Genomic DNA, 120,414 nt, shown 5'->3' with positions numbered 1-120,414 from the left:
GTGATATAATAATTCTGATCTTCATTTTACGATTCAAGTTAACACTCTGGTATGACATTTTGCTGGCATTGCGGGAGTCCGTCCAGTAGTTACAGTGTCAAGTTGCTGAAGGACAGTCTAGATCAGTGATTCTACAAACCTTTCCTGCGGCTCTTGTTAATGCCTTGAAAATGAATTCTTTTTCAAAGAAAAATTTTAATTGAAAACTAATCATTGACTTGAAATTAAAATGTGGAAGTGTTAAGTGTATTAGTTAGTCGAATGGATTCCGCCGTGCTTATTTGCGTAGCGTTGACTAATCTATACAAGATGCAATAGTGACGCAACTGTAAGCATTTTCGCGGCCACTCCGACACTTTTCACTTGGAAAGATTTTAACCATGACTGTAATCATTATTGGCTTGCTTTCGGGGGTTTTCAGTTTTTGTCGCATTTCTGAATATTATGTATAAATCAAATAACTCAATGATTTTATTAATTTCTAGAGCATTTTAATTTTGTTCCAGTAATCAAAAATAGTCCCGAAATATTTGGCGATAATCTCAAGCAGCTACTGCACATTGCATCCTCCACGATTACGACCCGCTTTGACAAACTTATTAGAAATCAAAGCCAAAATAAATGGCTATTAGTCTAGGGTGGGCAAAATCGTCTCTTTTTACGGATCGAATAATTTGAATATTTTTACCAAATACCGAACAGTCGAATGATAAATATATATATATATATATTTTTTTTATATATAGCAGGGATCCAGAACGTCGGGGGGTGATACTCAATTTGGAAATTAATATAAAGTCGGCAATAAAGCGTTTTGTTTTTCTTGTTGAGGGTTAATTTCATCATAATCGCTGATTGTCTTTGTCACCGCGATCGTTTCGGCGGCGATATCCTAAAGTTGGTATTCTATATTCCTGCTCTTTCTCGTTTTTTGCAAGAATAAGGGGGCCGCCGGATATCGAAGTTTTCATTTTCTAGTATACCCTTGCTTTCACATCAGCGACAGCTGTTGAAGACATTAAGGGCTGATGTCAAAACCAAATTAATTTTATTCTGAGTTTTATCCTCTGCCTTGGATTTGATCTTTCTTATCATCGGTTGTAAATTAACCGTGCCTGTTTAAAGTGAACGGTAACCGAAATGCAGATATTTATTAAAATGATAATTGAGTTTCTCATGCTTTTCTATGGTGTTCGTGTTATTTTAGCATTAGATAGATAAACCTAGCGAACTTACGATTGTGTGAATCCTGAATGTTGTTTTAAAATAGCGATTAAATAAATTGGCAATAAAGGCATTCCTAGGCTTTTGTGCCTAATAGAGGGTCAGACGCTAACTATACCTAATTCCTTCAAGTTTTAACATTTTTTTTCAACAAAACAACACCCCGATGGTTATTATATCTAAAATACTTACTGAGTAACGCTCAATATTCTTTACGGAATTTGCAAATTCAGCACTTCACCTAATGATTTTGATTATGTCATGCCTTGATGCTTAATTATTACTGCCCAAATGCTTCAAAATTTAACAATTGTAATCATTTTCAACGATAATAGACGCAACAAGTCATGAACGAATCAGTGTGCATTGTTACAACGAAATTCTCGATTGATATTACGTTCTAACTCTTGGCTTAACGGCCATGCATGGTCGAGTAAAATGTTTATATATTCGAAACATTACTTGGCTAAGGACGGAAGGGATCACTAAAGAGCTAATACAAAATGCTTTAAAGGGAGTAGGATGTAGTACAACGTAATGAATGTATTTCATACAAGTAACTCATACCGATATTTGGAAAAACTTTTGGTCATTTTTAAATCCATGCTATTTATATAACTAGAGTTTTCTAACGACCTAAAATCATTTTAACATTTGATTTTAATCAACTTTATGTTCGATAATGCAAGAAATGGCTAATGACATGTCACCAAGCATGAGGTGTTTAAAATCTGGGAAATTTATTTTAAATACCTAATTTGGTTTGACGTTTCTAAATTTATATAACGGTCGTTACGTTTTTTGCAAAATATGGAATTGAAACGTTACGTTAGGTGCAAAGATAAACATATAACACCATAACGCAATAAAACGACTTTTTAAATTTGTCTTTTTTCTGATAGCGAGCGCTGTTGACAAAGCTCGCACAATTCACGATTGAGTTGGAGACGCGCGAATTCGGTGTCCAAGCAGAGCGGCGCCGGTCACGTGGTACCGGATATTCGAAAACATAGTAAAATGTCATTCAAATATTTGATAATACAAATATTTTGCCCAGCCTTAGTTGTTACGTGTGTTGTTGTTACGATGACTTGGTATTTTAAATATGCGCTTAAGGTTTGTTGCAATTTTACCCTGCGTTGTTTGTGTGCGGCTATTCATAACTTTGAGGTTTGAAATGCGGCTCTGGGACTAAAAAAGTTTGAGAACCACTGGGGTAGATAGAAGAAATTGTCATATTAATAGGTTATAAGTTTAAATAGTAATAATTTAAAATAAATAATAGTAAGTTATAAGCTGTTTCTTAGGATCTTTTAACTAGGCTTTATACAGATTGCACTATATGATTCAGATTTTATTTTCGCCGTGCAAAACCAATATACAATATCGTATGAAATAAATAAAATGTATGTAACAAATTACAAAAAATGTATCTCGGCTTGTTGCATTTGGCGAGGATTCGCGAAAGCATAAACCCGGAGACTCGCGAAAGATTCGGAGAGTCCTTTCATAGTAGTCAACGACACCTTGCAGTTGATATGAAGCAGCAAATATAGCAATATAACGGAACACCTCAATATTAAACATTCACGTAGTTAAACACAATTATATAATAAGGGAAGAACAACAGAAATTTAAAATAAACTTAGTTTTCATTGGAATTTTGAAATTCGCCTCCACTTTCAGACTTTTGTTAATTGTAATAATGAAATAGTTAACTTTCATTAACAAAATATTCAAAAACGACTGTTCAGCCTCGACGTAAATGTAGGATTAGGATCTCTTTCGGTTACCATTCCATGTCGGGTATGGGATTAGATATTTGTTTTCGGAAGCATGGATTTGATGGTAGAGGAAGCAGTAACCGATCAGCGGTTACGTGAACCACCCTACGACGGCGGGAAGTTCAGCAATCCTCTTGCACATAACCATCCTTGCATGGAAATCGAACCTACGAACCTACGCAGAGTAATCAGAGGTCCTCACGCTTAGCACGATTAGCCAATCTGCACTGGAGACTGCGTGGGCCAAAACGTTTGCAAGATATCATGATCATGTGTTATGCTGACAAGCTTGATAGAATACTCAAATACAAGACACCTGATAAATCAAGAGTTTCAGTTGGTCAAAGAAGAAGCGCGGCGGCGTGGCTCATCGTGCTAAGCGTTAGGAATACGCTCGCCACCGCACCTCTGATTACTCTGCGTGGGTTCGCATGTTCAAATCCCATCGTGCTGAGCGTTAGAAATACGCTCGCCACCGCACCTCTGATTACTCTGCGTGGGTTCGCAGGTTTGAATTCCATGCGTCGATAGTTATGTGCGAGTGGGATGGTTCACGTAACCGCTGGTCAGTTACGGCTTCCTCCACCATCAAGTCCAAGCTTCCGAAAACAAATAACTAACTAATCCCTCAACCGACATGAAATGGTACCAGTACCGGTACTGGACGAGACAAGTGCAGTTTCGAGTACTTTGTGGAGTCTACAGCTGCCGCAAAACCATGGCGGGATTTCCAAACCATAAGACAACAAAAAACTAAAGCGCGAAAACGAGATAATGTTAAATGCGAAAAGGGAGCAATGTTACGTAATATTTTGCATTTTGCTGATTGGCCAATGTCACGAATTAAAGAAGGAAGTCGATGCTCGGGGAAAGGTAACACTGCTATTATACAGTAGCAGTGTTTCTCAAACTGTGTGCCGCAAGAGATTATCAGGTGTGCCGCGAAGCTTTTTGGAATTTTAGAAAATATACACATGCATGCAACGGGAGACTTAGAGCATTGATACCTTAACAAAATTTAAGAAATCAGTAACGGCACTTCATCACCCACCACCAACGAAATGCTGGAGTCTGGACGTTTTTTTTTTGCCGTCCAAAGTGGCGGCGTAAACAAAGTCACGTGATCCGTGCAAGTATTGGGTACCGTTGGAACATTTTTCCTCTGAATACAGTTTTGATGGATTTGAGGTTAGGATTCAGGTTTAAATAGATATACGGTAATTCCGCATGATAAACTAAAATCTGGTACATGACTCTGTGAATATACCGTTAATACTGATTAATTAATAGCGCCATAAAACAATGGCAAAAGACGCCGCAGTTTTCACATGCATGGACTTGATTGTCAGATTGTGGAGGAAACTGTAACTACATGCTGCCATGCGACACACTGCCACGTAATTAGTAATACTGCAAACAGAAAAATCCATTTTGCATTAATCTGTTACCGTAATGTCTGAATGTGGGATTTTGTAGATATCACATGCTAGAGAAGTGTATGGCGGTGTGGCGCATCAGTGCTAAGCGTTAGGAATACGCTCGCCACTGCATCTCTGATTACCCTTCGTGGGATCGGAGGTTAGAATCCCATTCGGGGATGATCATGTGTGAGAGGATTGCTGGACTCCTCGCCGCCGTAGGGCTGTAGGGTGTTTCACGTAACCGCTGGTTGTTTACGGCTTCCTCCACCAGTCCACCATCAAGTCCTGTCGATGCAACAAACAAAGCACCGCATTACAGCAATCAAACAAACAAAAACACGGTGGTCGCAAATTGGTCGACAATGCTATTATCGACGTATTGGAAATGCGTCCCCCTACTCCCCCTCCTTTAAATGTAGAAATGCGAAACTTTAAAGATGGTTAAAAGAAACAGAACTCTACCCACCTGCCAAGTTTCATCTTTTCATCTCTTATATAAGCTTTTTCAAAGGGACAATGGGTATTTGGCGACATGGAAAAATGGTCCGTTTATTTTCTTCGGTCGGGTTTTCGGTCGTAACTTTTTTGTTTGTGGCCGCATTTTAGTGTAATTTCGCAGAGCTACGAGGGATAAGTGGACGATAACGCGCGAGAAATATCATCTCTGTTCGTTAATTTTTTCGGCATTAAATTAATCGTTGAAGTTGATGGTCGCAAATAGGTCTTGGCCGCAAAGTGGGTAAGCCACCCTATGTTTTACTGGTCATGTCAATGACCGTTACATCTTGCAGTCTTGAATTCAGTACGTTTCATTAAAACTCGTATTAAAATGGCACTAGTTCATAATGTAGGCTATGTCGATTTCTGCAAAAATCTGTGAAAAACAACGCTCCGGATGCAGTTGGAGGTTTTGGACGCGAACCTTGCAGAAAATTAGCTACCGTTCTTTGAAGTTCTGATTGCGATCCTGGTTTCAACCGTTGAATGGGCTTCGACAGGAGCTTGCACAACAGCGGAGAGGTTCGGCAGACCCGCAAAAGAGATAAGAAGCACTGCCCTAGGATAAATGCATACCTGTTTTGCATAGTCGTTCATCGCGAAAAATTGTGTTATTCTGCAATTATTTTTACGTCATTTCATTTGTATTTAGCAATTCGGTGAAGTTTCGATTTTGGCAGAAAGTTACGTCAGTGGACTCAGTAAAAACCTTTTTTACCCAAGAACGTTTTTACACCCAAGAACTAAAGCAGAAGTATCCATGCTTCAGAAAAGATCAAACTAATAGCGAAGCGGAGTGCATTACTTGCTGATACAATACTTTCGTTTCTGAGACGAATAAAGGCAAGATTACAGTAGCTTATAGTTGCATGTTGACAAGACAAAAACACATTATTGGATTGTCGTCACATCGTCTATTGTCACTTCTATATTCAAATCTAGAGATTTAGTAGATATATTAATATAAAGTATATATATCAGGCCCGGGTGAAATAAGGTTCTACTGCCAAATATTGTAAAATACAGCAGACATTAGAGCTCGACCGATATATCGGCCCGTTATTCCGTGTTTGCCGATATATCATATCAGTAATAAACCGCCGATATATATCGGCAATACTTGGGCAAGTCTGGGTTACCATATCGTGCTTATTTCTAAGATTTGTGCTTACGAGGGATAATACTTATTATTATGGGAAACGCGTATTCACGGCACGCTTCGTTGTGTTATTATGGCTGTATGGCGACGTATCAATTATCCATCACCAAAGATTGCTGAAGCGAATTGTTGGTGGCGAAATAAATGATATAATAAATGATTTGACCTATGTTTTGACTCAGTAAAGTTAAGATTTAAAATTATGTGTTTGTTATTAAAAAATAACTCTTTGACACCCATGCTTATTTTATTACAAATTCAAGTTTGAATTTCTGGGATAACAGTTTTATCTATAATTGATGGTTGTTTATCATTTTGCTGAGAATTACACAAAAAACCTTATTCCATTGTAATTTACTAAATAAGGTATTGAGAGTAACTGGAAACGTAGTTATTAAATATTTCACATGTAACTGCACATACGTTATCACAATAATATCGAAGGATTTTATCATTATCATGATTCACTTTGATATATATCAATTTATAATTTTCCAATACCCTTATTAACATATGCCCACAGTTATATTTAAAAACGTCAGATTAACCATTCTTTTTCTGGAAAAGGCTGGACTGATATTGAAGTCGTAGGACAATTTACAGAATAACATTTGTATTAACTGGAGTTAGTTAAATAAAAGTCTCTCTGCAATGATGATAAATATCAAAATGAATGTACAGACTCATGGTATGAGTTACATCATAAAATCCCATTTTGTGGCTCGCAATATGATTTATATTAAAATCGGTTATCGGCCACTAGTTGACCGATATATCAATATTGGTAATGGTATCGGCTTCAAAAAGTGATATCGGTCGAGCTCTAGCAAACGTATTATGATTGGAGAAGAAAATTTCAATTTAACTTTATTTTTCATCTATTTGACAATCTATCTGATAAAATTTTGCACTGTGATAATGTAATAGGAAGTATTTATTGTTTTTCTCCATACAGTAACTGTACTAAACTAAAAAACTAAATAGCCATGTCGTTCAACTATGTCGTCACAGCTCACAAGCCGAGTGCAGTTCACTTTTGTATAACTGGTAACTTCACAAGTCCTGATGACATGAATTTACTTATTGCTAAAAGCACACGTTTGGAAATATATACAGTCACCAGTGAAGGACTTCGTCCAATTACAGAAATGAATATTTATGGAAGAATTGCTGTGTTGAAGTTGTTTAGACCTCCAGGTGAACCAAAAGATCTATTGTTTGTACTAACTGAACGATATAATGCGTCGATTTTGGAATATTGCGCCGGTGAACAAGGCTGTCAAGTCAAAACAAAAGCAAGTGGATTGGTAACTGATCCTGTAGGTCGGCCACCTGAAACTGGTATACTTGGATTTATAGATCCGACATGCAAAATAATTGGTCTTCGATTGTATGAAGGTGTCTTTAAAATTTTGCCTTATGATCCAACCAGCAAAGAACTGCGCCCTTTCAATGTTAGAATGGATGAATTGAGTGTGATTGATGCCCAATTTCTTCATGGATACAATGTTCCAACCGTGGCTATCATATACCACAATACACATGGGCGGCATATTAAAACCTATGAAATCAATATACGAGACAAGGAAGTGAAACTTGGGTCATGGCAACAAGAAAATGTAGACACAGAAGCTTCTATTATTATCCCTGTTCCTGCCCCGTTAAATGGAGCTCTGGTTGTGGGGCAGGAATCTATAATGTATCATAGCGGCGATGGAATGGCTAAATTAATTGCACCTCCAATGATCAAGCAAAATATTGTATCTTGCTTTGCTCGTGTGGACAACTGTCGTTATCTTCTTGGTGATATGGCTGGAAGACTTTTTATGCTCCATGTTGAGACTGAAGAGAAAATAGACGAAAATGTTTCCGTCAAAGATTTGCATATCGAATTGATGGGTGAAGTGAACATACCCGAATGCCTTTCTTATCTTGACAATGGTGTGGTTTATATTGGATCAAGGCTTGGAGATTCTCAGCTAATTCGTCTTGAAACGACTCCAACAAGTGGAGAAGGAGATTCATCATCCTCTTATATTTCAATACTCGATACTTATACAAATTTGGGCCCTATTGTCGACATGTGTGTTGTAGATCTGGAGAGACAAGGTCAGGGGCAACTAGTTACTTGTTCTGGGGCATTTAAAGAAGGATCACTGAGAATCATTCGTAATGGTATTGGAATCCAGGAGCATGCAAGCATTGACTTGCCTGGTATAAAAGGACTATGGCCGCTTCGACTGTTCTCTGATTCATCTAAGTTTGACACACTGATTTTGTCTTTTGTCGGCCATTCTAGAATTTTGCGTCTCAGTGGTGAAGAAATAGAGGAATCTGAATTTGGTGGTTTTGACGATGAACAACAGACATTTTTATGCTCGAATGTCTTGAATGATCAAGTTGTACAAATAACTGAAGAAGGAATTAGATTGATTTCAAGGAAGATGAAAAAGTTGGTTGCAGAGTGGTCCCCACCAAGGGGAAATATTAGCAATGCAACATGTAATTATTCACAGATTGTCGTTGCAGTTGGGAGTCAACTTTATCATTTAGAAGTGGGATCAAGCGAATTGATTCTGCGCTCCGAGAGGGTGATGCCAGAAGAAGTCGCTTGCTTAAATGTCAATCCTCTGGTGTTGAATCCAACAGATGAAACAGCAAAAGCTCAATTATGTGCAGTTGGTTTGTGGAATGATAACAGTGTTCATCTTCTTGCTATGCCTGGATTAGAAGAAAAACATTCACAAATGTTAGGTGGTGAAATTATCCCTAGATCTGTTTTGATGGTTAAATTTGAAGGAATTGACTATCTTCTTGTCACTCTCGGAGATGGCATGTTGTTTTACTTCACGATTAATGAGGATTTGTGTGGTTTGGGCGAACGAAAGAAAGTCCCTCTTGGTACCCAGCCTACAGAGCTTCACACTTTTCTTTCTGGCGGGTCACTCAATGTATTTTCATGTTCCGACAGGCCAACGGTAATCTACAGTTCCAATCACAAGCTTGTGTTTTCTAATGTTAATTTACGTGAAGTTAATTACATGTGTGCTCTAGATTCTGAAGGATATCCTGACAGTTTAGCACTGGCTAATGATAATGTCTTACTAATTGGAAAAATTGATGAAATCCAGAAACTGCATATTCGCACTGTGCCATTGTATGAATCTCCAAGGAGAATAGCATACCAGGAAAAGAGCCAGTGTTTCGGTGTGACCACTCTTCGCTATGATACTATAGGATTGGAAGCTTCAAAACCAACAACACGATTATGTGCAAGCTTGCAGGCCAACAGTATCACAAAAGATACAAGCACAAAATATCGTCAGCCAAGCATGGACGCCAACATGTACGGAGATGATACAGAGATTGGTAACCTGTTGATTATTGATCAACATACATTCGAGGTTCACCATGCGCATCAGTTTGCTCCATTTGAGTGGCCTTGCAGCATAATATCTTGCAATATTGGAGCAGAATCTTATTTTGTTGTTGGTACTGCTTTCGTATATCCAGAAGAGCCAGAACCTAAGCAGGGCCGAATTCTTGTATTTCAAGTATTTGATGGAAAATTATCTCAAATTTCTGAGAAAGAGGTACGAGGAGCCGTTTATACATTATCAAATTTCAATGAAAAAATTATTGCAAGTATTAATGGTTCAGTCATTGTGTATCAATGGACCGAGGAAAAAGATCTGACTGTTGATTGCAGTCATCAAGGTAACATCATTGCTCTATTTTTAAAAACAAAAGGAGACTTTGTACTTGTAGGCGACCTTATGCGATCACTGAGCGTTCTTTCATACAAAGCCATCGAAGGTAATTTAGATGAAATAGCAAAAGATTATAAGCCAAACTGGATGACTGCAGTTGAAATCATTGATGATGATAACTTCATAGGTGCTGACAACAGCTTCAATCTTTTTGTTTGTCAAAAAGATAGTTCAACTGCTAACGATGATGATACATCAAAACTAATTGGAACCGGCTCATTTCATCTTGGGGATATGGTAAATGTATTTCAACATGGAACACTGGTAATGCAACATCTCGGCGAGACTTCAACTCCCACGCAAGGCAGTATATTGTTTGGAACTGTACATGGAAGTATAGGCGTCATTACTACCTTTAACACAGAAATATTCCATTTACTGGGTGAAGTCCAAAAAAAATTGGAAAAATTAATCAAAGGAGTGGGGAAGATTGATCACAGTTTTTGGCGATCATTTACCAATGACAGAGTTACAAGTGATCACAAAGGCTTTATAGATGGGGACCTTATAGAAAATTTCTTGGATCTGCCTAGGGAAAAGATGGACTCTGTCGCCCAAGGCATACAAGTATGATTTATACTTTTTTATATGACAGGTTCCATTAAAGGGATTTTTTTTTCCACAGCTGTTTGTATTTACTGTGAAATTTTTCAAATGGCTTCGAGTCTAATGTACCTTTTCTCTAACTACACAATTGAATTTTATATAGTCATGACTTACCAAATTGATATGGGGGTTGCCAAGCATTCTGCTTGGTTTTAGAATGTTGGACATGTATGGTGGCCCATCGTTGTCACGCGTAAAATTGAAAATAAAAATAAAAAATAAAATAAAAACCGATAATAAAAAATTTTTTGTAAAAAAACATAAAAATAATTAAAAAAAAAATGAAAAAAAAAAATAAAAATTAAAAAAAAATAAATAAATAAAAAAAAAAAAAAAAAAAAAAAATGAAAAAAAAAAAAATTGAATAAAAAGAAAATAAAAAGGTTGACAACGATGGTCCGCCTCGTGGCCCATCGTTGTCACGCGTTTTTATTTTTAGAAACTTTGCTTTTGCTTGGAAAACCCAGGAAACCCAGGAAACACATTTGTGCGTGTAGGATTAAGTGTGTAGGATTAAGTCTGACAACGTTGGTCCCAAGCAGCATCAAATTTTCTAAAAATAAAAACGCGTGACAACGATGGGCCACGAGGCGGACCATCGTTGTCAACCTTTTTATTTTCTTTTTATCCAATTTTTTTTTCAAATTTTTTTTTTTTTTAATTTTTTTTTTTAATTTTAATTTTTTTTTTAATTTTTTTGTTTGTTTTATTTGTCAATTTTTTTTTTTAATTTATTTTTTTTTTTTTTTTTTTTTTTTCAATTATTTTCATGTTTTTTCACAACTATTTTTTTATTTTCGCTTTTTCATTTTATTTTTTCATTTTTTTTTTAAATTTTACACGTGACAACGATGGGCCACCATAGACATGTAATTGAATCAAATATTGGAAGTTTGCAGTTCCCATTTTTTGGAACTTCTGTTGTTTGCTGGCCGACTTACGTGAATTTTTGTTTGCCGTATTTTTTCTTTTCAATGTACGTAGGACAGTGGTTCTTAATCTTTGTGAGCCTGCCGAACCCCTGCGCTATTCTGCAAGCTCCCGCCGAACCCCATATTGTACTGAACGGTTGAAATTAGAAGCCAAACCGTAACGTCATAAAGCGGAAGCTAATTCTTGCAAGGTTATAGAATATGAACATTGTGATGAAACCTTAGATATCAATAACCATGTGGGGATAACCATTGTTTTGTCACAATGGCGTTGGCGGCAGAATGAGCAGATGGTTTTTGTTGTATAAGTTATGCGGGTGAACAGGCGAAAACTGATAAAAAATAACTTTGAAAATCCGAAAGATGATAATATACCCCATAAACGTTGGTAGTTCAAGCAATTTGTTCTCAAACTTTAAACTGCGCTGAAATGCGAATAAAATCGTTTGCCAATTGTTTTATTTTACAGAAATAGACATAGGATTAATTCGGCGCCATATCGAGGTTGTCCTGAATGGATCATAATAATTTCGGGTAAAGCTCTGCGATAAACTATTCCTTGTCGCAAATTTATCACCTAGTGAAATTCAAACACGATATGATTTTGCATTCATTCATGTACAATTACTGCCTATCTTCGATTTATCCGTAAAATTGAGTTGAATTTTATTAGTACGGTAGAATATGAATAAGGGTAACACCCAGTGTTAACTCTAAGCGAATTATGAGTGCGAAAGTGCTTCGCAGTCGGAAAAAAAAAGTGCGAAAGTGCTTTTGCCGATTTTAACAAGTTAGGTGCTCTAGCCTTTCATATAACCCATTTAAAACGGCATAGATAATCGAAAAAGCGCTCCTCCGGTTAATATTATGAATTAAAGAGAAGCCTTTCCGTTAACCGAGTTCCCTTTAAGCGAATTCATGTTTAATTAAAACAAGCGAATTCATCGGCAACAAAAGGACATCTGCTAACACCTGCCGCGAACAAAATTTTCATGCAATGTATCACGGTGTCAGTTGCTTACTCGTGTGAACAGCAAAGGCTTTCACATTTGTTACTCCTTCCATCTAACAGACAACGACGTAGGCTGGAAACCATATTAGTTACAGGGTGGATCATTTGTACAAATCCCGTGCAAAATAATCCCCCCCCCCCAAATATAATAAATATAAATAGCAATCAACTAATTAGGGTTAGGTGCGCTGGAAATTCAACTTTTCGATTTATCCCTAAACCTAATCTGATAATTATTAATTTGTGATTTTGAACCACTTTGAAAGTCGCCACCCGCTGTTTTAAAAGATAGGTTAACCTACCTTCCCTCCGAAATATTACGCAAGATACTCCCCTGTTTTAGGAGATAGGTTGACCTACTTTCCTTTCAAACTTTTTTCTCCGAAATATTACACAAGATCACTTTGAAAATCCTCCCGTTTCGTGAGCTAGCGTGACCTAATTTCTCATTTACATTTATATTATACTATTTCAGAGCTTACCCAAAGACAAGTAATTTTTAAATGTCGACATGCCTTGGTTTGCGTGGAGTTAGTTTAAATCAGGCAGAAAACATCATATATTGACAAAATGTTTAGTAATGCCATGTACTTTCAGCATTCATAAATAGCACTCTTTGTAATGCTGCTGACCTAGTATCAAATATTCGCATCACAACGCCACTTGCGAGGTTTCCATATATTTCAATTACACTAATAGGAACGATGACACCAAAGAGTTTTCTTTTGCGAAGGTACACGAAATATAACGAGGGTGATTCTTGAAAAAAACCTGAATATAAAAAATAAACGAATGATATGATAGTGGATCCCAAATAATTTTGAGAGTGTCTCGAAATCCATTTGATAAATAATTTTTATTCGACCACATGAACGCTGATATACGCATTCTCAGATATCGGACAGCCAGTCGCGATATTCAATCGTTCATATGCACAAATCTCACATTAATAGTAATTGCTACCCACGTTTGTAAAGTTTAGAAACCAACAAACAGAAAATAACTTATCCTAAAACACAATTAAAATTCAGTCGGCAATAAATTCGTCGCCAAGACGATGCCATACAAAACAAAAAAGATTTGGTCGCGAGATTTACATTAGATGACTGCAAAACGACGTTGTTTTTTAAGCAGAATGTAAAACAATCAAATTAAAAACGGCAGTTACGACGCCATTAACACATCGTGTGTATTAAACTTCCCTGGTAAGTACTTTGGTAAGTACTATTATTATTGTACTTATACACCTGTTGGAGTATTTCGGACAATTTCGAATTTAAAATTAACGAAAACCCGGACATATAATAAAGACCCAAAAGTAAAATGAACATTTATTGAAAAAGTTATTACTTAAGAAAGACAACATGATCGTACAATTCCGCCCAAACTTCGATGTTCGCAAGTGAGATGATAAATAAATACTTCCCTGTATTCGATCAATTAACTTTAGCGTATCGTTGTTCTGCCAACAAACAGCCGGGTGCAAAATATTTCCGTCCTGTGATATGCTCACAAATATTCTCGATATTAATATCATACCCTCGCGTATGTACTTTCTATTAGCTCTTTAGTGATCACTTCCATCCTTTGGCCAAGTCATGTTTCGAATATGTGAACATTTTATTCGACCATACATGGCCGGCGGGATGTTAAAATTGTAAACAAGAGAGAGGTAAAATCAATCGCGAATTTCGTTATAACGGCTCGTTTACGAATTGTTGCGCCTGTTATCGTCGAAAATGATTACATTTGTTGTATTTTGAGGCATTGAAGCAGTAATAATTAGGGCATGACACCATCAAAATCGTCAAGTGAGATCTTGAAATTGCAAATTCCGTAAATAAAATCGTGAATTACTCGGTAACGAATTCAGCTTCAATGACCGCCGGGGTATTGTTTTGTTGAAAATTATAATTAATGTGAGAGCGCCAAAAACATACAGTCCATACCGATGCGACTGCAATTTATATGGCCGCACTTGGTGTGGCGCGTTTATTAATATAGTGTAAAATAAATTAAACGAATATCAATTATAACCAAGCCTGTCAGCGGGTTTATTTTCTGTGGGCAAGAATCGTAAAATACCATCTTAAGACAAATTCACTTCCATTATAAAATCTAATTTTTCAGTTATTATCGTTATACAAATAACGTGTGGCAACTTTTTAATTTATCGTCGACCAAAAAACCGCCCCACACTCGTCCAAACGTATGTCAAGCTTGACCGACAGGAACAGATTCATCGACGACTTTAATTAGGGAAAATATGTATTTTATCGGGAATGCAAAATAAATGTAACAAAACGCATTTTGTGATATAACTTTGTATTTTCGGAAACGGATTGCCGTGAAAGGTAAAATTTGATCTAAATTAATCGCAAAAATGTTTTGTTTTAAATGTAACAAAACACATTTTGCGATATAACCTTGTATTTTCGAAAACGGGTGTCCTGAAAAGTAAAATATGATCTAAATTAATCGCAAAAATGTTTTATTTTAAATGTAACAAAACACATTTTTCGCAATACAACTGTATTTTCGGATACCGGGTGTCATGAAGAGTAAAATATGATCTGAAAAAACCGTAAATAATGTTCATTCCAAATGTATCGAAACGCATTTTTTGCGATATAATTTTGTATTTTCGAAAACGGGGCGTCATGAAATATATTTATCTAATGTTTTATCTATCGTCTAACTAACGTCTGGTACACATCATTTTCGGGTAGAACTCTAGCCCGCGAAACGTCATTTAATTTAAAATAGAGAATGTTCCACGCATTCCGAAACGGAAAATCACCAGTAAGTCGACAGGGATTGAACCCTCCGGATTCAGTATTCTATATCCCCCCGTGTCAGAAATTTCTGAAGATTGGAACAAAGAACCCGTCAAACCGCCGCGGAAGAAGGGGAGTATTTTTTGCACTAATAATTAGGGCGTGACATTATCAATATCGTCAAGAAACTGGTGAATTTTCAAATTCCATAAATAAAATTGTGAATTGCTCGGTAACATTTTAGCTATAATTATCGCCGGGATATTGTTTTGCTGAAAACATGTTGAAACTTGAGGAAATTAGTTACAATTAGCGTACCTCCATTAGGCACTCGAGCACTCGAAAAAAAGCACTCGAGTCCAATCTTTTTAGCATTAAGTCGCTTACGTAAAATATCCTGTAAAAGAAGTGCTGTTCATTAACGTCATCTCGTCTTATGACCACGCAGAAATGCCTTTATTGCCGAATTATTCAATCTCTATTTTAAATCAACATTCAGGATTGGCACAATTTCAGATTTGTGAAGTTTATCACCATAGAAAAACATGAGAAAGTTAATTATCGTCTTAATAAATATCAGCATTATGGTATCGACAATAATATTACCATTCGCATAAAATTGGGACCCTAAATTTACAAATCTTGATAGGTAATATTAAAGCCAACGCAAATGTTAATTTGAGTCCTCAATGTCTTCAACAGCTGTTGCCGATGTGAACAAACGGGTAAACCCGAAATATAAAACTTCGATGTCCGCCGACCCGCAAGAATTCATATTTGTAAAAAAGAGAGGGCGGGAATATAGATTAACAAAACCTGGATATCGCCGCCAAAACGATCGGTGACAAGAACAATTAGCGATTACAACGGAATTAATCAGTAAAAAGGCTTTGTTGCCGATTTTTTAATGTTTCCACGGACGTTCCAAAAATATTTGTTATTCGGTACTCGTTGAAAATATTCAATTCAATAAAATATTGAATTTTGCCCACCCATACTCGCATATCAACGAGAAAGAGTTGTGTAAATATCGCAAAATGCCACATGCTTTCAACATTGTGATTACAATAAAATGGCACTCAATGGTATTTTGTGAATTTGGTGATTTTGCAAATCTGTGACATGCTGCTAAAGGTTTTGAAAATCGTGCACCTTGGTCACAATACATCCAAAGTGACTATAACACTTTACTAACACTTTTATAGTCATTTTGAATTCAACGATCTCATTGATAGTCACATGACCACTCTCGTTCAAAGAAACGCACTGTGTAGTATTCCAACATCTGGTTTCAAAGACGCGGAGCGTTTTTGCGGGAGAAGCGGATTCGGTGTGCTTGTATAATAATCATATTATAAACAAGAATTTTGCAGTTAATGCAAAAGCTTTATCTCCTATGTCTGCATCTCATAGGTTAGAATTCCGGTAAATATCGTTATGATATGCAAAATTTAGTTACAAAAGTACTAGTATGTTACTTATTTGTCACTTTAATACTCGAAAATATTTGTTAACTTTGAATTTTTATTCCATTCAAAATCGGAAAAAAGTGCTATTTCTCCTCAAAATCGGAAAAAAGTGCTATTTCGCAGTCCCTAAAAAAAGTTGCGAAAGTGCTTCGCAATTTTCGCAAAAAAGTGCGCTAATAGTGAACACTGGTAACACCAATTAATTGTTCCATTCAATTGTTCAAGTCATTAGTAATTAGTCATCATGAACTATAGTTATTTTTGCATAATTAGTATGCAGGGTGATAAAAAAGTCTCATAATATGCAACTGTTTCAGAGCACCTTCGTCGAACCCCTGGAACAGCTCCACCGAACCCCAGGGGTTCGATCGAACCCAGTTTAAGAACCACTGACGTAGGAGATAATTTATTGGGAATTTTTATTTGACGTTTGAATGTATAATATCTAAATGTGGATTGAAATATGCAATGGTGTAATAAGCTGTATTTCACCCCGGAACTTAGTCAGTTGAAAATTTTTCTTTACTGGCTATCGACCCAATTTTTGTAGAGCCCAGGTCTGTTTATGACCCAAATAATCACTGTTATTAAAAACGATGCCAAAGTTCACAATGAATCCGGAGCATAAAACCCAAAAGATCCAAATTTATAATATGTTGACGAAATGTTCAAAATTTATGCTATTCCGTTACTTATTTTTTGTTATGGGTTAGATATTATTTAAATTGTCTATTTTATCATAATTTGAAATCTGTTCGATTTTTCAGATAAAAGAAGGTGGAATAATGAAAGATGCAACGGCAGATGATATTATCAAAGTTATTGAAGAACTAACAAGGCTACATTAAATACCGCCCAACAGAATGTTTTTTTTTATCAGCTGTGGATGAAGTATTCAAGGTCATGTGGAAGGAAGCAGTGTTTAATGAAAACAATGGCTTTGCCTAATTTTAAAACAATACATTTTCCACTCACTATTCATAAAGTCTTTGTTTATTGCTCAATCGTTAACGGATCAATAGCTAGTTAGTTATAAGTTATTGCAATAACACCGAAGTACAAAATAAAATTTCTTCCCTGTTGGGAAACGCTGACTTAAAAGTATTTCATAAGTTGGTTTTGTGCACAGAGATGTTTTTTTATTACACCAATTCCCTTCTCTCGTACATGCAAATGGACTTGATCATCAATCATGATGCTCTGGAAAAGAATCAAACTTCAACTAAAATCTAATGATCTTTGCTTATTGTAGTTAAAGCTTTTGAGTACAGACATTGGGTCAGTGTATATAAAAGAACTCACTAGGTATCATTGGTTTGTCATAGTTCTTAGCAACACAGTTTCTCTGGTTATCTTACGATTGGTACAAATCATGGGCTGCTTTGGGGGTATGATACATATCTAAAATCCCAAATCATTATTTCCATCCAATGTGGGAGATGCCTCAAATATGAGAAATTGATGATTACGCGCTGGTGTAACTTGGAAACTGACCTGCTTGTTTTTCTGTGTTAGGCATTACATTTATTCATGGCTATTATTATGTTGAGGCACCGCTTGCAACGAATGCAAACTCTCCCATATGCCTGGTCTTAACTGTTTGAAAATTATTTTTGGTACATGCTCTGATATTATTTACGGCGGATGGCCAATCGAATACATTTGAACATATTCTAAAATGAAGTAATAGAAGCTTTTCTAAGTAATTTGCATACAATAAACAATGGAATAACTGTTGCCTCCAACCTGGCTATTGAGAAGTTCAACAGGCTTTTTTTAATTTGTTTATTTCTGATTGGATACAGTGTTTCGATTGCAAGCAAGAACTAATTAAAATCGCAATAAAAGCACTGAAGTGTATCTGACACGCTCCATTTGAAAATACACAATACAGCATAAATACAAATTTCCTTTTCGTTAGAGAAGTACAGGACTGATAGTGTGGCAGGGAGAGCGGTTTTCTAAAGTGAGTGCGTTTGGTTCTCAATTTTCCGATGAATTCGTAAATTAAGTGTAAGCCTTGTAAAGCTCTAATTATACCTGCCAGGAAAGGGAAACGGCAGTCCGTTCCTAATGAAGGATTTTGAGAACAGTAGTGAGTGGTGGAAAACGACTCGATCTCACCAATGAAACAATACTCTGTTATAAAATTTATTTATTGCACAGTATCTTTAGTTGATAGAAATATAATTTATTCTGCTAATGATATGTTTGTGATGTTGTTGGCACAGATCTTCCGGACATCATCTAAGAAAACAAATAAGAGCTGCTTTAGCACACCAATATATGCATGAATAAGAATTCCTCCATCTATATTATGTTTCAATTCAGATTTCTCATTTTCACAGAGTTGAAAAATTTAAAAGAAATCTCTCTCAGGGCATCATTATATTATTATTGCTGGGCAGAATTATGGGACTTTTGGGTGTATTGTATCGTATAAACCCAAATCCGATGTATGAATGAATATAATCTACATACCATTCACATCAATCAAGTTAGCATCCTTACGGTTAACAACGATATAACACTCATGTTGTTCTGTCTTTTTTCCAACAATCCAGTAATCCATGCTTGCTTTAGTGATTACTTCAACTTCTGAAGTCTTACTAAAATTGAGAAAATAAACAACAATAACCCTGTCATCAGAAAGCAGTTACATGCTGTTACTAAGTGACAAAAGGAGAGAAGTGTCACATATACCTTGGGCTATGACAGAAAGACCCCTGGAATTCATTGTTTTATCATATGGTCAATAGCTAATACAGCAGTCACAGCAAGAAGACTAGTTTAGTTGCATATATGTTTATGTATAGATATCATTCATTTTTGTTGAAATCATGTATTGTACATTATTTTCTCAATTGTTTTTGATTCAATCAAGACTCACTATATCAGGGGTGGGCACAATTTTTTAGTATAAGAGCCGCATGCTGCAAGTCAGAACTTTAAAAGAGCTGCAAAATTTGTGAATTTATTAATATTATCAAAATACCATGAACAGAAAAGAAATTCACACAAGAGTCTAATAACAATAAATAGATAAACAAGGCAGCTATACTCAAATATATGCACAATTTGAGCTCATTTAATTTGTGTTTCCTTATAGCTGATTTATGAGAGTAGTTTCGAAAGAAGTTTTCATGATTCGTTTCATGGTGCCGTTTAAATTGCTGACTTTATTCTGACTTAGTAGCTTATGGCAGACTAGACACAAAGGTTTATTCTCCTGACTGGTAAATTCGTACGTTCTTCCCATTCTGACTTGACAACTCTGTTTTCATCTTCGTACTTTCGTTTTTTAATTGAGGACATATCGCACAGTAACTTAGACTGACTAACCGCAATCAAGCTGCAATATCGCCGACGCATCAATAAACATTGACCATTGTGACGAAAGATTTTCTGACTTGACTGACTTAAATTCAACGCTACAGCGATTTTCATACTAAAACATAATTTATCCTAATCATTGACGAAAACATCTTTACGACTTTCAATAAATTAAAAGAGTTTAGTAAAGTTTTTCTCTTAGTTAAAATTTGGATAATAATTTATGTTAGCGAGAAGAGCCGCACAAAAATTCTGGCGAGCCGTGGTGTGCCCACCCCTGCACTATATCATTTTATTCTCGTTCATATCAGCTTATTTACCGGTATAGCTGGAAGTGGGCCATGAGGAAAGCAAATATTTTGTACTGCCCTGCAACAATCGTAAGAGGAATATTGGATTTAATTGAACAATTTTTAAACTTGTCAAATGCCTTGTGGCGTTAGCTGCATCTTTGGTACACTTTCAATTATAGCGTAGCCCCCATTTTACACTAACACAAGCTATGATATCATAAATAACAATATGCCATCAAATCAACTAAATATAATTGTGGTATTGCGTCATTTCAAATTCTCACCTGAGAAATTCCTGACACATGGTCAAAACAACCCGCATAACATCCTTAGACATTGAACATTTAATAAACCCATTGTTATCTCGATAATGACATGAAGATTTAACTAATAAGCTTTCTTGATTGAAGTAGATGTATTTATATGCCGTGTCATTGCTGGAAAAAAGGAAACATTCATGTAAATGACTTTTGCCCCAATTGGTGTTCTTCATATGATCGAAGCGGGATTCGAAATTTCATACTTTTATTGGTGATAATTCAAGTCAATATTTCCAATCAGAAGTTCAGGAAGGATCATTTTCAACAGACAAAAAAGTCTTTATTAAATTTCTCTCGACCCTGAGTTGATGATTTTAGATCAGTGGTACTCAAACTTTTTAAGCCGCGTCCCCTTTTTAGAATTTGTCAAGTCTCGCGCCCCACCTCAAAAATAAATACAGTAGCTTACAATAACCTACAAATAACAGATAGTAAGGTGAAAGTATGTTTTATTCAAAAAACAGGTTAAAAATATGTGTATATAATAAAAAATATATAAATATCCAAAATAAGGCAGGCAAGATCAAATCTAACAAATATTTTTAATTAGCTTCACGGCCCATCAAAAAGTATCCACGCCCCTACCTTTGTGGGGCGCCCTCCGTTTGAGAACCACTGTTCTCAAGTTCAAACCCCATGCTACCCACCTATTTAATCCAGGGTGAAATAGAAGCTTTAAGATTTTAAAATAGTATGAACCTAAGTGTTTTGTTTGAAGACTAAGAAGAGGAATATTATCACAATTTCAAAGTTTCTGCGTACCTGTCATAAGAATTTTTCATAGGGACTACTTCCATTTCAGTAGAAAGATCAATCAATGCTTTTCCCATGAAAGAATCTAGTTTTCTGAATGTATCAACAGATGGTGGAGTTTCACCTGGAAGTATAAAAATGGTGGGATAATTTTTCCAAACAAAAACCACTGTAAGAACATAATCATTGAATAATAATTATAAATAGGTATACATACCTTCAAATAACAGTGTCATGCTGATATTAAGAACCTAAAAACAAAAATGTCTCAAAATTTGATGACCAGAAAAAAGATGACCTCAGCAAAATCCATTAAACACTGTGAAGTAATAAATCCAAATGGCGTAAGTCGTAAATAATAAACAAAGACAATGTTAGCCTAGCTTTATTTATATAAATATTTCTTGGCAGTGAATATTAAAGATTTTTGATAATAAATAAATTCAATACTACCTGATAAGTAACCATGAATAATTTTTCCCCTTTCATGGAAGTAGAAGTGATATAAACAGTAGTGGTATGTCTATCTGTTGAATGTTCATAATAACGAACACCAGCAAGAAACCTGAACAAAATTGATATTAGTTTGGAAAGAAACGTATTTCTTTTATTGTTCACATACCGGTATCTGAAATACAATTTTGACAGATTCAAAAAATTCACCAATGCAACGAAGCATATGGTTCAATCACTTGGTTCTAGGGTGTGTCAGTATAAACAAATCGTGAAACTTCACAGCTTAGAATTAAATAACATAAAATATGACAATTTTCAACTAAGATAATTTTACGAAAAAATGCAAATTTAATCATCTACAGAGTGACCTACAAAACACAGATCATTTGAAACATGTCTAGTGCTGACATGGGCAAACTGAATCCTGTGGGCCAAATCTGGCCCGTTGGGCCCCCCTGATGCTCCCACAACCAAACTAAAACCAATTTTTGATGTTTGCGATCAAATTTAGTTTTGGCACAAGGCACATATTGTTTTCCGCATTTGTTTTTGTAATACTGTAAATATTGTTTATAAAATGTAACTTTTTACGTCACACTCGCATGGCCCGCCAATCCAGGTGGGCAAAATATTTGGCCCCTGGTCCAAAACCTTGCCCACCCCTGTTTGAGAGAGAACATTTTGTGCAAAGCATCTCGAATTACTGAAACTTTCAGGTACAAATATACACAAACAGATGTAAATTTTCTTCATTATTGTAGGAGTATAAAAAAAATTCTGGGTTCTTCATGATTTATTAACTTCATTTCTCACCTTCCATAACTTCCATCTCTTGTTAAATAATTACTTATAACACTATTTTCAAATTCTGATGACGTGGGTAGGAGTTTGTTAACAAGATATGAATATAAATATCTGGAATCAGTCTTCTGTAAATCACTCCTTAAAATGAAAAAGAATATTTTTTACAAAATTATACTTGAAAAAAGAAACATCTCATGGTGCTTTAAATAAAGATTGAAAAGATATTAAGAGCGTTGTTGTATTGAAATTTGGGCGCTCCAGACGTATGTCTGCCAATATAGAGTTAACTAATTTTGATCGCCTATTTTACATCAAGTTTTTTAAAGGGACTGAAACCTATTGGTATATTCACTAGCAATCCAAGCATTAATTTGATAAGGATTTGCTTCTGGTTGTTTCATTAAACAGGGGCCTTTTTGTGATACAAACTTCTAGAAACAGTAAGACTCTCATTTCGAGTGCACAACTGTTTTAATAACTCATGTTTGCCTTTTTACAATCCTACTGTACTATTCATCATATAAATACAACTTTTTCTGTACTCACCAAATCAGTTTATCTGCATAGAGTGCCATCACATGTTGAATGGAAGGAAAATTAGATTTTATTGAATTGATAAAAGATTGAATCTTCAAATATGTTGATTTTTGCAATGGAAAATAATCAATTCCTGAAAATTAAGATAACTAGTTTATGTACCATTCAACTTTACTCACACACTAATTATTAAGGTCTATTATTAAGGGTGCAAATGTTGTTTTATGCGAAGAAATAGATTGTAAATGTTAACAAAACTTGCATCTTCACAGTCCAAAATTTTTTTTACGAGATAACATCAACTCAATTCATGAGAAGTGTAAGTGACATTTATGAACCTAAAATGTCAATGTCCTCTTTAAATCGCAGTATAACAGGTTCCTAATTCCAAAGTTCAAGTTTTGTGTATACAAGACAATATAAGCCTCACACATAAGAATAAATCTAAGTCATGAACAGTAGGTAAGAAAGATTTATATAAGTACTCACCATTATGAACATTGAGTATATCACAGTGATGAATATTGATGTCTGGAAGATACTGAAACACAAATAATTTACATTAATATTGTCTTGAATATGAATACTATGGAAAAGTAGCAAATGTGATGACATCATGTTCATGTAGAAACATGATGTTTACACATGCTCGAGACAACCATACTCACTTATTTACTTACCTTTAAATAAAAATCTTGAAGTTTTTTTTTCAAATGTTCAATGTCCTCATTGGCGACAATATTTTCTATGGTTCCCATAAAAAGCTGAAAAACACCAGTAAAGTATAACAGTAAATACTTCTTCAAATGGCAAATAAAATAACAAAAGACATAGAACAGACAAAACTTTATATTCAGCCTAAAAAGATGATAATCAAGGATAACTAGTTACAATGAGAGAATGTACTCTCCTGTGGCCCTAATAGACACTGCCTAATATTTTGCATCATATTATATCCTGCTGATTAAAAATGTTACCATTGGAATCAATTATTTGTGTCTTCATGTAAATTATATAGAGTAAGTGATATAGTGAAGCATGAATCATGCTTGATTAAATATTTTACATAATTTTTGTTTTTCATTTGTTTGATATGCTTATACTGTGCTATACCATATATACTGCTGTATCAAAGAAATGTACCTTGAACATAAAATAAGCTTGCTCCAGTACAGATTTCAAAACAACACTCCTAATATTTTCCTCAAAATATTCTCTAACTGGTTTTCCATCTCGCATTGTTTCTTTCCATGGGTTTGATACTGTCTACAAAATAAGTGTTAATTGTAAAACGGGCAGTGATAAATGGACGCTCCAGAAGTGTGTGTACCAATATGGAGATAAGTAATTTTGTTCGCCTACTTTACATCAACTTGTATTATGGATCTGAAATCTATGGACTAGGGGGTATATTCACTTGGCTAACACAGACAGTCCCCGAACTTGTAATAGAACTAAAATGAGCAAAATCAGTTTAAAATTATGACCTAACCCTAACCTGGTACACACACTACGGGAGTACCGAAAAATAAATATGAATTTTACCATAGAAAAGCACAAATTCAGTAACAAAGCCTTCCACTTACTTTACCAGTTCACATTTTGGGTCTTGTAAAATGGCCACCTTCTCCCTAAGATTCAATGGCAACTTGAAAAATCTCATTTAAATGGCCCTGCTTGAATATATAATGACATGAACAAACAAATTTCCAATCCTTCTTAACATTTTCAAAAAAGCAATAATGTGCTTGGAAGTTAAGCTTATTACATGGGGTGCCTCCATGTTATTTAGTTTTGGGAAATACTATTATGAATCATAAAATAATGTTTTTCATTTCAGACAACTAAACCAAATATTTTACTCTGTTTATCCAGTTAAAAATGTTTGTAGTAAGTGATTCACATTGGCTTTAAATAGACAGTTAAGTTCTTAGTAGGCCTACATGAAAAAGATAATATATAGATTTGTGGAATATATGTTGGTACTTCTGTAGTAGGCTAGGTGTACCAGCTGTACCAGCCCGACTAAGGTTAGGCCATAATTTTATTCTAATTTCCCTTATTTTAGTTCTATTACAAGTTCAGGGACTGTCTGTGTGAGCCAAGTGAATATACCACCTGCCCATAGGTTTCAGTCCCTTTACACAACTTGATATAAAATAGGCGAACAAAATTAGTTACCTTCATATTGGTACACACACTTCTGGAGCGCCTACATGTAAAGTATAAACAAAAGAACAATTCTAAAATATATGAACATGAAGGTCATGCATTGGTGTCGATAACTAAGAACCAAGTTTGCTGAAATGAAATGTAATAATTGATTGTAGTTCAATTCATTTCAGAGGAGTGAGACAGAAACATTCCCATGGCATTAAAAAATGTGTTCCAAATAATTAAAATAAAACAGCAAAATTTTAAGTGGCATATTGCCGCCTTGGATCCCATCTCCCATAGAAGCATTTCGTGTCAAATAAAACAACTTATAAATATATATATTTATAGTTGAAACAATGTAAATAAGATTATTACCATGACAAACCAAAAATTCTCCTCCGCTTCATAAAATACTTGCTTGTGTTTTTGAGTATGAAGAGTTTCGCATGGTTTGCTTGATGAATAAGTTTTAGCAAATTGAATCAGCGCTTCACATAATCCAACTTTATTTATTTTTACATCGGGATGTTCTGATTCGGGATAGTAGAACAAAACTTTCAAATGTTCCTAAAATGAGAACAACGTTTAGTGTTTGAAGCAATTATTAGTCTACTTAGTTTAATTCACTTATGATAAATTTGTAACCTAGATATACTGTAGGCTATATATATATTTGTATCTCGCACATTTGTCCATGAGGTGTTTGCACTTACAGGTACATTGGAAAATATTTTCACAGTGATATTTACCATTGAGCAAAATCTAATGTTCAATCGGTTTTAAAGGGCACTGCCACAAGCATTATACAATATGATAATAAACAAACAGACTGAGGATGGATTCTGGTTTTGTTTGCCTGGTTGTGCAAATAAAATCACATGACTAGGATATCACTCAGTTGGATGGTAAATATGAACATTTGCCAAGATATAATATGCTCATTGCCTAGGCTTGTCTTATTCAACAGTGCTACTATCTCCCGCCAGGTACAGAATTATTCACTAAACCTGTACATACACATATAGCCTGATGAGATTTACTATTACTGAATGATCAAATGCCTAAACTTTCAAATCCCGGAAAAGCAGATTTGGATTAAGGTGTGCATGAGTGGCAATCATCTACAACAGGGGTGGGCGACCTTTAATACAGGAGGGCCGGCCAGATGCAAATGACTGGGTGAAACCGCACACTGCACCTTTATTTAACATAGGCTATCTAATAGTTGAAGGCACAAAAAACAGATTAAACTAAATGAAAAACTCGTTTCACAGGCCACACAATTTTTCTTTGCGGGCCGCATTTGACCTGCGGGCCACAGGTTGCACACACCCAATCTAGACTACAATATTTAAAAATATTAATTACTGTAAATACCATAATAAACATGTCATGTAATACTAACCTGGCCTTCTTTCGGTCCATAAGTAGGGTTATATATTAGAAAAGAGGACAACTTTGCTGTTGCCATATTACAGCGGTTCAATGATAACAAATCATTAATCGTAGTATTATATATACAATATTTAAATATTGAAGAACTGAAATGAATGTTGAGTACCAATATGAATTCAAGAAATAAAAATTGCACTTTAATAATATGAGGAAAAATAAAAATACTATCAGTCAAAATAGGAATCATAACATCAGTTTCACAATAGAGTTGAACGAATGAAGAAAACAAACAAATTATTCGACTCTGGGAAAGGGTTATTATATACCGTGAATAGTAAATATAGTAGTCTCTATTTTATACATAACATTAATCAAAGCGTGATACAAAGTCTTGCTATATAGAAATGACCAATTTATTAATTTGGCAATTAAATCCATAATATTCAACTCATAATCCCCAACATGAAAAGGCATACATTATACACAGTAACAACACAATACAGAAAAAAAACATCCAAAATATGGCAAGATCCTTATACATGCGGTAGAGCGCAGAGGCTATAGGTTATCAAATCACATTTTTATTGACACATTATTAGTATTATAAGTCACAAATATCACTACATAAACATACAGTATATATTATACACAAAACCAAGATCTTTTTAATACATAACATACAAAAGCAATACAAGCTACACTAGTTTTCATCAATTCTTCGATAGCTTGAACGAAATGAGAGTAACCTTTCAAATAAACGATTGGCACAAGCAGAATGCTTCACAAAATCATTATAAAAAATTGGAAAAAGGCATATCAAGCTTGTTACATTGGAAATAATAAACAAATTGAAAACCCAATTCCAACCATAATTTGATTGTATAACTGCTACAAGGTATTGACCAATTGCTGCACCAAGGCTTCCAGTTCCATCTATAATCCCTGTTACAGTTGCTAGAGAGTGTTCACCAACAGCTTCCCGTTTTGCGATATCTACAGCAATTGCAGAAGATAAAATATTTGATACACCATTGATTAAGAATCCAACGATGGACATCAATATACTGTTAATGACAACATCGTTTGGCGATGATTTATATCCCCACAATGCAAAAGGCGAACCAAGAAGCATGAAAAATAAAACTAAGCTTCGAGTTTTGAAAACATCTGACAGTACACCTGCAATAATTCCACCAGCTATTCCTCCAACATCATACCATGTGGAGACACTAGATGCAAGTGAATCATCCCACTGGAAATGATTGGTTAAATAATACGGTAGCCAGAAAAGAAATGCATAGTTGACTAATTTCAAGCACGCGAAGCTGAGAGAATAAGGTATAACTCCAGGTAAGAATAGAGCATTTAGAAAAGACAATGGTTGAGATTCCTTTTGATGACTATTAGACAACATTGCAATTTCAGTGTTTTCATTTTCCAATGTGGTATTTGTAAGTGCATTGTCTTTATCTACAGTCTCCAAAATTGCATTAGTAGGTACATTCATGTCGTCTTCAGAATTGAAATCATCTTCAAGAGGTTGGGAATCTTCATCATCTAGAGTTCTTCTATCCAAAGATTCTGTCTCAACCGGTGGAGGAAGACCTACTTCAAGTGGTGTATTCACAAGGCCGAACACCACGACCAGTCCTCCACCCAACATCATAACAGATATGGTAAGAAATGCATATTCATAACCATAATTAATAACTGAAGATGTGATGACATTTCCAATAACATTACCAACCGATGCACATGATGCCCAAATTCCAAACACAAGGCCTCTCCCAGATTTACCAAACCAATTGCCAACAACTGCGACACAAGTTGGCCAACCAACTGATTGTATAATTCCCTGTAAAATCCACATGGATATGTAAAATCCTTTATTGTAAAAGTGTAACATTTGAGTTAAAACTCCAAAACAAAATAAAAGTATGCCAGATAAAAACATTGCTATGGCCAATGCTTTTCGCAGTTCCACTCTGTCAGCAAGAAAGCTTGTAAAATACATTCCAATAGCATAGGAGACTAAAAATAAAGAATCCAAGAGCCCAAGAAAGGGTTCTGCTGATGCATAGCTTGAGAACAATTGTCTGTCCTCCCATATTTCTTCAGGCCTTGGGCAAGGCCATGATAAATTACATGATAGTGGAGTCCATTCTTTTGAAAATGAATCTTTAGAATCACTGTAAGCCTTTCTTGATGCATGAAATATTGTATACACACAATATGTTAGAACAAATGCCACAATTTGATGATGTGACCACATTTTGATACATTTATTAAATCAGTCAATGTCAGCAGAATTTTTGTTTCATGGTAATTCTATAATATATATACATTATTAACATTTATAATCTGTAATTAGTCAAATGCTGTAAACTAAACAATTTTATGATCCAGTTATGACTGTGAGAATAATAGGGATAAAAAAGTACTGAAAAAAAAAAGAATAAACCAAGAAGAATGATATGAATGTTCTGTAGGACACATGAAAAAAGTAAACTGAAGACTTCTAACGCTTCAGATTTATGCTCACTTTCTCAAATTTTTGTGATAGATTAGTTTATAAGTTGTAAGTGGAAACAGCCACCTTTCCATCTCCCATTACAGGAAGAGCCTTCGTGCAGTTGCAGGCATACCCGTTAACCGCCGTCGCATGGCGAGTGGTCCATGGCGAGTTAGCCTCCACCCCCCAAGAACCCCCATATAGCCTACTGCCATGGGCCATTGTCATATCGTGGTATCCGAACTAACCCTAGATGCGAGCTTTCTTCCGAGAGAGCTAGCTCGCCATGTCTATTTTCTTTTTATTTGTTGATCGACATCGCGAGTTCGAGAGAGAGAGAGAGGGCTAACTCGCCATGACTATTTGTTTATATTTGTTGAACGACATCACGAGTTCGAGAGGGCTAACTTGCCATGTCTATTTTTTTTATATTTGTTGATCGACATCGCGAGTTCGAGAGAGGGCTAACTCGCCATGTCTATTTTCTTTCATATAGACAATGTTTCATCCTTTATACCTATTCCTTTTGTCAATTCTTCCGATGAGACCGATCCTGTTTACGTCCTTTTTATTTACCTACAATTACAAATGAGCAAAAAGCTAACAATGACGTGTAATTGGAATATAAGCCGCCGCTCAGAGACACTTTTCCGCTCAGACAGATATTCAAGCATGATTGTAAACATTGCCTCGTTTTAGTAGGTTTGCGTCTTATTCGTCAGTTTTTAGTTGTGTTTCCAAAACATAGTTTTAAATCAAATACCTTAACTGCAATTATGTATTCTGAGGACCTTTAGTTTAGTTACAACAATAATCCAAAATTGATATCGCAAACGATGCGATAGACCAGGGCTACTCAACTGGCGGACCGCGGTCCGAATCCGGACCTTTCGAGTATTGTATTTGGACCGCACCTAATTATTTATTTTGAATCATTAGCCCCACTTTTTGAATTTTCTATTATAAAATGACTTTCATAGTTTTGAATATATACGAAAAGAACTATAACACCGTAATAAACAATTTTAATTTGCTACTAATCATTAGTCGGTCGAGGAAGTGCTCGTTTAAGGATGCCGAAATATCAGTTCTGGAAAGACCGGACCCAAATAATTTTGAAGTTTTGTTTGCGGACCTTCGATAAAAATAGTTGAGTAGCCCTGCGATAGACTACCTTAATATTAGCTATCAGCGCCACGTGGTTTATTGTTTTGAATAAAAATGAGTTTTAAACATGTGAGCCAATTTGTAAGCGCCAACTCTCCAAAACTATCCCATAAGCAACGTTAAAATTTTTGCAATGAAAATATGATCCATAACGGCGCTATGTTGTGTTTTTGGCTGACTAGGGCTGGGAATGGTTTACCGATTTCAGATGGTTAACGGTTATCAGTGGCAGCGCGTCAATAGGGCCAACCGGGGGCCGGGGCAATGCCCCGGTTATTTTCGGTATAATAAAAAATATTCGAAAAATACCTCAATATCGGTTGCACAGACTGTCTACACTAGCCATATTCCCCCGACATGGTTCATTTTTCGCTCGCAAAGCCTTCGCCGAACGTCGACGGGGCGACGCCGATTTTGCCCCGGTTGCTCATTGTATATCGTATTCTCTCTTTTATCTTCCACTCGCCGCGTTTATCTCGTTTATTTTCTGTTTCTTTTACTAAATCATCCGGGTCGATCGGGCTGTCGGGGCTAGCCCCGAAATTATGACGACACAATGCCGACGTTTCTTACAACAACGTGTTGACATATTCACGCATTCCTTCTCGTTCGTTGGTTGCTTGAAGAGTTGATAGTTTCCTCGCCTTCGTTTTTGTCGCTCGTTTCACTATTTGAATCAGTTAGACCCCTTTAGTCCATTTGCTTTCGATTTTCCACATTCCTTTTGAGCTCCTCACTTCTTTCCGGCTTCGCATTTCTTAGCCTTAGACCTCATAATGAATAAGGTTGATGCACTACTTCGCACTCCGTTTTCGCAGTTGCCGCTGGAACAAAAATTAGAGGTACAACGTCTTGGGCCTTATCAACCAAAAAATTGTTCACTGGAACAATCCCATGACGGAGAAAAGCGTCGGCGTACATTCTGCGCAGAAACTTGGTATAAAAAACACGAATGGTTGTGTTACAGCGAGGACAAAATGCACTTTTTTGTTTTTATTGCCTACTTTTTGCTACCGCCCGTGACTCACGTTGGTGTAAATTTGGTTTTAGAGATCTTAAACATCTTTCCGAGCGTGCCAAGGATCATCAATCTTCTATGGAGCATCTGGACAATGCAGTAAAATACCGAACATTCGGAAATGTTAATATTGCAGCGCGGTTTCTATTCGTCGGCACAACCAAAACGTCGAGAAAAACCGCCATGTTCTCGGTCGATTGATAGATGTTTTGAAGTTCATTGGTTGTCACGAGCTGTCCCTCCGTGGGCACGATGAACGGGCTGGCTCTTCTAATAGAGGGGTATTTTTGGATATGGTGGAATACACCGCATCCCTAGATACAGTATTGGGAGATCATCTTGATGCCGCAACTGTTTCGAAAGGGACATCTAAGGATATCCAAAATGATTTGCTCGACTCAATGTATAAAATTTATTTACAACATTTGGCTCTGGAAATTGAGAATTGCCAGTTCCTTTCGATTCAGTCTGACGAGACAACTGACATCACGTGCGTTTCCCAACTGGCTGTGATTTTTCGGTTTGTGAAAGATGGTAAACCTACCGAGAGATTTCACAGCTATGTACCAATCGTTGATCGCACGGCTTGCGGGATATCGGCTGTACTGAAAGAAGTGTTACAGCCTTACAACGCGAAGTCAAAATTGATAGCTCAAACTTATGACGGCGCGGCAGTCATGAGTGGGTCGAAACATGGTGTTCAAGTTTATATAAAAGAAGATTTTCCTCATGCGCATTTTTTACATTGTTATGCACACCAATTTAACCTCGTTATTAAAAAATATGTGTCTTGATACCCCTCTCATCCGTATATTTTTTGCAAATGTTTCGGGGTTTTCTTCATTTTTTTCCGTTTCGCCGAAGCGCTCTGACTTCCTTCGCCAGATATGTAGCCGCCGTCTCCCAACTTGTGCACCAACACGTTGGAACTTCCAATCAGGCGTGGTGCAGGGCGTGTCCAAAATTAAGTCTGAGCTCATTGAGTGTTTCAATGGCATTCAGAGCTCTCCGGTTTGGGACGAACGCTCTGTGAGGGAGGCGGCAGGTCTAAAGCGTCTGCTAGAAGATGGTGAGTTTTCATTTTTTCTCCACAATATTCTATCACGTGGATGTATTATACGGCGCATTGCAGTCAAGGCTAATGGGTGGCGCGTCTGTGCAGTCGTGTATTTCAGACTTCTGCGATGCTGTATCTCGTATCCGGGAAACAATAAAATACGACGACACATGGAGTGCTTCTTTACGCCGCGGGCAAACAACGCAGCGTTTGATTTTGTCTGCAAAGGAATGCTGTGACATTCTGGTGAATCAAATAGGCGATCGTCTGCGCACTGAACACCTTGCCGCGTTCTCTTTGATGAACCCCAAAAATTTTTCAAAATTTGCACGTCAATTTCCCATCCATTTGTTGGCTACTGTCTCCAAATTTTACCCCATGATAAACGTGGGTAAATTGGAAAATGAATTGCGATGTATATACACCAATCAAACTTTTTTGAACATCACATCAACTTGCGCGCTCTATGGGTTCCTCATAGATAACACTCTAGTAACTACCTTTGCGGCGTCTGCAAAATTTCTGGACATCATTTTGACGACGCCTATTTCTTCCGCCGACGCAGAGCGAACATTCAGCACGCTGAAGCGTATTAAAACGTATCTCAGAAACACAATGAAGCAAGATAGATTAAATTCCTTGGCTGTTTTATCCATTCACAGAGACGTTATTTCTGGGAGGCATGACTTTAATCAGCGCGTTATTGAGCATTTTGCTTCCAAGAAACCGCGGCGTGTTGCATATATGTTCAAGCAGTAGAAGTCTAGCAGCATATATATCTATGAGTGAGCGACGCATGTCCTTATCTTTGCATTAACTTTCCTTTCTTCATAGTAACGTTTAAACCTTATTTTAGGTTTTGTCTGCTTTCCCGAAGTTTCTGTTAATATGTCATTGTATTCATCTGGGTAAATATTGCCTTTCCCTTTGAAAGAGGTTTCAAAATAAACTATGTCTATATTTATTAATCCCTTGACTTGGACCGGTTTTAAAGACACTTTCTTATCGTTAAAAATTGTCGCTTTTGCCGATTGGTTGTTACCGATGGAATGGTTTTTATACTCATAAAATGATGGGAGAACTTACAGCGCTCATCCTGTCCCCGTAGATGGGAGTGACTTGGTCCCGCAGTAGCTTGCCCCGGTTGTCAAAATGACCACGCGCCGCCACTGACGGTTATGATTTATTTTAACCGTTAACTTACATCGCAGGTACAAATCATCTTCATACCGTACAATATCGTCAAATATGATTACGTCATCGCAAATTTATCTCTTGCGGCGTTTAATTCAAAAAAATATTACTAACTGTGTGGGTAAGGAATCAATGAATGTGAAAAATAATGGAAGTACCAAGGTTGCTGATAATAAAAATTTACAATGATAAATTCAGAATCAGTTTTCGGTCGATTTCGAAATATATTGTTCACGATTTCAGTTCAAAATCGGATATTCAATGTCATACAACAAGTGTGCAGTTGATGCCGTTTTTCTTTATGATATTTTTCTCGAAGTAGAATTTGCACATCGAACACTAAAAATTTGTCACATAAATGACGTTTAACAACGGAATTAGGTTTTCTAAAATATTTCCACATGCCCGAACTCCGCTGCCTATCTTTTGCAGCAGAGGAATCATGAAACTATCTCGATTCGTGAACAATTTTGAGCGATACCGGGATAAGAACACGCGAAATTGCTTCTAACCTTTGTGACGTAACAAGCTGAAATTATAATTATTACGTCAAACCATGGTTAACTGAATAACCATGGTCGAACGTTACGCGGCGGTAAACCGGTTAATTTTACCCGGTTAACGGTTGAAGTGTTTTCCTTGAAATTCCCAGCCCTAATGATGACTGTTGGTTACGTTGGGCAATAAACAGAAAAATAGATTATCGGGAAACATCCATTAATACATAAGAGATGTATTGATACGCTTGATCGCAGACGAAATTTGACTTACGGTACATGTGTTGAGCAGTCAGGGTGATTGTATGCTGACTGTTGGTTGCGCTTCCTTGTTCTATGTTGCACGCTACCTTTGCTGTAATCAATACTGTAGTTAACTTGCACAGTGCAAAATGGTGTTCTATTTTACCAGTAATATTTCTGGTACACCTTATACAATTTATATGGGATTGGATAAACATGAAAACGAAGATCTTATTAAATATGGATGGCCGGAAGACGTCTGGTTTCACGTTGACAAATTGTCATCTGCTCACGTTTATCTGCGTTTGAAGCCGAGCGAAGACCTAGATTCGGTGCCATATGAGGTCATTCAGGATTGTGCTCAACTTGTTAAAGCTAATAGTATTCAAGGGAATAAATTGAACAATATTCAGGTGGGTCAGATGCTTTTTTATATTTAACACTGTTAAACCTTTTTCAAATCTGTAAGAAGAGTAGAGTGATTGACTTAATCTGCAGTCAACTTCCAGATTCGTTCTAGGCAATATGAAATCCGAACTAGCAAATCAAAACTCTTTGGAACGCCCAATGGTTAACATTATACGGAGGTAGTCTAAAACAGAAGCTAACTGCCTCTGTGCTCAAATAACTGAATACCGTAATGCCAAATAAAAAGTGGATGCCTTATGGTACCGCGGTAAATGCCTAAATAACAACAACAAAAATGAACTGCAATATTAAAATATTAATATATTGAGCTATATATTGAGTCATTTCTTGCATGCCATTTGATTTTAGACTGGCAGTAACAGTCATGATTATAGATTCAAATTTAGTCATACCTAAATGTGTTGCATTTTTGTCCGAAAGAATTATGGCTATAGCATTTCAAAAAATTAAAACGTAATTGTTTCTTTTTTCAGATGGTATATACATTTTGGTCAAATTTGAAAAAAACTGGTGACATGGCGGTTGGACAAGTTGGATTCCACAATTCGAAAGAAGTTCGGTTAATTAAAGTTGAAAAACGGATAAATGATGTTGTAAATAGACTAAACAAAACTAAAGTGGAAAATTTTCCGGATTTGAGAGAAGCAAAAGAAGATAGGGACAGGCAAGAAAGAAATGAAGCAAAAAAAATAATGAAAGAACAGCAAGAAAAAGAAAAACAGGAAATATTGAAAATGAAACAAGAAAAAGCTCTTCGTTCTTATGATTCTTTATTTGATGATGTAGAAATGAAAACTAATGCAAATAATGATGACGATTCTGATGATTTTATGTAACCATGGCCTCAATCAAGTCTTCGACATATTGATTTGTTCCACAAAAGTTTTTAAAAACTATGTACAAACAAGTCTTATGTGATTTGAGAATTGAGATTAGTGATGGATGGGTACATTATTGCTTCAAAGTACTTACATGTATTTCCCGTCCCTTATCACACTAATACTTTGACAAATGTGTTTGTTCATGGATGGTTTTGGGAAAAAGTTATTGCTGGTCAAAAATTGATTTTTGGCTGTTTTGGAAGTTTTCAACCATTTTTTTCCCTATTAGATTTAGGTGAGCTTGTTCTCAATGGATACCGCACATATTTGCGGTTGATGGACTGCCATTGACAATAAGAGAATTTCATGTCTATATATTTACCAATTGTTTTCTTATATTTTTGTTATTTATTTTACGGAAAAATATTCTTTAGTATGTTTACTTAAATTGCTGTTATGCACATACTATTGAAGAGGGTGAAATTTTTCTCAATTCTTTAATTCGGGGGTGTACAACCTTTAATACAGGAGAGCCAGATACAAATAACCTGGGTGAAACCTCGTGCCGCTCTTTTATTTTACATAGGATTTCTAGCAGTTGCAGGCACAAAAATTTTTGGAAATGATCTTATGACGTGCGTTGTTCACTTCGCACAAGCTAGCTGTTAGGACATCCGTAGATAATAAATTTGACTCTGTTATGAGCTTAACAACGCAAATAGATTGGAATTATGCACATACCAGATTAAACTAAATTAAAAACTCATTTCGTGGGCCGCACACCATTCAGAATTGGCACATTTCCGCGGTCGCACAACTTTTTCTTGTGGGCGCAGGTTTCACACCACTGCTCTAATCCACTCTGCTCATTTCTAGTTTTATTGAAATAGCCCACTCTCTCATTTTATCTCATATTCCATCCAAACCTAGAAAATGTTCAATAGGCCATTTATGTGTATTTTTAATATGTTGCAGTATTTTTCCAGATAAATGGCTAAATATTTTGATAAACTGTTTCATTTAACACCGTCTATAAGAAGGCAGGGTAGCAGATGCATTTCTTCATTTGGAAGCACAAACTATTCATACACAAGAAGTTCGAGATATAAAATAAAAAATCGAAATGTTTCTAACTACGCAATCAATAAAAATAACTCAGTTTTGGTAACCTTTGAGTCATGTAATTGGACTTGTACAAAATCATATGCAACAGATCATAAGCTGAAGAACTCAAATGAGTTGAACAATAATAATTGGATTAATGGTGTTATGTACAAACAAGACACATGGACAAATATTACTCCTAAAATATTATCTCTGATCAATAGAAATTTACATCTTCAGAAGGATCATCCAATTTGTTTAATAAAAGAGGTAAGTTTTTGTCATGTTTTGTTTTTATGTTCGGCAAATATCAGTGATAGTACTACAACAGCATTAGAATTTTTTTTCATTGTTTTTCAGGTCATCATCAAGCATTTTTATGAAAAATATGTGAGATCACGACAGAGACCAATATTTTCAGTGTATGACAATTTATCACCTGTGGTATCGCCTTATCAAAACTTCGACAGTATGCTTATACCAAAAGGTATGCAGTGGTTGATTTATTATGTAAGTGATGCAAAAGAATCTAAACAACCGTACTACTGAATTACTACAGATTTTGGTACATACCAAATTGTTGTTTGTTGGGACTGAAAAGGGTTTTCCCCCTTAACAATTACTTCCAAATATTCACTGTTTAGAGATTAGTTATTCAAACAACTATTACTTTTATATTTCTATAAACTTTCACTGATTATCGTTGTTTTATCCCACAATTTGCTATGAGTTACCCAGCAGCAACCCACCTGGACATGCAGTGCTAAAAACAGCTTATCACCAGTAATGATACAGGTGTTCTTTGTTTTTTTTTATTTGCAGATCATATCAGTCGAAGGAAGTCTGACAACTATTATATAAATTCATCGACCATGTTGCGTGCTCACACATCAGCTCATGAAGCTGAATTAATTCGATCTGGACTTGATGCCTTTCTTGTTGTTGGTGATTGTTACAGAAGAGATGAAATTGATACTTCTCATTATCCTGCATTTCATCAATTAGAAGGAGTTAGATTATTTTCATATCATGATGTAGGTATATAATTTTCAACATTATAAATTTTGATATTTGTTCTGGAGTGTTTATAATTTTATAATTTGGCTAGATTGAAGAATTGAGAGTTCATATTATGACCGGGAGGTTGCCAATCTCCAACATGGCCTATATACCTTTGGCATTGGTCACGGACAATGCTTGAGTGGTAAACTATTTTAGAATTAAACCACAAGTTTTAATGTACTGGTAGTTTGTTTCCCAATACTAGTCAAAAGGATTCAATTATGTAAAAACATATATATTCTATAATATATAATAGTTCGTTAATTTGAACTTCAGTCTCATCTCAATTTTGGCGTAGGAATGAAATGTCATTGAATAAACATCCATGTTAATAACTTATTAGGTGTAATTTTGTACGATTTCATATCGTTCCAAAATTTAATATTTGATCATTAATAAAAAAATAATAATAATAAAATATTTAACAGGTATTTGAGAATGCAGAAGGTGATACCAGTGGTTTATCTTTGTTTGAAGATGGAGTGGAAGCAGCTGATAAACAAGATTGTCACACACTTGAGGCGTCAAAGATTGTTGAATTAGCACTAAAACAAACATTGGAAGATTGCATGCAGAATTTGTTTGGGAAAGGTTTGCTTTCATCATATTCATTTTAAGTTCATTTATTGCCACATATGTTTGAATTTTCAGCCTGTGGATGTGGTACAAAGAATCATTACTTTGTCAAAGATTAAAAATTTTCTTTGAATTCCTAATCGCATATTTTTAAACCTTGGTGGTTGATTCATTGGTGTTAAAATTATGCTTGCCATTGTACCGCTTAGGACCGACCCTGTTTCAAAAGTTCAGTACCTGTGGATGACAACTATGTACGAGAGAATTGATAGACTCGTTGTCGTCGCAGGTTTGGTATGCATGATGGTAACCTCTTTTCGATAACAGCTTCCCCCACCTTAAAAGTCTGTGCATATGGAAAAGTTAAGTATCCCCAAATTATTCTGGCATTGGTAACCAAACAAGAGGCCTTTGTCTGCAATATGATTAAACCATCTTAAACGTTTTCCTCTTCTCTGGGATAAATATGAGAACTCTATAGGATAGGGATAGGATTTACATATATCTCGGCGGAGAGGAAAGACGACTTAATCATATGGCGAACCACAGCCTTTTCATCAAATTATCAGTTCATGTCGAGTGTGGGATTAGTTAGCCAGTTATTTGTTTTTAAATGCGTAGACTTGATGGTGGAGGAAGCCCTAACTAACCAGAGCTTACATGAACCATCCTAAGGCGACGAGGAGTCCAGCAATTCTCCCGCACATAATTTCCCCTCCACAGCATTCGAACCTGCGGATGAATTGTGTATTAAAACAATTAATTATATGGAATGTACTCTATGTATGAATGTGTTCTACAACTAAATTGAATGATATATTTATTGATTTTCCACAGAAGATTCCTTCACGCTTTGTTGGCATTACGAAATTCGTAATTCACCTGGTCACTGGTTTGAATAATTTTTTCTCAGTCTTGAACTTGATAAATAGGCTATATAGGTATTAGGTAAAAAGTTTACCAGTTGAAGCATTATACAGTATAATGAAGCTCCACACTCTCTTTTATCACTGTGGGGTTATACCTTATCATGTTTTTTTTCTTTATCTTAGATATTGAGAGGAGATGGGTTGATGCATATTTCCCGTTCACTCATCCTTCCTTTGAATTAGAAGTCAAATATGAAGGAGAATGGATGGAAGTTTTAGGATGCGGTGTTTTGAGACAGGATATATTGAATAAAGGTTAGAAACATGTTCCTATATAATACATGCGGATATGTTATGGTGGATTAGTAAATATGGATTTTGAGCACAAGTTTTTCTGAATATTTTGGACTATTATTAAGCCATGCCATATTTATTTAACATGATGTATATATAATGAAAAGGGGCAAGTCGTTGGTTTCATAAATTAAAATTCTTCTATATAGAGTATAATATTATTTTAATCATAAAATGGTAAAATTGTTTGAATTGAAAGCCTCACTTTGTGTAATGCACTGATGATATTTTAGACATTTGTCAAGTGATTTTTTCTTCATTATCTAATCTTCATTAATTAATCACCATCAGAGTTATTTCTAATTATTTATTCACAGCAGGGGCAAATGAAAAAATGGGATGGGCATTTGGTCTAGGATTAGAACGGCTTGCGATGAAATTATTTGATATTTCTGATATTCGTTATTTTTGGAGCAATAATGAAGTGTTTTTGAGTCAGTTTCGGAACAAAGAAAGTATAAAAGACTTGAAATTTAAGGTAAATTTGTTGATATTAAGAATATTAATTGCTTGGACCGAACCGCTTAAAATGGATGTTCAATTGATTATTGATGCATATTAAATTGGATGAAAATGTTATATAAGAATTAAAGGGAGAAATAGTAATTGTCTTATTTGTGAATTTTTTAATAAGCACCAATACAATCATAAATTTTTTTACTAGATTATTCATGAAAGGACATACATATTTATCAAATTTTTTTTTCAGCCATATCTAAGCAAGCATCCTGCTTTGTTCAATGATATTTCATTCTGGATTCCTGAACAATTCCATCCATCGGATTTCTATGATATCGTTCGAACCATTGGTGGTGATCTTGTAGAGAATGTGGTTTTACATGATGACTTTGTTCATCCGAAGTGGGTATTTTTAGATTCATTCATTCAATATTGATATTATATTATATATAATTATGAAATATGATCCAAATCAATTATTATTTGAATTCTGTTAACATGATGAAATTCTGAAACTTTTTTTCGATGTTATCATTCGTTCACAGATCTGGAAGACGAAGCCACTGTTACAGACTTTTTTATCGACATGTGTCTAGAACTTTATCACATGATGAAGTATCGGAAGTGCAGAAAGAAATACGAGAAAAACTTATTGAACATTGGAATGTTGAAGGACGTTGGTGACATCTTAAAATACCTAAAATTTGGCCTTTGATGAAATTTTAAAATTTCTGTTGAAAATTGGTTGCATTCCATGAAGATTAAACCACCATTTTGCATGGGAGGCATTGAACCAGTCTTGAAACATTTTCGAAGTGCCATTATCATGGTACATAATCCTTTTTTTGTCATGTCAATAAACTGTTCGCTGTCGCAGCAGGTTCAAATTTATTTTTCATATTTCTAAATCTACATATTTCATTGATATTCGGAGTTGTCAGGTTCTTGCGAATGTTAAAAAGAAATGTTTACTGAAAGAAATCATTCATATATCATTTGAAATCACTGGCTTGAAAATAGGTAGGTAAAAGGTGGATAGGATAGGATATACACATTTATCCCGGGGAGATGGAAGCCTATAAGTAGGCTTAACCATATGGCAAACCACGGCCTCTCGTCCGGTTACCATTCAATGTCGGGTATGGGATTAGTTATTTGTTTTCGGAAGCATGGATGGTGGAGGAAGCCGTAACCGACAGGCGTTGCGTGAACCACCCTACGGCGGAGAGGAGTCCAAAAATCCTCTCGCACGTAATCCTCCCCGCATGGGATTCGAACTTGCCAACACACGCAGAGTAATTAGAGGTACGGTGGCGAGCGTATTCCTAAGGCTTAGCATGATGAGCCGCGTCGTTATCGCCGTATCGATCATCTGAGCTCGGTTCTCAGAGACAAGTGTTAGGAAAACGCTCAAGCGCTAATTGTATAAGCAAGATACATTACTTACATAAAACAGAGCCACACATCATATTATGATGTTATAATGGAATCGGTTACCCGCCATAGGTAAGCACCTATCAATGTACAGTAAGGGCAACTGGGTCTGTAATTTGATACCATTTTCGCTGATAAATATTTTACACTAAACCAAAAGTGAATTCAAAATTTTTTTACCAGTTAGGTTTTCCGTTCTCCGGAATAAATGTGAAAATTCTTCTGAAGTCGATTAAGACTCCGATAATCACGTAAAATCCCAAAATATTATTGTATTGGAATTCACCCAAACAGTCGATATTTTCATGAGTTCACAGGTTGTAACACTTATAGGGCGGTTATATTTTATATGGGTTTGTTATATTTCGTATGGGTCGTACTTTCAGAGGAACCAATGGCTTTGCTCAACTTAGAAAACGTAAATGTTAAAAAGTTCCAAGCATATTTTATCATATATACCAGGGGCGGGCAACCCTTTTCGGCTCGCGTGCCAAAATCGGCTAATTTTACCGACAAAATTCTTCCGCGTGCCGACCAAAATTAAAAAGAAAGGTTTGCTACTTTCAAAGCAGAAAAAAATAATAATAAACCTTTCAAACATGTACATACAGATTCGCTATTCCGGAAAATATAAGGCCGACAGAGACTTGGTTACTTTTATTTTTCTATATCAGTGAGACTTCTGCTGCTGCATTACCGCTGATAGAGATTTTTAATACCCCTGATATATACGCTTTGTAGAGGTACCAATATAATATTATTTTAATGACAGCACCGTTGCGTTATTTCTTATCAAAAACATAGGTTTCTACAAATGTTTCTGTTATAATCATTGCTTCTTTCAAAACCATGGCAAAAACGGTGCTAAAGCACATCTAACTGGCATTAATAATTTGAGTGTATAACTGTATATCAATTTGTGAAGATATAAGTGTTATAGCAATAAAACGAATATTAAACGAAATAATATTGGTAGTATTACAGGAAAAACAAAGTATAATTCCACCTTGGAGGGAATCACTATCCGACTGGGAAACGTTGATGTGATTATTGAATAAAGTAACGATAATATAATATTGTAATAGCATCAGATTCGGAAATATTCGAATCAAAGCACTCTGATTCCTAATTCAATTCGAAAAAAATAATATATCAATAGGCACGGGCCAAAGGTTGTCATATTAAATTATTGCTGTTTATTTCGTATGTAAATTTGAATGCACATTTTTGTCAAGTTAACAAGTAGGATAAGAAGTAACAACATTTCCGTTCACTGTTACAACGTCAGATGTTAGGGCAAGATCAAAGTCTCCAGAGCACACGCATTTGTCACCTGCCATATCTAAGATTTCTGTGGTGCTTAATATCCGCTCCCATAACATAAGGTTCTCTACTTGGCCTTCAAATGCTTGATTGGTTGAAAATCCACTTCCGACACTGTCCTGTTCTTGTCCTATTATTAACGATCCTGTTAGATCTGGAAGAGGGTCGGTGTCGGTGTATGTACGTGTAGCAAACAAAGACCCATCCTTGTACATTTTTAAATATTGGTCTGGCTTAGAAATGAGGAAGCATATATGAGTTGCTTGGGTCACTTCGATATTAATGCTTCTCTGCGTGCTTGAAGGATGATTGAAGTAAATTGTATGTCTAGTTGTTGTATCAAAATGTATTGTGAAAGAATTGGCGTTAACTGGTGTTGCATAACTAAAAATAGCTCCTTTTAGTCCTTCGCCTGCTGTGGTCGATGGCGATATCACCATACACAAGGATACTTGTGATAATTGTGGTGGATCGTAATCGACAACGACGTAATCCGCTGTAGATCTCAGTGGAAATGTGTAGGAAGTTTGAGGGCAACCTGAATGTATAATTTATTTCACAATATATACATATATACATATGTAAACGGCACTTATACAAACAAACAGAGGTTAAAAAGATATCACAATCAGTTTCTAGATTTTATATATTATATACATTAACTTAGTGGCAAAGATTGTGCGGACGCTCATATTCCAAAAGCGCATATAGACAAGAATCATTACGGGCGTTCTTGAGAGTGTTTTGTACTTACTCGTACAAGCATTTGAGCCTGGAGAACTGAACCCAAATCCTTCTTCGCACACACATCCTTGCATCATAGTTGCGGGATCTGTCAGTGCGCATAATGCATTATCTCCACATGTAACTGTGCCACCATTTCTGCATTCGTCCACTGAAGATGAGATTCAGAATAGTTAATATTTAAGCTTTGAAAGTTGTTGTTTTTACTATTCCAGACCGCTTATATCAGTCTCCCTCTTCCCGCATTTGCACACTCAACAAAATTTTTTTTAGGTATTGTTTGTGATAGTATATATCATATTAATGTTTGACATAAAATACCTGGAAATCTTTTTAACCGTCGAATGAATACAAATAACTTATCGACAAAGCCGATCTCATTTGAACTTGAAAATTTTAATCGGGACGCGAACATTAACGCGATGCCACGATATAATGTTTGTATCTAATAATTCTAACGCTGATGTAAATGTATAGTGCCACCATTTATTGTCGGTTAGAATAGAATTGGGGACTGTGATCTTGTTTATATCGTTCAAATACCACAATAAATATCCATAGAAGTGTCTTAAAGTCCAGTTAGCTGTTGAGATAATCAAAGAACAGAGTGTTTCGGAATCAAATTGGAACGAAACTTTTGTCAGAGAAAACGGGGTATTTTACATAATTCAGAGAAACCAATTACTGTAGCTAACAAATATTGTTTATAGTAGGTGTAAACATGTGTTTACAGAAACACATCTCTCGGTGGAACCACTGAAAGTTGTTTTTCTGGGTCCCAGGTATACCTCCAAACTGAACGAGATGTGTCTGAACGAAACGCCGTATTTGTAATATATATTACAGATCTACTTTAGTGACATACGCAATAATTGTTGGGTTGTTAAAACGATCATTGCTCATAAACTGTCTATCGCATCGTTTTGATTTTCAATTTTTTTGGGTCCGCCAGGCATTTGGTTGAACGTATTTAAATTGGGACGCTCACTCGCGCCTTCAAAACCGAACAAGGTCAGTCGCGGGGAGAAACTAACATCTAACGATAAGTAAGGAGATAAATTATAACGATAAATTCACGATGGTAATGCGGAACACTCAAATCTGAAACGTCGTCTGATTTCACCGCCGAATGCAACCATGACTTGACCCGACTTGAAAAAGATCGTTCATCGATTGTTGCTGGTAATGCCATGATTAATTTGATCGCTTTGCACACAATTGGGTAATCCTGAGCACCCAACAGTATAAGCTCATGCAAACATTTGTGGCTGATTTTGCAACTTAAGAAAGCTCTCCACAAACTTACTTCGCTTCGCTGGAGTTATATATACAAAAGGGGGATTTCATTTTTCAACTGGTTCGTTTGAAGGGAGGATTGATAAAAACATAAAAAAGGGCTGTTTACCAGTGAATCGTTCACGAATAGAGCTAATGTAAAAATAACTTTCATAATAGGGAAATTGATGACCTCAAACCTAAGCATTTCCAGCCAATACCTAAAAAAAAGAAATGTTCAGAATCATGTCAAAGCTGAATTGTAGCGAGTAATTTGCCTAAAACAAGGTTGATTTCATTTCCGTTTATGGGATTTTCATGCAGCGTTTTATGCAAAAGAGTTGATGACGTATTTTCCCTCGCTAAAGTGTTACTTGTCTTTTGTCATATCGTTCTTAATAGTTAGAAATTTGGTTTCATTACATACCATTCGATTGTGCAACTTTACATTGGCATCAGAATCTATTGTGTGGTTATTGACCTATCATGAGTCAGGTTTGGGTTATACTCCGCTAACATACGCTCAATAGTACAGGCAGGACACGCAGATAGAGGACCATAGGGTAAACATTTGCTGTCATTCCTTTGTATTTTCACGTTCGACATATTTGAAATGTGTGATATTAAGTTCCCAATCACAAAATACAGTATTGTAAGGGACATACGTATACATCCATCGTCAACTCTAAGATCCCGTATGTAGTTTTCATTGCAAACGCATCTTCCAGTTGGAGCTCCACTTTCATAGGTAATCACACAACTAGCTGCTGTGCCACAAGTAATTCCATTACACGGACCTGTGATTGTTGAAATTTAAATTTAGTTTGAAAACGGACTGCTGATATGCGTTTGTGACTTATCGATCTCGATCGGTAAGTATGTTGACAGGTATTTGTTTGTTTGTTTGTTTCACTTTCGTATGTTACGCGATGTCTCACGAAAGCGAGGTTGAATCTGCTCCAATTAATTGGTGATGGGACACGCGGTGTTGCTATTGAGTCAGGTCGAAGGAATCGAAACCGCAAGATCGACAAGTCGGCGGTCTCCAATCGCTATCTAGTTTATGTGTTGATATACATACAGTATGAGCTTTTTGATGCTGATCGGGAAATATGCCACCATTTACGCCTTTAACTATTATAAAATTATTATGAACTTATATAGTCAATTTCCACATTTATTAGACTTCCCACCATTTTCTTGTCCCACCTTATTTTGCTACGAAAACGGTAATGTTTATAGAGCCGTTATTTATTATACGGAGTGCAGCATTCAAACAATTCCAGAGCATGTTTAACTAAATTTCTGGAATACAAGATATTTACCAGTACATCCCTCTGCATCTGTTCCTACGGGCACATATCCTCTTTGGCACTTGCATTCTACAGACCCAGTGCTATCAACAAAGCACACAGCGTTATCACCACAATCACGTCCAGCGCACACGTCTTCTGCGAAGTGTAAATTGAATATACGATTCGGCATATGAACACGTAAATGACGATCATTAGGGATATTTCATTGTAATATTTTCTAACTGTTTTTATTGAATTGTTCGAATAAAGTTTTAAATATTTCAGCATCAGTGGATGTACAACTTTATCTTATTTATTGAATCAAAATTTTTCTATAGTGCGATGCATCAGAAATATAAATTAAATCAGGAGATCAGTAATTTGTGTCCAGTATTTAATTCTAGCAATAACTGTCTCACTCACTAGCGCAGATTGCTTCACTTCCCGGAACCAAAGCATACCCATCCGCACAAATGCATTTTTCAAAACAGCTTCCTTCATTTACGACACAGATGTTATGATCGGGGCACACCTTCCCACTTCGACATGATTTTTCTGTGCGAAAAAATGGTGGTTTAGGTTTTTGAATAAACACGATAGACCACCAGAGAAGTTACTTTATTTGGTACTGGAAGCAGGACTGAAAAGTCACTAGAATGAACTTCCAAATGACATAGTCGTTGGTTATTCAACAGCATAATTAATAGGACCAATATTAGTATCAGATAATACAATGACAAATAAGTTCATCATAAATACGTACGATTTATTGAGGTTTCACCAGCGCCATCACAAAATTCACACAAACCAGGTAACAATTCAGAACCATCGCTATCATCCATCCATGCGTAATCAAACCAATCTGGAGTTATCAATGCAATCAGAAATTCTTGAGTGTTTTCACTCGGACTCCCAGGTTTCCATTCAGCAGCAGAATTCGGAACTGATAAAATCGTCTTAAAATTCAATTTCATAAGTTTGTGGCTCACCAATACAGTCACGTTTGGCTTGGAGTAATATGGATATATAATGATTGGAGCAAATAGAACCAAAAAAGGAGAATGGAAAGAAAAGATTACGAAACGCAGAACTAAGTTGTTAAATTCAACTGTGAGTGTTGTAAAAAAATTACACAACTGATATCGGGTAACATCAAAATACCCAACATATTATTGGTTAATTTAGCTTTTGTCTATTTCTCCCCTGTAACGGTTGAGAAAACAAAGAATATCTTTCTACCAATTCAATAATCGAGATGGAAACATCTATGTCTGAACTACCAAACTAATCTTGATTGTTTTTATTAGTGTATTAACGAGACTCTATTTCCGGTAGTTGAAAATAAAAATGGAAGTAGCCTACTGTCGAGAAATTTTTTAAAAGTTCATACTCACGCCGTCAGATCGAAATTTCGATGTTGATATATCTTTGCTGAAACCGACGTGAACACCCAATTCTAGTCCATAACCAAGATTATGAAAGTAAGTCATAACTTTTCTAAATACAAACATTGATCAAATAACAACTTCAGTGTAAGAATGTACTGGTGAACAAATATATATGAACTGATAATTTGCGTGCTGAAGTAAGTGAACCAAAGATATTCTCGAATATGATAGTAAAAAATCGATTATTTTTCCCAAATATATAAACTGTCAAATCTATTTCTTTTTGGCAACTATTGTTTTTATTTCAAACTGTGTTCCGCGAAACGCTGCTGTTTCGCGAGCTTCTCTAGAGTGTTCCGCGGGACAGAGAACGAAATTGCGACTAAATTGATCGCCATGGCGATCTCGTCCATACTTCGGCGCCTCTGGGCCGTAAGTTTGTCTCCCAACTGGCGATGGACATACAGGCTGACAGGCCTCGTGCCAGTCGGTAAATCATGACGTTTCGATATCGTTAACCGTCGGCCTTATTTTTTAGTTGTCAAGTTTACAGGAAACGTTTTAATTTTAACATAGGCTAAATTTTCTGGTTAACCATCCTTCTCAACGAATTGTTGGCTGAAAACTGGAAGCCTCAAAAAATGTCGTGATAAGACGGTTGTGCAGGTTGAGGCACAAAGTAAATCCATTTTTTTTTTTATCAATTTTACCTTCCAATTTCTTGGTGTTCCGCGAGGCGAGATAAAAAGTGTAGGTGTTCCGGGGCAAAAAAGTTCGAGAAACGCTTGTTATGGCATTCCACATCGATACAATTGTGGAGTGCGATAAACTTATTACACGCTTTTGCAAAAGTTTCGAACAGAACGAAATCTTATTTCTCGAAATTTTTAACGTCTTGTATTATTAGACACTGAAAGCATTTTGTTGAAGCTTTGTATTGGATCTTAAATTTAGTTTTTAAGTTTATCATTAAGAATAAGCAGAAGAAAATAAGTTTTTTTTTTACTTCAAACGATTTCCATCGATGCCATTGACTATTTTTGTTGCTAATTGTCCTCCTTGCTCTTCACAAAGTCGTTCGCTAACATCATGGAATGCATGTGGAATGATGGAGTACTGACAGAAATTTTTTGGATCAAATTTCAATACTGGAGCTGGAAATCCTGGAAACAAAAGAAATGAAGATGCTGAACTTTTATTAATTCATCTGGCAGTAGTTATTAAAGGCCCGAGACGTAAAATTACTGTGGAACAGAGAAGTAAGGGGATAATGGACACTGATACTCAACATCTTCTTTGCTAGTAGTTTCCTAAATTATACCACCATACACGCTATTAGAATTACAAATATATATATATAATATATCAAATGTTAACAAACCAATCGGCACTTCGCATAATCCATGCTCAATGATAGAACAGGGATAATTTCGTATCCGGACTCCATCTGATGAAGATTGGATAAAACCACAATCATGATCTTTTATTGACTGCGGATATCCCGCCATCCATGGTGTAAAAGTGCGATCATAACTTTCCTGCAAAATACTGTAATATTACTTTGAATGTAGAAAAATCGGGATATCTGAGAATAAACCAAGGTGTGGCCAGCATAGAGTAATTCAAATTTATTACTACTGAAGCCTATTCACAGTTTGTTTGCCGATTTTTAATCACCACATCGGCGATTGCAACAAGCGTCCGTCGTCATGCCACCAATTAACAGGCAAATTCGTAGTGCTCAGACGTAAACAGAATTTGACGGATTTTCTGGGTTTGTATATACAATCATACTGATTTTTGTTTAATTAGATTTCGTGGTAATACCAGTAGTTACTCCGACGTTTTTTTAATGAAAATACAAATCAGCAAAAAAGTCAAACCAGCTTTTGTAAATATATATAATAGATAAAGCTTACTCCATCAGTCCATGCAAATAGTCCATCAATTGTTTTGGCTCTGAGACCGATGTATGAGTTGGGAAACCTTCTCATGATCTCACTGAAATGATTAATTATGTTGTATCAACAACTACGATTTGTAAGGAACCTTTCAGGCTTTAGTCATCCTGATACGTTGCTGTCTACCACCATTTTTAGTAAATAGTCCTAACACGCTAAAGCCAGTTTGGTTTTGGGAGTTTAAATTTTGGGTGGGACTCTACTTTTAGATGCGACAAGACACTCATTTCAAAAATATTCTTCAAGATTCAATCTTTAATCTAGCCTGAAGTGGAGGTTTTTAACTAAAGATCATAATATATAAACATGAAAAAGCATTTAGCCTACTCGTTTTTATCAGACAGTTCACAACTTTAAGGAAGCTCTGTCGCACCACACACTTGAGTCCTAGGGGATAAACCTGTCACGCTATACCACGAATAATAATAAAAAAATTCATTTATGATATTTACTTATATACTTTTGGATCCCGCATTCCACGAAACGCTAGATGACCTCCAAAGTTTTCGCACTGTTTCTCTGTGCCAATATAATTCGACCGAGTGTCTGTCTTGGCATACTGGTATCCGTTTCCGCCATCATACCAACCGGTCCTTATTAAACCTCCAATGCAAATGTATATCAAAGTTTGAAGATTATGCTACGTATTATTGGTATCTTTGTTGTATAAGAGTGTTTGTTTCTATGCAAATTGGAAAACTTTTTGAATAGTACAGATTTGACAGTGTCGGATTTTACGGAAGAATCTAGTATATATTGCACCAAGTGTAAGACTACACCAATACTGAAGATAAATTGACTTTATAAAAAATAGGTAATTTAAAGGATTAAATACGACCCGACTATTTCTAACTAAGTTCTCTTTGCTGCTCGGACACTATTCAGCAACTTACAGATAAAAAAAAAACTCCTTTTTCAATATTATTAGAAATACCATGGGCTTTTCTGATATCCATCAAAATTAAAAATAAAAATGCGTTTACTGATAAACTTTTAATTTAATTTTCTAATTAAGGTTACTTACACAAATCGCAGTTATCTCCAGTTTTGTCGGCATCGCATTCGCAGATCTCTCCATTGGGAGTATTATGGCAAGTTCCAATACAATCGGGACAGGCTCCACCACATTGCAGCTGGGCCATCATTACTACGTAAAAAGCATATGGACAAAAATAATAAAACACTCAACTATTTTAAAAAATCGTTTCTTCTGCAGATATTTGGCAAGCGATTAACTCACTATTACTTGGTTACTTACCGCGTAGAATAATAAAAAGCAGCAGTACGACGAATTTTTCTTGCATGATTATCAACGTCCTCAGTGCAAAAATATAAGATCTTGTATAACGAGTAACGCTGAACCTAATTGCAGTTTACGCCGGACAGGATATACATACTTTAACAAAACACTGCTGAAAATTATATATTTATTCACCATTTCATTCTTCTGTCAATTAAGTATGGGGTATAAATAAAACTTACGATAAAAGCGTTCCGAATTATTGGCCAAATTTGTCACAAAAACATGTAGGATGGTGATCGTAAGATATAAATTAAAGATCACCTTCTTCTTTCTACAACGCACTCGAAATCTTATTTAGATCAAAATAATTATAAATAATGAATCATTTTAACTGGAACGTAAAAAATTTCGAAGAAATATAATATGATTCGTCATACATCGTGGACAGGAAACAGCAACAGGAAATTTTTTGTAAAAATTAAAAATATAATGGTATATTGTGAAAAGAAAACTATTGCCCAAGTATAAAACTAGATAGCGATCGGAGACCGCCGACCTATCGATCTACAGTTTCGATTCCTTCGCTCTGACTCAAAAGCAACACCGCGTTCCCCATCACTAATTAATTAATAACTCACTAATTAAACGACATAATTCATCTAAAAGCAATAGGCTTCTGGTCCGAGATATGATCAATGCACATGCAAAATTTGGAACCGATTCAACCTCGCTTTCGTGAGATATCGCGTAACATACGAACGAGATAGCGATCAGAGATCGCCGACTTATCGATCTAGCGGCGTATATTTTCGCTCTGACTCAATAGTGACACCGCGTGTACCATCACTAATTAATTAATAACTCGCTAATTATACATCATAATTCATCCGAAATCAATAGTCTTCTGATCCGAGATATGATGAATGCACATGCAAAATTTGGAGCGGATTCAGCCTCGCTTTCGTGAGATATCGCGTGTAACTAGCAGACAAACACACAAATACCTATCAACATACTTACCGATCAAGATCTATAAGTAACAAACGAGAATATCGGTCAGAGACCGAAGACTTATCGATCGAAAGTTAGGAGATCCCCCAAAACAGCGCTCTTACTCCATAGTGACACCTTGTGCCCCATCACTAATTAATTAATAACTCGCTAACTATACGACATAATTTATCCAAAATCAATGGGCTTCTGGTCCAACATATGATCAATGCACATGCAAAATATGGAGCAGATTCAATCTCGCTTTCGTTAGATATCGCGTGCATCTAACAGACAGACAGACAAACAAACAGACAAATACCTATCAACATACTTGTCGATTAAAATCGATAAGTAACAAACAGACAAATACCGATCAACATACTTACCGATCGAGATCGATAAGTAACTAGTTAAATAAGGGTGCACAAATTTTACTTCAGAACGGTAAATTTTTCTGCACTGTAGTATAATTATTAAACCATTTATGCTGTATCTCTTACCTCCACCTGAAACGGATTTTTTTCAGGCTTACGGTTAAACTTAGGCAATGTGGGGGCTTGCGACTGAGATCTTTGAATGGCAAGGCAAACTAACCAACCTTTTATTATATAAAAAAAAAAATTTTAGCAATGACAAAAATGCTCAGTAATGAATTTATTCTTCATCAATCACTAAAATGATAAGATTTATCGACCTTTCGGCAACGAGTTTCAATCAATAATGATGAAAATACATTCTTGCGTCAAAAATTTTGTAGGAAGATTAGACTCGGAAATAGAGATTTACATCCCGTTTAAACATAAAAATAGCAGCAAAAAAAATAAATAAAAGCGTTATAGGTTTGTAATAGAGAACGCAAGATTTTAACGCCATCGATAGATTAATTGATCAACCGCTTTATTCTTTTTTTTGGTTCGAAAGCCACTTCTGCCATTTAACAAACCTTTGTTGGAATTTAGACAATAGGCTGCTGGGTATGCAAAATTATTGTTTGCGTACAGCTCACAGCATGGACGTCATGGCCGAGGGTTACTACCTTATTCACTAACAATACAAAGATTATGCCGATATGGTTATTTCATGCATCGAGTGTTATTAGCCACCCAAATCAGTCAGGAGTAGGCTTGCACGTAATTTACAGATTTACGGAATTACGGAATTATTTCGAGTTACGGAAGGGAAGTTACGAATTACGTAAAGTCGTAATTATTGGTCGAGCGCTTTCGCGATTGAAACGAGCTCTCTTCAAAGCAGTCAATTCCGTCGATTGTAAAAAGTGAAAGTTTAAAAAGAAGTTAAAGCTTCGGTATTTGCAGCCGTTTTTCTCACTTTTCTCTCTCTTGCCAATACGTCACCGTGATAATTAATGTCGCGCTTATCAAACAGCAATATGACGACGGAAGAGAAATTGCGTAATGAACCAACGCAACTTCGTCTTTTCGGCATCGGTAAAGCGATTGAGATGGCAGAGAAACAACAATATGACGGGATTTCCCGCGATCCGGTAAAAATCCTTTGCGGACCGTTGACGGTCCGCGGACCGGCGGTTGGGAAGCACTGTTTTAGAATACTTAAATCGAATCCAGAATCCTATTCTATTTTTATAGTTACCGTATTTAAATAGTGGGATTTCTCCACCACAATGATTGAAATTAAAAAAAAAGCTAAATTATAGCCTAAATGTTTAATGTATAACTATCTTTATGCAGTATTTAATTGAAAATGTCCTGATCATTGGATTATATTAAACCAAGGCAACGAGATTTAAGAATTTCGACGATCGTTGTTTTTAACAGTTCAATATTCTCAATTTAACTACTATCAAATATCAAGTATGAGCCAGTGTGTTTATTCTGTGCGAGAACCATTTTCAATTACAAAACCTTGATGTTCTGTTACCGGTTTTATCGTTTTATATCAGTCCGGACTTGTCCTTGCTCAATATATTTTCCACAATGCCTCGCAATATTTCGGCCAAATATGATTACCTGTCTTTACCAATTGCGGCAACTTATTTTGATTCTTGAAAACCACAGACACTCGACCAAATTTGTGTCAATCTTGGCCGATAGGATCGTCGACTTGAGTTAGAAAAATAAGTTAATTTTTTCGTGCGTGCAAAATAAATGTCACAATATGCATTTTTTTGCGATAGAAATTTGTATTTTCGGAAAAGCCATATCATATAAGTACGGTATTTAAATTATGCGCAAATAATTAATATTTGATCTAAATTTGTTGCAAATAATGTTACAACATTTAGGCCGCGACAGGATTTAATGTAAAATGAAGCATGGTAATCGGAATAACGTCAATAAGTCGGCATCAATAATTATTATAAAATGCTGACTAGGTAGTAAAGTCGAATAATGTTGAAAACGGTGCAATAACAAGTCTTCGTCGCGAGGCAAGAGCAAGTATAATCAAACGAGAGAATACGCTCGTCATGGCATTGATAAATTGGAAACCCGACATTTTTTTGAATACCATTTTAAAAAAGTCAACTATCGTTGCATAAATATCCGTATACCAGTGTCGGTAATGATAAAATTGATCGCATAAAATTGGGACGGTTAATTTGCGAAGGTGATAAAGGAAATCAAAGCTAGCACAAAAGATAACAACCAGAATAAAATTAATTTGAATTCACTCTTGTCTTAACATCTGTCACCGGCGTGTAGTACTGCCAGGAATATGAAAACCCAAACTCGATGTCCCAATCGAAAATGAAGTGGATTCAATTGGTTGTTATGATAGGTTTAAATGTGTGAAAAAATATCGCAATTACGGGGTCATTACGTAATCGATTTGGCCGTAATTACGGAATTGATTTTTGTCAATTACGTGCAAGCCTAGTCAGGAGAGGAAACACCCCTCTTCAATTCCAAACAAAATCGGATGTAAAAAGAAGATTGACAATACCCGTATTAAATCACATGAATTGAGGTTAAATAACTAGTTAATATGCTTGTTTAATTGAAGAAAGAAAGATAGGGGATACATACAATGAGCACCCATATAAATTAATTAAGCACAGAAGGAGATGCGTTAAAAAGCTTCCAAGTAATACATATTTTGTTTAATCTATGATATGTAACCATAGATTTCGAGAAAGATTTTATGCGTAGCTATTATGTTTGATGTGACACATCCTTGTTACCTGAAAGAGTGATTCAATAATCGCAGGAAATAATTCCACAAAAAGGAAATGCTGCTCGTCCTGATAAAGAACGGAATTGGATAATTGTAAGACTTGTTTCCTATGATTTTACATACTGGCATCAACTGGTTCTATTGCTATTGAATATATAATATTTTACTGTTGAATCAATTTATGCAAGGACCATATATAACAGATGCAACACTTGAACGATATATCTTGAAATCTTACATGACTTAGTTTCCGGGTAATTTGATTCGAATATTATTGAAAATCAGCTCATTTTCCATTGTAGGAGACCTAACTCTTAGTTAAATTGTACCAGAGTATTGGTTTGTTATTGGCATTCACCAGCTTGGCGGCAACGAAACAAATTTCACACGGTATGACACCCATGCCGTTTCTCTTCATTTTTGTTTGCGGATTTCTGGGTAAGTCTGTAGTTTACTTGATTCTTTCCGAACAATTATATGTGTTATAAATTAATGCATGAAAAAGGACTCAACGTGAGAAGAAAAAAAAAGGACGTGGTCAAATGTATTCCTGGATGTGGAACGTTCAATCAGTTAACTATGCATACTTTGGACTGGTAGATGTACGTCACCTGTTGTGGGTAGGCATGTTTCCACATCATAAACTTCCTCGTTTGCTCCTGTAACAACATGAGATAGCGATCATAATTTTTAGCTTTCGCACAAACTTTTACTTAGACTCACATTTGCAATGACAAAATTTGGCAACATTTAGAATGATTTTTTCTCGTGTCAAAGGTCAGAGAAGCATCTTTTAAGACGCTCTGTCTCATTTCTTTTCTGAGGGTTATTCTCTATTTGGTTTGTATTAACTACCAAATGTTGGAATTTGTCAATCATTTTGTATGTGAAATTCTTTATTCCGATCAGTTATTCGTAGTGTGAGCTTTTTGAGACAATCATTTTTTGGTCACAACACAACCCCAACATTTTTCTTTAATTAAAGTCATCTTATTATTGTTAAATTGGGACTTTGAAATACACTCATAATATAATTATACTATCGTGCTTTTCAGTGAATTCTGAAATGCCTCTAATCAAGCGCATATTAAAAAAAGGGGAATTAGTGTCGCTTGAAAAGTGTTGATTAGTCATATTGTGTATACTATTTGTACTTAACAGATGTGGCTGTCGGAGCTCTAAATTGTCAAGATTGTCCAAACTGCGCTGGAACTTGTCATAAAACACCGGATAATTTTGTTTGTGAATGTCCAGCTGACAAAACTGGCGACGATTGTGATCTGTGTGAGAGAATATGATTTTCTTGTTTTAGAAAAGACAAATTTGATTGTTTGTAGAGCACTGTTTTTGTTCATTTCAATTGAAATATTTAATTGAATTTTTCAAATTTATATATTTCATAATAAATAACTCAATTGAAAGAAAGACGTTTAACGTTTAACGTCTGGAGAATACGCTTTGCCAGTACACCGCTAATTATTTTTGCATGGATTAATGGGTTTGTAACTTGTTTAGGGTGATTGATCCACGATTCTAATATTCATCGCTAAAACTGAATTTCCAAACAAAAGTCTGTCGTTTACCATAATATTGGTCTATATTGAATAAATATTTGATAGTAATGAGTATTGTTGCTTTTTTGTAGGTCTCATAAGACCAGGATGGACGAATGGCGGAAATGGGTATCAATATTTCAAAACTAAAACACGAGCTAACTATGACGACACAATGAAAGAATGCCGTGAGTTTGGAGGCCATCTTGCTATGTACGGAATAAGAGATCCGGTTGTTTTATCGTGAGTAAACAATTTTGGTGCTAGCTTTCCCTTCGTGTATTCCTTTTTTCATTTCCTGTTGAACAAAATCAATTATTGATTATTAATAAGGTTAGTTGAGAAAAAAGTAAAATACCACGAAACTCAAGAAATAAGAAAACCGATTATACCAACAGCGAATTTTAGACTTTTAGAAATCTCTATAGCCAAAACGGTTCTATTCTCAGACACGACAGTGAAACTTATGATTTGTATGGACTGTAATATTGGGTCATGAACAAAAGCTTGTTTTTCTATTTTTATTGCGAGATGGTATACTATTTTGAACCATGGTTCGTAAACTCCGATTTAGGTTTAAAGATAACCAAATATTTTAACACTCAAATGCAAGGCGTAGTTGACAAATTTCAACACAACAATCTCTTCATGGAGCTGTTCACGAAGTTCAGTAATCCAATTATCACTTAATAAACAAGGACATTCTGAGTAGTTAGAATATGGTACTCTGGTAATTTGAGATAATTCAGAAGTTTTGCACATTTTCAAAACAAAATATTGACCGTTTAGGAGAATCGGAGAAACAAAGGTGTTTATCGGATTGACTGATAGATTTTCGGAAGGAACTTTTATGTGGGGTGACGTGGTGAGTCTTTGCGTCATGAAGGGGAAGTTTTGGGCTTTCGTGTAGCTTAATCGATTTTTATCATGGGCTGCTCTTAGTTTACACCATCCAAATTATTGTAGAAAACAAATGTGATTAAAAAAAATAATAACGCTATGTATAATTTATATCAGCTATACTGCGACTTAGCTCTTTGTGTACTGCCGGTGAGTTCAGAAGTACCCAAGAATTTCAAAAAATAATGCTCCTCCGTGCCCCCCAAAAAATGAATAAATAGTATGTTATCGAAATAATTCGAAGCAATTAATAATGCTATTAATTAATAGGAGCCTAGTAGAAGGAATAACTGCTTCGGTTGAGAGTCATCGGCGAGGTTCTGTAGTTGACTGCTGTAGATGGACTTTCTAACCTAGGACGTTAACTAGGTTCAGCCCAACGCCCTAACTACAAAACTATTAAATTAAACCAGTGTGTGACCGTGTGAATTTACATATGCTTGGGTGAAATACTAAGAAACTGTTATATTACTGTTATAGATAAATTCTGAACATACACAAACTCCTTGGGCTCCAAACCAACCTTCGGCAACAACTAGTGATTATGATTGCGGATATCTCAGAGACGACAGTGGCTCTGTATTAATATATGATAATCCATGCTGGGCAACAGAGTTCGGGCTTTGTGAGGTTCCCGTTGGTATGGTATTTATCATGTAGTTTCACGGTTTATTTTAATTTCTTTTATATAAAAATAAGAGAAAAAACAACGTACTATCCTGTCTTTCGCCGAAAAAGAAAAAAATAATAGTGCTCGTATGTGGACATTGATATATACGACAGCATAACAGTTCTAGTATACAACGGGTGTTTAAAATATCACAGATGTATCCACCCAAAATAACTGAACTTACATGTTTCGAATTAAAAGTACCCGATTCAATGAATTTTGCGCCAAGTAAGCCGGCTTTTTAAAATCTCGGTCTCGGGTTTCATACTCCCTACCTACCACATGATGAATGAATTTTATAGAATATAGTGATTCAATAAGGATTCGATTATTGCAAACAATAAGTAGTCCGAACGTACATGTGACGACTTGTTCGGAACAATGATCGGGGTGGTGGTAGTAATAATATAAACCACCTATTTAATCGTTGGTTAGTGCCAATAATTTATGTACATTTTACAGGATATCCTCCAGCTATTCCAAAATTTGATCCTAAAAACGGGTGTGAATATTTTCTGACTCCGCCAGGTGCATACCATGTAACCGATCGGATTTGTCAAGAGCACGGTGGAAAACTCGCTATACAGGCTGTCAATACAGGATCAGTTTTGAAGTAACAGTTTTTATTTTGAATTTGCGAGAAAGTTTGTTTTATCAACGGCTCAACTTCTTACCGAAAACTTGAAATGTTTTTGAGAATGTTTATAAATTTGTTACAACAGAATAAACACCAGTACGATTATTATTCTTTCGTGGGAAAGTAAAATACTCATTCTCAACAGGGATTTTTAACACTTTCAGACATGCATAAGTAATAAACACAACAAGTCTATTAAATAGAATGTAATAGGATAATATTAAATAGAATGAACTTTATTACAGGAAAATTCTTTATTACTTCAAAGTGAATGGATATACACTTGATAGTGATGTCATTACATACACAGGGTTTCGAAAAAGTGGAACTTCGTTTGTTGCCGGTGATGGGGTTAGTTGCTACAACTTATTTGAATCCCTGATCAAAATATAACGAGCAAAACTTCAATCGAAAATGGAAGCTATAGGATTTAAAATAAAGTATAGATTTACCTGAAAATTTTTTAATCTCATCGTACATAAAAAGTTGTGCTCGTCTGGCCTAACTAGTTTTAGGTTATATAAATGGAAATTGAGCTAAAATTAGGTTTATTTTATAGGTCTTTTCATTAGAGACTGTTTGCTCTCATCTCAGTAACCATCCACGCGTTATAATATGATTGACGGTTCGCACCAGAAAATTTCATCCAGGGTATTTGCACCTACATACTTTTGTGCCCATGAATGTTTGCCCCCAGGCACAGTTTTATCAACGCACGGTTGCAACCGCGGAAATATGCACCCACGTTCTCAGTTTTCTCTTTTTTCATTGTTCGCTATTGACGTTTCTCTTGTCTTGCATTATTAGTTAATTAACTCTGACGTTGTAAATTTATTTGTGGCCTGTTTTCGTACGATATGATTGCCTATGTGTACTGACTAGAAAATCACCGTAAATTCGACTACGTTTGCGTTACTTCGTTGAAAGAAAATGACCAACAAAAAGAAAAAGTGGGATGGGATTGTAACCAGCAATGATTGCAAAAAACGTAGCAACACTAACCAGGAATACAAGCAAATTACAAATAGTAATCTGTCTTGATTTCCAATCTGGTGCTAACATCTGTGGGTGCAAATGACGATGAGTGCAAAAGTATGCAGGTGCAAATATCCTGCGGACAGTTTACGGATTCAAAAAATCGTGAGTGCAACTGTTACCGTAATAGACGATATAAAACACTTTGAGAATTAGGTTTTGGTGCTATGAGCTCGACATATGAAAATTTAGACAAGCAGTCGAAATCTGCCATTAGTCGGCAAGCAGTTCAGTCACAACAGGAACGAAGGTTTGGCCTGCGTATCCCCAAAGCTCCCACTGCCTAAATTATTTTCAAATAAAATATTTTTTTTTTCATTCTTTTACACGAAGACTGCTTTAAATACCGGAAGTAGTGCAGTGGACTGGAAACCGGGTAGTCCCAGTGACGTCACAAGCACTTGTCTAGTTTCATTGTTAAATCCGGACTGGTTTGATCATGCATGGATTGATGATAAATCATGTGATGACATTTTTCATGGACTTTGCGAAGTTTGTACAGTTGATCCTCCACTTGACCGTGAGTATACTATATGCCTATCAAATTTTTACTAAATTTCCCCCCTCTGGTTGTCAAAAATGAGATAGTTATAATATTTTTCCAAAGATTTATTGATTGGTAATGAGAAATTAGTATGTGTGCCGCTTCAAATTACTGTTATCCCTTTTTGTTGTACAAGCAAAATAGTTGAATGACAATTTTGCATTTGGGTTTGAAATTTATATGCACAGCATCTGCAGCAGGTAATAATAGGAAAGGAATATATACAGTTTGTGCTATAAACTTATTGCCTTACGTGATTTTTCTACAAAGAATCGAAATCGGAAGCTTTGCACAATAATATGAGTTCCAAATATGACTCACTGATCTGTTCTTCGTAAAAGCGATTGCGGTTGTTCGAATATTGGTTTGTGATTATTTTGACAGGAAATTTATAGTTGCTTGAGACAAAGAAGATTCCAGATATTTCCTGTTAAAGGAATTGTATGCTGATATACATGAGTGCACAGTATGATATGTTTGTGCATTTCCCAATTGTGGTATCTTGTATTGTGAGCATATATGTTATGCCTGATGTTGCTTATCATGTCTTCGGACTCGAGCTTGAGTTTGAAATCAGATATCTACTCGAAACAACATTTAATGACATTAATTTATTAGATTAGATCATACTAACTGCAAAGATTATAAATGCGAAAATCAATAAAGTTGTTTCGGGTTTGTACCAAGGTACGCGACAAATAAATATGTTTTTTTAAACTGAACCGAATAGTATTGCTCGTCTCCAAACTTATACAACTCTGTCGACACAAATGCAATTACTTGAGTTATTTAAATAAAAGTGGACTCCATGAGCTAGGTCGATCTACGATATAATGGATGAACAGACACACACATTCGTAAATTTGCAAAATAGAATTCATAAACAACATCATTGAACTTTGATTACATCTATTGCTCAACATGTTTAGTATCTGTTAGAAGTAAAACTATTCATTGGTTGAATATTATTGAGATTTTCATATTTGTCCCGGCGTGGAGGAAACAGCAAAGGTGACTGTATGCTAGACCGATTGTTTGAAAATCGCACCAAGTTCGTATATATGAGGCTATTTATATATCACATTGTGGACTTTGTTTTACTAATGCTTCACGGAATTGTTCTTACTTATGTGAGTGTTCATGTGATTACTTTTAAGACAAAAGTCATCGTAGTTAGAGTAACATATTTTCTATTACTGGTTTGCCAGCACCACACAATATTTCTGCGGATGTGATTCGGCTTGTTTATGACAGCGCGTGTTTACCTCAGCGCTACCCTCCGCGATTATGTATTTATTTGTGTATTGCCATATTTTTTAATACAGCGGAAAGCATTTATCTTAGTTTTCGTTTTCATTTCCTTTGTGATTCTTTACATGCTCCTAAATATTGTTTCAAGAGCATGTACTGACTTAAAAAAAAATGGGAAATGGAATTGTAAAGTGTGCGATTTTGTAATTTCACATGAACTAATGACAGATGTATGCTCGTAAACTATCAATACAATTTTATTTTGAAGGCTCGGTGTGATATTTATTTGCAATTCCAGAAAAAACTTGTAAAAGTGGAAAAGTTTGCAGCGAGGATTCAATTTGTGTGATTCACGAGGGGAGTTGCTTTGAAGAATGTTATTGTCCAACGGAAAATACTATTATTGATGAAGGAGAAACATGCAGCGGTAAATTCCTTCAAAACTTCACTGTTTGTAACATCGATATAAGCACCTGTTAACTTTACAAAGCAAATATACTTCGATTGGTTTTATTAGTGCATCTAAATATATTTATTTCGCGCGAACCAACATTTGCATTCTCTAATTTTACCCATTTTAAATTATTCAGATTCTAACCTTTTTGTAATTGTCAACGTTATTGCTAATTTGAATTTAGCAAATTCGTACAATGCCGTAATATTGTATTACGTAGCATTAATTCCATTTTTTTTATATATATGCATACATTGTGACCATAAGGGTTCTTTACAGTTGAAAATATTATCGATTGATTGTTACATTTTTGAATTTTGGAAAGGCGTTGTGAACAACCTGTGTATCCCGATAAGGCTGTACGTTATATTTTATTATAAATATCTGTATTTGTTTAGTAAATACATGTATTGGTTTTGATTGTGGAGCAAACGCTGTTTGTGTATTTGACAAAGCTACCGAGAAAAGAAGTTGCAAATGCGATAAAGGATACTTGCCAACTGGAGCGGACGGGGCTGGATGCTATTGTAATTTTTATTTTTTTCCTGATTATATTTTATATCTACTCCCTTTCTCATTAATTTTTTGCCTATATCTTACACTCTGATAACTAATAGTTGTCTTTGACCGCTCCTATATCCTTAACGAATGACATATTTCTAGACACGAAGATGGGTTTATAGAACGTTATCCTAAATTGTTGATGTTGTTGAGACAAAGGTTGATTTGCTTCTTAACTAGCGCATCAGTCGATTTTAAATGTTTACTTGTTATGGTAGTGCTCTAAACCTAAATGGTTTTGAGAGAAGCGTTTTTAAAGATTATTTTGCAGCGTGGTTCATGGTGCTTATAGAACCATATGGGTATTGGTGTTTAATAACTAACCTCTTTATTTCTCGTTATTTGACTTGAAGCGACTGCATGCGACCCATCATGCGTAAACGCACAATGTGTAATAAATCCAGTAGGAGGTGTTCTTTCAAATGGAAAATGCGAATGTGATGCCAACTACATGCCTCATGCTACTGAAAACCATGAATGTATAGGTTTGTTTTACATTTCTAATTTCTCTATCACTGCTGACTGATGCGAATTCTTGATACAAAAAATTAAACGTAAATTAAAACTGTTCTCAATGTACTGTCAAATCCACAGGTTTCGTGTTGGTTCGTAGTTCGTAGGGGGACTGCCACGTCCACGCAGCGCGAAAAGTAGGTATTACTGGCTAGCTTAATCTGGTATGCGACATGAACTAGATTTTTAATCTAGTGCTGTTGGGGAAAAAAATCGTACAAATATTTAGGATCGATACTTAAAAAAGGATTCCGAATACAGGCAGACAGAAATGCCGACTTTGGCTACCCGACTCCAAGCTGAAAAAAGCCCTCCGTCTTATCCACAAGTTATAAAAAAAAACCAACAAACTTTGGCCAATGCAAGCGCCTTCTTAATTTCCTTTTTGCGACACCGAGTCAAATGTCGATTCCAATATCAGCATCAATAGAAACATTCCAAACTACGACTTCACAAACCTGTGTTTACCCAACGAGGCCTTTCTCGAAATAGAAGCTAATGAAAATCTCATTTTGTTCAATTTGTTTAAAAGTTATATACTAATATATATATTTAACTTCTGACACAACTATTGAATCTCAAACATAATGGTCTTCAATATCAACATTCAAAATTTAGACGATCAATGCGCAACGTCAGGTATTACTTGTACCAAAGCGACATGCTGTATCGTCGATGGTGCTACCCGTGCTCAAGGATGCGTTTGTGATGAAGGATATTATTACAAACCGTCTGATAGCGTATGTGTTGGTAAGTTAAGCTGTGTACTTGTATATGAATACATAAAAATAATATAAATAAGAGGGCGATTTTTTATTTTTGAATAAGTTAGGTAGGTAAAACGATAGTTCGGAAGTTCATTTGCATGAACTGTGGCGGGTGACTACAACACTGATATTAATTGTCATATCCCGTATTACAAACAGACACGTGATCTAAACCTAAAACAAAAGATAAGTACTAAACCTGGTACTTCCAACACATCTTTTTGGGTTAATGCCACTGAATCTTGACAGTTTAGGGATAATATCAAATAAGTCCAAAAGGTGTTCTAGAAGTAAAACGGCGCCATTTTCAATTTGAGCATTAATGAACGCTAGTTAACTCTAGTACAATGAAAGAGTAACAAAAATTCCGATTGTTAGATCCACTGGATGGACTGGCATCTTGTGGGACCAATTTAATAAAAGTTTTGAATCACCTATCTACGCCACCAGCTGGAAAATGTATCTGTAAAGACAATTACCTGCCTGAACCAGCTCCCAGTACTGACTGTTTTTGTGAGTATTTTTTTTGGTGCTCCCGAAGTATGTGCACCAAGATGGCGCATAACCTGAACATAGTATGTGTGCCAGGGTTATCAGGTTGTGCGCCATCTTGGTGCACATACTTCTGGAGCGCCTTTTTTCTCTACACTACTAATGATATAGAGAAGTTAAAGTAGCAAAATGTATTCCTTGAACTTTGGAATGAATTAGTTTGGCTTTCTATCTCATAACTTGTGAAATCACAGGGCAAACATTAATTATATATTGGTTTAATTTTTCCTCTTTTTTTCCACAATTTAAAGATTTACTCGGATTTTATAATTGGGATACTCCTTTTTATCATTAATGGACATTGGCATGTAAATTCAAGCGTTTAAAATATAGAAAACTCAGGCGGAGACGAGCTATTTGAAACATAGCTACAGTTTTCATTGGGATGACAACAATTCAAGGCGCTCCAGAAGTATCGGTTAGGGCTCAGGTTGTGCGCCATCTTGGTGCACATTCTTCGGTAGCACACAATTCAAATGCATTATTGTTGAAACTTCTCAATATACAACAATCAACATAATGTGTTACTTCTAAAACAAATTGACTACTTCAATATATATTTTTAATTTATAGAGTTAACTTCTGTATGAATTTTAAATACATGAGAAGTCTTTATGAAAATTGAACAATATTTTCCTATATTTATTTTTATCCCTGTATTATTCGGCAAAATATAAATTGAATCTACGACCATATAGGATGGTCATAATAATATCGCCAAATGAGGCCAGGTTTAACCTTTGGTTTTATTTTTTGAACAGTGGATGAATGCTCGTCTGCCGGAACTACCACGTGCAAGGATAACGCTGTTTGTGCCCTTGTAGATCCACCCACCAATTTGCAAGGTTGTGTCTGTTTAACGGGTTTTTACAAGGATCCTTCTGATACCCTGAACTGCCTAGGTAAGTCGGGTGGTGTTGCCTTATAGTTATGACAAAAAATGCTATTGGGATACAGCACCTTGGCGATAGAGCAAGTATTCCGCAAACAAGTTAAACGAACAGTGCAAGAGTTTTTAGTTTTTTTTTTTCCAAATTTGAAATTATTCTTAGATAGATAGATTTAAAATGAAGAATTCTGGAAGGCGAGCAAAATCTTTAAAAAAGCCTAAAAAAAAACCTAAAAAAACATGGGAAATATCATGTGCCCGCCCACCAGCACACAAACAAAAAAAAATTACAAAAAACACAAACCTAGTTTAAACAAGGCTTGGGCCAGAAATGACCAAACAAAAGATACTCGAATGTATAGGAACATCCGGGCTGTCATACTTTTGAAACACCTAAGCTATTGCAGTAATAATGACCAATTTAATATGTACCGTATATGCCAGCAACTTTCTGTTAATTAAATGTTTATTTTGCCCCATCTCGCAGCAGCATAAGCTGAATATCCTGTACGGTCGTTGAATGTTTGTGTGTTGATCTCTTTAGAAAAAAAACATTATCCGCAATACCTTTCCATTAATTTTTTTCATTCTCTTTACACCTTGTGAGTGTTCTGTTTCATACTGCAGCCGAACGTGATCATCAGTGACCGTCAACACCAATTTGTCCATCACACTGTGATTCACCGTGTTTCATTTCACATCCAAAATTCAGTTGTTTGAGTTTCATGATCTATTCCCGTAATCCCATATGCCTAAAATTGTCCATGTTTTGTTATTTATCGAGAAACCATGTTAACAGATATAAAACAGAGCATCAAAACCAATAACGAATCCATTCCTTTCAATGTTGTTTGCAGTGATCTTGTTAATTTTTATTGCTACCATATTGCACCACGGCAGTTTGCAATGAATATTCTGAACACAAAAATAGAATAGCTTGCTACAAATAGTATCGTAATAAATGCAATACTCCTTCAGAAATGTAAGCTATAAAAACAAAGATAAATTGACGACAGAATTGCAGTAAAAATGGATGAAATTCGTCGGATTCGATGTTAACTCATGTTTAGTTTGATAGAAGTGAACTTAAACAATGGGAAACACCTGGCACAGATGGGTTCATGCTGTTTTTGCATTTTGTTTCAAAAGCCTAATATTTTAAAATATTTGGCATGTGTCCATCACTTTCAGCAGTGAATTTAAGAACTACAGAATAAACCTGTATCAAACCCACTATGACACAAAAAATAAAAAAAAGACTCACTAAGTTAGATTCATCACTGGTTGGTACCATATGTTGAGAAAAATCCTAACGCGCATTTGTTTGTAAATATTGAAAATAGATCTGAGTACTTATTATGTTCCCATTAAATTAAGCAGGAACGTTTTTTGTAGATTTGTGTAAGGGAATAACGTGTCCAACCAACACCCACTGCATAATTTCCAAGGAAACGGGAAGTCCTGTTGCTCGATGCATTTGCGACACCAACCATATGCCTTCGGTGGTGCCTGGTGCAGGATGTGTTGGTAAGTTGTATTTTTATACTGATAATTATTTTATTATATTTTTGTCTGAAATGATCTTGTTTTAAGCACAAGAAACTTGTTTGTGAAAGACTTCAGATCACTTTACGTATTACTAAATAATATATATTATTTGTTCTTCTTTGCAATTTTTTTTATATATGCGATTTTTTGGTGCTCCCGAAGTATGCGAACCAAGGTGGCGGACATCGGAACGTAACATGGGTAACAGGTTAGGGTTAGGCGATAATTTGTTTCCAATTTTTCTTATTTTAGTCCTATTATCAGTTCGAAGACTAGCCAAGAGCCTCCCGTAGTATTTATACCTAAAATTATGGCCTAACCCTAACCTAGTACACATATTACATTCCGACGTCCGCCATCTTGGTTCGCATACTTCGGGAGCCCCGATTTTTTTATATATATTTTTTAAATGTGTATGTAGAATTCGTATTTTTCAGCATGGTGAAAAAATAAATTACTGATTATTGATTACATTGATAAAAAAAAGGCAACTGGTCAAAAAGATGTGGATATACTTAAAAAATATGTTTGAAACGACAAGCATGCACTCAATAAATCAGCAAAACCTAGACAAACAAACAAATATATAAAGTCTTCCCAGAGAGATTTGAAGGCACTGACTACCCCCCTACTCTTGAATTGCTCATACCCTTGGGTTTATGGTACTACAATATTTTATATTTACTAGTGTTTTAATTACAATCACAAATCTCATAACGATACCTGTCCACAGTTTATTAGCTTTGGGTAAACTCCGAATATTTTTATGAGATAGAATGATAGATAAAGGAAGTTGTATTGGGAATAGGAATGGATATATGACACTAATAGGCATTTTAATGGCCTCCTAAGTAATGGTTGTATTTCAGTAATAGTACACAAATTGTGCACTACGAATCGAGAGAGCCATGTGATTCTGAAGTGTAAAAAACACCGATATTTTGGTTATATTGTTTTCATAGTCCTGCAAACCTAACAGCATATGGTTTGAACTGAACTGACAATGCTTTGTACAGAAATAACGAATAGGCTTAAATTTTTACTGTCAATTACAGCTGATGAATGTGCTAATGGCAATATAGCATGCACAACAAATCAAGTTTGTAGAATTTTGAACGTGCTGACACAAGCTCAAGGTTGTGTATGTGAAGATGGATTTTACTCCGTAGCTGCTATATGCTCAAGTAAGCCCTAAAATTGTTCCAAAAATTCTGGTGCAATAATCTGAAGAAAATATGAATATCATAGTTGCAGGAGGTTCACTTTATGATGTTAAATGCGTCGCAAATCTGAATCACAATTTTGAACTGGATTCAATTCAGAAACAATTAGTCCAAAAATTATTAAATAGAGCTATTTCAAAACACTACTCATTGTTACTACAAACATGGCAAACAGTATTTAGCATGAAAAAAATTGTCTGTCAGCACGGATCTGATCGCAAAGCTTTACCAACTAAAAAGTCGTGTTCGATAAAGACAACTTTTGAATTAAATTTCTGAATTCATTCCACTTTCCACATTGTATTGCGTTCCCTAGTTTGAACTGCCTGCAGTTACTGTGAACATAAATGTCTGAACATGCAAGTTCTCTCGCCCTTACATTTATCACTTCAGAAATTTTTGACTTATTTAATAGATCGAGATCAGACATTCCTATTTGAAACAAACTCATTGAAAATCAACTATTCAAACTTCAGTTGCTACAAAGAAACTATCGTCATGGTAATTCCGCTCTCTCTAGTAAATTCGGTAGTATCCCACAGACCATGGAAAAGTTTTAATAGACACTATATATGTGAATAATTATAAAAAAAAACTCACGAGATTGAAGCGATTGCGTTTCACATTCACCTTGTTGAGAGTGAAGTTCGTGATTTACGGTGTAATAAATGTTGTCAATACATTAATATTTGTAATTATAAATAAACCGTTACGCCTTTGTAGCACTTAAGATCGTGTGATCCTCCGCGGTGATGTGCTGTTTCAATTATTCTCAGCAAAATGCATTTTTTTACAATCAGTGTTAAAATTTCCTATTTCAATAAGTTGTAGAAATTCTATGAAATGTAAACAGACTCATAGGCGAAGCAAAACCTTCATATTGCAACTTGTTGTTTGTGAAATAATTGGTAATTGAAACTTGGAAATTTCACGAAGCTTTTAAAGTTTTTGTGTTATTGTATATCTGGTTTTGAACGATAATATAACAAGATATAAAATTGAATTTTCAGCCTGCCCACAAACACGTTACATATTTCCTGGTACACCAGCAGTTGAGAACTATTTGTTGGTAGATATAGATATGCCTGAACTCACAGAGTTTACAATCTGCAGCAAGTTTAAAGTAACACCTGGAACAGCGGTCGGATCAGGAACTCTGTTTTCTTACGCTACAGAAACATACGACAATGCTATCAAGATTATTTTTGACGATCCTGAAAGTCATACCTTTGCTTTTTTAAATGACAATGATGATACAACAAATACAGCATCGATCTCTTTAAGAACTGCCGGAACTGTTAATATTTTTCATTTTTGTTGGGTCCTCTCGACTACTGATACAGAGGTACAGCTTTTTGTCGACGGTACTCATTACGTTACGCGTACATTAGCAGGAATAACGTCGTTGCCAGCGGGATTTGGAACGATAGTAATCGGTCAAGATCAAGATGAAATGGGAGGTGGATGGACCGCCTCTACTGAAACGTTCAGCGGAACAATAGAAAATTTGATGATGTGGTCGAAGAAACTTACGAATGCTGAAATTTCAGTCTTAGAAAACAATGATTGTGATTGTCCCAGCGATGCACTTTTCCATCTGATCCCAGACGTTGTAACCGTGAAAGGATCTGTTACAGTGGATCCCGATACCGACTGTGTTGATTAAATAAAATGGTACGTATTGTTGGACATTGAATGATTTTTCAGGAATGCGTGCAAATGGACACACCAAATATTACATTTATTCTTTTCCCTTCTACTTAAATAAGGATCGATATATAATTGCTGTTTAATTTGGGTAAATGATTTTTTCACCCGATTTACTAGACTTTTAGTAATCAACTATCTTTAACAATTTAAGTTCTGGTATTATTATGCTTTTATGTTTTGGAGCATGCTGATGTTCATACAGTTGGATATTGAGAGGCAAATATACGAAAAGTTAAGAAAAACTTCATTAGGATTATTTCAGCATGACTATTGTGACAGTTTTACTGCTATCTGATGAAGATCATTCGTCAATTTGGATCCATTGTCTATCGTATAGCACTATCTCTTACAGAAATGGAGTTAAAAATGCTCATGAAGTTGAAAAAAAAACGCAAATGTTTGTTTGCCCATGAAGGATATATTAGATGAGATACAATCCAAAGATGCAATCATACGGTAACGCCGTTACCACACTTATTTTTATGTATATTTCCTAAACAAAGTCATAGCAAAAAGGATATAATAGCAGAGGGAACGTTTTCGCTACTTTCCGACGAAAAGAAATAATCAAAATCCTTCAGTGAGGTCCATTAACTGAATTTTGACAAAGAACTCTTGACGTTGTGTTCGCAAACAATGAAATATATACTACCTCATTATGACGATTAAAGTGTTGATTGCATCGAGTAAGGTCTAAAGCAGGGGTTCCAAAGATTTTTTTAAGACTCCAAAGACAACTTCAAAGTGTCCAGTGCGACCCCAGGTCAATATATATATTTTTCATGGAACTTTAGAGCTTCTTTCTCTGGACTTTTGAGTTTGGTCATGTGGTGGTATTAGGTAAAATAGGCTAAAACCAAACAGTGACGTCACAATAATGACCTACATTTTTATAATCTACTATAGTCCAGTGGTTCTCAAACTAGGGTCCGCAGATCTTGGGTCCGTGAAGCACTTTCGGAGGGTCCGCGAAAGAAATCTGTTATATTGCTCATAGTTTGATAATACAAAACTTAAGTGCTTAAATTTGCAAATACATTGTATAATAATAATTTGTTGTCTTTTGCTGCTTCACAATCATTGCTGGGGACACTGATTCTTCTAAATGCTGTTTTACACTTTTATATTGAAAGATAGATAGTGCTAAGTTTCAGTTTTCAACTATCAAATTTGGCTTTTGACATAGAGTAACGGTGGGGATGGCCTATATTTTTAGGTTTTCATCTCGGTAATATTAATTACAAGATGCCTTCTAAAATTAAAACTATGATATGACGAATCGTATGTAAAGTTAGGGTTCATCGCGATAAACGTAGATGAGGAGATGTTTTTCACTATACCGTACGGCGCATTTATTTTTGTTGTTGTGATATTTTAATGTTTTATTTTAGTGCACAAGGCCGCGAATCATCAAAAAAATTGCAAAGGGGTCGTCAATGATTTTTTTTTTAAAAGTTAGAGAACCACTGTACTATACTCTATCTATAGCCATAAACACGGAACAATGCCTATGGGCCTGTTTTACAGTAAGCCATGGTACAAATTGCTAAACGTAACATGGTTTGTAAAATCTTAGATGTTTTGTACATCCATCCTCTGCCATACCCACAGAGATATATTTCCAGTTCAGTGGCCATACATCAGCGACCCCATGACCTGTTTGTAATCCTACTTATTTATCACTCCGACCCAATTTGGGGTCGCGACCCCTGGTCTAAAGTTTAGATTCTCAAATGTTGAGATGATAAGAGCCTGTGAAATGTAAATGCACTGCAATGTTTCTGTCAGGATCCTTCATAATCAGAAAGCACTCATGTACCAATCATTTTATGTTATCATTGTGTCAATTAAGTTACGGAACACAAGAACAGCTGTAGGAATTTTAGCTAGAATGTAACAAATACCTAATGCAAAGTTAAATCAAGGGTCTGGAAAGACGTAATCAGGAAAACGCATCGGCAACTAAATACAGCAATATTAAAATTTAATTGAATCGTTTAGTTTAGGACGAAAAATTATTAGTTGGAATGAAATTAACTTGTAATACATTACTTGTAATACACTTGTTTTACATGCTTTTCCATTCCACGGAAGATACATAAAAAGTTTGCCTCGAGATCCCATTTCACCTAATTTTATATTCCCGTCGGGACATATATATACGTTGCTGCTTGGCTTTTAATACCGAGCCTGAATATTCCTGTAAAAACGTGTAGCTGAACGCAAAGTTTTGACAAAAAAGTGAAATGGCGGTATGTAAAAAGGGGTTATTGTGTATTCATTGGAGGGAGAGACACCAAAGACGTGTTGCTCATGCGTAACTGCCATGAATCAGTAGAAACAGTAATAACTAGAAAACAAAAGAATGGTTCAAAACGAGATGTTGCTTGTCAATGCTCCACCGTCTTATACAATAAATATATAGACGACTTAAAGCGAAAAAGTAACAAATGGTGGCGAAAATTATTTGGTGGCAACAATATTTTTCCGCCTACTTCGCACGGTTGTATACAAGTCGTATAATGTATTTTGTAAAACCAATCACAAAAAAAATCCATACGCTCAGTATTTCGTGAGTGTTGAGGAAGAAATGGTCGGCCGTGGGAGAAGCAGCATAATAACATGGCAATTTGTGAATCTCCATTGACCGAGTTCAGCGAATTTGATTCCCAGATGGTTCCCCAATTTCACACTGTATTTCTGTTGTTCAATCCCACTGGGACAATTGAATCCCAAGAATAAATACCGTTGGCACACATATCTCCCGGAATGGAAAAATACGAGGAACAGCATAAATTCATATCAAACATACATATAAACACAATCTGCATTGTTTTCAATTAAAAATTTTTCGCTATAAGGCTATTAATTTTATTTATTTCGAAAATTGCTGTGACCTGGATTTTTTTGTGAGCGACGACGTCATCAAAATTGCGATTTTTGTGGCGGTTCCGGTTTTGCTTAAGTAAAATCTGCTGCTTGGCTGCGATACGGTACCGGTAGGCTAATGTGGCAGATTGCATACCCGTACCATTTTGAGTTCATATATTTGAGCACCGCTCTCTTGTGTTTACATCAAATCAGCAACACAATTTGCGTAGCAAGCTTTCTGACGCAATTTGAGCAGCTGGCCTACGAGATCCACATATTCATTAAACGGTCTTCTGGAAAGCCCCATATTCAAAAAAACAAAATCTGATTGGCTCATTCAATAGTATGCTAAATTTGCAATAGTATGCAGATGCAATCGTCGTGGGTTCAAATGTACGTGGGTTCAAATGTAATGGAACCTATTTTGAAGGCATCTCCTTGTCCGACAACGTCTGATTGATGACGTATGGAAGTGGATAGACACTTTTAAGTTATTTATCAATGCATCTTTTTATAAAAATAATTCCATGAAGTCTAATTGCTGATAAAATTAATTATGATTTGTCATTAAATAATTTATTCCTTCGCAGAAAAATTTGAAGGCACTGGCTTCTAGGGATGGGCCGAGATTCGGATCCGGACTCGGATTCGAGTCGAATCAAGGCATTTTTTGGACTCGGATTCGATTTCGAGTCCAGGTCATTTTTACCGAGTCTATAATCAATTCTGTTTTTACTAATTTGCGCCTATGTTATGACTTTTACCTCTATAAATAGTACATACCCTAACTGGTTAAAATTCGTTGTTAAATCTGTAACAATATTCCTCGTATGTATTATAAACACTCTTAATGAAAACGACGACAGATATCCAGATAATATAACGCATGTTGAAAGCTATTGATTGCTTATATAACAATGATGTCGCGCCAGTCGTCTTCAAACTATCTATCCTTTTTGGTATACATGTGAACAATAAAATATGTGTTAGCGCAATATTTTTGAGCTTTCGATTCTCCTAAAAATGAAACATGCTCTGGTAATTTCATCAATATATTTTTTTAAATCGAGTTTATTACGTGCAATCTTTTCCCTAAAAAGGGAGAAATAGAAAGCATGTAGAATTTTAGAACTTTTACATGAACTACTAAATTGCAAGCAGATGTACCTCATTGTATTAAAGAGTGGCATCTCTCTACCATACGCACGCGACATAATAAGTTTACAGCTAGAAGTATCTGGAAATATGGGGAAGCATTGCAATCAAAAGCTTTTCATTTTTCATATTGACATGTATGAATTGCTAAATAGCTGCCCAGAATTAACGAACGGTGATGGGCTGGAAATCCAGTTCCCAACCAAGGCGCATATTGACCCACGTTCACGTTTGTATTGTGGCCGCCAAAAAGAGGGAAAATAGATTCATAAAATGATTCAACAGCTATCTGCGGAACTATTAGCCATAAAATATGAGCTATGACGTATGTTTGTGAGCGCACGTTGCTGTAGCATTGTCAAAAACGTGTTTTTCTTCTCATCAATTGTGACGTCACGGACTGTGAAGATTCGATTCGAGTCCTTGACCTGTTACTCAGATTCGTCAAATCTCTGTGATGCCAGACTCGTTCCAACCCTACAGTGGCTTCTCACTAATGTAGATGTACCTAATCTCGTCTATACTGAAATTTTCATATCTGACAACAAAATGTAAGCACTTATTTCAGAATAAATCGATATTGCTTATAACATAAAACTATTATACCAAATTATTTATTAAATTCAATTCAATATTTTTCCCATGTCAGGATAAAACTACAACAAATACAAATAATTCTTCTCGCAATATACACACTTTCACCTTAAAAATGAAAATTTCCACTCTGCAGCAAACAACAGCAGCATCATTTACTGCTACCGCCATCATAATTAACTAATTTAATTCATCAATCAATAACTCTAGTAGCAATTTTTTGGTAGATTTGTGGCCCACCTGGAAATATTTCTGTGGCCCAGCAGCGAACCATGGTCCGCTGGTTAAAAACCGGTGACCTAGTCCAACTAATTTATGAACTGGCAAAAAGTACATTACTTGATGGTAACATTATCGATTTTATCAAACAAAGATCATTTTAATGAACAATTATTAATTCTTTAGAATTGGTGTTCCATAAATTTGGCTTCAACATTTAAAATAAGCAGGCTACTTCGTCGCGAACGCAATTTATCGGAAAGGAATATAATTTGATTCACAAATCACATTTCCTGTCGCACAGATGACATTTATATTTATTCTGTTTTTAGTGCATGATACGGCATTTTCCACTCAATTTTATCGACTGAATTGGTATCAAATATTGATTGATTTTTCTTTCAGTATAGCTAGTGTGTATTGTGTCACACATGATAGGCCCTATAAATATTTGGTAAAAAGGGCTACGTTGTCATAAGCAGGTGTTGTTACTTACAATTCACAAATTGCTGACGACACCTCGCCTATCACATGTCCGAAACAAACAATGAAGAGCATTAGTACAACAATGTACACAATTTTAAAATCAATAAAAATCGTATTAAAACGTCCTTTATAAGAAATTTGTACTGATTTTCATTTTTTATCCTGTTTGAATACCATAACGCTGGTATTACAGTCTAAAAAGCTTAAACGTTGTTCAATTTAACTCTAAAGATATCATGGCGAGTCTGTTTTAGCTGTGATATACCAGAATTCGATGGTTAAAATAGAAAAAGAATTTTTTGCATTCATATCAAATTACTACTAGGTTTTATGTTAGAAAAGACTTCCCGAGGGATAGGAAATTTCAGGAAATCAGGTGAAGTAAGTTGATAAGATTTATAAAAAGCTGTAAAGCAAGTTTATTCCTAAATGAGGGCAACTTTTTGCGACTTACTCTGAAGACGAGACTATAAATACAAAAATCAAACAAATATAACAGATATTGTGAAACTAAAATAAATAATTGTAATTTCAATGGAGCAATTCCGATTTCAGCAAAGATATTACCTCTCATAAAATCACCTCATCACGGTTGTTCAGTTGTTATGAGACTGAATAAGTATGGGTATTATTTGACTTACTGGCTATATTTGCTGACTAAGCAATTCAAAGTCTGATTTGATCCAACGATGTAGTGGCTGAATATGGTGGCATGAAAATCAAAATCTGACGCGATTACAGCGAGCAAAACGTATTTTCCCCGATAAATTTTGCTTATGATATTAAAAAAGGTGCAAACATTCATTACAAGTAACAATTGGGGCATAATTTTCCACAGGAATCAAACAAGTATTTTAGTAACATACTTCAAAATGCCATTCGTTTTGACAATAATTATCAATTGTGCATCTACCTCTGGTACACATTAACCAAATGTTGGTCATATACTAAAATCCACACACATTCAAATTTTTGCAGTATTCAAGGATAGCATTTTGCTGGAATAAGGTTTCAGTTAGCATCATTTTCAAAATATTGAGGACCATTTCAGGTAAAAATAAATATGATATTTATAGTATTTATGATAAATATGACAATTCCGTAAGAATCTTAGCAGTTTAATATTTAATTTTGTCATTGATTGTTCTGATCAGATTACCAATATTTATTTAATCACACAACTTTGATAAAGTATATCTACAGTGCACGGTAGGTGTGTGCAATAGTTGGTTAGGTTTGAGTAGCTAGAAACTGGTCCACGCATAGAGGTGAGACCACTAGTTTTGGGATGCTTTTATCTCTGCAACTTTTTTCTAAATGTAAGCACGATATTACCATGGAAACATTGAACTGCCATAATACATGATGGAAGTTGCATTTATTTGATGCATTTGCTTATTAAATGATTTTAAAACGTCGTAAAACATCTCTAAATATCTATTATCTAGCTCCTTGTTGAGAATATCTTAAAGATACTTACAAAAGAGTGCGGAATATTTTAGAACCTCAGCAAGTACACTTTTATAAAAAATGGCAGAAAACAGGGTTATTCCTGAAAATGGCGAAAAGTTTTACAGAATGGGTATGTCGGATGAAGCCTTCACAAAAGCTGCGAAAGACATGATAGAGTACGTCATCGGCTATTACAAAAGTTTGGATGGAAGACAAGCATTTCCATCTGTACAGCCAGGTAAAATATGATGACCTATATGTTTGATTAAAGTTGGGTATTTCTAACTGTACTGCTACTCATAAGTCAATTTTTATAAGTGTGATACATGGTGTTTTGAGGAATAGATTTAAAATATACTACAACATTCACACACGGTTTTCAAACAATTTGAAAATTTATTATCATTTGTATATAAATAAATTTGTGTTCTCTAATCGTGTATTTTGATTGAAAAAATAAGGTTCCGTTAAGTCGCTAACCAGATTGACGTAGGCCTACTTACTAACTTTAATTAAGTTTCGACAGAGCATGCTGCGATTCGAACATGAACTACCAAGAGAGATATATTAATAGGTGCAATATCGGGTTGAATGCGTTACACATTCAGATATTATTATATGACTTTTCACATTATTTGAATGTCAACCAAACTGAGTTTATTGTATATTCTAGTATTCAACGTTCATGTTATTGTATTTAAGGATTTATGAGAAAGTTAATTCCCGAGAATGCGCCACAACATCCAGAAAAGTGGGAAGATTTGTTTGCTGACCTTGACAAAGTCGTTATGGAAGGGATGACTCATTGGCAATCTTCGAGATTTTTTGCCTACTTCCCATGTGCAACGAGTTATCCAGCAATACTCGGAGATATTTTGTCTGATGCTTGTGCATGTATTGGCTTTACGTGGGTGAGATGGACGCCTGATATAGATATTTGATAAAATAATATAGGCCTACAAAAAAAGTGGAAATCATGCAAAAATAGAGGCTAAAAGAATAATAACACATTAATAACTTGATAACATTTGATGACGTGATAAAATTATCATGCTGTAGAAAATACACTGATTTGGCCCTAGCAATACTTCATATCTAAATAACGCTAGTTAACGATGCGCGTTGGTCTGACGGTTGGTGCATGGTGCCACCTTAACGATGATTACAATGTGTGAATTTATGGGTTGAATCCGGTTAAAGATAATAAAATGACAAAGACTTCATGGATTCTCCACCGCCGCATGGTGGCTCACGTACCAGCTGTTCGGTTAGGGCTTCCACCGAATTCCACGGGAGGAGTAGAAGGGGAGGCTCCGACCCCCTACTCTAACAGGATAGGGGCGCTATCACATGCTGACAGGTTTTGCTGTGAACATAACACCAGACTGTGACAGGGATTTCATTTCATCTGTTCTCACCTGCGTTACTTTTCAATTTTAGGCATCAAGTCCATCGTGTACCGAATTAGAAACTGTAGTGCTCGATTGGCTGGGGAAAGCCATTGGTTTGCCTGACTGTTTCATACACAAAGGTGTTGGCCCAGGACTGGGGGTTGTCCAAGGTATATATATATATATTTATTCATCCAACACACATACTATATTGTATATATATATAAACAGTATGTGTGTTGGATAAATAAATATGATTACGACAGATTAGACAGCAATTATAAATATTTGGAATACTGTAAAAGCTTCGACGTGACGTTAACAATTATTCAACCAATTTGTATGACGACACGTTACGAGATTAGTCAGGTTTAAACGAAGACCTAAGCTTTATTCAAGATTTCTTGGAAATATTTATTTTGTACCACATTTATTCCATTGTTGAATAGTGAGACCAATTAGCTGAGTGATTTTTGATTCTTTAAAACCAATCTAATATTTCCTTTACCGGTTATTTGAAATAAATTCTCTCAATGAAAATATATCTGTCAATTTTTTTTCAGGTACCGCTAGCGAAGCAACCATTATGACAATTCTGGCAGCAAGGACAAAAACACTGAAAAAATTGGAAGCTATATATCCTAACATTTCACAACATGAGCTTGCCTCAAAACTTGTTGCATACACATCAGAATATAGTCATTCATCGGTAGAAAGAGCATGTGAGTTTTATGCATAATCAATAGCGTGGTTTCCGAGGTGGCGGCAAATGCATGCGATCTCCCGAATTAAACAAGTGCTTTACATGATGATATGAAACTGAACTTGGCCCCAGTTATTAAAAGCAAAGACTTCGAATGAAACTACCACTTTTAAATGAATCGATTCAAGGCCACATTCCATCATTCGACTGTAAGCGAAAGTGAATTGCTTAAAGTTAATTGCAAATCAGTATATTGCATTTTTGGTACTCCCGTGGTATGTGAACCAAGATGGCGGACCCGGAACGTAGTATGCCTTTCAGGTTAGGGTTAGGCCAAATTTCAGGTACAAATACTACGGGAGTCACTTGGCTAGTTCCCGAACTCGTAATAGAACTAAAATAAGGAAAATTGAAATAGAATTATGGCCTAACCCTAACCTGGTAAACATACTACGTTCCGGTGTCCGCCATCTTGGTTCACATACTACGGAAGCGGCCAATTTTGTAACATTTACACCAACGAATATTTCCCCGAGATATCGTTATGATAGTTTACACAGACTTATAACATAAGATGGCCCAGTTTCCAATTACTTCAAAATCAAGACGGCTGCGTTCAGAACAATTTTGAAGCATACAAAATTAAGTTTAACGTAACGAACTTGCTCTTTTATGAATATTATATTTTTATATCTTTATCTGAAGTGCTAGTATCTACAAAAGTGCACTGCACTGTAGATTTCAAAATATTCAACACGAAGATATAATTTTAATATTTACATCTGACTTACAAGAATGCTTATTGTGGACAAACTTGCCCACTTTGGAGCATAGCGCATTTTTTTTGAAAACCAAAAATCTCAAGGCGAAATGAATAAAATAATAATTGTAAGTTTTCACAGGTCTCATAGCAATGGTGCATTTACATAAAGTGACTGTTGATAAGGATATTGCAGTTAGAGGAGAAGCATTAAAAAAGGCAATGGAAAAAGACAAAGATGATGGAAGAATACCATTTTATGTGAGTTTTAAATATTATTACTCACAGAAATATTGAATAAATTTTTCAGTCGAACATGCTTTATCACAATCTAGAGATATATTCTGAAAATTGACTAAAATACACCTATTATTTATGGACAAATACGTTCACAATCAGTAAAATTGACCGCGACAAAGAGTGAGAAATGCTGTTGTACGCTCATAATAAATTAATGCAAATTGAATCTCGAACTGAAATATACGCAATTCGCATGGTTATATTTGTAGTGAATGAAATATGTTTTAAAACCGTCTTCTTTTTAACTCAGGTTTGTGCAACCCTTGGTACAACGGCCTGTTGTTCATTTGACAATCTTCAAGAAATCGGAGAAGTTTGTAAGTTGATGGCGGTAATTTGAGTATGACAATTTAAAATGTCAATGAATCACTTTTTTTATAATTGCTATGCACTTTTGTGAGCAACCTAAAATTTTAACGAAAAAGATCAGAGGAACCGATTTCAATTTCTTACATTCAGGTAACAAAGAGGATGTATGGCTTCATGTTGATGCAGCATACGCCGGATGCAGTTTCATTTGTCCCGAATTTCGACATCGAATGAAAGGAATTGAGGTGGGAATACATAATACACTGAATTTACTTAGCATGAATAACCAGATTTATTAACTCGGACTCAAAATATTAGTGACAATAAACAAGATCAAAATATTTTTTTGACTGTTGGAGCAATTGTTTCACCCCTTCAATAGATAAAAATGGAAATGTCCGTTAAAAAGCCATTTTACATCGTTTCATATTTTCTCATAATTTAGCACTAAATTTTAACTTCAAATTGGCTTTATTTTTTAACATTCCACTACTACGTTTCTCCTACATTCCTTCCGCCTCCCCTTTCGATTGCGACGAGTGAATGTTTAAAAACGGCATATTTGATTCGTACGTCGTATTTCTAAATTACGTATGTTGCCCTTTCTAAAACATTCTATTATGAAATCAATACTATAACATGCCAATTGCTTTCGGTCAGATGGTTACCTCTTACAATTTCAATCCACACAAATGGCTGATGGTGAATTTCGACTTCTCACCACTTTGGTAAGTTTATATTATGAAAAACTGTGGCCGATCGGTTTCTATATTTGTATAGTGCTGGAAAATTATTCTTTAAGGCCGATAAGGCTGTTTAATTTCAGTAATATTGTATAAATTTAAATAAATTCCGTCAAGCCCAACGAGGATCATCATTGGTAGCGGGTGTCTTTACTTTTGCTTGTATACGAATCCACTAGCGCAAAACCATAGAAGGACTATAATGAGTTCGTCCCTTAGAAGCCTAATGGATATACAAATCCTAAATCTTTTTTGTTTCGGGAACCAACAATTTCTATGTTGAGCAAGTTGTTGGTCTTATATATAGTTGGAATGTTTGGGCGATTTAGATTTTTCTAACTTGATGTAATAATTAGCAAAGTCAGCAAGTAATATAATTTTATTTATTGCGAAATGGTAGTTGACTATGAGCAAATGCGTGTGCCAACTGCCAATGTAAAATCTTATATATTATGCTATTGTTGAACACACAAGGGTAACTATATGAGTATAACGAGGGTAAATATTCCCTAAAATCGATGTTGTCTCAAAATGTCGAATTCCATGTGTTGAACTTGTCCTACGTGGCCCGCACTTGTCTTTTTTGTGTGACTTGTGTGTGGTGTATGACTGACTGGTGGAACAAATGATACAAGGGGGGCATGTGAGACACGTGGGGAACGAGTGACAAATGATACGACTGAGACAAGCGTCAAACAGGTGGGGCATGCGGAAAAAGTGAGATTCAACATTTTTGAGATACTCAAAAAACGTACAATAAAGAGGTTTTACGTTTATTTTCCAATGAATTCAATAACTGTTTAACACGTATTTCAGGGTCAAAAATAGTTTGGATTTAATCAATTCATTCAAACTCAATCCATTATATTTACGCCACGACGAGGAAAACGTTGCAATTGACTACAGGGTAAGCTGCTTAACTTAATTTGTTAACAAATCAATTTCACAATGAATGTAAACCAATCAAAGAAATATTGAATACATTTATCTATCTCGGGGTCGAATATATATATATACTAACACATTTTTGTATTGTTTACATATATCAATTTTTCTGTATATAAATGGCTTGACTGTGCAATTTTTATCAGATATAGATGTACATCATACTAAAAATCCAACTTATTTAGCACAACCGAAAAGTTCTTGACTCTTTCAAATTACCCCCTAGTTTACAGATGAAACACATGTACAGGTTCATATGCTTTCACGTACAAATTTGGTGGTATGTACACCAAGATGGCGGACAACCTGAAACCTACCTAACCTGGTACACATACTATGTTCAGGCTGTGCGCCATCTTGGTGTACATACTGCGGGAGCTTCGAAATTCGTGGCAAATGTTGCAAAAAAACTTTTGCGTTAAATTCACGGATATGACTATCACAAAGTTTTGTTTCTTCCAGCATTGTCAAATTCCTCTAGGCAGAAAATTTCGTGCATTGAAACTTTGGTTTGTTTTTCGACTTATCGGTATCGAAGGACTGAGACATAAAATCAGAGAAGACGTAGCGTTGGCGAAAATGTTTGAATCTTATGTGTTAGAAGACAAAAGATTTGAAATTGTATTTTCCGTTGAACTTGGACTGGTTTGTTTTCGACTCAAACTATACAAAAATGACAGAAAGGTATCTCGATAATTCATTATGATTAGGAAGGGAGATTGTCGTATGTGAGAATGTGATTTGTTGATACCATTTTTCACAAGAGATAATAATTATTTCGAATAGTACAAATCACATTGGAAAATGTTTGTGGAGTTATGTATGCTTTGTTTCTGGCTTGTAATGAATCTAGAGCAAATATAAAGTTTGTATGTGTGGAAGAGGCCATACGTTGTTCTGAATTGTATGAGGCGTAATAGCGTTTTGATTTACCTTGCGCAGATGCTATAGGTAAATATATTTACAATTGAAAAAGTAGTAAACTTTGCTATATTTTTGATTAACAGAAAAACAGAGATATCAACGATCGTCTTTTGAGACAGATAAACGATTCCAGAGAAATTCATTTCATATCGTCGGAAGTTGAAGGAATCTATTTTCTTCGTGTGTCAGTGGGAGTTATAGCATGTGACGAGAATGCGGTGAAGAATTGCTGGGAAGTAATAAAAAGACATACTAATTCACTATTCGATCAAATAGATCCCAGTAATAACTAAGTAAAATAAAAGATTGAAGTTACTGATAATTACTTCAAAATTTGGGACCATCAATAAAGGAAAAAATAAACATAAGATACAGTGACAAAAATACAATCTAGCCCTATACTCAAAACGTATCAGTACTATTCCATCATTCGACATACGCTAGGCAGACCGCTAAAATTGATTTAGGTCACGAATGCAGTGCGAGACGACGTACATTCAAAATATGTGAAAACTAATTTAAAGTGTAATATGTATTGTATTTAAAAAGAAATTATAGGGTAATATTTCAAGGTTAACTCTCAATATATATATACATATATTCAAAATTTAGAATTCTTTCATATACAATTACTGCAATGATACATTAACTTTATTTTTCATTCACCAATATAATGAAAATATATATGCTATATAAAAATGTTCCCATCTGAGTGTCCTTACCCCAGTAGGCTACTATTTAAGGTACTTTAGCGGAGCAAATCATATCTGAACTCTTTCAGAGATCAATAAAAACACAATAGATTGTATATTCTAGAAGGTTGGACAATCGAATAAATCCAAATAACAGATAACAAAATAAGCTTGAAACGTTAACGCAAGTATATGTGATGAAACCAAACTTGTAACTAACTAAAAACCATAAAACAAAGACAAGCAACACTCGAGCGAGGGAAAATACGTAATCAACTTTTGCGCATAAAATGTTGCACAAATATATCATAAAGATATTGAATTGGGGAAACGACCTTGATTCAGGCAAATAACATGCACTGTTAACAATAGATGATGAAAGGTATTGAAATACACAGCAGGCCTAACTTTCTTTATTTACTCGCTACGAAGGATTTGCAAATTTAAAAAAGTGGTATATATATATTTAAAAATTTCATTTTAAGTATTACAACTAAGCGACTGTATTTGTAAAGTGGTATTCAATCATCCATGAAGAAGTTTTAATGAAACTAATGACTAAAACTAAAATTGACATAAGTGAAACATCAATGCTTTGTGCTTTGTAGCAGTAAAACAGCTCCGATTGTGATTGTGCTAGAAAAATTGTTATTCGCATTTAATCCTATAAATTAATAATTTAATAATAATCAAATTGAAAAAATAAATATATTCTAACGCATCATAAAAAAGCTATATATATATTCTATATATATGTAATTCATTCGTGTAAATATTTTTCCATCATATTGCTTAAATGCTCTCTTATAAGTATTCAGTTTGCCAAAAATCCGTTTTTTTGTTTATTGAAGCTTTCATTTCAAGAAGGCTCTTATTAGCAGTCATTGATATGCAAGAAGCAGGTTAGGAAGTATTTTTGGTGAGACCGAAAACCTTTGTCTATATGATGACGGGGGGTTGAAATCCTGTAAATGAAGGAGATGAAAACATATCTCTAATCCTGGAAACGACTTAGGATGGGAAATCGACGACACCAATGCACAAATTGGTACGAAATGTACAGGTTAGGCCTAAAAAACACAAAACCAAAAGTGTGAAACGAGACATTGACAGGGTCGAAACAGTTAGGCCTACTCACATATTTGGAGCAGTAGGTCTTGACATCTGAATGCTACTTTGAGAAAAACGAGACATATTGGCTCAAAACCTTGATGGGCAACACGGGGTTCCATGCTTTGTGGAAAACTAAATAAAACCACTGGGGAAGTGGGGATTCATGATTGCGAATACGCGACGATGCACTGGTTTTTCATCTCGTAGTGAATAACACCAGTACCCATGGCATCCAATACAAGTTCACTACGTGCTATCGACTTGAATATAAATCTCCCCATGACACCCTCGCTGTACAACCAGTCTTGATCGTTAGTGCTTAAATATATATATATATATATATTTGTAACAGAAAATCACCCTTTTACTATACAGCCTATATACTGTAATAGCCTACTAAAATATCGCAGCACGCAGGTGTCATACAAGGAATGCTTGCTTGAAAGCGTGTAAATCACCAAAAGAAAACAGTGTGTAACGGCATAATTTCTTCACATTTTAACATATAAATAAGACAAAGTGGTTAAATATCATTAAAATCCGTAGTAACCACTGTGCACTCGCTACAGTGCAATTGATTTCGCTGTGAATATTGTTGCACTAAAGGAAAAATTCCAATATCATCTGGAAGCATTGAATCTAGTAATTTAAAACGAGAATAAGTTAATTTTCTGAAATGATATTTGGAAGGGAAAAATAACAATGGATAAAACGGCTAATTTTTACATTCATGATTAGTAAACTAACAGTCTTGGGTACCACTTTGTTATGATATCCCAGCGTCGAAAACTACTTTGGTATGTGATCTCACGTGCTTTGCGTGATCTCAATCGCATACCATAGTGGCACTAACTATGGTGCCACTTCAGTATATGGGGTTGGCTTAATACTAAAATGACTGAGATCACACGTAATATACAAAGGAAGGATATGACGTTGCTTGTCGAAGTGTTTGGTAAACTCCAGTGGGTGGATGTAACTAACTTCATGCGTAATTCCGAATTCCGTTCAATTTAGATTTACCAACATTACGACAGCTGTAAAGTGTGCTGGGCCACCTTGTTGAGATATAATGTAAAGAACACATATTATAGTCGATTGGTTGAGTTTTTAGTTAAGTTGGGTTTATCGATTATGGTTTTATCGATTGTTTAGTACGGGCGACAGATGTTTCTGCGATAAAACCTAAGGAAAACGTATTGAATTCGTAAATATTAACGTTAACGTCAAAGAATAAAGTAAATACGGTGTTCCTCACGTGGTTATATTATATCCCGCTACTAACTGCGAAGTTGTCAATTGAATGGTCCAAATTTTTAATTGAAGTAGATTGCATTGACTGGAGTTAAAACTTTTCAAATGACCAAACGTAGCTCTTCTCATACTTGATCACAAATAGATATTTGCTACAGGAACTTGTTTGGATGTTTCTTTTGTTTACTGTGTGCGCAAGAAACGGTAATACCCTTTCGTGGGTCGCATCACAATGGTGCAATGAATAACCTCGTTTTATGAAAGCGCACACACGTAGCAATTTCGCCTGAATAATATCCTATTTCCATTGAGTGTGCGCTTGGCATAAATTGCGCGTTCGACTTTTATTATTCTCTGCTCATGAAGCTTATTATTGTAACAGTAACGGTTCGCAACGTTAAATGGCTGTCAAACGTTCGCCATTTGTTATTGTGTGTGTAACGTTTTATAGTCTTAATTATTATTAATTTTATATTTGTTCTGATAATGCTGTGTATAATAATAAATACGAGTTTATTTCGAATCCATAATCAGCATAACAGACGATAAAATGGTTACCAAAAAAAAGTAAAAACTGATTACAGGATTATAGAATCAGAGGGGCAAACAATACTTTGAGTAAGGTTTTTAGCGTACAGATTTAAGTTGGAAGGTTTTGCCAAAAGAAGTGGTACCGTACCGTAACGGTACGTGTTCACTCACCGGAAAAGTCTTAAATTAATTCACACTCACAAACAGAGAGATATAAGGAAGTAATACACAAAAACCTTGAATAAATTACATGGTACAGTGGTACCGGTACTGCTGTACTGTAGTAAATTAATAAAAAACTAAATGATAAAAGTTCTTTGTCACACCATATTAATAATTTTATAATCATTGCCAAATTAAATCAGTAAATATAGATTTTGTGAACGGTAAAGAAAAATATTTATCAAAAAAGATATCAAAGCTGATTCTGTGGTTACCGGTATAGTTCAGTAGTTACATGAAGTCAAATCGAAGTTAGGTGCAGGAAGATGTGGACTAGTCACTAGACCACTTAATAGAACTTGATTCCAGAATGGTGAAACAAATCATCAGAATTGTGATACAGTGCTTCCTAAAAAAGAATACTTGAGGCAAACTGTGGCCGGTGTTCATGTTGTAAGCGAATACTTGAAAAAATGAAATCAACTTCAATCAATCAAAATGATATGATTATAATTCTGTTCAATTCATGTTGTTCAGTTGTTAAACTGCAAGCAATACAGCAATAACAGTAGTTTTCATTTAATTAAAAATTAAATGAAAAGAGTTTAGTTACCTGGAAACAATATTTGCAAAACTTCTGTTAATTCAGATGTGAGAATGAAGAGAAATGGTTTATGAGAAAACATTGGTTTGTCTGTTGATTGGCTTTTTTAGGAAATAGTTTTGTTTTTGCGTAAACACATGTTTGTGCATAAAAAAAGAACAAAAATAAATATAGATGCTCCTTGACAAGTAACAGGATGATTTTTTCTCAATGAAATTACTGTATTAATTGTGCTTTGCTTTTGGAAAGAATAAACCTTTATTAGTCAATGTTGATGCAATTCACATTATCTCACACAGATGTATATCATTTAATTTTTAAATCTGTATACTACTTGTACTTTATCAGCATGCAACTATCTGACTTTGGCAAATCAGGTTCACACCACCTTAGCTGAGATGAGGCAATTTTTGTTCTGGAATTTCTTCAGAACACAGTGAAGCAGAACACAAATAATTGCATTAATTTTCATGTCATGATTCTAAAAAAACTTCCAAAGACCCCGATTTTATTGTATCACCCTTATCCAATTTAGTAATACAGTAATATAAGTTTTCATGCTATCAAAGTGAATTCATGTACTGAGAATCTGGTATTTTGTTTGCTTTTAGCGCCGTACAGCCGTAGTGATTTTCTGATGTTATATTATTGTTTTCTGTTTCCAACATATTTTCATATATGTAATAAATAGCAAAGGAAAACGTTAAAATTAGTCATAGATGTCTCGCTAAGTAAATTAAAAGATTGGTACCAATTTACCAAACAAAAATTGAAAATACTGTATCTTTAATCCTTATATATATTTACAGTCTGTATAGGTATTTGTAAAACTCAAAATGAGTAAGAAAGCACCTTCATTTGCTAACATGTCCGGCCAGGATGAAGCACTTTACAGAATTCCGCCTTATTTCTACATCCATGTTTTGGACCAGAACACCAATGTAACAAAGTTGGAGCTTGGGCCTAAAACCTACATTCGGCAAGATAATGAAAGAGTCATATATGGACCGGAGCGTATGATTACGATTCCACCTCGTCATTATTGCACCATAGAAAATCCTGTTGTAAGAAATAAAGAAGGTGAAGTTCAGTATGACCAGTCTGGTCAGGCAAAGCTCAGCTATGCTGATAGAGAGATTCGTTTGGCTCAGGATCCCTTCCCACTTTATCCTGGTGAAATTTTAAAATCTGCTGTTTGTGCACTGCGTATTGTCCCTGCAAATTCTGCGTTGCGTATGAGAGCGGAACTTGATTTTACTGACGGTGATGTTAAGAGAGTGGCTGGTGACGAATGGTTATTTGAAGGACCAGGTACCTACATTCCACGCAAAGAGGTTCTGGTAGAGGAGACTATCAGAGCCACAGTGATTCGCAAAAATCAAGCAATAAAATTGCGTGCGAGAAAAGAAACAGTTGATCGGGATGGCACTGAGCGTGTGACTGGGGAGGAGTGGATAATTAAAAAAGTTGGAGCATATTTACCCGGAACCTATGAAGAAGTTGTCGAACTTGTGGAGGCATATGTTCTTACTGAAAAGAAAGCTTTGCATATGAAAGCGAGTCGTACCTTCACAGACTTTTTGAATGTGAAACGAAAGAATGGAGAAGAATGGTTAATTCGTATGTCGGACACGGAATCTCATATTCCAGATGTTCATGAAGAAGTCTTAGGTGTTGTTGATATAACTACTTTGAACAGTAGACAATATTGTGTGATAGTTGACCCAGTTTCAGAAGATGATGGAAAGAACCAACTTGGCAAGCGCAAACTTGTGAAAGGAGAAGCATCTTTTTTCCTTCAACCTGGTGAAAAATTAGAGAAAGGCATTCAGGATGTTTATGTGCTTGGAGAAGATCAGGGCCTTATATTACAAGCAAAAGAAGCTCATTTTGATGATAGCAATGAAATACAGCGCAAGCCAGGAGACAAGTGGATGATCCGAGGACCCACCGAATATGTTCCATCCGTTGAGGTCAATGTATTTGCTAAAAGAAGTGCAATTTCTCTCGATGAAAATGAAGGTATATACATACGTGACCTAAAAACTGGTAAAGTTCGAGCTGTTTGTGGCCGCACTTACATGTTGACCCATGATGAAGAACTTTGGGAGAAAGAGCTTCCTCCCAATGTTGAGGCACTAGTGACATCAGCTATCGATCCTTCGGCTGACAGAGGGATGTGGGAGAAAGGAAACAAAGGCCCCTCTCAATTACGTCGTGATAAAACAAGAGTAGTTTCTTATAGAGTTCCTCATAATGCTTGTGTACAAATTTATGATTACAAGGAAAAGAAAGCACGAGTGATATTCGGACCTGAGCTTGTGATGCTCAATCCTGATGAGCAATTCACGCAATTGTCGCTCTCGGGTGGAAAACCAAAACGTCCGAATGTCATTAGGTCGCTTGCGTTGCTTCTTGGACCAGATTTTTGTACTGATGTCATTACCATTGAAACTGCTGACCATGCACGTCTCTCATTGCAACTTGCATATAATTGGTATTTTGATACAGACAATGCCCGAAAAGACCAGAAAGATGCTGCAAAATTATTCAGTGTACCTGATTTTGTGGGAGATTGTTGCAAGGCAATTGCATCTCGTGTAAGAGGGGCTGTTGCTTCTGTCACTTTCGATGATTTTCATAAGAATTCATCTCGTATCATTAGGTCTTCTGTATTTGGCGTAGATGAAAAAGGAAAAGTTCGTGACAAGTTCGTTTTCCCACAAAATGGGCTGACTATAACTTCTATCGATATCCAGTCCGTTGAACCTGTGGACCAAAGAACCCGAGATGCTCTGGTGAAATCTGTTCAACTTGCTATTGAAATCACAACAAACTCCCAGGAAGCGACTGCACGTCATGAAGCAGAAAGGGCAGAGCAGGAAGCAAGAGGCAGACTTGAACGTCAAAAGATTACTGATGAAGCAGAGGCTGAACGGTCCAGAAGAGATCTTCTGGAACTTCAATCATTGAGTGCTGCAATTGAAAGCACAGGGCAAGCTAAGGCAGAAGCACAATCAAGAGCAGAAGCTGCTCGAATTGAAGGTCAAGCTGCTGTAGACCAAGCAAAACTCAAAGCAGAGGCAGCACGAATCGATTCAACATCTGAGTTAGAGCGCTTGACCGCAGCCCGTGATGCAGAACTGAAATATTCTCGTGAGCAGGACGAATTGGAAGTAAAGAAACAGAAGCAGTTAGGTGATATCGAGACAGAAAAATTCAAAAATATGGTTGAAACCATCGGACCGGATACTATTTGCAAAATTGCTTCTGCCGGACCAGATATGCAAGTGAAAATGCTGAAGGCCCTCGGTTTAACATCAACTCTGATAACCGATGGAAATTCTCCAATAAATCTTTTCAACACTGCTCATGGTTTGATTGGCAGTCAAGGTTTTCAGTCTTCTGCTGTTGTGAGAACACGACAAGATGAAGATGATGACGAGTGATTTCCAATACAGTTGAATAGTAGTTGTCAAATATTACTGTAGCTTCAAACACATAATCTCTCCCATGTATGACGTATCAACAATTTTAATCAACAGTGCACTATTAAATAAGATGTTACTTTGTTCATTTTTAGTTTCTTATTTCGATCATGTAACGGTGACCTATCTATCTTAACCCTTTCCACAATGTATATTTTCTATGCACGACACGACAGGCAAAGCACAGCTTGAATGTGCCCATCTAGATTAGAACCTGTTTTCAACTTAATTTGTATACAAGTTCTATTATACTAGTTACTCTTTAGCACATTTATTCTCAACCGATATAGGTTATGTTGTAGATAATAAATATTCAAGTGTGTTTATTGTATTGTGCTTGTCCAAAGTTAAACATAATTATCTCACTGAAAAAAATTCGGAAGTGACATAGCTCGAAATACCAATAGTATCATCATGAGTTACTTTTAACTGATGAAAATCTGTTGGAATTTTTATTTCATATACTGATAAAAATTAAAATGTCTAGTCCAGATTGTAGAGAGTGTTATCAGAAGGTGAACTTATTATATTGCAACTTTAATGAGATGCAGGTCGGACGTTCATTTCTATTCAATTATCATGTGATTGATCGCCAGATAACATAAGATGATGAAGCAAGGTCGATGCGGGTTGATGTCTACATTCCAACATATACCCCTGAAGAGGATGGGCATTTCGAATCGACTTGAACAAAAATTTCGAATTGGCGCTATCCAGTTTTTGTCGCCCGTCAGTGGTATAGAATCTAAATTTTAGATGAACCCCCCCCCCCCCCCCCCCATTTTTTTTATTGAAGCCACTTCTGACAGGTGACTCTTTCTCGTGAGGTATTGATGAAATGTGTTTCCTATTGTGTTTGAACACCCAGGGAACTGTCTGAGTACGTTTTCGGTAAGTTAGTGATCCCATCGAAATAAAAGAAATCGCATACAAATGATACAATTGCATAACTTCAGTATTTGAAAATATTCGAATGAATGGTGAGGTATTTGAAAATGACAAGCCCCACTTCCGACTTTTTATCTATGTCGCTGAGAATTATCAACCGTTCTCTGTTTTTGGTGAATGAGCCCCGTGGGTACAATGGTTTACGGTGCGTTCCTGACTTTATACAGGCTTGTATATTAACGGCCGCAAGTGTCTCATTTTTGCATTATCAGTTTTGAGAGTCATCATCTACGTTTCACCCGGCATCGAAGCGCAGACGTCACCACAAAACTACACAAAAACACCGACAAACGAAGCAGAAGGCACCTAAAGACAAGTGCGGTCGGCCGACGGCGCCTACATTCGATAATGATCGTTCCACGGATTCACTTGCGGAATAACCTTGCTATAAATTTTACTTCCTCTAAAAATCAAATTAAGTTTTATCGTATTCTCGGCACGCAAAGAAAATACACTTTTGGCATTTCAGGGCAAAAGGTGGCGCGAGAAACCAAAACTGGTTTACAAGCAGCGACATCTATGATTAAGTCCAACAGTAATTAATACATAAAGGATAAAAAGTCAAACATTACATCATGAAAAGAAGCAAAAAGTTTACAGCAAAGTTTGGTACCGGTAGTACCGCAACAGGCGGTGTGTGTACAAAGAGCAGGGACGCAGATTACCGCTTACTGAGAATTCCTCATTCAAGGGAATTAATTAAACAATCACGAATGTGGTTCAACGGGTTACTCTGACCTTTCGGCCAAGGTTAGACACTAGCTCCTTCACTTCGCAGTAGTTCACCTTCCGCTGATCCAAGAATTCACGAATTTCGCCCTAACTGATGCATGTCGAGGGATTTTCAAATCTTCGAATTATTTCAACCTATGTGCCTAGTGGCCCTGATGCCTGAGTGAAAAGAAGTTGGCTGCGATTGATTTGTCAATGAACTTCTTGCCGTATATGTAGATATTAGCAGTTTGGGTCGAAGAGGCGTGAGTTGCGTAAGCTGACCAAAAGATCATGTTTTGACCGAAAATCAGCTCCTATTATTGGTTGAGGAACACGTGCTATATGGAAATTGCAGAAATTTTCGATAGTGTTATCTAATACGAGATTTAGAGCTTGTTGATAATACCATGGTTGGCGGCATACAACTTGGCCTGGAGCTGACTTTGATGACCGTCTGGTCGTATCTTTACCTCCTGTCTATACCAAACTAATTTAATACTTGTTGTTATTTTTTTTATAACGATGGCTGTTATTTTATTTTGGTTGACGAAAAAATAAATCTCTCTGATCGGAGTCGGTTGTAACATTTCGAATGTGTCGAAACCTAGGAAACTGTTGCTAATATAAAAGTCTAAAATCAGCCATTCGTCAGTAATAAAATCTTTAGGAACCTTGATTTGCGGCTTCTTCGACACTTAAGGTATAATAATAGTTGAAGTGGATCTTGATCACGTAGGTATCTCTAACTCTCTGTAGGGGCGTGGTATTGTGTTTTCATGACTCGGCGCGTGCCGAGACTGCGGTTCCTTGACTGTAAGCTTCCAAGTCTCTATTTAAAACGTGTAAAATTTTGGCTGTGCATTGTATTCATCAAATAAAGCGGCAATTATAAAACAATATAAAAATAGCGATGAAACAGTGAGATGACTTAACCCAGTTTGAGGCAGTAGTTTGTTACAGTTGAGATGCGTGTCGCGAGATATACACCAATCAAGTATCGAGTATCAATCAGGAATACGTACCAAAATCGAAACGCGTCAACACGCCACTCGGCCTATCAACGGTCGACGCGACCCGGGCCTAGATGTCGCTATACATCTACCTATCTTAATCATTGAGACGAGCATATCACTCTAGGCAGAATCAATCAGATAGCTGCGGTCGGCCGACGCGGCTTTCGTATGCGGCCTAGCCCATCGCCTGCGCTGACCGCAATATCCACGCATTTGCCAGGCGATGCTGAGCAGAGCGCCATGCGTTTCGTCTACAAGAGCCCTGTCGACCTCCTGCAGTGGTGCCTAAAACCCGGGCATAACTATGCGAGGGGCATAATTCTGCTAGGGCTAGGCCGACTAGCGCTCGGGCCAGGCTCTCGTTCAGCGCAACCTACATAGTCCAGCCAACGGCTCGCTCATTGTACGCGCGTACGGCGTGCGTTTGTACTCGCATCGCGTTTACGACGACTTAGGCCGCGAGACGAGGCCGTTAACTTTCCGTTTCGTAGCGCACATAAAAGAACTACTTGGAAATAATTTTAAAATGTTTCGTAGAAATTTAGTAATAAATAATACCTTGTTCCAATTTCCAAAAGTTGCCCGTTTTACGAAAAAGACGCTTTTACTACAAGAAATATTTGCCACCATCTGTCCTGTATTCTCCGTGTTTCCGGCAACATTGGTCAATGATCGCAGACTTCTGCGTGGCGTAACAATTAAAATTTTATGAGCTGGTGGCGGTCCGATGAATCTCAGTTTGAACTGCTCGCTCTTGTGTTGAATAGCCTTTCCATCGTCTTATTTAGTTATTATCAGTTAAGTTATGCTAAGACGGTGTTAAAAAGTATAAGTAAGCTAATAAACACCTGTAAATTCTTACCATGGATAGCAATTTAAGTTGAACACTAGCTCATATAACGTTGTTAAATAGAAACGGTGCGGTAACTTTAAAAAAGGCTAGACCTAGAAAGATATGCCACAAACAACGATATGGGATTTTCATGCTCGTGAATAATGAATATGAATAATCCAATCACGATTCTCAAGTATTCAGCAGACTTATACCGTAGTAGTATATATTTACGCTTATACTAATGTATAGGCTAGACTACAAAATATTTAATTCAGAAAACAATGATCGTTTTTGTAATGCACGTTTGTGAGGAAGAGGAGAAAGGAACCAATTTTACTGATGTCAGTTGGTCCAAATTAGTAGAGACGACAAGAACCTGGGCAGCAATGATAAGTCATGTAGGAGTTATGTAGTCTAGTATGCAAACACTGCAGAATTGTAGTACATTAGATAAAATACATTATGTATAAGAAGTATTGGTTCCATTATCTTTGAACCCACTTATATTTGCACCCGTACATTTGAACAAATGATTTGCACCCAGGACAATTTCATCTGCATACTTACATTTGCACCCGAACATTTGAACCTGTAATTTGCACCCAGGACAATTTCACTTGCATACTGCATACGAACATTTGAACTCATAAACAATTGCACCCATACATTTGCACCTGCAGATTTTTGCTTCACCCATGAACATTTGCACCCATGGATATTTGTACCCAAAAACATTTGCACTTACGGACATTTGAACCCATGTACATTTGCACCCGGTACATTTGAACCCGCGGACATTTGCACCATTGGACATATGCACTCGCACACATTTGAACCAGCGTACATTTGCTCCCACGTGCTTTTGCACTCGCGTACACTTACACCCATGTACTTTTGCACCCACATACTTTTGCACCCGCGTACATTTACACCCACGTACATTTGCACCCATGTACATTTTCACCCGTAGACGTTTGCATTTACGGATATTAGCGTATGTACCTATACACCCTCAACTTTCCATTTCTTTTACCAACTTTTTATGGTCATTTATAGATATACATACCGTATATAATCATATTATACTTCGACTGTCATTGTCGTCGCAATTTTCGGTGACCGTACTTTTGAACCCACGTACATTTGAATCCACGTGTATATCCGCATGTACCCATGGGTTAGGGTTAGTATGGGTTCAAATATCCGTAAATCAAAAAAATTCCATATGTGCAATAGTATGCAGGTGCAATTGTCGTGGGTTCAAATGTACATGGGTTTAAATTTAATGGAACCCAATTTTCGATATCACACGACACAACCGACAAAATGTTTCACAATTGATGTGTTAGTTCGATCCCGCGCAAAGTTTTCTCTCGCATTAATGCCCTTTCCCTCACAAACAATTTCAAATCTGTTTCTTGAAGCCGTTGCCGCTGCGAAGATGAAAAGTTCTTTTGCAAAAAGAAGTAGGAAACATGGCGCTTACATTTTCTAAAACCTCAAGAGAAAACTACTTACTGATCTACAAAGACCCCGAATATTTTAAGCGAAATGATCGGGTTTCATCAATGCTTTTGATGGGCGCTGCCGCCAGTTTTAGAAATTTCGATGTAGCCTAAGCCCTAAATCGACTGTTGTTACGATCGATGAAAATGTAATGAATGAACTAGGAAATCACAGTCATTCTGGCGACAGCATTAAGACGGAAGTTGGGATCATTCGCTCATCATTGAAAGAAGCAGCATCAGCACCATCGAATACATCGACAAGATATATTTTAGGTGAAGTATTGAATAATAGATCAATAGATGTACTCATGCACTTGCCAAGCAAGTCGACTCTGGATACAATATACAAAGAGTAAAGCGACACCGGGGAGGGGGGGGGGGGATTCAGTTATAATTCAGTGTAGTCGACAAACAAAAATTTGTTTTCAGTTATCTTGATTTTTCGGAGATTCGAAGTAAGACCATCTAGGCTCGTTACACGAGGATATATGTTAGTTAGATAATTGACTTTTGTTCCAGTACCGTAGTATCGAAAATATTATCAATGTAATTCTATTTACTAACAAACATTACCAACACTCACTTCGAACTGAAACAGCCAATCGAAAGCCTCAAAATGTAATTTATAGTTGGGAGGAATGGTAGCGTGTAAGTTTAATATTGACATACCATGTGATTTCGTATTCAGTCACTGATTTTGTCATTCACCAGAATAAAAATTCATCAATTTGGTCAGCTGAAAATTGAACAAGGTGGAGAAGTTTTCGCGGAGCTTCATTTGCGCTTATAGATTCGATGAATTACTTATTACACTGACATAATAATGGCGTAGCATTTGCTTTATTGTGCTCTGATTCATGGTATTCGCACCAGCCTTCGCACGCACGGACATTCATACAACACTGGTACAAATTTATGAGAGTGCAAACTTCTCTTAGCGCAAATGCCCGTGGATGCAATTGTACACAGGTGCAAAAGTATGCGGATGCAGCGTGATATTCTGTAAAATAATAAGGGCAGAAAATAGTAATATTTGAACAAATGCAAAATAAATCTGATATCGGCTTCATCGTATGGCAAATTGAAGACTCTAGTGTCAGTTTAGGTGGAATATAGCACTAGGTAGGTAATAAGCAAATTGTTCAAAGAGAATGGAAAAGTTAAAAAAATGTATTCATTAAACAATTCAGAAATTTATCGGCAGGCTTTTCACACTACACCTAGATTTTTCATAAGATAGTCTCAAACGTGTTTTTTGGAACTTTTTGATTACAGTAAGATTAGCTTTCTTAGCATAGTTCTTATTCCATATTACATTTCAAAGTACAAAGAACATGTCACACAATTCTACAAGAAAGTGTCATCACCACACCGGTGAGAAAACTTATAGCTTTATCATAGCACATTTGTAATGGAGATATTTTGAATTTGTCAGTGGAAATGGAATTTTGTTAATATTTGCCGAGTTCTAGTTCATGGCGGAATGAAATATTTTTAAATTATTTTACATTACCAAGAATATAACACATTGAATTTGTTATAGCTCCTGAACACGTCCCAAAATCAAAAATTCTTCTGTGTGAAAATAAAGTGGAGAAGAAGTTTAATGAACCAACAAGTGCTAGCGAATTGGCGTTCCCTGCAGGTAATTTTAAGCGATTTCTTTAAATTTTATGCAAATATTGGTACAACGTTCTTCTGTAAACAGGTATTGCAACTATGCTGAGGCTACCAATTGCACGTAACACGGATGGCCTCGATGCTTGTTTCGTAGGAGTTCCAATTGATCACGGGACTTCGAATAGATCTGGAGCAAGGCGAGTGTACATTGTTGTTGAAAATTGTTCCGATATACTCGACTGGAATGTCATCAATACGCACGTTTGTTTAAGCATAACCATTATATACTCTGAGTGCATCAGTTCTATTTTGTGGTTGTTCTAACATAATTCTTCTCTATTTTTTTGAGAGGTTTTAAAATTATTTTGAGCAAGCTTGCGTAAGTGCCATTGGTGTTAATAACTGCAAACAAATACGCGGAATAATGAATCCATAATCGTGAATGTTCGTGCGCTGTGGCTTATTGCGTCCGGTGAATACCAATATTGTATGGGTATGAGTGTATATGTATGGGTCACGCCTTAACAGGAAAAAATCGACACCGATATAAATACTATCTCAAATGTCATCCAATGATTGAATTATTAGTCCACCATATTTTGTTACTACCATTAGATACCTGTTGATTTATCTAAATAGGTCAAACCAAAACTGGCTTATAAATTGCTCATACTAAATATCTCTACTCACCTTCGGCCTTTGTTGATATTGCAAATTAAAAGCATTTTGAACACATAACCGGAATAGTTTGTATATTTTCCTAATAACTAAGCTATTTTTCTATTAACTAAGCATCGTCCATGCATTTCCATTTGTGCAATATTTTGCTGTGAATTTAAAATACATCTTTGCACTTGTCTTCGCACCTTCATTATATTAGCTATATCATGTATGAATATCAACTATTTTAAATCGTTAGGGTTGCGTGAATATACCAATGTGCGTAATTGATCACTGACTTTTACGTAAATGATGAGTACAACGAGAGTGTTTTAAAAATAATTTTTCTCTTGCAAATATTCATCCAACAAACACCGTTCTCCAGATTTGGTCCGAGGCAAATCAGATCAGAATCGGTTATTGTTCGCAAGTGCAATATACAAGCCGGCGCTGATCCATTTTCGTCAATTCAGGTATTTAGTAGTAAAAGATTGCTTTATTTTACTTCTTTGGAATTTAATCAAAAACCCATCAAATCTGGGCATCCAACGGAATTCTATTTGCCGTTTGTTTGATGGGAAAATTAGATTCTGGAAGACTGTAGAAACGTAAAAACTTTTTCAGGTACAGATCATTTCTAATAGTATAACTCACGAACAGGTTGCTGATATCGGTGATGTCCGAGTGAATCTTTACAATTTGAAGAAATGTTGTGATGATATCAAAAAACAATATGAGGAAATAATAAAAAATGGTTGTCGTCCATTGTCCATAGGTAAAAATGTTCTATTTTGTATTTTGAAAATATGACTGTTGTAGTTTAAATTTTGTAACGAATAATTTTTTGATAATAGGGTATTGATTTAAATATATTTTTTATAAACACACACAGGTGGAGATCACACTATATCGTATCCAATTTTACAGGCCATGGCAGAAAAGTGAGTATAACATTTAATATATATTGAAATTGTATTATGAAGTATTGGTTTATTTATTTATAGCTTTACATACATACAAGTGTTTCTCAACCGGAGTCCATACTGTACATTTTTAAAAGAATAGTAGGTATGGTAAGGAATGGTATATCGAAAGAGGTTCTGGGAAAATTTATTCCCCCCGCGTGATAGACATAATAATAGTAACCTAATAGCCTTCTAGCGACAACAAGAATGTTAAATACTGAAAATTTCAAAGCAAAAAGGGCAGTAGTTGAAAAGCGAAGCAATTTTTTCAACAACAACAACTACAAGAATAATACTAACAACAACAACATAATAACAAAACTTCTTGTCCAATAAATACTTCCTCTTAAATAGCCTTAAAATTCCTACCTGGAAAAAATCTTGCAATATCAAGTTTCGTAGTTTTGACTGAGATATTGGTCGAAACAAGCTTTTTCTAGTGACTTTATTTTTAATTTAGATATGGCCCAGTAGCTATGGTGCATGTGGACGCTCATTCGGACTGCAATAGTTTTGCTAATGGCGAAAAAATCACTCACGGGACTGCATTTCGTTTAGCAATAGAAGAAAACTTGATAATACCAACAAAAGTTTTCCAAATAGGACTTCGAGGCAGTGTGGGAAGTTTAGACTCGTTTGATTGGCAGCTAGATAAGGTATTAAGTTGGATTATAATTGTAAGGTTGCTAGAAGATAATAAAATTTTATCGTGTGTGTATATTTTTAACAAGCACTCTTTGTTTAAGTAAATATTCGGTACTCCCGTAGTATGTGAACCAAGATGGCTGACACCGGAACGTAGTATTTGTACCAGGTTAGGGTCAGTCCATAATTTCAGGTACAAATATTAAGGGAGTCGCTTAGCTAGTCTCCGAACACGTGATAGAACTAAAATAAGGAAAATTGGAATAAAATTAGGACCTAACTCTAACCTGGTACATATACTATAGGATGCGGTTTCCGCCATCTTGGTTCACATACTACGGGAGCGCCAAATAATCCTATTGATTATAAATAAATTTCATAGTACATATTGTTATGATTGTGCAAAAAAGAGTGGAGTACTTATATGCCTTACAAGGTTCCAATAACAAAAGCTATTGTTTATTTATTTCTCAGGGCTTTAGAATGATCCATGCCAAGGACTTGTGGTATAAATCGTTGACGCCGCTGATGAAAGAAGTAAGAGACGTAATAGGAGAAACACCAACTTATATTTGGTAGAGGATTATATTATTTTTAATTTATATATAAAATATTGTAAATTGAATTGGATCTAATATTGTGATTCTACAGAAATTCAAAATGCACCGCTCTCAAAATATATTATATATACGTTTAAATATATTTATTCGTTACGTAATCATAGCTTAAATAAATAAGGTAGGTTCAAGACTGATAAAACACAAATAATAAAAAGTTTTTTTTAATTCATAAATAAGATACTGCAAGATTGTCGAATTATTATTTTCTAATTAATTAAATTCCATTGAATACATAGCACCATGGGACACGAAATAAACGGTGAGGTGTAGCATCAATAATTTCAATTTATTTCGCAGTTTCGATATAGACGCATTGGATCCCAGCGCTGCTCCGGGAACTGGATTTCCTGAAATTGGTGGATTAACTACTTCTCAGGCACTAGAAATAATTCGAGGTTGTCGTGGACTGAATATAATTGGTGCTGATATGGTGGAAGTTGCGCCTCCCTACGACACCACTGGTGAGTATAAGAACCCCTTTTCAAATATATATGTCAATTCCGCTGATGATACATCACCATGATAACAAATTGTGATGAACTTTTCCCAAGGTGACCTCGGACTGGCGGTGTAAATACTATATAGCTTTATTTATCTTTTTGAAATTTCGTGCCCTTTAGTTTAGATTAATTCAAATTATCTGAATTTTTGAACGAATTGAAATCATTCGTTTGAACCCAGGAGTTTTTAAATGTTTAAACTCGATCTTTCAATTTTGTGCATAGAACTTTAGGGGCTTTTTATTTTTGACAGGCACAACGGCGATAACAGCAGCAAATATATTGTTCGAGATACTTTGCGTGTTGCCCGGAGTAAAATACCACGAAACTCCTGCTACAAAAAAGACTTAACTTTTATTTATTGTTTTATATTTGAAATCAATTATAACCCGAATGTCTCTGAAGTAACAAAAATTGAGATAAACTGTAATTCTCCGTTTTCTGCACGATTGATTTATTTTTTCTGCTTCCATTTAAAAATATATATTCGATGCTCTGATATCTCCTGTGATAATCAACTGTTTAAACATTACATCTCTGATTAGTGGATAAAATGTCCTTGTGTGGGATTGAAAAAAATCCATCAGACGCATAGCTATCCACAAATAAAATTTAGACTAAAAACACTCAAATGACAAATACTACAACACTGGGTTGGACAAACTGATACCTATGCTCCTAAATAACAACATTTTTTTTCACTATGGAAACTATGGCGTTTACGAGACCGAACAGTTACTTAATAAGGACACCAGAACTGGATATGTTCCCAACAATAACAACACGGAGTAATATTGAATGCGACTCAGTAATTTTGGTTTGCACCGAAAACGATATGCTTACATAGCCGCAGAAAATAGGGCCGACAGCCCTTCACGTTGTATCCTTTTTGGTATCCATATGCGGAGCACTGAGTACAAACATACACGAAAAACAGGACGAAATAACGAGCAGTACGAAGGAAGTTTGGAAGCATAAATGCCAAAACGGCGGTGAACAACTGATCCCAACAGGGCTACGGTAAAAAGCAGGGGTGGGCAAGGTTTTTGAACCACGGGGCAAAGATTTTGCCCACCTCAACTGGCGGGACATGTGAGTGTGACGTAAACAGTTACATGTTGTGAACAATATTTACAGTGTTACAACAGCAAAAGTGGAAACTAAACTAGAAACTAAATTTAATCGCAATCTCATCAAATTCCTTAAGCTATTTTTTAGCTGAAACATCAAAATTTGGTTTTACTTTGGTTGTGGCAGCATGGCGCGGGCCAGATTTGGCCCGCGGGCCGTAGTTTGCCCATGCCAGGTAAAGGGTGAGCTTCTCTTTCATTTCTGTGGGCCAGTTGAAGGCTCTCTCGTTTCGACTATGGACTACCAACTCTTTTGTGGCGTGTAATTTATTTCTGTTTGTATAAACTATAACTTTTGTGAACATTTCTCCCGTATAGGTTATTGTGTCTTTTCTGAGATCAATCAAAAACACTTATATCTATTCTGTAATCGTCCAAACAACGACATTTTCTAAGCACGAGATCCACATTGGGCCGCTTTCGACTGTACATAAACAAACTAAAGCATATTTACCCTGGCTTGGCAGAAATTTCCACCATTATTTGACAAGTAAACCTGTTCTCCACAATTTCACTCGAACATTACTTCTGCCCAGTGATCCCAAAATATATACCACGCCCTAATTTGGAATCACTCACTAATGAGCATACTGCTTCTGTCGAGTAAGCTTATAAGAACTTGATGAAAATGAAAGCTAGAAATTATGATATCCAAAACCAATTGAATATTCAAATAAGCTGGAAGTTCGTTTTATTTGATATAGTAAATTCTTGCTTTCAGTAAACTTTCGAAATATCTGAATTTGCAAATTGTCGATTTTAGGACCTAAATTTGGCATCAACCAAGCAGAGCAAAGCATGTGTTCATCAAATGCATGCAAAAATGTAAAAACCAATGATCCTAATATTTGCGCTATTTCAAATGTGATTGGAGCAAAAATAATATATACAGAATATTGTGATTTTTCAGATAAAGTTGTTTTCAGTTTGGAATATATTCTAAACATAAGTCTTTTTCACTGCTTTCAAATATGAAAATACCTATTTTTTTTTTTAACTTTGTAGGAGAATCAATGATCTCCGAGTATGGGTGGTCATGAAGCACATTGTTTAATCACACCTATTGAAACAACCAAACTATTTTCACTAATATTATAGGTAAAAAATATTTGAATGACGCGTTTTCAATGAGAATGTTAGCCGAACGCGTTGATATTCTGTAATGTTTGCCAAAGCACGTTTAATGAAATCATTTCCCGATTGTTTCAAACTATCAGTGGTATCATTTTCTTTGAAATGATTGCATCAACCATACACTAATTACATGGATAAAATAAGACTGTTTGGTGTTTGCAATTAGTTTTGTGATGATCATCTTTTGTATTGTATAGGCCAGGGGTGGCCAACACGTCGATCGCGATCGATCGGCCGATCGCCACGTCTCAGCAGTCGATCGCGTCTGATATGAAATTTATTGAAATGCCCCCCAAAATTGTCTCGAACCAGTTGTGTATTTTGCAACAGGGAGAATACAGTACTTTACATGCGCAAAATACAACATACCACATACTGTATTTGAGTTTGGGCAAGCCCGATAAAGCATATTATCACGTAACAAATGCAAGTTTTCCGCTGCCAATGTCTACTAAAATGATGTGCCGATTATCGCGTGTCCAGACTCTAGGCCAGGGTCTACTCTATTCTTGACTAAGTCTAGAGTAAACCTTTGTTTAAAACAAGCGAATTCATCGGTAACAAAGGACACCTGCTAAGCTCACATGTCGTGAACAAAACTTTGTGCAATCAACCAACCGTGTCAGTTGCGAACGGTACTCCTTTCCCTGAACAGCAATGCCTCGCAAATTTTCGTTACTCCTTCCATCCAACAGACAGCGATTAATACACACAGCAATCGATATTAGTTTAACCGGCCATAGTCAGAGAGGTGGTCATTTGTACAAAGCATGTGCTAAATAACATCCCCGGTCACCGATATGGATTGATGTCATGTTTATTCATCCTATTTCATTTTTTGAAAGATCACACGAATTCGCTATGAAAGTCGGCATCCCGCTATTTTGAGCCATAGGTTGACCTACTTTATAATTCAATAATAGTCATATAAAAGGTCTGTTATAAGCTAATTTAAGACCTTTTCTTCAAACTCCCTACACAATCATTTTCATTAATTCAAATTATGACGCATTAAAAAGCAAGATCAAATTTATTAACATTAATTTCGAAGTAAGAGTTACGAGGAAGAATTCACCTACGACTGTCGCTAACAGACGGAAACGATAAATATGAGAAATCTTTCAGTTGTGGTGATTTTTTTTCTGCGCCTAGCATATCAGTTCAATTCAAGCGCTTCAAAGCCGTTTTTACGTTTAGAAACGTCAAACCAGATAAAGTAAGACAGGTGAATAATGTATTCTATGGAAATTTCCAGAGAGTTCAGGCGGGAATATTATTTTGACCATGTAGAATTGCTATCATTGCCGATTTATTTAATCAGTATATTTGATTCAAAGCAACACTGAGTATTCATGAAATGGCGATTTTGCAAAGTGTTTTATTCATTATTCATGATTTAATAGGAAAATACCACACAAACGCTAGAAATTAAAATCATAAAAAGTCAGCTATTGTTAGCTTTATAAATATTTTCATCACAGGGTCAGTAATGATATTATTGTTCGCTAAAAACTCGGACCGTAATTTACAAACTGTTATCGAACCAGATGATGAGATTGAAATAAAAATAAAATGTTTATGAATTCACTACTTAATAGTGTCTTTAATATTCTCGCTGATGTGAACTCATAGTTCGGCTTGAAATTTAAAAAAAATTCAATGTCTGCCGCTGCGTGAGAATTATTGGGATAAAAGTGCTTTAAAATATAGTGCAACAATAATTAAGATGTCGGCCACTGAAACGGTCACGATGACAAAAAAGAATCCGCGATTGTGACAAAATTAGACAGTTAAAACTCCGCCTTGTTACAGAGTTTTCAGTCTTTAGTAAGTTTCTATTAAAAAAAAAATATTCAAATTATTCCATTAGAAAAAATCTGATTTTGTCCGTCTCTAATCACATGTAGGTAAATACTCATAGAATGGCAATAAAGAGATTAACATTGAATTACCACGAGTAATAGTTTCACACATTTCATGCACATTCAATCAATGTTTTTATGCATATAAACAATTGTAACACCATTGATGCTCGCGAGTTTTACTTTTCTCTTAAAATGATTTCTCCATTAGAAAAAATCCGATTTTGCCCGTCTCTAATCATGTGTAGGTAAATACTCATAGAATGGCAATAGAAAGATTAAGCGGGTATATTCTTGAAATACACATACCAAATATTCACCAAACGACTACAGAGGGAGGCGAGCTACACGAAACTCTGCTGGAATTTATTTAACAGACGTCTTAAGTCGTTGTAAATTGTACGATTAAAGCACTTACCGGTATTTAATTTTACCATAAGACCCCCGTTGGAAAAATCTTGGCTGAGCGCCTGCATGTGGCATCTGTTAGTTGTGTATGAAATGTAAAATTCTGTATTTGTGTGTTCCAATTTCAATAAAATCAAATTCGTTTTTTGGTGCACCATCCAGGTGGTTGCATACAAAACAAAAAATATTTGGTTGCGAGAGTTATACATTAGATGTCTGTAAACCGACGTTGAATGAATGTAATGAAAACCCAACAAGAACATATAATTAATACACAGATGTAAAATATAAACATTCAATAAAAAAGTTATTATTTAGAGAGGACAACATGATCGTACAATTCTGCCACATGTTGGCCAGTGAGATGATAAATAAATGCTTCCCGTGTATTCGAATCATCAACTTTAGCGAATTGTTGTTCTGCAAACAGCAGGGGTGCAAAATATTTCTGTCCAGTGATATACTCACAAATATTCTTGGCAATAATATCATAACCTGGCATATCAGTGAGAAATAGTTGCATTTAATTTTTGACTCTGGTCTAAGTTCGATTTATCGAGAATGAATAGATAATATTAAATATCGCAAAATGGCATGTGCACGTGCTATTTGGTGATTTCGCAAATCTGTGAGATGCTGCTAAAAGTTTCTTCTTAATTCAAAAAATATTGGCCTAAGTTTACATTCGTTACAAAAAACAATGCCGTATTGGGTATCAGAACTTTCTGAATGGCTCCAATAAATAAATTCACTACGGAAGGACCGAATCCCGTCAAATTTGCACTAGAAAATCGAGTACTTTGGTCGCAATTCATCGATGTCATCGACAGTCACATGACCACTCTCGTTTGAAGAAAGGCACTGCGTTGTATTCGGACATCTGGTTTCAAAGAGGGCACCAGCTGTTTTTGTGGGAGAAGCGAAATCGGTGTGCTTGTATAATAATCATATTATAAACAAGAATTTTTCCGTTAATGCAAAAGCTTTATCTCAAATGTATGTACCACATAGATTAGAATTCCAGCAAATATCATTATGTAATGCAAAATTGGGTTACAAAAGTACTAGTACGCAACTTATTTGCACTCACACGAAAATAATTGTCAACTTTGAATTTTTGCCCTTTAAAATCGGAAAAAAGTGCTATTTCGCAATCGCAAAAAAAGCGCTATTTCGCAATAAAAAAAGTTGCGAAAGTGCTTCCCACTTTTCGCAAAAAAGTGTGCTAATAGTGAACACTGATCCACATGTGAATATTTAACTTTCAGGATCAAATCATTTTTAAATAATTTACCAAAACCGATGTCAAGCGAAAACCCAAATATGGTTCAATTTCGCATATTTTATTGATTCACCAAAAAAGATAGATGTTTCATTATTACATAAAAATTCGTAACTAATATGGTTTGTAAAAATGTTTACAATACGTGACTCATGGGTACCGAGAGGAAGGAACATTTAATATTTTGCTTATGTTGGCACAGAAATTTATTCAATTCGATTATTCGAGTTTAAAGGAAAATTTATGATTGAAAAAGTATTCAGATTAAAAATTTAGGAACACACATTGCAGGTTTCAGGAAAGCAGAAATATTTAACGCTTAGGTGGTGAAAATTATATGGTCCTTGTTATTATCTAATGATAATTAAAACTACTTTGCAGTAATCACCCTTTTTTACCATTTTACATTGATTTGTATTTCATTCTGCTTGTTATCTTTTGCTCCACAGGTATCCGTCACCAAGATCAATATTAATACAAAAGCTGGAGGAATTAAAACGATTAAGAGGTTAGTTAGTCGGACGAGAAAATTGACTCTACTTTCACCTCCTATTAATCAAAATTTGAATTTGAATGACTGCAGTCTATATTTTGACTCCAGTCTATAAAAACACAAACTCTGGCATATACAAGCCTTTTTATTTGACTATTGAGAATGCTCGTTCAACGTAAAGCTATTTGAGATTCTTTCATCAAAAATATGAGTTTTGAATTGCAACTCCAGACTCTTGGAAGATTCAAACTTTTGACTTTGACACCTGCACCCAATTCAGTACCAAAATTTGAATGTATATCAATTATTTGATGCTAATATTTATGCATTTCATTCAGATGTTGACATCCTCCATAGCGAGTCGGAAGATTCCAGAAGATCTTCCGACTCGTATTGTGTGAAGAAAAGAGATCGATTCACTCCTCTTACACCATCCTCCAGCTTTTTCAAAAAAACTCAGGTTAATTCAAAAAGTAAGTATTTTCGATAGCAAGGCAAAATACTTTGCTAGTGGAACAACTCACAAGTATTGTGCAAGCACGTTTAAAATCAGCCCTCTATGCTTACAAAATCGTGTATTATTTTTTTCATTCTGTGTTTACTCTTTTTGCTCTGAACAGGGCCCCAGACAAGCATCCACTGATAAGGTGGTACTATTTAAAAAAAAAAAAATTCTCTTCACTGCTTGCCTACACAATTTCCTATACCCTGGGTTTTGAAATTGCCGCTGCATTGGATTTGATGATATATTAGTGTCTTACTACTTTCTCCACTTCTTAGTATGCTAGAAATATTGTAACCAGTTTTAGATTTTATATTCTACTTGGCTAAAAATTAAATTGCCTTATGTTTAAAATAAAATCTGCTAACTTTACGAATTAACTCTTTTATTACCAACCTGAATTTGCATATATTAGCATTCTTTTTTTTATTCCAGTTATTCCACCTTCAAATAAAAACAAACCTGGCGAAGACAATATACTTGGGTATGTTCTTAGGTTCTACAAAGTATTGATTATACATTAGTAAGGATATTTTTGACCGTTAGGTCATATTATGATAGGATTGACATTTTATCTCGGAGGAGAGGAAAGCCGATAAGGAAGCTTAATAACCTTATCGGAACCCACGGTCTCCCGTCCGGATACCATTCCATGTCGGGTATGGGATAAGTTATTTGTTTTTTCAGAAGCATGGACTTGATGGTGGAGGAAGTCGTAACCGACCACCGGTTACGTGTACCACCCTATGGCGGCAAAGATCTAGCAATCCTCTCACACATAACTATCCCTTCATGGGATCCGAACCTTCGAATCCATGCAGAGTTATCAGAGGTGCGGTGGCAAGCATATTCCTAACGCTTAGCAACATGAGCCACACTGCCACAACTACAGGTATCAAAACTACAGGTGAAATTTTTATTTAAAGTTCGTAAAATACCCACATCAGTGTTAACTCTAACTCTAAAAAAGTGCGAAAGTGCTTTTGCCGATTTCAGCAAGTTAGGTGCCCTAGTTTCTGCTCAAATTCTTTTCAAACAGAGTAGATACTCAAAAAAGCGCTTCTTCGGTTAATATTACGAATTGAAAAGGTGCCTTCCTGTTAACCGAGTTTTGTTTAAACCAGTGGTTCTTAAACTGGGGGGCGCGAGATGCTCACAGGGGGGGCGCAAGAGGTCACAAGATGGAATCGGAAATTTAGATGTAACGGCTCCTGAAACGGTCTCCGCGTTCATTAAAAATACCGGCTTTTTCATGGTATAATAATTTTTTCCGTCTCGTAATAACTGAAAAAAATTCAAAATGTCTCTCTATTTTAATTCATTTGTGTAAGGTAACTTGCGGTTGCGGCGACTCATGTCAAAATAAATTCATTACCGATCTAAAATACCACGCCAATCCACGGACATATCAAAGTGTGATAACTGCCCGATTATATTTCGATTTGATATATATTGCACTGATGCGAATTCGTTGACTTCATTAGAAAAATCTGATATAATATCCCAGAAAGTATACTTAATTTAGTACAATTAAAATACATATTCATCGACTCGAAATCCCCGCGGTACGAATCCTGAGTCTGTCCTCGACATTACGCCAGTCCTTATAAGAGCCCACTTTGTCAACGGATATGTAATGGTTTTCGTGTTGAATAAAATATTCATTTAAAATGGTTGCTTTATTCATTTGATTGTGATAAATTAAATCTGCGATTGCGTCGATAAAATAAAAGCACCACTACTCCAAAATACCACGGTAATCCGCAACCATAAAAACGTGTGGCAAAGTGCCCGATTACATTTTGTTTTGATTTGTATTCTTGCCAATTTCACCATTATGAGCTGTCCCTGCAACTCTTACTCCGCTTTATCGCAATGCTCGATTAATTCCTTAGTCTACGATAAAATCCCACGGAGTAAAATTTATTTCAAGTCTGTAGTTTTAGAACACTACTGGTGTGCCGCAGGCACAAGGAATTCATGAGATTTGCAATGTCTAAGAAAGTGTTTTTAATCTGTCGCGGTCCACCCCAAAACAAAACTCATGGTGTTTTCTGTTTTATTTTTAGTATTTTATAATCTCGCTTTTACAATAAAGAAATATTTGGTTGCAGATTCACTACTTTATTCTATCTTTAGCATCTCGTCGCTGATGATTATATAATAAAAACTAACTCGTTTTCCTCAGAGATGTCATGGTTCTATTCGAAAATAAAAAAAGTAATTATAATCGTCTTCGCGACACAAGAATATGTCGAGGGAAATTTCTGATTTAGGGAAAAAAATCACCAAAATCAAGATTTTTACGGCATAGCGGGCCACGCTTACGAAAACAATCGAGATTTAAACAAAATGCAATCGCAAACGCCTTAGCGACTCAATTTTTCAGTGGTCAAGGGCCGAGGAAACGTCCACATTCATAAAAACTATTAAAAAATGAACTGCTTTTAAATTTACATAAACTCATTTGTACTTCTTCATTTTGTTTGAAACGTTAGGCAAGCCAACAAGTAATTGGTGCTTATTTTTAACACACAGTAAATAATTTTGGCATCGCTCAATAGTGATGAAGTAAACAATTGATTGAAATTTTACGTTCTTATGTAAACGTTTAAGCAGAAAATACATTAAAGCATAGGTTCATTGCGTGTTTAGTTTTACTTAAAAATTAGTTTTACTTTACCAGGTATTACAAACTGAGGGGAAAAACGAGAATGTATGATGACCAACCATTATTTGGCTTTATACATACGACAGTGAATGGCAAAGTTGTACTCCGAAGCGTTTTATGCCTAAACAATCTGAGCAATGACGATATGAGACCAACACTCTTATAGCGCCATCTTATTAAATAGCAACCTGCCCATCACAAAAGCATTTTTTCAAAGCAAAAATAGGGGAGGCGCGAAGTTTGTAAATATTTTCAAAGGGGGGCGCGGCTCAAAAAGTTTAAGAACCACTGGTCTAGACTGACGAACAATCCTACAATAACTTCAAGCTATACGAAATTATTGTCTCACTCCAAGAGTAGTGTGATACATTTTATTCGCAATGGTAGCAGTGGCATCAAAATGCCCAGTTTGTTCTAATTGTAAGCAAGCGAAGAATCGCGCTTGGAGAAAATTGTAAATTAGATACTAAAGTTTGAGCAGTCATGTAACATTCATGGTTTGAGAATATTTATTTTTCGCTGTTTGGATAATACTTGGCAAGGTTTCTTGAAGAATTTTCAACACTTACGACTGAAAATTAGACAGGTCCTTTATCTGAATTGTATGATTTCAATTAATCTTAAATAAATAATGAAACGTTTACTCCGGGTACAATTAAATATCCAAATCAACAACTTGAATGGAACATGAAAAATACAAATTTAGTGTCGATTTTGCTAATTTTTTGTATGCGTGTGTACAGTTATCTGCACATTCAGTGCCCATTCGTTTTTGTGTAGAACCCTATTAACGATCAGTCGATCGCGATCTATTTTTAAGATTTTAGTCGAACGCGGTCGGCCACCCCTGATATAGGCGATTCCTCAGATGTGACTGATTCAAGTTGACTTTTTTGGTGCTCCTGAAGTATGCGCACCAAGATGTCGCACACCTTAATCCTAACCTGGTACATATACAATGTTCAGGCTGTGCGACATCGTGGTGCGCATACTTCAGGAGGTCCACTTTTCGTTATAGAAGGCCCGTCTGCTAAAAATTTATAAGTGTTAGAATTCTTGCACAACTGATGTTAGTAAAAATTCCAAAAATATACATATATATATAAAATATTCTAGTACATGTAGTTTTCAATCATATGCAGAATATGACAAACCTAGTGAGGCTTCGGTCGAAAACTCACAGTGCCTCTTTCCCTAATCCAGAGTGTATTGCACTATTGTTGCGCATGCATTATACAGCGTCATGTCGATGTATCGCTATGAAGTCATTTAATTTGAATGATCAGAAATGATGAAACGTTGTGTTTGCGGCCAAATTTGTGACAATTTATAGTTTTTTAATACATTTCAAAATAACTGATAACCTATCTTACTCATGGATCATACTTGTGAATCATACATTAATATTCCAGTCTATTTCAAGTAATGTTCTCTTTATATTGTAAAACCCACTATGTAACAAGTGAACTGTGTATTTAATTGTGAATCATATAATAATATTTCAGTTCTTTTTCAAATATGTATAGATACTTATGAATGTTGATAGCAACTATACAATATTCAGTGCTTATTAAAAAAAATTTCCCTATATTCTTCTCGTGAACTAATTGAGGTGGGAAATGATACTTTTACTTCATGCGCTCGCTGTAATGCTGAATCTGTGATGATATTATTTCTCGTCCCTAATATTTCATTTTTAACCCGGTCATTGCCCAATAAAAAAAAATGCTTTTTGCGAAAATCTTTCCATTGGACATGTCCGAGTTCAACCAATATATACATGATCTCTCAAAATCCTAAATTGCCCTTATTAATATTAACTTCCATAATACCATTAAATTGTCGACTCATCTCTTTATCTTATTTATATTTTATGTTTATTCTCGTTTGCATCCACCTATTGTACTATTTTATGCCATGATAGTCTTATATACAGCATATAAACAAGGGTCGAGAGCCTAGATGACTTTAATCGGTCTTGCACACCGACCCGCACAAAGCAATAATCAATCACTGTCATTACTGCTGAAATATTTTCGTTATTGTATTATGTTTATAATAGTGTTGAGTTTGTTTAGTGGCAATAAATCTCTCTCTAACATCAATCCGTTCACTCTTCGGTATCATTCTATCCTCTATAACAGTTGACTTATTCGATCCGTTACAACATCACAACTCAACACGGACCATTGGCATTTGCGTTACCAGTTTTCAGGTGCACGAGTTTAATTAAAGTAAAGTAGTTGCAGTTTTTTTTGGTCACTCGCAGCCTGTCCACTTCCGATTTTGAACATATCTATAAATTATATAAATTTAGTTTGATTTCGGTCGTTTTTAATCATCTCTTCAACATTCCATTTTGTTACCGAATTTGTGTATCGTCGTTATGCTGATTATACAGTCGAAACAAATCTCCTTACCGGTACTGGTACTATTGATTTGGCATCCTCGCTGTGTGCACGTGTTCCTTTACCGGTACAGCAGGGTCGTGGTGTGATTTCACAATCGACTGATTGTTTTCGTACAGAACCTACCATGCGTTTTGCTCATGTACTTTGATCCGCATAGCCCGAGAGCGTTGTTTATTCTGTGTTGTATTCTGGATGAAAAGCATTTTCAGAGACGAGAATGGGCAATATACGATAATGGAGAATCAATCAATTTTATTTTGGCCACTCTGAAAGAAATCGAAAATGGAGTGGATTTTAGTTCCGTGAGGTGGTGGAAAGGATAGGATTTACATATTTATCCCGAGGAGAGGAAAGCCGATAAGACGGCTTAACCATATGGCGAACTACGGCCTCTCGTCAGGTTGCCATTCCATGTCGAGTGTGGGATTAGTTAGTTATTTGTTTTCGGAAGCATGGACTTGATGGTGATGGAAGCCAATTCAAATGAATTTAAAGATTTATAAGATTGCATACTTGCTCTTTACTCTTCCGACTATATAGGCTGCCATCTCACTCCGTGATGCACGAGACTATTAACAATGTTGATTCCGTTTGATGTAATAACTCTTTCACGCAGTGTTTTAAAAAACTGAAAATAAATATAGTTTTATTATCAAGTTTTGGATTTATAAATCACAAAATATGCTGTTTGACAGAGGTAAAGCAAAGGTGAGCTTATATAAAAAAAATTAATTTAATGTCATGATCATGTTATACCGAGTCTATCTAACTTTAGGAGAAACTAAATTTTGTTGACCCTATAGACACTATCAAGGTATTTAAATCACAAAAAGTGCTATTTGACAGAAATACATAGAAGAGATACAGTTGTTCATACTATGTCATTATCAATCTTTGGAGTTGTAATTAACAGGGACACAGGGAAGCTAAGCTTATACTAGAAGTCTAAAATATTACAGTATATATTACTGCGACTAAAAAGTTTGTGAACCCCTGGTATAGACCATGATAATTTACAGTTACATTTCTGAGCTTAGTCGGTTTCTTTTTTTATAGTATCATACTATTTTGTGGCAAAAACGAGTTTTGCTCATAAGATTAAACAAGTAAATTCTACACAGAATAATAAGGACCATTTTATCAATAACGTAATACCTGTATAAATAAATCATAAGAAATATAGACATGCTTGTATCCGTAAAACCCGTGTATTTATTCTATTTCATAATTTGTATAGAGATATTCACATAATAACTTAACATATTAGTACCGGCAGACAAGTAGAACATGAACGGACTATACCAATAGGATTTACCGCTATATTGATACGATACAGCAGTGGTTCTCAAAGTGGGCATCGCAAATTTTTTTTCTGCGGAATCTCTTTTGCTTTGTGAAAATGATACTGAACAAGAAAAGTCAAAAAACGCAAGTATGACGTAGGCTAAATTGACTTTGGATCGTTCAAGTAGAAAAACTCCGCGACTTTTGTCGCAACTGGGGATGCAATGTTACTAAATGCCGTTTGGGCTTATTAGATAACTGGCTAAAATCTTGCTTCAACAATACATTGCTGATTTTTTTTTGCCATTTTTGAACGAAATCGACGTAAAAAGAAATTTTAATTCTGAAAATGAGTTTTTGGATTTCCCTCAATAGTGATTATCCTTCCTTGGTAAAAAAAGCGTTGCGCACTTTGATCCCTTTTGCGACTTCGTATCCATGTAAAGCAGGTTATTCGACCATGGTCGTAATACACACAAAATATCGATCTCTCTTTTTTGAACGAAATCGACGTAAAAAGAAATTTTAATTCTGAAAATGAGTTTTTGGATTTCCCTCAATAGTGATTATCCTTCCTTGGTAAAAAAAGCGTTGCGCACTTTGATCCCTTTTGCGACTTCGTATCCATGTAAAGCAGGTTATTCGACCATGGTCGTAATACACACAAAATATCGATCTCGAGTAAATGTTGAGAGGGAAATGCGTGCGGCTCTCACAATTCTCACCAAAGTTCAGTGACAATTGTAAAAAGACGCAAGTATTCCCATCCCATTGAATGCAATTTCCCCGACCTTGGTTTAGTTTTGTTTGTTCGTTTAAATGAAACTCATTGCAAAAAAGGTCTTTTGTTGAAAGGTATTAAGACGGGTTTCACGGGGAGTCGCAACTTGAACATATTTTTTCGGAGGGCGTCACAATACGAAGAAGTTTGAGAACCACTTTGTTACAGTATCGCCACTGGAAACAATTTTTCAGTTTGGGGCTTGTATGGCGTAGTTAAGCAGTGCCAAATGGTATAGAATTCACGTTGATACACTCAGTTGGACGTACTTACATAACATCGTTATTGGAAAGCTAATGTAATTCTAGCTTGGAACAGGAATGGCACGGTTAACTGGTTACTACCATGGTCATAGACCATTATTATTTCAAATGACATATATGAGATTAGCCAGATTGGCTCATAAAATATAATCAATAAATTTTATGCAGGATAATAATGACTATGCTATCAATGAAGAAGGCAATATACGTATAGATATGACACAGGATATATAGACACCCTTGTATCCGCAAAACTCAGTGTGTACTCAATTTAATTCATTATAGAAATGAGTTGCCGTGTTTTAGAAGTAATGATTTTCCCTCTATATTATTATTAATACAATGCTGTTCTAGCAGTTAGCTAGACGTGTTCGAGGGAGGGTTCAAGGAGAAATCAATAAAGAAGTACTGGTACTTATATCCTAAGTAGAAAAAAAAATTTCATAAGTATAGTATAGCTATGAAAATATTTTTACAAATTGTGGAGATTACAATGTAACTCTTGTTATGAGAATGCTCGCCACACCTCAAAAATAACTAGCTAGCATGCAAAAATGTACAAATAACAAATACGTAGTATGTTTCATTCAAAAATACGGGGATGGAATGTGAATATCCAAAAAATGCGCGATTAAGTCCAACAAACAAAAAATAGATTTAATTAGCTACATGCCCCCTCAAAAATTGTCTACGCCCCTTTTGCAAGGTGCGCCCCACCCTTTAAGAACCATTGCCCCAGGGAATATTTGCTGATACATTTTTAACGCTAACTTACAGTTTTTTTGGTAGAATATTCAATTTCATGCCGACGATACTAAGAAATGAACACGGGTCCGGTTCTGAAGACTTTGCCATATAAAATTATGAGCGCGCATTGGTGCTCAAACCAACAGCATTATTGCAAACACAAGGGAAAGAGTTCCTTCTCAAGAATGACAAAAATCTGACAAACTTTGGAACAACGTAATGCAATTTTTATCCCGAATATTGGGCGGTAATATGAGAAAAACACGATTTTTCATTGCTAAAATTTATTCTTGTCTTATTCGCTTATTAGCCAGAAAAAAAAACGATAGTTGCCCGAATCATGATATTATAACGTATTTAGGGGATTCTCCATAAAAAATTTTATTTGACAGATAAACCAAAGCTGAGTATACTCAATATAATAAAAATATAACTTTGTCTGCAGATTTCCCGAAAAAATTACAAATATTCTTTATTGATAGATATACAAGTAATTTACACGATTGGAAAAAACGAATCAGTTTCAAATTGCATTCAACAAAATAAATAACAATATATGACTATGCGACACATGCTAATAAATATAGACATAAGCAGGCCTGTCCATGGGACATATTTTTTTGTCTCCTTCCCATCCCATAACAATTATCCTTGTCACATCCCATCCCATGGGATTCCCATTGGAATAAAAATCAATAAATATTGTTAAATTTAGGTTAAGCGTCAAAGAAAAAGGACTACATGTAAGAAGAGACATGCGAAACAACAATATTTACGGACTTTGTTAACTTTATATTCATAACTATTATACATGTGTCCATCAGCCCCTTCACGAAATATATTGTTAGTGCTGAATATATTTCGCTCTTTATACCTAACAAGAGAGCTATGCTCAAATATATGGACACGAAATCCATAACGAAATGTTTTACCATCATTTTCCCTAAAATCATACGGTTTTCGTGCCCCATTGGAAATACAAATGTGTGCTGTCCCATCCCATTTCCATGGACAACTCTGCTAATATCTAATTGAAAAATTAAAAATTCTAGAGTTTTGAGTGCTGTATGAAAAATCTAACTAACAAGCGGTAGAGATTATATAGGAGAGTTCATATTTAAGCTCTTCTTAATACACATGATTAGGCATAACATGAGGTGACCCGCACTAACAATAGGGAAAATATGACACATATTTCCATGTCTCTAAATTCGAATAGTTATGAACATGGATGGTATGATAACTTTTGAGGACTTTTACCAAGGGGATATGGACCAAAAAAGAGTTTACACTTGGTTGAATATAATTTATACAGTATCGTTTTTGGAAATTTTCTATTATCACTCTGATAATATCATTATTGAAAATTTGGGGCGATTCTAGTTTGAACTAGTTGGGAACATTGATGGCTGCATGGTTATCAACTGTTTCCTACCAGAGCGTGCAAATCACGATGAGCTACAGTTACATTTAAGAAATTGGCCTAATTACTTTATATAGTATGGTAGTTAGTGCGAACTACCATTTGTGGCGAAAACCCTCATCAAATTTATAAAAAAGGCCAGAACTACGATTTCGACAAATTAGGCATATATAGGCACTCTATGATAAACAACAAGTTGAACAATAAGTTTTAATATTAGCATGGTTATTAAGTTGGATTGGGTTTTAACCGAATTGCACTTAACGAGGCATAGTTCAAATCATTTCAGTATCGCTGCAGATATACACTGCTGGATTACCTTATAATAGTATCACTCTGAAAAAAATTCACTGTAATCATAACGTGGCGCCCTATTGCGATAAAACGCCTTTTATTTATGATGGCCTAATGATCCTATAAACTGACATTACAAGATAGTAATTGGTCTTTCGGTTTGGACGATTAAACGAAACGACAGCAGATGGGACAACACAGCAGTTAGCCCCTAAACGTGCAGTGCTGTACTGACTATGCCATTATTCACCGTATATTGCTGCAGGTAATTTGTAGTACAAAATAGTTAATTCCGCGATTCTACGAAATGAACATGGCATGATTTTAACAGATTTTTCCATATCCAATTATGAGCGCGCATTGTTGCCTAAACTGACAAAAAGAAGACCAATGTAATGCATTCTTGTGTCTCGACTATTGGGCGGGAACAAAAAAAGCTTAATTTTTAATACTAAAAAATCACCCCCGCCTTATTTACTGGGCCGACTCAATAGCCAGAATAAAACAGTAGTTGTGCGAATCATGTTATTATGAAATTGAGGTTGTAATTTATAGAAAATTTCATTTAACAGACGAAACAAAACTGAGCTTATACTCAATATATTAAAAGTAATAATTTGTCTGTAGATTTCCCCCCAAAAAATACAATATATCATTTATTTATAGACATGTAACTTGAGAGATTTTAAATGATTTGGTTACATACTTGTTCGCCAGACTTGATAGGCCTCCATCTCACTCAGTGATGGAAACCTGGCACTTGACGAATTTCTTTTGGTGCAATGATAAATTGTCCTGCCGACTTTCAAGCAGTGTTTCAAAACGCTGCTCAATATATAATATATTTCAATATATACGTCGTGATTTTGTGTAAGCCAATTCTCAATTTGAATTAAACTAAATTTCGTTGAGCCAACTATGCCATTTTCAGGTAGTTAATTCACACAACTGTTACTTGACAGAGACCCTGCAAAGCTATGCTTATGCAAATGATACAAAAAACCAACTATGTAATTCATTTTAGTTCATTTTCAACCATGTCGCTGATTTTACACCAAAATTACATCCTTTAGTTAAAATGATATGTTAGTGTATCATATTGTACCTCATTCTCAAGGTGAGACTCTTTTCTGAACATTTTTTTCTAAAATTATACGTAAGTTTCAATAGAATACGTAACGGGTAAATTTCGACATTTCATTTCATAAAATCCAAAACTTAGACAATTTAGATTTTAGACGAATAAAATTTATTCAGCGATTGCCATTAATTAAATTTCAAATATATACTTTTATAACAACATATCAGGTATAGTTTTCAAACTGCACAAATTGCAAATATTACAATAACAATAAAATACCCAATGAAGTTTAACTGTTCATGGAGTATAATATGACTAATTACCTCTGATTACCTCAACTTGTAGCATTATCGCATTGTTCACGATAGGGATCGCAAACTGGGGATCGCTATCCAGTAGGGAAGCGCGCAACGAATTTTAGGGGTCGCAAAGAGTACACCAATTTGATACAAGGTACTATATTTATAGTACTTTTTTTGGACTTTTGCTTTTGCTTTGAAACACAATTATCAAAACTTGTGCATAATCTAAATCTTACAATTTCGATAGAATGCACAGGATCAAACACAAGCGGCATAACAATGTTGGCTTGCATCGAACTATTTAGCATTTTAAACGTGAACGTGGGTCTTACTTTTTTAGACTTTTGAATCGAAAGACACTTATTAAAACTTGTGCAAATATAAATCTTACAATTTCGAGAGAAAACACACGATCAAATAAGTTACATAACAATGCCGACTCTGATCGCAAGAACGGAGACGAGTTGCGCTCGCATCGAATTGTTTAGCATTTTAATTAAACGAAAACAAATGGTATACAGGAATCAATAGGCGTCGAAAGTCGAATAAAATGTTCAAATAATATTTACTTGTAATATTCCTCGTCCGTTACTTTGTGTCTTCGAATCTTTAACCTTTAATATTTCTGCATCTAAAAAAAGGTTTTAAGATATTGATAAATAAACTGTCGCAGAACTGTAGCTAGCAAATTTAATGGACAGCGGGACTGAATCTATCGGATCTTTTGCACAAAGCTCCCGCCACGTTTTCAAATGACATATTAGTAATTATCCATTTGGGGTTAGGAATGATTTAAAAATTTGAATTTCCAGCGCAATCTGCATTCCTAACTTAAACTGGATAATTACTAATTCTCTTATTTTGAATGTGGTAGGGTCTTTGTACAAAGATCCAATTTATAAACAATAATATATCAAAGTAAAAAGGCTACGGCGAATCTCTATTAAACCATGGATTTTGCGCTACATTTGCGAAAGTTTTGAAAGTTATGCATTACATTCATGTGAAGCGTACCATGTTGAACGCAGCTTACGTAGTTACGTAGATCAGTGAATTACGGGTAAGTTTCCTATTATGATAAGTTTATGTATTGCCATATAGCTTTAAAGTTTGGCCTATTTGTGAGGAAACGATAGAACCCGCTGTTAGTGAGTTCGATACAAAAGAGAATCATTCATCAGTCTAGACTTCTATATTAGGTTAATAATTCCAATTCGCATAGGCCCGAAAACCTTTAATTTACAACTTATACAATAGTAAAATGAAAGCAATATAATAGCAATGAAAACAATAGGTATGAGGAACATTCAGCTCACCTGAATATTGTTTCGAATTCACTGTCATAACCCTATTCATACATCCTAAACAAAATCAAACGTCATCCTAACACGAACATTTGTGACTGACTGAAAGCGACGTCGCTTGTGGCTTCCCGCGCAAAAATATTTGACGAAAAAAGCTAACTGTTGTTTGTAATCAAATGTTTTTAACTGATTACTTTAATTACTCCAGGTTGTCGTTACGAGCCGATCACGCTTCTGATGCGCGATCTCAAAGTTGCAGAATGCAAATGACGGTTGGTATTTGGCTTCATACATCGTATAATACCTAGTTCACAGTAATATTCTCAGGATCTTTTGTACCAAGCCCCACCCCAAAACAACACTCCGCCAACGCTCGATTTAAATAGAAATAGTGATTATTCAGTTGAGGTGAGGGATGCAGATTCAGTCGGAAATTCAAATTTTTGAATCGTTTCTAACCCAAAACCTTACTGCATATTTACTTATTTTTTTATTTTAAAACGTGACAGGGGTGTTTATCTCAGATCACACATTTTTGCATCAGTGACGGGAGCTTAGTACAAAGAATCCAGCAATTCCATTATATTTGTCTGTTTATATTTGTAGAGTAAACGCGCACGTGAATGCCATCAAAAATGTA

At 35.6% G+C, this 120,414-nt stretch overlaps 10 protein-coding genes and 1 long non-coding RNA gene across 20 annotated transcripts; 7 read left to right on the top strand and 4 right to left on the bottom strand.

The window, feature by feature from the left end:
* Positions 1-7,023: 7,023 nt before the first annotated feature.
* LOC120347159 (DNA damage-binding protein 1-like) lies at positions 7,024-18,633 on the top strand. Its single transcript, XM_039417032.2, has 2 exons — positions 7,024-10,423; positions 17,420-18,633. The coding sequence occupies exons 1-2, from the start codon at positions 7,073-7,075 to the stop codon at positions 17,498-17,500; spliced, it is 3,432 nt and encodes a 1,143-aa protein (XP_039272966.2). The 5' UTR covers positions 7,024-7,072; the 3' UTR covers positions 17,501-18,633.
* Positions 18,634-18,789: 156 nt separating this feature from the next.
* On the bottom strand, positions 18,790-26,947 carry LOC120347460 (vacuolar fusion protein CCZ1 homolog). The gene is made up of 13 exons (XM_039417456.2): positions 26,711-26,947; positions 25,681-25,872; positions 24,292-24,414; positions 23,829-23,912; positions 23,638-23,689; positions 23,158-23,281; positions 22,621-22,749; positions 21,805-21,916; positions 21,569-21,602; positions 21,361-21,475; positions 20,563-20,715; positions 19,134-19,261; positions 18,790-18,899 (listed from the first exon to the last, which is right to left on the bottom strand). The coding sequence occupies exons 1-13, from the start codon at positions 26,945-26,947 to the stop codon at positions 18,844-18,846; spliced, it is 1,539 nt and encodes a 512-aa protein (XP_039273390.2). The 3' UTR covers positions 18,790-18,843.
* Positions 26,847-29,090, bottom strand: LOC120347459 (sugar phosphate exchanger 3-like). The gene has a single exon (XM_039417455.2). The coding sequence runs from the start codon at positions 28,970-28,972 to the stop codon at positions 27,401-27,403; it is 1,572 nt and encodes a 523-aa protein (XP_039273389.2). The 5' UTR covers positions 28,973-29,090; the 3' UTR covers positions 26,847-27,400.
* Positions 29,091-34,459: 5,369 nt separating this feature from the next.
* On the top strand, positions 34,460-36,629 carry LOC120347550 (coiled-coil domain-containing protein 25-like). The gene is made up of 2 exons (XM_039417570.2): positions 34,460-34,801; positions 35,291-36,629. Exons 1-2 carry the CDS (start codon positions 34,538-34,540, stop codon positions 35,651-35,653), a joined length of 627 nt encoding a protein of 208 aa, XP_039273504.2. The 5' UTR covers positions 34,460-34,537; the 3' UTR covers positions 35,654-36,629.
* LOC120347549 (phenylalanine--tRNA ligase, mitochondrial-like) lies at positions 36,629-40,953 on the top strand. The gene is made up of 8 exons (XM_078117820.1): positions 36,629-37,012; positions 37,103-37,229; positions 37,565-37,776; positions 38,233-38,395; positions 39,433-39,564; positions 39,921-40,081; positions 40,313-40,464; positions 40,608-40,953. The coding sequence occupies exons 1-8, from the start codon at positions 36,629-36,631 to the stop codon at positions 40,744-40,746; spliced, it is 1,470 nt and encodes a 489-aa protein (XP_077973946.1). The 3' UTR covers positions 40,747-40,953.
* A 139-nt stretch (positions 40,954-41,092) lies between these two features.
* Positions 41,093-43,849, bottom strand: LOC120347887 (jeltraxin-like). Its single transcript, XM_039418000.2, has 2 exons — positions 43,574-43,849; positions 41,093-43,357 (listed from the first exon to the last, which is right to left on the bottom strand). The coding sequence occupies exons 1-2, from the start codon at positions 43,638-43,640 to the stop codon at positions 42,732-42,734; spliced, it is 693 nt and encodes a 230-aa protein (XP_039273934.2). The 5' UTR covers positions 43,641-43,849; the 3' UTR covers positions 41,093-42,731.
* Positions 43,850-55,172: 11,323 nt separating this feature from the next.
* On the top strand, positions 55,173-69,917 carry LOC120346894 (uncharacterized). Its single transcript, XM_039416680.2, has 17 exons — positions 55,173-55,309; positions 56,033-56,155; positions 56,517-56,667; positions 57,214-57,289; positions 57,805-57,964; positions 58,457-58,607; positions 58,877-58,982; positions 60,000-60,186; positions 61,760-61,888; positions 62,314-62,442; positions 62,830-62,961; positions 63,608-63,739; positions 64,135-64,269; positions 65,070-65,210; positions 66,593-66,724; positions 67,801-67,929; positions 68,979-69,917. Exons 1-17 carry the CDS (start codon positions 55,264-55,266, stop codon positions 69,632-69,634), a joined length of 2,715 nt encoding a protein of 904 aa, XP_039272614.2. The 5' UTR covers positions 55,173-55,263; the 3' UTR covers positions 69,635-69,917.
* Positions 69,918-75,196: 5,279 nt separating this feature from the next.
* LOC120346896 (aromatic-L-amino-acid decarboxylase-like) lies at positions 75,197-87,690 on the top strand. Of its 3 annotated transcripts, none has more exons than XM_039416683.2 (13): positions 75,197-75,379; positions 75,982-76,054; positions 76,452-76,693; positions 77,158-77,366; positions 77,896-78,016; positions 78,410-78,568; positions 79,452-79,570; positions 79,860-79,926; positions 80,069-80,163; positions 80,579-80,646; positions 81,478-81,568; positions 82,069-82,290; positions 82,614-87,690. In XM_039416683.2, exons 3-13 carry the CDS (start codon positions 76,534-76,536, stop codon positions 82,821-82,823), a joined length of 1,521 nt encoding a protein of 506 aa, XP_039272617.2. In that variant the 5' UTR covers positions 75,197-75,379; positions 75,982-76,054; positions 76,452-76,533; the 3' UTR covers positions 82,824-87,690. The 3 variants fall into 3 exon arrangements, with proteins under 3 accessions (XP_039272617.2, XP_077973783.1, XP_039272616.2); XM_078117657.1 differs by having other exon boundaries at positions 75,197-75,384; positions 76,506-76,693; XM_039416682.2 differs by having other exon boundaries at positions 75,197-75,384.
* LOC120346898 (uncharacterized) lies at positions 83,559-119,847 on the bottom strand. 7 transcript variants are annotated; one of them, XR_005570045.2, is made up of 6 exons: positions 119,787-119,847; positions 119,040-119,101; positions 117,794-117,912; positions 112,809-112,923; positions 112,419-112,561; positions 83,559-84,187 (listed from the first exon to the last, which is right to left on the bottom strand). It is a non-coding gene; the product is annotated as an uncharacterized LOC120346898 (long non-coding RNA). The 7 variants fall into 7 exon arrangements; XR_013478861.1 differs by lacking the exon at positions 83,559-84,187 and having other exon boundaries at positions 112,140-112,483; XR_005570044.2 differs by lacking the exon at positions 83,559-84,187 and having other exon boundaries at positions 112,140-112,561; positions 119,787-119,841.
* On the top strand, positions 87,680-90,872 carry LOC120346895 (major vault protein-like). Its single transcript, XM_039416681.2, has one exon. The coding sequence runs from the start codon at positions 87,723-87,725 to the stop codon at positions 90,333-90,335; it is 2,613 nt and encodes an 870-aa protein (XP_039272615.2). The 5' UTR covers positions 87,680-87,722; the 3' UTR covers positions 90,336-90,872.
* On the top strand, positions 96,051-102,783 carry LOC120346897 (agmatinase, mitochondrial-like). Of its 2 annotated transcripts, none has more exons than XM_078117925.1 (10): positions 96,051-96,514; positions 96,936-97,037; positions 97,101-97,209; positions 98,058-98,145; positions 98,333-98,447; positions 98,565-98,613; positions 99,098-99,293; positions 99,757-99,857; positions 100,200-100,363; positions 100,656-102,783. In XM_078117925.1, exons 3-10 carry the CDS (start codon positions 97,112-97,114, stop codon positions 100,751-100,753), a joined length of 909 nt encoding a protein of 302 aa, XP_077974051.1. In that variant the 5' UTR covers positions 96,051-96,514; positions 96,936-97,037; positions 97,101-97,111; the 3' UTR covers positions 100,754-102,783. The 2 variants fall into 2 exon arrangements, with proteins under 2 accessions (XP_077974051.1, XP_039272619.1); XM_039416685.2 differs by lacking the exon at positions 96,051-96,514 and adding an exon at positions 96,648-96,766.
* Positions 119,848-120,414: the final 567 nt, after the last annotated feature.

Source organism: Styela clava, chromosome 11, assembly GCF_964204865.1.
Source record: "Styela clava chromosome 11, kaStyClav1.hap1.2, whole genome shotgun sequence".
NCBI classification, from domain to species: domain Eukaryota; kingdom Metazoa; phylum Chordata; class Ascidiacea; order Stolidobranchia; family Styelidae; genus Styela; species Styela clava.
This window is presented reverse-complemented; position numbering and strand designations above follow the sequence as displayed.

Excerpts from the sequence above, each read along its gene's own strand:
- LOC120346894 (XM_039416680.2), top strand. The coding sequence starts at position 55,264 with ATGACACCCATGCCGTTTCTCTTCATTTTTGTTTGCGGATTTCTGG. Across the intron at positions 56,156-56,516 it reads TGGCGACGATTGTGATCTGT|GTCTCATAAGACCAGGATGG; the intron begins GTGAGAGAATAT and ends GCTTTTTTGTAG. Across the intron at positions 58,983-59,999 it reads CGTTTGTTGCCGGTGATGGG|ACTGCTTTAAATACCGGAAG; the intron begins GTTAGTTGCTAC and ends TTTTACACGAAG.
- LOC120347887 (XM_039418000.2), bottom strand. The coding sequence starts at position 43,640 with ATGATGCAAGGATGTGTGTGCGAAGAAGGATTTGGGTTCAGTTCTCCA. Across the intron at positions 43,358-43,573 it reads AGGCTCAAATGCTTGTACGA|GTTGCCCTCAAACTTCCTAC; the intron begins GTAAGTACAAAA and ends TTATACATTCAG.
- LOC120346897 (XM_039416685.2), top strand. The coding sequence starts at position 96,727 with ATGTCACACAATTCTACAAGAAAGTGTCATCACCACACCG. Across the intron at positions 98,146-98,332 it reads ATCCATTTTCGTCAATTCAG|GTTGCTGATATCGGTGATGT; the intron begins GTATTTAGTAGT and ends ACTCACGAACAG. Across the intron at positions 98,614-99,097 it reads TTACAGGCCATGGCAGAAAA|ATATGGCCCAGTAGCTATGG; the intron begins GTGAGTATAACA and ends TTTTTAATTTAG.
- LOC120347460 (XM_039417456.2), bottom strand. The coding sequence starts at position 26,947 with ATGATTCCTATTTTGACTGATAGTATTTTTATTTTTCCTCATATTATT. Across the intron at positions 21,603-21,804 it reads TATTCATGGTTACTTATCAG|GTTCTTAATATCAGCATGAC; the intron begins GTAGTATTGAAT and ends TTTTGTTTTTAG. Across the intron at positions 21,476-21,568 it reads CATGACACTGTTATTTGAAG|GTGAAACTCCACCATCTGTT; the intron begins GTATGTATACCT and ends TTATACTTCCAG.
- LOC120347549 (XM_078117820.1), top strand. The coding sequence starts at position 36,629 with ATGGCTAAATATTTTGATAAACTGTTTCATTTAACACCGTCTATAAGA. Across the intron at positions 37,013-37,102 it reads CAATTTGTTTAATAAAAGAG|GTCATCATCAAGCATTTTTA; the intron begins GTAAGTTTTTGT and ends ATTGTTTTTCAG. Across the intron at positions 40,082-40,312 it reads TAAAAGACTTGAAATTTAAG|CCATATCTAAGCAAGCATCC; the intron begins GTAAATTTGTTG and ends TTTTTTTTTCAG.
- LOC120347159 (XM_039417032.2), top strand. The coding sequence starts at position 7,073 with ATGTCGTTCAACTATGTCGTCACAGCTCACAAGCCGAGTGCAGTTCAC. Across the intron at positions 10,424-17,419 it reads CTGTCGCCCAAGGCATACAA|ATAAAAGAAGGTGGAATAAT; the intron begins GTATGATTTATA and ends TCGATTTTTCAG.
- LOC120347459 (XM_039417455.2), bottom strand. The coding sequence starts at position 28,972 with ATGTGGTCACATCATCAAATTGTGGCATTTGTTCTAACATATTGTGTG.
- LOC120346896 (XM_039416683.2), top strand. The coding sequence starts at position 76,534 with ATGGCAGAAAACAGGGTTATTCCTGAAAATGGCGAAAAGTTTTACAGA. Across the intron at positions 78,569-79,451 it reads TTCATCGGTAGAAAGAGCAT|GTCTCATAGCAATGGTGCAT; the intron begins GTGAGTTTTATG and ends AAGTTTTCACAG. Across the intron at positions 81,569-82,068 it reads ACGTTGCAATTGACTACAGG|CATTGTCAAATTCCTCTAGG; the intron begins GTAAGCTGCTTA and ends TGTTTCTTCCAG.
- LOC120347550 (XM_039417570.2), top strand. The coding sequence starts at position 34,538 with ATGGTGTTCTATTTTACCAGTAATATTTCTGGTACACCTTATACAATT. Across the intron at positions 34,802-35,290 it reads ATAAATTGAACAATATTCAG|ATGGTATATACATTTTGGTC; the intron begins GTGGGTCAGATG and ends TTCTTTTTTCAG.
- LOC120346895 (XM_039416681.2), top strand. The coding sequence starts at position 87,723 with ATGAGTAAGAAAGCACCTTCATTTGCTAACATGTCCGGCCAGGATGAA.